This window comes from Nicotiana sylvestris, chromosome 6 (assembly GCF_000393655.2).
Source record: "Nicotiana sylvestris chromosome 6, ASM39365v2, whole genome shotgun sequence".
In the NCBI taxonomy this organism is placed as follows: Eukaryota; Viridiplantae; Streptophyta; class Magnoliopsida; order Solanales; family Solanaceae; genus Nicotiana; species Nicotiana sylvestris.
In genome coordinates this window covers 62,087,033-62,231,211 of record NC_091062.1, presented here as the reverse complement: position 1 = coordinate 62,231,211, position 144,179 = coordinate 62,087,033, and the positions used below count along the sequence as shown (strand labels likewise).

At 42.0% G+C, this 144,179-nt stretch overlaps 1 protein-coding gene across 1 annotated transcript; it reads left to right on the top strand.

The window, feature by feature from the left end:
• The first annotated feature begins 97,005 nt into the window (after window positions 1–97,005).
• LOC138870691 (uncharacterized) lies at window positions 97,006–97,557 on the top strand. The gene has a single exon (XM_070148523.1). The coding sequence runs from the start codon at window positions 97,006–97,008 to the stop codon at window positions 97,555–97,557; it is 552 nt and encodes a 183-aa protein (XP_070004624.1).
• The last annotated feature ends 46,622 nt before the right edge of the window (window positions 97,558–144,179 follow it).

Below are 144,179 nucleotides of genomic sequence, written 5' to 3'. Positions count from 1 at the left end.
AGTTACTGCGCTATCCGGGATCAAAACTGAAGCTGAGGCGCTCATATCCTTGCACAAAGAGGATGTCGTTGTAATAAATGCTCAAGCCAGGAGAGTTCCCGAGGGGCCGAACTAAAATTGACTCGAGCCGTGGAGCATGCTCGGTTAGAATCTCGGAGGAAGAATCTCGAGGATATACACGCGGGGGGCATTGATCTGTCTGCCGAGCTCAAGAGGGTGAAGACCCTAGAGAAGAAAGTTGCTGCCCTGTTTGCTTTTGCAGGTGTGTCGAGCAGTGGCTAGGAGATGATGAGAATGAAGGCGGAATCCTCATAGGGAAAGAGGCCATTGAAGGTCTTGGGGCCGTGGCCGGAACCATTGGGACACAACCTCCGATGGAGCCGTCGAAGTTGTACAACCGATGATAGATTAGGGTTCTGTTTGATTTCTTCCATGTAAGGGCTTTTAAAGGCCTTGTAAACGTACCTTTGTGAGCAATATATATAGATGGCTTTTCGTTTTTTATCACTTCTTTTTTCCTTTGCCTTTCAGGAATAATGTGTGATGTTTTTTATATTCGGTCCGAGATCTTAGACCTTGGGTTTTAGCTATTGCTGATTGATCATAACGGTCGAAGGTCGAACGTTCAGGGCCCAGTCCACATGTCGGGAACTCGGCGTGGATTTACCGACCCTTAGGTTTAGAAACCGATCCTGGCTCTTATGCGTTGGGTCGATGCGGCCTTTGATTAGGCTGGCGATGGTGGCTCTTACATGTTAGGTCGGTGCGACCTTTGATTTTAGGCTGACTACAGTGGCTCTTACGCATTTGCCCTTAGGATTTTTTAGGTAACTATTTTGGGCTCGATCTCCGAGTCGGGTTTCGACTCAAGCTCATTGGCCCTTAAATTTTTGAATTTAAAGCTGGCCTTTAGGCTCTTACGCGTTAGGTTGGTATGACCTCTCATATGGGCTAGCGGTAGTGGCTCTTACGCATTAGGTCGATACGACCTTTTATAGGTTTTATTTTTCCGTCATTAAGGACTTTTTGAAATTGTGTTTGCCCGACTCTTCGGCGGCTCTATAAGAACCTCGACTGTTAGTCGTTGTGTAGCGATGAATGAGCAACTTGGGAGGTTGCGCTCGATGGCTGAATTGTTTTAAAGCCTTTTGTTCGGAGCTGATATGATCGAAGATCCTTTGCTTATGCCGAGGGTAGCCTAACTAACCGGTTCTTTTCAAAGTACTTTCGAAGTATTTGAAGGCCTGTGATTTTATAGCGACGGTCGGGCGTCCCCGAGTCGCGTTAGTTTGGCCGGTACAGCCTTGTGACCATAGTCATTGTGTTTGGCCGGAGCCTTTCTGTCCTTGAGTGAAGTAGTTTCACCGTCAATATCGAGGGTATGCCTTTTTAGGGGTCTTATAAGTTCAGATATATAGTCTTAACTTTAAGATCGGGATTATGCCTTTTGTAAGGTCTGTAAGCACGTGATTTTTGCTTTACGAGCAATCGCTCCAAAAGAAAATAAAAATAGTGACAAATGATTTCGCGGTACAATTTTTCGAGTTTTCCGTGACATGTGTTGTTAGTCATTTATGGGTCTGTCCGTTTTGCATCTAGGCATTATCAAACAAAAATACAAAAATGCCTGTCGTTAAAAGAAAATTCAAAAAATGTGTATGTGTGCATCGTTCGTTCTCAGCTGTGAGCTAACCATTTTTTTTATTTTATTTTTTCATTTATGTGTGTTTATCGTTGTGGGTATCACTCAATATGTGTGTAGGTTTATTTTAATTTTTTACATTGTTTTAGGAATTTTGTTTAATTTGAAGAAAAAAAAAAGAGAAGGGAAAAGGAAAATCTGATTTGGGCCCCGAAACAAGGCCCAAAACCAAAGTACTGATCCAGTCCAAGACGAGCCTGCCCAAACACGGACTCAAACGACGCCGTATCGGCGTCCCTACCAAAGCCGTTGATCTGATTCAAACGAACGGTCCAGATCAGGCTGTTCAACTCGCCTCAACGACGTCGTTTCAGGCAAGATGATCTAAGCCGTCCAACCCCATTGATCCAACGGATCCAGGCCCTCCTCTAAACCCGTCAACATGACCCGATCCATGCCCTTTACCCGGTCTCACCCACCATCACGCCCAAACGACACCGTCTTTCCTAAGTGGATGGATCCTGGCCATAGATCTCACTTGATCCAACGGCCAGGATCTAAACCCTCAATACATATATAAGCTCTCCATTACACCCCACGCCCCCCAAACCAAACCCCACCTTCCCCACTGTACACCCTCATCCCAAACACAACCCCTTCTCATCCTCGAACCCTAGCAGCCGCCCCAGTATCCCTCGCCATTAAAGCCGGCGGCATGAACGCCGATGACCGCCTCCTGAACACCCTAGGACCACCTCACTGTCCTGAACACGAATCCACTAACCACGAGCCTCGAATCACTTTCGTTCGTCTCGAATCTTCATTTGAAGATTTGAGTCGAACCCGGATCTATGCCAAACCACCCCATCTTCATACCAGACACTCCCCTGACCTTCCTCGTGACCAAACCAAGCTTGGTTTGGTCCGAATCTACCCACAACTCCCTAAAAATCAGATCTGGAAATCCAGACTTTAGAACACATGCACCTGGGGAATCCGGCCGGTTTGGACATGGGTTTGAGGTCTAATAGACCTTAATCAAGGTGTTCTCATGTGAGAACACCCTGATTAAAGTTTGTTCGGCCTCAAAAGTTCGAAGATGAATCAGATTTGGGTCTGTTTGATTTAAACATTTTCGGTACGTTTTCCTTTCTTTTGTGTTAGTTTTAATTAAGTGGTCAGCATGTTTCGTTGGGTTTGTTTGTTATTTTTGTTATTTTTCATTCGGATTTCTTTCATCTCTTTAAAGACCTTTTTCTTTGGTCGGTTGATTTTCTATGTGTGTATTCTGAATGTACTCTGTGATAAACATGATCGTCGATTAGTTTAATCGTCAGATAAGTTAACTCATATAGGCCCCAGTAATTGAACAAAAATTGTCTGATGCCCTTTAGGTCCCTAAACATATTGTTTATGTGAGCGATTGATTATTACCTGTTATAATTAGTATAGTCGACTCGATAAATATCGTCGATTAGCTTTCTATAACTAATAAATCGAATGAGCTAATAATGTCGCATGACTAATTGAGCTTTGTCACTGACTGTATGCCCCAGCATTGTTTGAAATGGTTTGTTTGCACTGTAAAACTGACTGAAAAGGTTCAGCCCAGGCAGTCTTGAGTTCGAACTTTCATCAGTTCAAAAAATGCCCTGATGCTGCAATAGGCAGGGGCAGTAATAATCAAGGTTGACAGGGGTATTCTGGGGTGTTAAAAGGAACAGAAATAATTAGTTTAAATAAGCTGACAAATGGGGTACTAAATTAGGATTAAACTAATGCCAATGGGGGACAAGACACAAGAGTATGGGTTTAAAAGGAATACTAAAATAAGCCCATAACCCTTTATTAAAGAATAAACCAGGCGTGGGGAACAAATGGCTGGCATCAAGAGATGCTCAAGCATGGGTTTAACAGGGTATGGGCAGGCTGCAAGTTGCAGCATGGGGGCAGCTTAGCTGCACTTGGTCACTTTGGCTTATAAATAGGCCATTTGAGAACTGAAAAAGGGCTGGACTTTTAGTCTTCAGAAAAAAAGAGAGAAAAGGCTGGAATTTTAGTCTTAAAGCGGAAACTTTTAGTCTAAAGAAAGGTTTACTGAGTTTAAAGAAAGCTGAAAAACATAAGTTAGTTTCCAAATAGATTGTAACCAAACACTGCCTGAAAGTTGTATAAGAGTGCATATTGGTCAAAGCTGTCTTGGCCAAGTTCTGTTGCTTGCATTGGCTGAGTTGTTTATGGTTGTTGAACTGGTAGTTTTACTGCATTCGAACCCTCAGTTACTGCTGTTATTTCCCTACTCTTTCCTGGGATTGTTGGCTTGGTATTCGACTATCTGCTAGTCCTTGTATTCTGGGAGACATTGTTGGTTATTTGTGGCTGTGGAAAACACTCGGTTTAGCTGATTTGTTGCTGTGTTGTTGCTGTGTATCTGCTGTTGCTGTGTTTACTGCATACTGCCCAGCTGATCATTCCTTTCTTCTTTGTCTTCTGTACCAGGTACACAACCAATGCACTGTCAAATGTAATTGGGAAATTTGAGCATGAATATAAATGAAAGTCCTGAAGAATGTCTTTATACATAGATGGTTACATTAAATATTCATGTAATATGTAATAGTTTGCATCCTTGTTTAGATACTGAAGGTAGCCTGTGTGCCCAATAGATGTCAATATGTGGTGATTGAATGCTAGTTTGTATATGTAGGTTGATAGATAAAAGGGTCTCAAATGCAGTAGGTTGTATCTTAGGTTTTTTATGGTTAGCATGTCCTTAAAACATAGAACTATCCATGTTAGTTAATTTCATGTCCTTTTGATAAATTGTCTCCTTACAATTGACAAACCATTGCTTTAAAATAAACGGCGCAAGGCTGCACTTCTCAACCTCACGAAGGTCGAGCCCGAATCAAACGAACCCAGCAGCCTTTCATCAGAAAGGCATTGGCCCAGGTCCAGCCAATACCGTGTGGGCTGGGTTTGGGCCCACGGTGCTCGATTAGCTGCCCATGGGCACGGTCATGTTTTCTTATTCTGCAAAGGCACTCGGAATTCCGTTATAATAACCTGCAAGCATGTAATTGAATAGGGTCATTTTTAACCTCAACTAGTAGAGACAAATGCGACAAGAAACGTAGTTGCTATAGGATATCCTGTTAAAATAAAGACGAGATGAGCTTCGACAAACAGAAACGCACAAGATGCGGGGCCCTCGTTAAACGTATATTATCAAAGCATTTAGTTTCCAGGACGGGTTGTTTAGCAAATTTCACAACCCTCCTAAAATAACAATACGCTAGACTCTTTAGGACGCGCCTTAATAAATCTTACCTTCTTAAACCCGGGTGCACATTTATGTGACCCAAATCCAATTCTCAACGGAGTCGAAATGTGTTTCTAATCACGGGTACATTGATTGTGGCGTGGTTCGAGGTGCGTGTCCATGACGTTGCAAATTCATTTTGAAATAAGAATGAGATGAGCCTCACCAAATAAAATACAAATCGCGGGGCCCTCAGTAAATATTTGCTTTAAAAATTGTTTTAGATTTCAGGATGGACCGTTTAGTAAAATTCCACGGTCCTACCCAAAATAAATACGCTAGTCGCTTTAGGCGTGCCCTTAATAATTTAACTTCCTTAAACTCGGGTGCACGTTTATGTGACCCAAATACAAATCTCAACGGAATCAAAGTGTGTCGACGACCACGGGTACATTGACTGTAACGCGGTTCGAGATACATTTTCACAACGTTGCAATTCTTGATAAACACAGTCAATGATAAAAGCGGTTAAAAGTTAAATTTTTGCACATAAGTTCACACTTGTACAAAATCAGATAATCAAGCCGAATATAACAGTTGAGCGACCGTGCTAGAACCACGGAACTCGGGAATACCTAACACCTTCTCCCGGGTTAACAGAATTCCTTATCTGGATTTCTGGTACGCAGACTTTAACATAGAGTCATTCTTTTCCTCGATTCGGGATTAAAATTGGTGACTTGGGACACCCTAAATTTCCCAAGTGGCGACTCTGAAATAAACAAATAAATCCCCTTTCGATTGTCCTTGTCCCCTCGCGGGTACGGAAAAAGGAGGTGTGACAGCTCTGGCGACTCTGCTGGGGACTGGAACCCAGAACCACTGGTTCAGGGTTAAGAATTCGAGCTTAGAATAATTGTTACTATTTGGTTTTATTTATTATCTGATTTTATTACATGTTTTGAGCCTAATGTGCTAAGTGTTGCTTTTACCGCCTTGATATTATTTGGACTGTATATATAAACTGTGCCGAAACCCTTCTCTTCTCTCTTGAGGAGCGCACGCTGGTCGTGGCTTCTTTCTGTTAGTGTCATATGCCAAAATAGAACGAGGATTCGGAGGAGTTGCAAAATCGGATGGCCTTTTGGTTACCGGTACACAGCTCCCATCCTCGGCTCGAGTTGTCCGCTCGGGTAAGCCAGGTCTAGAACAAACACCTAGGTTTTACAGCTTAGCATAACATAACTTCATGCCGGATCCCTAGTAGGAACGCTTATTTGCATCATGTGCATTTGACTTAGGGGACTCAGCACAGGGGCTGGGTCCGTCTAGGACAGGCAACCTGAGAATAAAGACCATCCTGCTACATCCTGTTTGCTTTATGCATTTACTTGTTTCAAGGCTTGCATGCTGACCGGTTTCTGAATATCGGGAATGTTTGGAAAAGGAAGAGGAATAACGGTTAAGGGGTTACTTATTTATTCTTGAAAAGTCACAAAAATGGTCAAAGCTCTGCCAGAATTTTGAAAAAAAATGTGTGTCTTATTAATTTGTTTTAAAAAAGAAAAAAGGAGCCTTTGATTCATTTTTAAGAGAAAAATAGTGTGTCCCCAAAATTCGATTTATGCCCGAACTACGTCAGTTTGATTCTCGCATGGTGCGGGATACGTAGGCAACCCCCATCGGGCTCAACTTGTTCTTTCAAAATAGAGGTACAAACCAAATAACGAAAGTTTTAAGGTAACATCGTACTTTTCAGAAACAACTAAAATTTCGTTTTTTCTAGAAAAATAGTGTGTCGATTTGTGTATTTGAGTCTAATGAGTCTGGATCTTCGCTTAATCACCCCAATAAACATGCAGAATGAGCATGAGTCCAAGTTTGCCGATAACAGTTAGAAGCAAAATCCCCCTGGAAGTGCGATTATGGTGGGAGGATTTGGAAAAGCCAGAGCAAGACAAGGTCAAACTGCACCTGGGGGGTTTGGTTGATTTGTTGAAAGTCAGGCCTCGGTGCGACATCATAAAGGCTTTGGTTACATTCTGGGATCCGGCCCACAACGTGTTCCGTTTCTCAGATTTTGAACTCACCCCAACCTTAGAGGAAATGGCGGGTTACATGGACGTCACTGAAGGTTTGAGACACAAATACCTGATCGCTCCAAGGGCTGTGAATTCACACAAATTCATGGATCTGTTGAAGATAAGCAAAGGAGTCCCATACGCTGAACTGGATAGAGGTTTTTCTACCCTACAATTCATATACCAGAGGTACGGGAGCATAGGAGGATTCAATGATCCAGAAAGTGGTGTTTGCAGCAGGGGAAATCTGGTAAAATGGAATGAGCATAGGCGGTTCGCTTTTATGGTGGCATTTTTGGGCCTTGTGGTGTTTCCCCGAAAAGATAGAAATATCGACCTAAAGGTGGCTGGAATCGTCAAAATCCTGATTACCAACGATAAAAGCATCCTTGCTCCCATGATAATGTCAGAAATATACCGAGCCCTCACGGCTTGTAAGGCTGGAGCAGACTTCTTCGAAGGGTGCAACTTGTTGTTACAGATGTGGATGATCGAACACTTGTGTCACCACCCTCAGTATATGCGCTACATGTCTACAAATGGGGGCTGCATCGAGGGTTATAGCCTAAGGGTTTCAGGTTTCCGATCACCGGGAGGGTTTGAAGAATGGATATCCTATCTCCGGATCATCACCGCAGACCAAATAAACTGGACTTTGGGTTGGCTTTCTGTGGAAGAAATCATATACATGCCCGCCACTGGTCCTCACTTCCTCTTGATGGGACTCAGGGGTATTCAACCTTATGCCCCTTACAGGGTAATGAGGCAGTTGGGAAGATGTCAAGTACTACACCCGGACGAAGATCTCAGCACTTATGCAGTCGAGGTCAGCAGTGACGGCCAATTTCCTGAAAAGACAGTTCGTTGCATATGGAGTGAATGCCAGTACTTAACGGCGAATACCCGAGTAAATGATTTGTCTAGGGGTGAAGTCTCGCCGGCCTATATCACTTGGCAGAACAAGAAGAACATCGTAAAACGGCCAACCAAACGGCCTCACCTCCGAAATTTTGTTGAGTCATCGCAAGAACAATGGGACTGGCTCGCAAAAGAGGAAGGTTACCTGGTTGAAATTAGGAAGCTGAAGCGACAAATTGAAAGGATGGTATTCGAAAACAACGTACAAGTCGCCCAAGAGCAGGCTGAAAAAGACAAGTTAGCCCAAGAAAACCAAACCCTGAGGGCCCGGCTTCGCCAAGCCAGTAAGAATAACATCGACCGACAGAGGCGTTGCTCCGACGAAAGATTGATAGCCAGTTTGAGAAATCAGGTCATCCAGAGCCAGGTAGAATTAGACCTATCAGAGGCTTGCATAGCAAGGATGAGGGTCAAATGGGCAGAAGGTACAATGGCCCGGAGAAAGCGCCTACAGCAAGTCATGAGGAATTGTGAACTGAGCGTCAAAGCAGCAAAGGAAACAAATTCCGCTTTGCAAGAGCGGATCTTCAAGCAAACACAAGATGCCCAGGCCGACCGGAGACGCTATTACAATGCAATGACAAGGATGGAAAGGCAAATGGATATATTCCAGGATCAGCTCGCCGCCAATGCACAAACGCTAGGATTAAAGAGCCGACAGATAAGGCAATTGTTCGCAGAAAGGGACAACATTCGGGCAAGAATTGACGAAGTCGGGCATTACATCTACCTAAAATGTTTGGCATGCGAGCAGACACCTCGGGAAAACCTCATTGCTTCCATCATGGGCTGCGTCCATCGGATTATGAACGAGTTGAAGGGCTTGCAAAGAGACCTTACACCTAGGGCCGCGAAAGGGCCGAAAGATGCCTCGTGGGTCCCTAAGTTGGAAAATTAGTTGTTGATCGAGTCCTGGTTGTTTTGTTTGTTGTTTCCCCAATGTTGTTTTCTTTTCCTCAAACCAAGTTTAAAACCCTGGAGTCTGTACTGTTGCTATTTTGTTTGAAGTAATGTGTAATAGCAAATTTTGATAATGAAATTAAGTGACTCCGGAAGAATTTCTATGTGTCTTTACTTTAAGGCAGAACTACGCCTGGTCTGATTCACGCGGGGACGTGATACGTAGGCAATCCCCATAAGATTCGACCGCTTTTAATAAATAAAGAAAAGAAAATGTAAATAAAATAAAAACGCGGGGTTTCGCATAATACTCTAAAAAAGAGACGAATGAACAAACCGGGATGACGCATGTGGTTTGAAGCAAAGCATGTAGAAACGGTTAACTGCCTAGGTGCATTGCATCCTCTATGTGTTATGATCAAATCTGTTAAGCTCTAACACTAACAAAGTTTGTTGTTGTCTGATACCAGACAGTTAGTTGTTAAAGAATTCTGGCAACACATTCATACCAAACCAGATCCAAAGGACCGGTAGCAACAAGCATGACTACTTCAGAGAATAGTAATGAGGAAGAAAGGCCGATGAGCCAGTTGCTAAAAGAGGCAATGGAAAAGATTGAAAGGATGGGACTAGAGATGCATGCAATGCAGCTAGCCCTGGCCAAAACACAAAAGAGCCCTGAGACACTGGGACACATGCCGGAGTACCCTCACTCTGGCCCTTCCACAAGCCGCCCAAATCCCCTCTATCATCAAGAAAGAAGCCCTCATGATTCCCAAGCTCCACCACCCCATCAACCTCTCCCAACACCCAATATTCCCATTTTTGTGGGACCTGCATCAGCCCCTTTGCAGCGAACGACCAGTGAGCCATTGTTTCAGGCTCATGATACACAATACTATCCCCCTGAGCCTACATTCCATGCACCCGAACCACAGGCTTACAATCCCCATGTGGAAGTGCCGGCAGAGATTGAAAAGCCGGCTAAGGCCCCTGAACAGGATGAAGTGCTGAGAAAGTTCAAAAGCCTGGAGCAATCCTTCAGGAACTTGCACGGTTTGGGCAATCAAGTCAGCGTGGCATACAAAGATCTGTGCCCTTTCCCAGATGTCCAACTCCCGGCTGGGTTCAAGATGCCCAAGTTTGATTTATATGAAGGGCACGGTGATCCCATGGCACATTTGCGGGGATTCTGTAGCAAAATGAGAGGGGCAGGAGGCAAGGATGAGCTTTTGATAGCTTATTTCGGCCAAAGTCTGAGCGGATCTGCACTGGAATGGTATACCAGGCAGGATTTCAGCAGGTGGTACACGTGGGATGACCTGGCGCAGGCTTTTGCAGGTCATTTCCAATACAATCTGGAGATAGTCCCTGACCGTCTCACGTTATTGAGAACTGGGAAGAAACCCGGGGAAAGTTTTCGCGAGTTCGGGTTCCGCTGGAGAGAACAAGCAGCTAGGGTCGATCCTCCCATGAGAGAGGGAGAGATGGTAGACTATTTTTTGCAGACATTGGATCCAACCTACTTTGGTCACTTGGTGACAACGGTTGGAAAATCTTTCAACGAGGTGGTCAAAATAGGGGTCATGATAGAAGAAGGTTTGAGGTCGGACAAGATCTTAAACTATTCGGCACTTAAGGCCACAACCCAGGCTATTCAAAGCGGCACGGGAGGTGCGCTAAGAAGAAAGAAAGAAGAGGTTGCCACGATCGAGGCAGGCAGTTGGTCCAGGGCTGGCAGGCCGCACTACAACCAACCCAGGCCTCACAGGTCAAACTACCCATACAACCCACCACAAAATTTCTATCCACCTCGAGAACCACATTGTTCCGTACACCAAGCCCAGGTATACACTCAGCCTCCGGTTCGCCCACAATGGCGCGCACCGGCTCCCCAGAACATATATGCACCACCACAAAACACCTACCCTCCACCAAGGGCATATAGAAATCCTTCAGGGGCAGGTTTCCGGGGAAATCCAGATGCCAGGAATGACAGGTTGCGGAAGCAAAGAACCTTCACCGAACTGGGAGAAACCTACACCGCTGTGTTCCACAAGCTGCGGCAATTGGGTTTGGTTAGTCCTGTCCATACTCGGGAACCAAATCCCCCGCCTCAGAATTTGGATCGTTCAATCAGTTGTGAATACTGTTCAGGGATGCTCGGGCACGATACCGAGAAGTGTTGGAAGTTAAGGCATGCCATACAGGATCTTATTGACACCAATAAGATCGAGGTCCAGACACCGGAGGCCCCTAACATCAACCAAAACCCACTGCCAGCGCACCACGAAGCTCACATGATTGAGTTGGTGTGTGAGGGAGGAAAATTAAGAAAACCCTCACAAACAGTGATGATGATCCAAGCCGCCCCGAAAGAAGTCTTAACCAGTGGAGCAACGAGTATACAGCCGCAGGGTGAAGGCGTCAAGCCGGTAGTGATATTGGGGAAGAGCCCGTCCGTCATAGCAAGCAAACCCGAGCCAAGCAAGTTGGTAATACCAGGGATCCTGCCCACACCGGCAGTCATGTTGAAAGGGGTATGTAGAGAACGGGTGACCATAAAGCCGGTGGTCCAACTGCCGATGATTGACAGCAGGGCTGTGCCCTGGAAATATGAAAAGGCAGTGGTGACGTACCAAGGAAAACAGGTGGAAGAAGTCAGTTGTGAAGCGCAAGGGCTGACTCGATCAGGTCGATGTTTTGCTCCGGTGGAGTTAAGAAAAACCAACCCAGTGGCAACCAAGAAGCCAGTGTCAGAAGAAGAGGCTGAAGAATTCCTGAGGAAGATGAAAGTACAAGACTATTCTGTGGTTGAGCAGCTGAGAAAAACACCTGCCCAGATCTCACTATTGTCATTACTCCTCCATTCCGAGGAACATCGTCGGGCCCTGTTAAAGATATTGAACGAGGCCCATGTACCCAGTGAGATTTCTGTAAACCACCTGGAAACCATTGCCAGCAAGATTTTCGAGGTGAACAGAGTGACATTCTCAGATGATGACCTGCCGGTGGAAGGAACGGAGCACAATAAAGCTCTATACCTAGCTGTCAAATGTGAAGACTCGGTGGTAACCCGAGTATTGGTGGATAACGGCTCAAGCGCCAATATTTGTCCATTATCCACCCTGGACCAGTTAAAGATTGACCGTGGAAGAATCCGGGAGAATAGCATCTGTGTCCGGGGGTTTGACGGAAACGGAACAGCCACTGTGGGGGATGTTGTACTTGAACTGACCATTGGGCCAGTCCTATTTACCATGGAATTCCAGGTGTTAGATGCCACAGTTTCTTATAACCTGCTGTTAGGACGACCCTGGATACATGCAGCTAAAGCGGTGCCTTCCACCCTACATCAGACAGTGAAGTTCGAGTGGGAAAGACAAGAGGTCGTGTTGCACGGCGAGGATACAACATGCACCATGGGCGGAACCATTGTGCCTTTCATAGAGACCACTGATGACAAGGGTCCCTGGGTCTACCAGATTCTCGATACAGGGTCGGCCAACAAAATTTCTGAAGGAGAAATCATCCCGCACCCTAGGGTAGCTGCCGCAACAGTCATGATGGTATCAGAAATGCTGGGTAATGGATTTGTGCCGGGAAAAGGCCTGGGAGTTAAACTTCAAGGGATAGTCCAACCTGTTTCCCTTCCTAAGAATCTGGAAACCTTCGGGTTGGGGTTCAAACCAACCGCAGCAGACAGGAAGCAAGCGCGAAAAATGAAGAAGAGGGTCTGGTTTCTGCCTAAACCAGTGCCACGCCTCTCAAGGTCTTTTGTCAAAGCAAGTGCCAAGGGGTCAGCGATCCCAAAGATTCGAGGACCTTTGATCGGTATAAATGAAGACCTGAATCAGAGTTTTGAGAGGCTATTCGCGGATGTCAGTATGGTGGAAGCTGGAGAAGGTTCCAGCCGAGCAGAGATACAATTTGTGGGGCCTGAGGCCAAGACCAACAATTGGACGGTTACTCCTCTTCCTGTCCGAGGGGAGTCTTGGTAGTAGGCTTTGATTAATGTTTTGTTTGTTTGTTTGTTTGATCGGATTATTCAAGGGTGTAATCCCAATTTTACTTTCGTTTTGTAAAAGTGTGAACCCTTTTTATCCTGCAAATTTAATAAAGTTCTTTTCTTTTGTCCCATTTTAATTTCTTGTTTTGTTCTTTTTCTTTCTGAACAGTTCTCTTTTTACTGGTCCTAATGACATGGCATGCACAGCGGATCTTCGACCTAGTCTAATAAATCAATCTGAATCTGACTCAATGATGCAAGAGGTCGTTTGTGATAATGAATCCGAATGTGACGAAGGGGAAGCCTTCGAAGAAATAAACCGAGAACTGTGCCAATTTGAAGAGAAACCCAAGCCTAACCTAAATGACACTGAGGCTGTGAACCTAGGAGACGCTGATAACATCCAAGAGACCAAAATTAGCATCCACATTGAGCCGAATGTCAAAGCAGAATTGATCGAAACTCTCAGGGAATTCAAAGATGTTTTTGCATGGTCATATGATGATATGCCTGGATTGAGCACCAATTTAGTGGTTCACAAACTACCCACTGACCCGGCATACCCTCCGGTCAAGCAAAAACTAAGGAAATTTAAAACAGAAATGAGTGTAAAAATCAAAGAAGAAGTGATCAAGCAGTTGCAATCGAAGGTCATTCGGGTCACTCGATATCCCGAGTGGCTGGCCAATGTGGTACCAGTCCCAAAGAAGGATGGAAAAATCAGGGTGTGCGTCGACTACCGCAACCTCAACAAAGCAAGTCCCAAGGACAATTTCCCGTTACCCAACATTCATATCCTGATCGATAATTGCGCTGGGCGCGAGATCGGATCCTTTGTGGATTGCTATGCGGGTTATCATCAGATCCTAATGGACGAAGAGGATGCTGAGAAGACAGCGTTTATTACGCCATGGGGAACCTACTGCTATCGGGTAATGCCGTTCGGGTTAAAGAACGCCGGGGCAACGTACATGCGAGCAATGACTGCTGTGTTTCATGACATGATACACAAAGAAATAGAGGTGTACGTCGATGATGTGATCATCAAATCTTGGCGTCAGGAGGACCATGTGGCAGACCTAAGGAGATTTTTCCAAAGACTCCGGAGGTATGATATCAAGCTTAACCCGGCCAAATGCGCATTCGGGGTTCCATCAGGAAAGTTGCTAGGATTCATCGTCAGTCGACGGGGGATTGAGTTAGACCCATCCAAAATTGAATCCATCCGAGATTTGCCACCGCCAAGGAACAAAACAGAGGTAATGAGTTTGCTGGGTAGACTCAATTACATCAGCAGGTTCATCGCTCAACTCACAGCAACTTGTGAACCCATATTTCGGCTGCTGAAAAAGGATGCTGCGGTAGGTTGGACGACAGAGTGTCAGGAGGCTTTCGACCAAATCAAAGGGTATCTGTCTAATCCACCCGTATTGGTCCCGCCTAAGCCCGGGAAACCTCTAATCCTTTACCTGACGGTTTTAGAAAATTCATTTGGTTGTGTACTGGGGCAACATGATGACACAGGAAGGAAGGAGCAGGCCATCTACTATCTTAGCAAGAAATTCACAGTGCATGAGGTCAAGTACACTCAACTCGAGAAAACATGCTGCGCCCTAACTTGGGTAGCTCAGAAGTTGAAGCACTACCTGTCTTCATATACTACTTATCTCATATCCCGCTTGGACCCATTGAAGTATATCTTTCAGAAACCTATGCCCACGGGAAGGTTGGCAAAGTGGCAAATTCTGCTCACAGAGTTTGATATCATCTACGTAACGAGGACGGCCATGAAAGCCCAGGCACTGGCAGACCATTTGGCAGAGAATCCCGTTGATGAAAAATACGAGCCCTTAAGAACGTATTTTCCTGACGAAGAGGTGATGCATACGAATGATTTGGAATTACCTGAGGAACCAGGTTGGAAGCTTTTCTTCGATGGAGCTGCAAACGCAAAAGGGGTTGGAATAGGAGCAGTACTCATTTCTGAAACAGGACGGCATTATCCTGTTACGGCTCAACTACGCTTCTATTGCACCAACAATATGGCCGAATATGAGGCTTGCATTCTGGGTCTGCGCCTGGCTGCCGACATGGATGTCCAAGACGTCTTGGTCTTGGGAGACTCGGACCTCTTGATACATCAAATTCAGGGAGAATGGGAAACACGAGATCTAAAACTCGTACCATACCGACAATGCTTGCATGATCTGAGCAAGCAATTTCGATCGGTGAAGTTCAAACACATCCCTAGAGTTCACAACGAGGTTGCGGATGCTTTGGCCACCTTAGCATCAATGCTGTACCATCCTGACAAAATGTATGTCGATCCTCTACACATCCAGGTCCGTGATCAGCACGCTTACTGCAATGCCATAGAAGAAGAAGCAGATGGCAAACCCTGGTTTCATGATATCAAGGAATACCTCAGAATGGGGATATATCCAGAACATGCCTCTGGAGACCAAAAAGAGCCCTTCGGCGTTTGTCGAATAGTTTCTTCCTCAGTGGAGGAGTATTGTACAAAAGAACCCCGGATTTGGGATTGTTGAGATGCATAGATGCCAGTCAAGCAATGACGGTTATGGAAGAGGTACATGCGGGAGTTTGCGGACCGCACATGAGCGGATATGTATTGGCAAGAAAGATCCTTCGAACAGGGTGTTATTGGCTCACCATGGAACGCGACTGTATCACTTTTGTGAGGAAATGCCATCAGTGCCAGATACATGGAGATTTGATTCATTCTCCGCCAACAGAGTTACATACGATGTCAGCACCTTGGCCGTTTGTGGCATGGGGCATGGATGTCATTGGGCCCATCGAGCCAGCAGCGTCCAACGGTCATAGGTTCATCCTAGTGACCATTGATTACTTCACCAAATGGGTTGAGGCTAAAACCTTCAAATCGGTAACCAAGAAGGCAGTGGTGGACTTTGTTCACTCCCATATCATCTGCAGATTTGGGATCCCAAAAGTGATCATTACGGATAACGGTGCGAATCTTAATAGCAAGCCTGATGAAAGAGGTATGCCAACAATTCAAGATTACACACCGCAATTCCACCCCATATCGTCCCAAGGCGAATGGAGCAGTCGAAGCAGCCAATAAGAATATCAAGAAGATAATGCGAAAAATGGTGGAAAGATCCAGACAATGGCACGAGAAATTACCCTTTGCTTTGTTGGGTTACCGCACTACCGTCCGGACTTCCATAGGCACAACTCCTTATTTGTTGGTGTATGGAACTGAGGCCGTGATACCAGCGGAGGTCGAAATTCCGTCCCTCCGAATTGTCGCTGAAGCCGGAATTGATGATGATGAATGGATCAAAGCTCGCTTGGAACAGTTGAGCCTGATAGATGAGAAAAGATTGGCAGCAGTGTGCCATGGTCAGCTGTACCAGAAGAGAATGGCAAGAGCGTATAATAAGAAGGTGCGCCCTAGGAAATTTGAAGTAGGGCAGCAGGTATTAAAGAAGATCCTCCCACATCAGGTCGAGGCAAAAGGCAAATTCGCCCCAAATTGGCAAGGGCCTTATATCGTGACCAGAATATTGTCCAACGGTGCTTTGTGTTTGACAGATGTCGAAGGTAGATGCGTCGACATGGCTATCAATTCAGATGCAGTCAAGAGATATTATGCGTAACTTCTTCAATTATGGCAATTTTTGGTTTATTTGTTTGTATTTGGCATTTGTTGAATAATGAGATGACGGAGGCAATTCTTTCTTCTATCCAAACACTTTTAACCCTCGCTTCCCCCTTTGAGCCTTAAGCAAATTCTTTCAATACCCCTCTTTTGGAATCACCAATGGGAAAGATATGAAAAAGAAAATAAAAGAAAAAGAAAAGAAAAGAAAAAGACATGAAAAAATGAAAAGAAGGAAAAGAAAAAGGAAGAAGATAAAATCACAAATAACAAAATCGTGGGAACTACGTTTGACCTGATTCCTCAAAAAGGATACGTAGGCGCCTCACGGCTCGGTCATAGTATGCATCATAGTGGATATACGATGCATAATGTACATAGTGTGCGTAATAGGCACAGCGTGCGTAACGCACATAGCGCAACATAAGTATAAATAATAAATTCCCCAAGCAAGAAAACTGGGGCAGAGGTTATGTTTTTAAGTTCCAACAAAGGTTTGATTCCAAAAGTTGTAGCACATCACCCATCAAATTATCTTCAATTTTATAGCCTTTCTTTAACCCCACACCAAAACCAACATCAACGTCCAAAAGACCTCCCGATCAATGTTCAAGAGATGTCGAGTCAGGCGAATAAGACCGAGAATAATACACCAATCCCCAGCAAAGAAGAGGATCGTAAGACTGGAAATGAATTGATAGTCGAAGGAATCTCCAGAAGAGAGGGTCGTATCTACAACGCCCCGATTCCTCGAAAGAAATAAAATGAGAGAGTCTCATCGGTGAAAACCTTCGCAGGCACCGAGAGGCGATGTAAGATGAGGGATATGAAATGAGAGAGTCTTATTGGTGAAAACCCTCACAGGCACCATAAGGCGCCGGGAGATGAGAGAAAAGAGAGAGTCTCATTAGTGAAAACCCCTCGAAGGGCACTATGAGGCGACGAGACAGATCAGCGAAACTACCACATTCGAAACGGAAGGAACACTCCTTTATCATCCCCAGCAAGTCAAACCATCGGGCAAATCAATTGATCAAATAGACTGGGTCAGGAATCTATGGTGCACGCCATGATCACAAGGACCAGTTGTGTCCTCCAGATAAGTTCTTTTAATTGTCTCCTCCCACAAAAAATATTGGTTCAGAAAGATTTTCTCATTTCCATATCTTTTATTTCTTTTCCTAAAATGTGTCTTGAAAGGATTTTTAAAAAGCTTACTACCAGGAACCAAAGGGGAATTCATCCAGTGCAGGATAATACAAACAGTCTTAAAGGCCGGTCCCGGGCAATGCAGTGATTGTGCCCGGAAATTTTGGAAGAAGTAAGCTCCAAAAGGGAGTGGTTTCGGGAGTTAGAAGCAGACTCCCACATCATGTGTTTTAAAAGAAAGCAGAAAAGGGGATAAATTGAAAACCAATCCCCAGCAGGCTAGAGACCCCCAACAGGCAACTTTGCCCGCCAACCAATTATGGGGACAAAGAGCAAGAAAAGAGGAAGAGAGAAAAATTGCTCGCCAGAAAGGCACCCTCTACCACCACGATTAAAACTGACCAAATCCTTTTGTCTGTTGCAGGGGAACAGAGGATTGATGAGGGCAGCAAGATGCAACGCCATGGAAGTCACCAAAAACCGGGGCAGAAAATTTTCTGCCGATTGTCGAAAATTTTCTCGGAAGAACGGGGAAACAAATGCGGGAATACATTTAAGTTCTAGGTCGCCCACCAGTATAATGCGGGAATACATTTAAGTTCTAGGTCGCCCACCAGTATAATGCGGGAATACATTTAAGTTTTAGGTCGCCCACCAGTATAATGCGGGAATACATTTAAGTTCTAGGTCGCCCACCAGTATAATGCGGGAATACATTTAAGTTCTAGGTCGCCCACCAGTATAATGCGGGAATACATTTAAGTTCTAGGTCGCCCACCAGTATAATGCGGGAATACATTTTAAGTTCTAGGTCGCCCACCAGTATAATGCGGGAATACATTTAAGTTCTAGGTCGCCCACCAGTATAATGCGGGAATACATTTAAGTTCTAGGTCGCCCACCAGTATAATGCGGGAATACATTTAAGTTCTAGGTCGCCCACCAGTATAATGCGGGAATACATTTAAGTTCTAGGTCGCCCACCAGTATAATGCGGGAATACATTTTAAGTTCTAGGTCGCCCACCAGTATAATGCGGGAATACATTTAAGTTCTAGGTCGCCCACCAGTATAATGCGGGAATACATTTAAGTTCTAGGTCGCCCACCAGTATAATGCCGGAATACATTTTAAGTTCTAGGTCGCCCACCAGTATAATGCGGGAATACATTTAAGTTCTAGGTCGCCCACCAGTATAATGCGGGAATACATTTAAGTTCTAGGTCGCCCACCAGTATAATGCGGGAATACTTTTAAGTTCTAGGTCGCCCACCAGTATAATGCGGGAATACATTTTAAGTTCTAGGTCGCCCACCAGTATAATGCGGGAATACATTTAAGTTCTAGGTCGCCCACCAGTATAATGCGGGAATACATTTAAGTTCTAGGTCGCCCACCAGTATAATGCGGGAATACATTTAAGTTCTAGGTCGCCCACCAGTATAATGCGGGAATACATTTTAAGTTCTAGGTCGCCCACCAGTATAATGCGGGAATACATTTAAGTTCTAGGTCGCCCACCAGTATAATGCGGGAATACATTTAAGTTCTAGGTCGCCCACCAGTATAATGCGGGAATACTTTTAAGTTCTAGGTCGCCCACCAGTATAATGCGGGAATACATTTAAGTTCTAGGTCGCCCACCAGTATAATGCGGGAATACATTTAAGTTCTAGGTCGCCCACCAGTATAATGCAGGAATACATTTAAGTTCTAGGTCGCCCACCAGTATAATGCGGGAATACATTTAAGTTCTAGGTCGCCCACCAGTATAATGCGGGAATACATTTAAGTTCTAGGTCGCCCACCAGTATAATGCGGGAATACTTTTAAGTTCTAGGTCGCCCACCAGTATAATGCGGGAATACATTTAAGTTCTAGGTCGCCCACCAGTATAATGCGGGAATACATTTAAGTTCTAGGTCGCCCACCAGTATAATGCGGGAATACATTTTAAGTTCTAGGTCGCCCACCAGTATAATGCGGGAATACATTTAAGTTCTAGGTCGCCCACCAGTATAATGCGGGAATACATTTTAAGTTCTAGGTCGCCCACCAGTATAATGCGGGAATACTTTTAAGTTCTAGGTCGCCCACCAGTATAATGCGGGAATACATTTTAAGTTCTAGGTCGCCCACCAGTATAATGCGGGAATACATTTAAGTTCTAGGTCGCCCACCAGTATAATGCGGGAATACATTTTAAGTTCTAGGTCGCCCACCAGTATAATGCGGGAATACATTTAAGTTCTAGGTCGCCCACCAGTATAATGCGGGAATACATTTAAGTTCTAGGTCGCCCACCAGTATAATGCGGGAATACTTTTAAGTTCTAGGTCGCCCACCAGTATAATGCGGGAATACATTTAAGTTCTAGGTCGCCCACCAGTATAATGCGGGAATACATTTAAGTTCTAGGTCGCCCACCAGTATAATGCGGGAATACATTTAAGTTCTAGGTCGCCCACCAGTATAATGCGGGAATACATTTAAGTTCTAGGTCGCCCACCAGTATAATGCGGGAATACATTTAAGTTCTAGGTCGCCCACCAGTATAATGCGGGAATGCATTCAAGTTCTAGGTCGCCCACCAGTATAATGCGGGAATACATTCAGCTCTAGATTGTGGAATCAGTCACCCCACCTGAAGACGGAAGGGTACAACAGAGATCCCCAAACGGGAAACAATGAAATCCCAGCACCAAGAAGCAGACAACTGCAGAGGCAAGCGCACAATTCAAAAGGAAAAAGGAACGCGTCTCAAAAGAAGCAGTTTGGGAACGTTGTAGCATGCCCAGTATAACGATGCTGATGAAGAAACATACCACTGAAGAAACCATTGGAAGATTTAAAGAAGAAAGCCGTATCCCCAGCGGATCAAGCAAAGTGATGAAAACTGGCATTCAAACGTCAGCAAAGGACCAACATCATCTCCCAAAGTCACAAGATAAAGGCATCGGAGGAAAGCGTTAGCCGACAAGAAAGCAAGGCAACAAGAACAAGTTGAAGATGGATGAGATTTCAGGATCCTCAGTTTAGCTTAGCTTCTTGTTTTCCTTTTAGAGCAATGTAATAGGGAGATCGGTTGAGCCGTAGCATCCTACAGCAGCATACAACAACGCACAACAACAGCAAACACTACAGTCACACGGTAGTCCCAGCTACCAAAGATTTCCCGAACTACATTGACCTGATTCCTGTTCAGCCCAGGATATGTAGGAAACCTCTGAAGCAAAGGTTCGGTCAAATCTTTTTCAAAAAATGCTTCACACGGAGTATTCGGACGGGCAAAAATCGCTCGCTTTATCTTTGCGCGAAAACCCTTCGTGTCTTCGGGCAAAGAGGGGCAGCTGTAAGCACGTGATTTTTGCTTTACGAGCAATCGCTCCAAAAGAAAATAAAAATAGTGACAAATGATTTCGCGGTACAATTTTTCGAGTTTTCCGTGACATGTGTTGTTAGTCATTTATGGGTCTGTCCGTTTTGCATCTAGGCATTATCAAACAAAAATACAAAAATGCCTGTCGTTAAAAGAAAATTCAAAAAATGTGTATGTGTGCATCGTTCGTTCTCAGCTGTGAGCTAACCATTTTTTTTATTTTATTTTTTCATTTATGTGTGTTTATCGTTGTGGGTATCACTCAATATGTGTGTAGGTTTATTTTAATTTTTTACATTGTTTTAGGAATTTTTGTTTAATTTGAAGAAAAAAAAAAGAGAAGGGAAAAGGAAAATCTGATTTGGGCCCCGAAACAAGGCCCAAAACCAAAGTACTGATCCAGTCCAAGACGAGCCTGCCCAAACACGGACTCAAACGATGCCGTATCGGCGTCCCTACCAAAGCCGTTGATCTGATTCAAACGAACGGTCCAGATCAGGCTGTTCAACTCGCCTCAACGACGTCGTTTCAGGCAAGATGATCTAAGCCGTCCAACCCCATTGATCCAACGGATCCAGGCCCTCCTCTAAACCCGTCAACATGACCCGATCCATGCCCTTTACCCGGTCTCACCCACCATCACGCCCAAACGACACCGTCTTTCCTAAGTGGATGGATCCTGGCCATAGATCTCACTTGATCCAACGGCCAGGATCTAAACCCTCAATACATATATAAGCTCTCCATTACACCCCACGCCCCCAAACCAAACCCCACCTTCCCCACTGTACACCCTCGTCCCAAACACAACCCCTTCTCATCCTCGAACCCTAGCAGCCGCCCCAGTATCCCTCGCCATTAAAGCCGGCGGCATGAACGCCGATGACCGCCTCCTGAACACCCTAGGACCACCTCACTGTCCTGAACACGAATCCACTAACCACGAGCCTCGAATCACTTTCGTTCGTCTCGAATCTTCATTTGAAGATTTGAGTCGAACCCGGATCTATGCCAAACCACCCCATCTTCATACCAGACACTCCCCTGACCTTCCTCGTGACCAAACCAAGCTTGGTTTGGTCCGAATCTACCCACAACTCCCTAAAAATCAGATCTGGAAATCCAGACTTTAGAACACATGCACCTGGGGAATCCGGCCGGTTTGGACATGGGTTTGAGGTCTAATAGACCTTAATCAAGGTGTTCTCATGTGAGAACACCCTGATTAAAGTTTGTTCGGCCTCAAAAGTTCGAAGATGAATCAGATTTGGGTCTGTTTGATTTAAACATTTTCGGTACGTTTTCCTTTCTTTTGTGTTAGTTTTAATTAAGTGGTCAGCATGTTTCGTTGGGTTTGTTTGTTATTTTTGTTATTTTTCATTCGGATTTCTTTCATCTCTTTAAAGACCTTTTTCTTTGGTCGGTTGATTTTCTATGTGTGTATTCTGAATGTACTCTGTGATAAACATGATCGTCGATTAGTTTAATCGTCAGATAAGTTAACTCATATAGGCCCCAGTAATTGAACAAAAATTGTCTGATGCCCTTTAGGTCCCTAAACATATTGTTTATGTGAGCGATTGATTATTACCTGTTATAATTAGTATAGTCGACTCGATAAATATCGTCGATTAGCTTTCTATAACTAATAAATCGAATGAGCTAATAATGTCGCATGACTAATTGAGCTTTGTCACTGACTGTATGCCCCAGCATTGTTTGAAATGGTTTGTTTGCACTGTAAAACTGACTGAAAAGGTTCAGCCCAGGCAGTCTTGAGTTCGAACTTTCATCAGTTCAAAAAATGCCCTGATGCTGCAATAGGCAGGGGCAGTAATAATCAAGGTTGACAGGGGTATTCTGGGGTGTTAAAAGGAACAGAAATAATTAGTTTAAATAAGCTGACAAATGGGGTACTAAATTAGGATTAAACTAATGCCAATGGGGGACAAGACACAAGAGTATGGGTTTAAAAGGAATACTAAAATAAGCCCATAACCCTTGATTAAAGAATAAACCAGGCATGGGGAACAAATGGCTGGCATCAAGAGATGCTCAAGCATGGGTTTAACAGGGTATGGGCAGGCTGCAAGTTGCAGCATGGGGGCAGCTTAGCTGCACTTGGTCACTTTGGCTTATAAATAGGCCATTTGAGAACTGAAAAAGGGCTGGACTTTTAGTCTTCAGAAAAAAAGAGAGAAAATGCTGGAATTTTAGTCTTAAAGCGGCAACTTTTAGTCTAAAGAAAGGTTTACTGAGTTTAAAGAAAGCTGAAAAACATAAGTTAGTTTCCAAATAGATTGTAACCAAACACTGCCTGAAAGTTGTATAAGAGTGCATATTGGTCAAAGCTGTCTTGGCCAAGTTCTGTTGCTTGCATTGGCTGAGTTGTTTATGGTTGTTGAACTGGTAGTTTTACTGCATTCGAACCCTCAGTTACTGCTGTTATTTCCCTACTCTTTCCTGGGATTGTTGGCTTGGTATTCGACTATCTGCTAGTCCTTGTATTCTGGGAGACATTGTTGGTTATTTGTGGCTGTGGAAAACACTCGGTTTAGGTTGATTTTGTTGCTGTGTTGTTGCTGTGTATCTGCTGTTGCTGTGTTTACTGCATACTGCCCAGCTGATCATTCCTTTCTTCTTTGTCTTCTATACCAGGTACACAACCAATGCACTGTCAAATGTAATTGGGAAATTTGAGCATGAATATAAATGAAAGTCCTGAAGAATGTCTTTATACATAGAGTGTTACATTAAATATTCATGTAATATGTAATAGTTTGCATTCTTGTTTAGATACTGAAGGTAGCCTGTGTGCCCAGTAGATGTCAATATGTGGTGATTGAATGCTAGTTTGTATATGTAGGTTGATAGATAAAAGGGTCTCAAATGCAGTAGGTTGTATCTTAGGTTTTTTATGGTTAGCATGTCCTTAAAACATAGAACTATCCATGTTAGTTAATTTCATGTCCTTTTGATAAATTGTCTCCTTACAATTGACAAACCATTGCTTTAAAATAAACGGCGCAAGGCTGCACTTCTCAACCTCACGAAGGTCGAGCCCGAATCAAACGAACCCAGCAGCCTTTCATCAGAAAGGCATTGGCCCAGGTCCAGCCAATACCGTGTGGGCTGGGTTTGGGCCTACGGTGCTCGATTAGCTGCCCATGGGCACGATCATGTTTTCTTATTCTGCAAAGGCACTCGGAATTCCGTTATAATAACCTGCAAGCATGTAATTGAATAGGGTCATTTTTAACCTCAACTAGTAGAGACAAATGTGACAAGAAACGTAGTTGCTATAGGATATCCTGTTAAAATAAAGACGAGATGAGCTTCGACAAACAGAAACGCACAAGATGCGGGGCCCTCGTTAAACGTATATTATCAAAGCATTTAGTTTCCAGGACGGGTTGTTTAGTAAATTTCACAACCCTCCTAAAATAACAATACGTTAGACTCTTTAGGACGCGCCTTAATAAATCTTACCTTCTTAAACCCGGGTGCACATTTATGTGACCCAAATCCAATTCTCAACGGAGTCGAAATGTGTTTCTAATCACGGGTACATTGATTGTGGCGTGGTTCGAGGTGCGTGTCCATGACGTTGCAAATTCATTTTGAAATAAGAATGAGATGAGCCTCACCAAATAAAATACAAATCGCGGGGCCCTCAGTAAATATTTGCTTTAAAAATTGTTTTAGATTTCAGGATGGACCGTTTAGTAAAATTCCACGGTCCTACCCAAAATAAATACGCTAGTCGCTTTAGGCGTGCCCTTAATAATTTAACTTCCTTAAACTCGGGTGCACGTTTATGTGACCCAAATACAAATCTCAACGGAATCAAAGTGTGTCGACGACCACGGGTACATTGACTGTAACGCTGTTCGAGATACATTTTCACAACGTTGCAATTCTTGATAAACACAGTCAATGATAAAAGCGGTTAAAAGTTAAATTTTTGCACATAAGTTCACACTTGTACAAAATCAGATAATCAAGCCGAATATAATAGTTGAGCGACCGTGCTAGAACCACGGAACTCGGGAATGCCTAACACCTTCTCCCGGGTTAACAGAATTCCTTATCTGGATTTCTGGTATGCAGACTTTAACATAGAGTCATTCTTTTCCTCGATTCGGGATTAAAATTGGTGACTTGGGACACCCTAAATTTCCCAAGTGGCGACTCTGAAATAAACAAATAAATCCCCTTTCGATTGTCCTTTAATTGGAAAAAACTCCCTTGTCCCCTCGCGGGTACGGAAAAAGGAGGTGTGACAAGGTCTTTCAAATTTTAACATGCCTTTCTTGAGGTCTTACAGGTAAGTCACTTAGCACAAGTGTGGTTCATGCCTTGCTTGAGGTCTTACAAATAAGTTACTTATTGCTCGAGGGGAGGACAGTTGATGACAGTTCCCGAGGCATTGATAGTTTTTTGGCTCTGGAACCGTTCTTTTTGTAATCTTGGTGCTACCTCATTAGGGGCTTACGAGTTTGAAGCTTCCGACCTGGAGGTCATGTGGCTTCGAGTTTTTGCATCAGTCCCCGTGTGTTCGGGAAGCTTCTGGCTTTGGATCCGTTTCTCGTAAAAGTAGCATACTTCTATGAAGCGTAAAGTGTTTTGATGGAGGGGAAATATTCTTCGGTTACTTGGTACAAGTATATATGTTTTTGCCGTCAAGGGCTCAATTATTCTATGCGGACACAATTCATTCGACTGTTTGGCCCGATACATCATTTTTCTATCGTGATCCCTTTGGGCTCATCTTGACTTATTTGAGAAGGTGACCTCCCGGGGGAATTCCTCCCATTGTTCGAGGTTGATTGAAGAGAAGCCTTGAATACTAGTCAAGTTTTACTTAGGTAGCATATAGGTGTTGCCTCATTAAAAACCTTGTTGGTAAAACCTTTCTAGGGACAAAATCCGATCGAAGGAAAAGAGTACAACACATGCTTTTAAGAACCCAAGGTCCTCGAGCCCGAGGGTGTTTCGGAGTATTCCATCGGACACCTTAACAGTAGTATCGTTTGAGCATTGATATATTCCAATTGCTTGAAAGTTGTTTGCCTTCCATGGTACCGAGCTTTTAGGACCCTTTGCCGATCACTCCGAGGACGCGGTACGGTCCTTCCCAGTTTTGGCCTAGCTTTCCATCATTAGGGTTTCCGGGGTTGAGGGTGACTTTCCTTAGGACCAAGTCCCCGACCCCGAGATGTCGGAGATTTGTTCTCCTATTATAATACCTTTCGATCCTTTGCTTTTGGGTAGCCATTCAGACCAGTGAAGCTTCTCGCTTTTCATCCAATAGTTTGAGGGCCACAGTCATGGCCTCGTTGTTCGAGCTCTCGATGGTGTGTCGGAATGTAGCACTTTGTTCTCCAACCTCTACTGGTATCAAAGACTCAGCACCATATACTAGAAAGAAATGTGTTTCTCCTGTGCTTGATTTTGGAGTTGTTTGATATGCCCACAACACTTTGGGCAATATTTCTCTCCACTTTCCCTTAGCGCTTTCCAACTTCTTTTTTATGTTTTGAATGATGGTTTTGTTTGTAGACTCGGACTGATCGTTTGCACACGGGTGGTAGGGTGTCGACATGATTCTCTTAATTTTGTGATCATCGAGGAACTGTGTTACTTTGCTTTCGATGAACTGCTTCCCGTTATCGCATGTTATCCCAGAAGGAATCCCAAATCAGCACATAATGTGGTCCCAAATGAAGTTAATGACTTCTTTTTCTCTTATCTTTTCAAAGTCTTGCGCTTCTACCCATTTTGAGAAATAGTCAGTCAGAAATAAAATAAATCTAGATTTACCTGGTGCTGTTGGTAGAGGTTTGACGAGGTCCTTCCCCCATTTCATGAACGGACACGATGATAAGACCGAATGTAGTTGTTCACCGGGTTGGAGAATTATAGGGAAAAATCTCTAGCATTTGTCGCACTTTTGGACGAATTCCTTGATGTCTTTTTCCATGTTGTTCCAATAGTAGCCAACCCTGATCACCTTTAGTACATAATCTGTGTCCCTCGGCCCCAGACATACTGCTAGGGGGCCATCGAAGGTTCTTTAGTATAGAGTCCCGTTTTCGTCGAGCGAGAATCGGGCTGCTTTGGTTCTCTGGGCCCTCGATTCTTTTGGATCCGTGGGTAGTTTCCCATCTTTCAAATAGTCAATATATTTATTTCTCCAATCCCATGTCAGGCTAGTGGAGTTGATCTCGGCATGACCTTCCTTGACCACTGATTTGGATAGCTGAACAATAGCCCCGGGGAGTAGGTCATCTTCTTTGACTGACGATCCCGGATTTGTGAGGGCATCGGCCTCGCTATTCTGCTCTCGAGGTATGTGGACCAGAGCTATTCTTTGAAACAGTGCAATGTGACTTGAATTTTGTCCAAGTATCTTTGCATCATGTCTTTTCGGACCTCGAAGCTCCCATTTACCTAATTTACTACCAGGAGGGAATCGCATCTTGCTTCGACGATTTCAGCTCCTAGGCTTTTGGACAATTCTAGACCTACAATCATAGCCTCATATTTGGCTTTGTTGTTAGTCAATCTTGCAGTTTTTATAGATTGCCTGATTCCGCCCATAGGCGGCTTCAGAACTATACCGAGCCTGGATCCTCTCACGTTCGAGGCACCATCAGTGAACAGGGTCCACACCCCGGACGATGTGCATGTTTTTAGTAAAAGTTCTTTTTCTACCTCAGGCACGAGGGAGGGCGAGAAGTCGTCCAAGAAGTCCGCTAGAATTTGGGACTTGATAGCCATTCGGGGGTGACACTCGATATCATACCCCCCCGAATTTGATGACCCATTTGCCCAATCAGCTCGATAGTTTGGACTTATGCAATATGCTTCGAAGAGGATATGTTGTTAAAACACAAATACGATGGCATTGAAATAAGGTTTCAATTTTCCTAATGCGCTTATTAATGCAAGAGCTAATTTTTCTAGATGCGGATACCTGGTTTCGACATCTCCCAGGGTCCGACTTACATAATAAATAGGGAATTGTGTACCTTGATCTTCTCAAACTAGCACACCGCTTACCGCTATCTCGGATACGGCCAAGTATAAATACATCATTTCATCCTCCTTTGGCGTGTGGAGTAAAGGCGGGCTAGTCAGATATCGCTTCAACTCCTCCAAGGCACGTTGGCATTCTGGAGTCCATTCGAAGTTGTTTTTCATTTTGAGTATAGAGAATAAATGATGTCTTCTGTCTGATGACCTTGATATGAATCGGCCCAAAGCTGCTATCCGCCCTATCAGCCGTTGCATGACATTTACATTATTTATCACCGTGATTTGTTCGATGGCCTTGATTTTGTCGGGGTTGATCTCGATTCCCCTGTTTGACACCATGAAACCTAAGAATTTACCCGAACCCACTCCGAAGGTACATTTCTCGGGATTGAGCTTCATGTTGTAGCTTCTGAGGATGTCGAATGTCTCCTACAAATGAATCAAATGGTCTGATGTGCCGGAGAATTTCGGCACATTTCAATACTAATTGCTTAGATTTTAGCTTGTTTTAATGCAATTATCTCCGTGACTTATGTAGTTTTGTTGTTTCTATAGTACATAAGCAGAGATCTGGGTTAAATCTCAAGTCAAGAATGCAATCCATTATGCGACCGCAGAACCAACATGCTAGCTGCAGAGTGAACCGCAAACCAACCATGTAGGTCATTGAAGGACGAAGATGTGATGCAAAATGCGATCATATTTCTGCAATGCGATCCGCATAACTGGAATGCGAAGAAGACCTGTAAACTAGGGTTCCAGTCTGCGATGATGATGTTCAAGATGCGGACCACATACGTGCTCTACGACAAGAATGCGATCGCATATCAGACCTGAAAGGGCATTTTTGTCTGTTTTCTGTCCCGATTTTGAGTCCACTATAAATAGTTTTATGATGTGTTTGTGGGCTTATCTTGTCTAGTCTTTGAAATACATTCCAAGACATTAATATTCCTCACTTTTTGAAGCTTTTGGGTGAATATTCTCTACTTTGTATGCTTTTATGACATTAAATACTCTTTGGTTTTTGTATTGTAGTATGAGTAGCTAACTTTAAATACTAAGGTTGTGGACCCTAAATGGGTGTTATGTTAATGGGTGTTTAACATTGAATATATATATAATGGTTTGTTGATATTTATTTACTTCTCATTCTTCATTTATTGTTGTTGGTTGCAAACATTAACAAGTGCCATTAAATTCTTGCTTTGCTTGGGAAAGTGGGTTAGAATTTGGTAGAAGTAAATATCAATGACTCAAGGCTTTAAACCTTATTTAATAGAATCGCTTAGGAATAAGTGGGTTTTACTTGGCATATATTGATGGTTCTAAATTGCAACTCTTTTATATTTGGGAAAATTATAAAGAGAAAATACTACTCAACTATTGGGAAATATTGGGTAGTCACTTAGACATCATTTGCATATCAAAAGAACCTTCCATTAGAAATGTATCATATTAACACCGATAAGCATTATACTCCATTAAAGGGGACACAACCTTGGTTTCTTTAATCCAATTAATTACTCTATAAATATTCCAATTAGTTGTTACTTCCAAACAAACTCAATTCATACTCTTGTTACTATAAAACCATTCTTTTGTTACTGTTAACCGAATAGAGATACGACTTTAGTCGAGCAACACACTATAAGAGTAACCTTTTCATACATATTCCCTGTGGGATTCGACCCCAACCTTGTTGGGTTATTATATTTGACACCGACTGCCTTACACTATTTATTAAAGTGTAATTTGAGCATATCATGGTCCTCTGTGCGCAGGGACTTAACTAGCATGTCATCAATATAAACTTCCATGGATTTGCCTATTTGATGCTCGAACATTTTATTAACTAGGCATTGGTACGTAGCTCCTGTATTTTTCAGCCCGAAGGGCATTACATTGTAACAATATGTACCGTACTTCATGATGAACGTAGTCTTTTCCCTATTTTCGAGGTTTATCTGAATTTTATTATACCCTGAGTAGGCGTCGAGAAAAGTGAGGGTCTCATGGCCGGCGGTGGCATTGATCAAACGATCGATATTAGGCAATGTAATGAATCCTTGGGCATGCCTTATTTAAATCTTTATAATCTATGCATATTCCTAACTTATTTCCCTTTTTGGGAACTACCACCATATTGGCCAGCCATTCGGGATATTTTACCTCTCTAATATACCCTATTTTAAGGAGTTTTGTTACCTCGTCCTTGATGAATACGTATTTTACTTCGGACTGGGATCTTCTTTTTTGCTTCATCGGTTTGAATCTGGGGTCGACACTTAGTTGATGGGTGGTTATTTCTGGCAGGATCCCTATCATGTCTAAGTGGGACCAAGCAAAACAATCGATGTTATCAATAAGAAATTGAATGAGTTTTTTCCTGAGTTCGGGGGTTAATCCCGTTCCCAGGTATACCTTTCGATCTGGGAGATGTCCGATCAAAACAGCCTGTTCCAGCTCTTCAATTGTCGATTTTGTTGCATCCGACTCTTCGGGGGCGACGAAGGTTCGAGGAGCGAGGATATCTTCTTCATCCCCCTCGGAGGTCTGTGCGCTTCCTGACTCTTTCAAGGTAGAGTGTATAGTATTTGACGCCTCCCAGTGGACCGCAAACATTTCTTTTGTTGTGTCCTATTTTTCGTATATTGTTTTTATACCATCCTTTGTTGGAAACTTCATCATCTGATGTAGAGTTGACAGTACTACCCTCATGTTGTGTATCCATGGCTTGCCAAGCAATGCGTTGTACCTCATGTCACCACCTATGATGTGGAATGTGGTGTTCTGAATTGTTCCGGACATGTCGACCGGGAGGGTGATCTCCCCTTTCGTTACTTCACCGGCCATGTTAAAGCCGTTGAGGACACGAGAGGTGAGTACGATCTGGTTGAGTAACCCGAGCTTTTCTACTACCTTTAACATGATTACGTTGGCCGAGCTACCTAGATCCACGAGGACGCATTTAATTCGAATGTTACTTAAATAAAATGAAATTACCAGCGCGTAGTTATGTGCTTGCGTCAAGTTCTCAAAATCTTCCTCGATGAACACAAGGGTGTCTTCGGTCATGCGGCCCCGGTCGGCCTTTAGTTGTAGTTGACATTTTTATCCATTTGATCACGGGTCCTTGGGAATGTCGGCCCCCCGATGATCATATGAACGACATGCTGAGGAATTTTTTTTTTCCTGGGTGGGATTTTTTCGAGTTTCTCACTGAATTTTGTGGCATGTGTTCCCGTTAATGTGGGGACTGGCGTTAATGAATTGGGCATTGCATGAGGTCGTGCCATCGAGAATTGGTTCTGGTGCACTCTCAGGGTTTTGCGGTAGCACACACATACCCAGAATAGCCATACCGACTTCTCCATAGTCCTTAAGGCCATTATTTTTAGGTGCATTTACTGGGTTAGACAATCACTATTATTTTTAGCCCCACGGTGGGCGCCAAACTGTTTACCGTGAAAATGGTAATAACAATTAGATTTGATTTTGTGGTTCTAAAAATACGTGATCTATTTTTATGATAGTTGTTTAAACAATAGATGCTAAGTGAAAGATCAAAAGATAAGATAAGAGCTCACAGACAGTGCAATAATCAAACTAAATAGCTAAAAATGGGGGCCTCGGGTTTGAGTAGTATAGGCCTCGAGGTTGAGTCAGATGATCGACTAAGGACATTCGACGGAGGATTAACAATTATGATAACTTTGATGGCGGCTCTTTATGGACAATAATGAGCAATAACTGAAGAACAATAAGTAGAACACGATGAATGCCGACAATAAATGTAAATAATGGGGTCAAGAGAGAATGTGTTAGAGAGCAAAGAGAATGTTCCTGCATATTCAATGTTGTAAGAATGATATCTTGTGTGTGCCCAAAAAGTAGTAAAGGTCCCCTTTATATAGGAGGGAATCCCATCATAGTACCTATGTATTTATTACAAAGTAAAGTAACTGGCACAACTACCTAGAAGTCTGGTGCAGACTGGTACTATTCTTGTAGGTGATATCAGTTCGGACCACATGCCTAGGGAATTTTCCGCTTATCCATGATAGTCATCGACTCGTGCTGCATCGAGGTCTGGTGTGAAGAACCCTCGAGGTTGAAACTTTGAACTGCGCCCCGGGGTCTTCGAGGCCTTTTTGAAGCTATGGGAAAGACATAGTGATCGTGAAATCGGGCCTCCCGATTTCACCTGTATACACCTTATTTCATCGTCTGATGAATTTAGAGATTTTGACCATGTGGTATCTTCTTCTGACATATTTCTTGGGTGGGAAACATAGAGGTCTGGAGCTTTTTGATCAAAAATCATCAGATTTTCAGGGTTGAATCCTTTTGAACTGCCTCCATGATCTCGTCTCTTCTTGGGTTGTTTCTAGGCTGCAAGAGCATCTTTCCTTTCCCAAACTATTTTTGCAATATCAAATTCAGGTTCTTGTTTCAAGGGTTGGGTGAAAGAGATAGGATTCTGTGAGGTAGTAGGAAAAGAAGAAAAGGTGTAGTCCATTTTTGGTGGAGGATATGCTTATGGTGACATGGGGTAGAAGGAAGATTTTGAAGGGAAAAGTGGGGTTTTTTGTGACTCAAAGCTGTCATTTCTCAAAAGTTTAATTTGTTGATGGAAATCGTCTCTTTTTGTTGTTGTTGAAAGAACTGGAAAAGTGAAGTTCTTGGCGGACAAATCTCATATTGTAAATTGGCCAGTCTTAGCTCCAAGGCTTTGTTTAGTCCTGCATGGTGAGACGATGTCTGCTCCACCTTTTTCTCAATTATTTCCACTTTGCTCATCATCATGTTTTGTGTATGGGCCACATTTTTTTATGGTGTTGCCGATATTGTTGAGCACTTTGTTTTGGTAGATGGAATTTTCTAATTGGTAGTTCATTGTTGCTTCAATATTACTTGTTGGGGGTTTTTCTCCAATAGGTAGTACTAAGTTTTTCTTAGGGATTTTTGGAGCATGACTGATACCCTCTTTTTTACAAGCTTGAAGTGAAGGAAAATCTTGCGTATGACTGGAACTTGAAGGGCTTAAAATGAATATTTGTGGTCGTGTAGACTTTTGGGTTGATGGCATTTTAGGTTCAGGTGGCTTTTTGGACTTTGGGGTATGAACTGATGGTGGTTTGGATTTGGGTGTTATTTCACTGTCTCTCCAACTTTGAGTGAACTTTTATGGTAATTTGGCAATTCCTAGGGTTTATAACTGACAAAAAATTCATATTTACCTGGATGGCTTAATGAGCCAATTGAAGGATCTTTATTTTCATATTTGGCTCGAAATTGCTTTTCAGTGGTTTTCCCTTTTTTCTTGATTTCAGATTTGATTTCGTTGAGGCCAAACGTAAGTGGTGTTCATTATATTCTCCAATTGGGTCTTCCAAACAGTCTTGGCAGTCGCAACCAAGATCCCATGGGTAGTTTCCTGTGCAGGGGCATTTGAACCACCAAACTTGGTTAACCTATTTGTCAAAGTGTTGGCACCAGTCATGTTCTTCCATGATGCTTTGTATGTTCCAGAAGAATTCACTGTCAGAATCAGGGTATGTATCTGTTGTATCTTTGTGTTGAATTATTTGGAAAGAAAAGATGGTTTTTTTGGGTTTTTGAGATGGGAATGGTCAAAGCTTATAGAAACGGTTTTGTCATCTATTTTGGTAAAAGTTGGCTCACCAGATTGCAGAGATTCTTCCAGTTCCCTTAACTTTTCATAATTTGTGATCCAGGAATCAGAAAAGATTTTGACAAGTTCATCTCTGAAAATTTGTCTGGGTATTTGGGTGCACATGGCGTTTCCTTTGGTAGCATCAATATTCAAGAGTAATTTATCTTCCGAGAAGGCAGAGATCCATGGCATAATTTTTGACTCGCTATGCCATTTGGTGATGAAGAGTGTCTTGGATAGAATCTTTGGCTTGTGGGGCTCCTTGGATTTGGACTTGGATTTTTAGTGCTTCGGTTAAGTATGGGTCATAAAGGGACATGTTGAAATTTGGAAAGATAGTTATGAAGATAGTCCCAGCATTTAGGATAACTTCGGCAGTACCCAAATTTGCGTGTTGGTACTCCAAGTATCTTGTATCTAGAAGAGAGCAGCATGCAACGACAAGTTGACCTTTTCTTCTGTGATATGTCAAAGCGATTTGGATAGCACCAAAATGGATATGGGTAAAACCATGATTTCTTAATTGTCTAGGAAAAGATTTGAAGGGTAATAAATTGTTCCTCTCGAGTGGCAAGAATAGTATGTTGGTCAAGTTTTGAGGCAACAACATATTCTTTGACTCCTTTTGGTCTGTGATGGACTAAGGAACGTATTTGGGTCCATTGTGTAAATGATTTTTTGGCAAAAGCTGAGTAAGGATTTATGAGGGGTAGTTTAGTGGAGGTTACTTTTTGTTCGTCGGCTAAAGTATCTACTTCGTATAGGTAATCATATTTTTTGGACAAGGTTTTATATAGAGTAGGGTTTATTTTTGCAAGGGAAGAGGATGGTGGAAATAACTCAAACATATTTAACAAACTATTCCTCCCTTCGAAAGGATGGACTGGCTCTAATACCACTGTATAAGAACAGAGCAAGACACTCCAAGAAAGTGCACGAAATCATAGATACAAAAGTTTCTCTACAAAGGGGCTAAGAGTTAGGAGGAGTTTGGAGACGAAGTTGAGTAAAAAATGAGCAAAAAATAGGCGTCCAAATTGTTTTTAAAGTGATGTAAGTCGACCGCCTCCTAAATGGGTCCCATTAGGAGCTGCTTGCACGGTCTTTTAAACGATTAACATAATTTATGTACTTTCAAAGATGATCTCATTTCTGAGCTTACATCAATTGACTTACGATGTACTCTCACGTACAAAAACATGGGGTGTACACTGATCTCTAGCTCTCCCACATAAAGGAATGATACGTCACTCACACACAACCGCCTCATGGGAAGTATTCCCTTAAATCTTCCACACCATGTAGCAAAACATTAACATCAACAGTCACCAACCATGTAATTTCTATAATACTAGTCAAGCATCTACAAATTAATACACAATGTGTTTTCCACAACACACGCCCTTCTCAGGAGATACAAGATAGTGCTAGCATCCTCTTAAACATCTGAAATCTCCCATGATTCCTAGAACTCATGACCTTCCTTCCGAAACAAAATTGCAACCTTGTCCATTCGATCCCAATACCTCACAGACTCACTACATTGATTATGCCACGAAATGAAAATACGAGAATCATGTTATTAACCCTGAATCACGGGTAGGATATATACTCCATCAACCGAAAACCTTTCTCTTAATTCAATTTAAGAGAGAATCACAACACGCAACAAACTTCCCTTACCCATAGGAGACATCAACCTCGAGTCATGGTCAAAACCATCTTGAACTCTTCGAAACCCATCTACACATAACCAAGCCATCAGAATTGAATCCCTCTACATCAACAAAGCCTCGCAAGCCGCCAAACCCAAACGTAACTCAAACCGAAATGCTCGCCTGAATACTTTTAATGAATCTAAAGTTATTTCTTCCATCTTTCCAACACCGCATTGCAAAATCAATAATGATACCAAAATATTCAAAGTCTCTTTCACAGTCCAAAGTAAAACTCAAATCCTTAGCCACACAACAAAATCGAAAAATCCTTAGGTACCACATCTTGGATATTGAATCCACTAGAACCATTCTCGAGAGTCACTCACTCTGATCTAATCCTGAATGCATAGATAAATATGCCGATTAACTAGTGCTTCGCTAGCACATGAATACTCCAATAGAAGTAATCCAAAATTCTTTCTTATTGCACTCTACATCCACATAGGAATATTAAACCTGAGCCACCCCACAACATCCACATATCAATAAGTTATAATACATTATGCATATAGAAAATTCCTTGTCCAATTCATCCTCGATGATAATCTTCTCAAACCATATCCAATCTACAAGTGTATCAGAGTCCATGAGCTATAACAACACATGCCCAAATGACCCGATAGTCGATGGCAGACTCACTCATTTTGCTTGAAGCCACAAACACATCTGTTGATAACCCACAATACCCTTCCTTCTTTAATTCCATGATCTTGTGCAGTTATCCAGCTGAATCTCCTCATAAACTCACATAGCATCAGTCAAAACACACTCCAATTATCTACTTAGTGCATATTCATTCTTGCGACAGTCGAGCTAACTTTCTTAAGCCTCCCAAATGGTAGTATATGCATCCCATTGGATAGAAGGAAAACTCTTCATAGAAGCCTCATAAGAACCACACAAACTCAAACCTTCTCGTAGGAGATAACCCACCTGTTAGCCCATAAACGATATTTTCCTATGACTCTACCACCGTACAACCACTAAGTACTCAATTAATCTTCCCGACTCTACTCTCACCAACAAGATTATACTTTATTCCAAAATTATACAACTGAAAGATGCACTAACACGTTCACATCTTAAGACTATACAACATATTGAGACGATGACCAAGCATCCATAGCCCCTTTGCATCCCTTCCACAACATCACATGTCGTCGGTCGGTGCGGAACTAATGCCGAGTACTCAAAATCGCACATGAATAGAACAGAAAGAAATGAAAGGTTTAGGTTTCAAGATGAAACAAAAATCACACAATACAGAAAGAAATAAAGAAGTTTCCTAAATGCCATGTAGCCTCTCGAAGATAAGTATGATGTCATCATGCCGATTCGCAAGACTCTACTAGACACTTTCTCATGACTCATGGAACCTATGAACCTAGAGATCTAACACCAACTTGTCACAATCCAAAATCCCACCAAGTCATGATGACACCTAAACCCTAACCACTATGTAAGCCAACCAACATATGATGCAACTATAACAAGAAATCATCAATAAAAAAACTACAAAAATTAAGACAACTACCCTAAGGGCTGGTAGTACAAGTCATGAGCGACTAAAATTAAGAACTCAAATCTGATGTGAAGAAAAATACATCATCTGTTCGAAATTTACACAAACAAAAATATAGGTTCTAAACTACCAAGATCAAGTGAACGCTTGTGTTTGGAACTATGATTTGTCTTCAATGCTAGCCTTCGTCTTCTATAACAACTCAGCTCCAGAATCTACACGCAAGGTGCAGAAGTGTAGTATGAGTAACCGACTCCATGTAATCAGTAAGTATCTTGACTAACCACAGTGAAGTAGTGACAAAGTTTTAAAGTCAAAAGATACTCACTTAATATAACATGTTCCATTCATAAGCCAGAGAAAATAACAAGGAGGAAGACAAGTAACAATGAAATAGTCAAATAAAGAAAGGAATAAGCATGTTTCAGAAACATAGTGACCGATTCTCAGTAAATCAAGTCCACGAGGAAAGATCAGTATCCATAAAAACAATATAATCCAAGTATTCAAATTCGTGAAACTAAAGGTGTATGTTTCAGGTATCAAATCAAATGGCACGACATCACCCTTCGTGCATCTATCTCATCGTGAACAAGCTATGTGTGTATGTACGTATATATGTATGTATGTAAAATTGAATGGCACGGAAACACCCATTGAGCATTTAAATCATTCTCACCAAACATATGTATAATAGTACCAACCAGGTGGATGTTACATCCCGTACTTTTGTACGTTGGATTTGTTGTAAGATAATTAATATAAATTCACAGACAAGATTAGTTTTGAGTTTATAAGTATTTATTCTATTTATAACATATGATAAGTAAGTGTCGTAAAGGTCATAGGGTAAACAAATCAAATAAAATGAGTTTCGTTAAAGTTGGATATTTTGGGATAATATACGATCCAAGCTATAATACCTCGTATTTATGAACTACTGTTATACCTCATGACTGTGATAGTAAGGTATATGAAGTATGTTAAGTGATTAGTATTTAAGTGAAATGAGATTCATAAATTAATTATGTGTAATTAATTAAGTGGAAAAGTGTAGTGTATGTGCGTAAATTGTTTGATGACTATTATTTCACATGGATCATATCTATGAATGAGCAGAAAGTGACACTCATATACATGAGATGTAAATATTGGTGGTGAGTCATTAGGTGTCACCTAGAGTATTACACGTGTAGAATGAAAAAAGAGTCTCTAATGCTAGTACTGTAACATCCCGTACTTTACTGTCAGGATGACTCATAGTAATCATTATGAATTGGCAAGGATTAAGGTCGTCCATGAAGTTATAGAGGTAAGACCCCTTAAAATTGATAAATTTCGAAAACATTATATATTTCCTTGATATGGTACTTTCTTTTTATAAATATTGAATAAATATGATTTCCAAAGTTATTAGTATACTATTTTTTGATAAGTTTAGTTAAACACTTGATATGACGAAATTCATAAATGAAATTTCTTTATTATAAGAACAGAAATTATCATTTCATAAGAAAGTTATCTTTTTACCACTTTGAGGATTAATAGAACAAAAATATGCACCCTCTATATTAAGTTGGAAAAATTAAAATTTGATAAAATATAACTTTTGAAGTATTATTAAATGTCCTAATTTTATAAAATACCCATGATTTACTAATAGTAGTAGTTAAAAGATCATATGTTTGTCCAAGTTTTGTAAAACACTTGGTCATAATAATTGTGTATATAATTAGATTTTGGGGACTCTATACGGCTAAAATCAGGGATGCCAATTTTATGATCATTGTGACATCCCATAGCCCGTCTTCAGAAGGCTCGAGGCACATTTCGAGGCTCCACCCAGAGGGTTCCATATGATCGACCTCGGGGCAGTGCAGATCGATGGCTATCTTGGATAAGAGGGAAGTTCCCAAGGCGTGTGCTCAAAGCTGACAATGCATGCAAACATAGTATAGGTTTGTACCGTGATATTAAATAGATGTACCAATTGCATATCTTTGTAATAAATGCATATATACTATATTGGGATTCCCCCTCCTATATTGTTATACCCCAAGTTTTCATACGTGAGAGTACGTCGTAAGCCATTGATGTAAGCTCGGAAATGAGATTATATTTGGAAGCAAATACAGTAAGTTAATCATGTTACTTTGGAGGTCACAAATATTTAAGATAATGAATAACGAGTACCAAGAGGGTTGAAAAGCTTAGAAGCTAAACCAATTGAAGAAAATAAGTTTCGTCGAAAGTCGACAAGTTTGGAATTATAACATATACTTTGGGATTAGACTAAGGTTCTTAACATGATAAAGAGGTTATGCTATGAGTTATTTTAATCGTATGATAGTCATTTTCTATATTTTGAAGTCAAGCAAGTTGTGGAATAAGAGTTGGCAAAGGTCATCACAAGTAACATTCATAAATTTGCTAAAATTAGTTCAAATGTATCTAAGCTTTTCTCCAAATATACTTGGAATTATTGTGTGATGTACCTATCAAATTGAAGATCTACGAGTCTAGTTTCTAACTCATTAAACCGTTTGTCGATACAACATCAGAGTAGAGAGATATTCTCATTTTTGCAAGACCGTGCAAACAGCTTCCAATGGGACCCACTTAGGCGTTGGTCGCCCTACTTCACTTTATAAACGATTTGGACGCTTATTTTTAACTCATTTTCAACACAAATTCATCTCCAAACTTCTCCCAACCCTCCTAAACAGATACCACAAGGGTTTGAAGTGATTCCAAAGTGATTACAACATATATCAACATCAAAACTTAGTTCTAGTGAAGAACAACTCCTCTTTGAGGTTGTGTTGTCATTGAGGATTGTTGTGGGACGTTTTTGGCTGAAGTTCTAAGTTGTTGCTACTGGATAATGTGAGTATAACAGCCTACTAATTGTTCTTAAGCTTTCTTGTATGTTAGTTAAGTTGTTAGGATGATAAACTACAAGATAATATTTGGATTAGCTTAAGTCACTTCTATGGTGTTGTTTTGCCATTGAGGGTTGTTGTAAGCTGAATATAACTTGGATTTCGACTTGAAGTTACTATAGGAGGTATGTTTACTATTTTCGTGCATGTGATTAAGGTTATATTGATGTTGATTAAGTTAAATGGATGGAGTAGACATGAACTAGTGAATAAAGTTACTAATTGAAGATAGTTGGAGTTGAAGATTGTTTCCTTTGTATAAATATATGGTATAAGATGGAAACATTTATAAATAACTTCATTATCATGTTAATTATAATGTTATGTTAATGTAAGAAGTCTATAAGGGGTGATATGGGTTATACGGATTACAATCGGAGCTTGCCGCTCATAGTGAAGTAGTTGTGACTTGTTGTTATTATATGGTGTCTTGTTATTGATATTTATATGTTGATGGATTTCTCTGGTTGTTGTTGTTGGTATATGGTATTGGAGGAGGCCCTTGTTACAGGGGAGATGCTGCCCGAATTTATGTAAATGAGCTACTAGCATAAGTTACAGACTTAGCCCTTGCTCAACACTGGTTTTGAATCTCCTTATACTATTATAGATTGAGTTGACTTGTTTGAAGAGTTGCTTGGAAGGTATTAAGGACTCAACGGGTTTAAGTTATGTTAAGGTACTTACTTCTTTCCTTTGGCATGATCTAAAGTGACATGAACATAAATGATACGCTAATTCATAACGGATCTACTCCTAGGAACTTAGATTGTTCATGTTGTTCTTTCCTTATAAAGTTATTCTAAGAAAGTGTGTATGATCCTTGAATCCTACTAAGGTTCACATTGAGGGTATGGATGTCCATAATGTTAATCCAAGGTACAACAACCTTAAGTCACTCCGAAAAGTTTAGAATGTCATTCCATGAGTCTACAATGCATTATATATAGTATCTATTTTACCCTACTGAGCGGCGCTATAGTCGGCCGGGTACAACACTTATTGTGCAACCACTGAGTAGTTGGGTTTACCGAGCTCCATGTGACCGGGTACGATTCTACCGAGCCTTATGATGGCCGAGTACGTTTTTACTGAGTCCTCTTTGAGGCCGGGTACGATATGATGATGATGATGCCCACAGAGGCATATGTTTTTAAAAGCTTATATATATATATAGATATATTACGCATTTCATGTCAGTAGCCCCCAGAGGAACTCAGATGTTACAGGTTGTATCTCATCTATCTCTCTTTACATTACTCTTCTTTTTTCTATTTTCCTGCCTTACATACTCGGTACTTTATTCGTACTGACGTCCCTTTTGCTTAGGGACACTGCATTTTATGTCCGCAGGTCCCGATTGATAGGTTAACAGTCCTCCAAGTAGGCTATCAGCTCAGCGGAAGGTGTTGGTGCACTCCACTTGCTCCAAAGTTGCCTATTTGTTCAGTATGAATATATTGATTGGTATGGCAGGGCCCTGTCCTGACCTTTATGATGTGTGAATACTCTTAGAGGCTTATAGACAGATGTCATGTATATGAAAGATTTTATGGCCTTGTTGGCCTATGTTCAGCGTACAAGTGTTCATTTTGGTCTTATAGGACCTCATGTCACATGTATAAGTTTGTATTACATGTTGGGTCATCCTATGTCAAGTATTCCCTTGTGATATTCTGGTTATATCATGATGGCCCTTCCGGCCCATTTACCTATGATGGTAAGATAAGAAAGATACGCTATGTTTGTACTCGGTTGGGTAAGGCATCGAGTTCCCATTGCGGCCCTCCAATTTGGTTCGTGACATATATAAAGAGACCATTGTCATTTTTTGCACACATGATATTCAATACAAGAACAAGAACATTCTTTGCTCTCAAACTTAAATGCTCTCTATTGTCTTTCCTTTGATTTATTACTTACATTTATTGCGTTTCATTGATTGTTCTTCATTTATTACTCATCATTGATCGTAAAGAGCTATCATCAAGGCTCTTAAGACTGTTAGTTCTTCATCAATCGGCCCCAGTCCAGCACTTTAGCACGACCTCGAGGCCCGGCATAGGCTAGCTCGAGGCCCCAATTCCAGCCATTCGGTTTGCATATCATATTATCTTCAATTATCTTATCTATTTTTCTTAGCTCACACTTAACATCTATTGCCTAACAACTAGCATAAAAATAAATCACATATTTTTAGAACCACAAAATCAAATCTAATTGTAATTACCATTTTCAAAGTAAACAGTATGGTGCCCACCGTGGGGCTAAAAATAACAGTGGTTGTTTTCGTGCTGGTTTACTGAAAACACAAGTTATTGTTTACACTTTTTCGTGCCCAAGAATCTTTGATTTCAGGTCAAAATGTCTAGCTCTGTGAATGCACATGAAAACAACGGTCTTGAACACCATGGAGAGAATGGTGTAGCAGTTCCAGGCGTCGATGTACCACTGCGAGACCCTGAGGATGCACCAGAGCCAATACTCATGGATGTGGTCTCACGCAATGCCCAACATGTCGATATAAGCTCCCACACTAATAGGAGTATACGCCAAGAAATCCACCAAGAAGCTCAGAAAAGCCCAGCTCGGGAGGAACAAGAGGTTAGCCTTCACGTCATTTTTGAGATGTTGTAGGCACAACAATTGGCGATTGCTCAACTACAAATCCACCAAAAAACTCCATGCACAACAGCACCAGAAACGGCCCCTCAAGATGGACAGGTGCCAGAAAGATTGAGCGATACTGGGTCAGCAACTGACCCCGTTATTATAAAGATGCTTGAGGACCTCACAAAGAGGATTGAATCAGGCGAAAGAAGATAGAAGCTAATGATAAAAAGGTGGAGACCTACAATTCAAGGGTCAATTAGATCCTGGGCGCACCCCCGATCCTTAAGGGTGTTGATTCAAAGAAATTAGTACAAAAGCCATTCCTGTCAAGTATGGCTTAGAAGCACATCCTGAAGAAATTCAGAATGCCCGATCTCCCAAAATACAACGAAACCTCGGATCCCAACGAGCACGTCACTGCTTACACCTGTGCTGTAAAGGGAAATGACCTGAAGGACAACGAAATTGAATCCATTCTATTGAAGAAATTCGAGGAAACACTTTCAAAAGAGGCCATGATGTGGTATCACAACCTAACCCCGATTCGATAGACTCATTCGCCATACTGGCAGATTTTTTTATTAAGGCACATGCCAGTGCCATCAGGGTTGCTATAAGAAAATCTAACGTCTTGAAAATCAAACAAAGAGAAAATGAGATGTTGCGGGAGTTTGTATCTCGCTTCCAAATGGAGAGAATGGAATTACCACTAGTCTCCGATGACTGTGTAGTGCAGGCCTTCACCCAAGGTTTTAACGAACGAAGCTCGGTAGCTTCAAAGCAACTAAAGCAGAACTTGGTTGAATATCCCGCCGTGACTTGGTCGGATGTCATCAACCGATATCACTCAAAGATTAGGGTCGAGGATAACCAACTAGGAGCCCCCTCGGGCTCAGTATATCCTAGCAGGCTCCTGGCGAAGGAAAAAAAGCTGCACAAGGAAAGGTACCAACCATATACTGAAGATCGAAGAAATGCCCCAAGGCGTAACATACCCCAAAATGATCAAAGGGCAGATCGAGGTCATAATCCTCGGGGACTTGTGAGCAGAGCCGGATTAAAAATATACACAGGGCCGATGGAGGCACCCCGGTAATCTGAGTACAACTTCAATGTCGATGTTTCAGACATCGTATCTGCCATTGGTAAAATCAGAGACACCAGGTGTTACACCCCGCAATATTATGTCAATATTACGTCCCGTAGTATTATATTATGACACTGTTATGCTCTGCAGTGATATATTACAATGATGTTGCATCCAGCAGTATTACGTTACGACAATATTCTACCTAACAGTATTACATTATGGTGATGTTATGCTTCGCAATAATAAGTTACGACAGTATTACACCCTGCAGTATTATACATTGAATTTGTTGTAAGTAATTGACATCAGTCCAAGGAAAAGATTATTTGGGGATTATAAGGATCATAAGTGATGAGTAAATTCGTGAAGGTAAGAGGGTAAGTAAAATCGAAGAAAATGAATTTTGTCAAAGTTTGGCATTTTGGGAAAAAATACGGCCCGAGCTAAAATACCTGGTATTTATGGACTAGTGCCATACAAGGTACTACATGGCCATTATAGTAAGGTGTATAAGGTATGTGGAAAGTGAGTAATATTTTAAGTAATTTGTGGTAATTTTTAAATTATGCGGGTAATGGATTAATTACCGGGTAACAGGACATTACCCAATTAACTAATAATTGGGTAAAGATTACTAATCTTCACCCACTCTCCACGTGGCACAAGGCCACCAATTTAAAAAAATGACTCATAACAAATTATGTTAGGTGTATACACCTAAGAAATATATAAAGCTTAACTTTATAAAGGATAAGACTTAGAAGTCTTATCTCATTACAAGAATATGAAAATGTGATATATCATTGTAGGGATCTCAAATATGATATATCAATTATGTATCAAATTCATTCAAAAGCTAGAAACGGAACAACTTCAACCAAACGTTGGAATTTTAGATTAAATCCATTCGAACTTTGGTTCACCAAGCGATAGAACAGAAGCAACGTTCGAAGCAATTTCGTTCGAGATTCTAAGGAATCAAAAGCTAATTTCGCATGGTCCGTAGCTAAATTCTGTTGAAGCAAATTTCAAGCTTCTAAAAGAGTACGATGCAATCTTCGCCAAATATATTATACGAAGTTCTTACCACTTCAGGTATGTTAAGATCTTCCCTTCTTTCTTTTGGCATGGTCCATATGATACTGAAGAAACGAGCAAACACACAGTTTCCATAAATTATTCTATTCATAGAAATAGTAGGGGTGTCTATATTCTTGATTCCCCATGGAAAATATTATTATCTTCTGCTCGCGGGTCTCAGAATAATACGCAATTGAAAAAATTTTATCCGGAAGGAATATTGAGATTATTACGTATTTTTCATGCATTTCATATATATGCATTGACCCATGACCAGATGGCATTATATACGCGTATATATGTAAATATATGTATATGGGATATGGGAAAATGTCACGGTGTTATATACGCACCACCACCTGATCAGCTGGTATATGATAATGATGTTACCCACAAAGGCTGAAATATGATTCAAACGGTATTATATATGCGTATAGATATATATATATATATGTGTATATATATATATATATATGGGATTTGGGAAAGGTTATAGCGTTATATACACATCACCACCTGATCAGCTGGTATACGATGATGATTTTTCCCACAATGGCCGATATGTTATGATGGGATGCCCTCAGAGGCTAATGATGTTATGAAACATGTACCTATGCACGACATGACATTCATACGCATATGCATGACGCTAAAAGTAATTTATGATTTACAAAGTTATTCAGACTTACAGGTTGAGTCATGTAATCTATATTTGTTTCATCTCTCTTATGTACTTATTTATGTGCCATACATACTCGGTACATTATTCGTACTGACGTCCCTTTTTCCTGGGGACGTTGCGTTTCATGCCCGTAGGTCCCAATAAACAGGTCGAGATCCCTCCAAGTAGGCTATCAGCTCAGCTGATGATGTTTGTGCGCTCCATTTGCTTTGGAGTTGTTTGTTTTGTTAGTATGATTTAGACGTGTATTGTTTGGTATGGTGGGACTCTATCCCGACCTTTATGAAATTTATGTACACTTAGAGGCTTGTAGACATATGTTGTATATGTGAAAGATTGTAGGCCTTGTCGGCCTATGTTTTGAGTTTATAAATGATTATGTTGGCGTATTAGACCCGTATGTTACGTGTATATAATGATGTAATCTGAAAGCTATGTTACGTTGGCACTTGGTCGAGTAAGGTACCAGGTGCCTGTTGCGGCCCATCGGTTTGGGTCGGGACAAAAGTGGTATCAGAGCAGTTCTATCCTAGGGAGTCTACAAGCAGTGTCTAGTAGAGTCTTATTTATGGGTGTGTCGTGCACCACATTTATAAGCAGGATGCTACAGGACATTTACGATTGTCACTCTTTCTTCTTACTCTAGATCGTGTGGTAGAGATCACTTATAAGGATTCAAATTTCGAAATTCTATTTTATTCGTGATAAGACGATGCCTACATTTAGAAAGACGGTCGATAAGGGATATAGCTGTAGAAGTGTTGAGTTAGAGGAACTCGATTTTGCATCTTGCTTATGATGAGTAAATGTGAGGTCTTCAGCAGATCATGCGTGTAATAAAACGTATAAGGTTCTTGATAAGGAGTTTTAAGGAAAGAATACTTATCCACTCTTATGGTAAAAAGGAATAATGGAATCGGAAGTTAGACACAAGTTTCAGCAAGTAAAAGAAGCAAGGTGAAGAAGGGTACGAGGTGCCCAGTTAATAAAGATTATCATTATTTACCATTCAGGAAGGGAGATATCAACATTTTGAGTTAACTTCAACAGTAACAGATTTATGTACAATCAGCCACACCTATCTCAGTCATGCCCTATGGGAGCTAATGGATATGGTTTAAGAGAAGGATGGGATAACAGGATCCGGTTGAGGTTAGAGTAACCCAAAATGATGGATGGATGGTTTGCGCTAATTTACATTTCGGAAGGATATTAAAAAGGTGATAATAGATCTCCTTATGAGACACCTAGATGACGCACTCTAAAATAGTATAGTTAGACATGAGTACTATAAAGACAGGCACTGGAAGCCTGAAAAGGATAAATATTATCTTTGTATGGCTCTCGTCCCTAGTAGAGAGATAATTCTAGGCAACCCAAAGAGCCAGTGGATGGTGCAAAAGGGAGCTAAAAGCAAAAGAATATCTTGTTGAAATTTTCAGAATAAAGTGATCGGCGGAAATGTTCACAGGAAATAAGAAGAGAGCTAATGAAGCATTAAGAGTAAGATGTGATACATAGATGACAATGGTAGGCCAAAAAGATGATAGTATTCCAAAGTCGATAGCCAAGTGAAGGAAAAGACGAGAAGTGACAGGCCTTGAGATAACAAAAGAGTATAGGCCATAAAGTCATATCCTCACTTCAAGAAACAAGTTCGCGATGCTAACGTGATTCAGAAGAAAAAGTTAGACCCCAGGGTAATAGAAGTCAGCATGGGCTGGTGGAAAAAGATAAACTAAACATGAATTAGGGACTGAGTGATTTGATGGTGGTCGGCATAATGAGAACTTCATATTGCGTTCCGGCAATAATAGAATGGACTACAGAGGAAGATTCATGAGAAACTCAGAGAATGGTTATTTAGGAAGACGCTTCCCTAAAGCAAGCAATGTGAGCAAAGTTAAGCTTAAGGGATTGTATGTACCAATTACACTAAGTATCACCCTCGTGAGTGAGGAATTTTATTATCCTTGGTACAGAAGGATTGCCTCAAGGCGAGTAAGGGTCATCGATGATGTTAAAAGATGCCAAAGATGAAGAGGTAACACATCTATAGGTAGATCCTTGTGGCTTCAACTCTTAGTACTCCCGTAAAAGAGGGAATATAGAGTGATGTGGTGTTAAGTCAGAATTAAGTGGTTCTAGTATCTAGGAAGAATGCAATAAAAATAAGAAAGGGATGAGATTGCAATATTCAAAGCCTACAGATAGGCTACGATCCCAGAACATTATGTAAACATGATGTCAAGGAGAACAAGTGAGGCGTTCCTGCCCGGAATGTTATGGATAAATAAGGAGCCAGTGCGATACGTAAGTTAAGACAAAGGAAATAACCTAAGAAAGATTATGTGGAATATTTATATGAGAATCGGCCAATGAGTAGTTAGTAATTGATTAAGGAAGAGCCTAGTTACGGCTAGACAGAAGGTTACAGACAAATCAACAGATCATGCAAGATAAACATAGTAAAACCCAATATTGTGAATTCAGTTTCGCAGTAATGTTATTGTAATACTTGAAATATATTTAGATAGGAGTCATGGTAGTTAAAGGTACCGTATAAATGGTACGGGAATAAAAGAGAGTGCCACTGGGGAGACAGTCAAAATATCAGTTCAGAAGCAACCCTACAAGCACAAGGGCATGGAGGTAAGCAACTACGGATAATTATAGGCAAGGAAGGTCATCAAAAGGTCCATAATAAGCTCACAACTTTACAGGAATCAAGGGTTCTCCCTAAGTACTGTAACGAAAGACTAGCTGAGAAAATAAGGAAGAAGGCTTCAACCTAAGCACAACAACGTAAAGAGGAAAGGGTCGTGTAACAACAGTCTCACAATAAGCACTCCAAAGGAAAGTTTCCCCTACCGTGGATAATGAACGAGAAGAAAAATTAAAAGTAATATTCGAAGGTCATATGAGTTGCACGAAAACTCTAGCATGCGTGGGAACTAGGATAGGCTAAGTATACATGCAACAAGGGGGCAGAAAGACCAGGAAAGATAATAGCTTACATTGAAGAAAGCTAAGAAGGAACGAAAGAAATTATTCAATCAATGATCCCAAGTTGGTGACGTTATGAACGCACTTAAGAGTTTGGAGTTTTATACCTGTATTATATACAGTCGAAAAAGATTCTGGTATACGTTAAAAGAAAGAATTGAGCCCAGGTTATAGATGAAGGATTGAATTGTTAAAGGATTTTATCATAAATATCCCTCAGCGCCTATGAAAGGCTAAAGTAACAACTAATATCAGGAGCTGCAGGTCGAAAGATATCTTAAGCCTACATAGAGGCTGATCAGAAAAAAGAGGAGACTAAAGAGTTACATCGACTAAGCAAAATAGGAGGGACCAAGAGAATTATAGACCTCAGGATCACTCTTAAGTAGCAGAGGTATAAGAAAGATAGTACAGTAGCCATATTTTATAATAGCTCTATGATGAAGCCAACTGAAGAGTACTAGCCTCATAAGAAGTCAATATGAAGCTGCCATTGGATTGTGTATGCACCAGAGGTGTAAGAATTATAATAGAGCATCAAGTTATGGACATGAATTATACCTATATAGAAGAAAGGTCATGAAAGAGATAGAAGATACGATGCGAGATTTTAAGGTAAGTAAGGTAAAGGTAAACAACGTACGAGATATTCAAAGGCAGAATATGTGAATAGTCCTTACTTCGGATAGAAGGCTAGAAGTGTTGGGATTCAATATCCAGGAATGATAGCGGCATAGTCAGTGGCATATCTCATAGCCTATGGTTTCTAGGTATCGAGGAGGCTAATTAAGACAGTAAAGAAGCATTAGAGACGATGTGATGTCTCGCTTGATGTCCCAGAATGACATAAGGAAATCTATGATGCAAGCAAGTTGAAAGGTTGCAAGTAATATAAATAGAGTTTTGTAGGTCGCAAGCCATTGTATGGTAAAGCGACAAGGTTCTTGAAGACAAGAGTAAGGATAAGAAAGGGAGAGTGAGAAGGTAAAGAAAATGGATAAGTCATCAGGATTAAGCCCATGAAAACAAGAAGAGCAGATGGTTTCTCTAAATTATACAAAGCTCACTATAGCCTGAATGAACTCAAATGAGTCTAAGACTAATAGCATTTAGAATGACACCGTGGTAATAGAATGAGGGTGTAATTGTGATAGATAAAAGATGATGTTTGGGCCTTCGATTGAGTAATGATTCAACAAAAAAAAGAAACGGATCTTATGAATTGGACAAGATTAAAGTACCCAAGTGGATCAATCTAATCAGGGTACAGATATGAAAGTAGGGTATCGCCCCAGGTGGATCAATCTAATCATTTCAAATGTTCCCCGTTAAAACGTGAATCCTAGCAGCAATATTACATAAAAGGTTAAGTTATTAGTGGTATATTGTAGATCAATATTGAGGTGAATCAACAATGGATGGACAAAAGTTACAAAGTATGAGATAAGATTAGGTCGTCATTCTAAAGATGAACAGTAATGAGGAAGCATTAAAGGACTTAAATTTATATATATGGAATCAGCAACAATAAATTAAAGTAAGAGTTATGGCAGTAAATTCATATGGATGGTTAAATGGACCTATGAGATGAGATATAACAATATTGGTGAATTCAACCAAGTACCGAGCGAAGAACTTCAGTATAATCATAAATGCCCAAAGGGACATCTTATCAAGCTCTACATGTGAAGCATAGAGATTGGGCGCACTTACAAGATCAAAACTATACAGGCTGCATGATGAAAGGTAGCAACAGTTACGAGATTGGAAGGATTCCAACTACAAGTTGTGGTGTGAGAAGGAGGCCTAAGGGGAGATGCCCTAGACTTTGGACTTATTCATAGAACAGTCGCCAAAATGGCAAGGAAAGTTCTAAAGTATTTAGAAGATATAAGTTAAGAAAATGATAAGAGCATTAGCCAACATTCGAGGACGAATGTACCAAAGGGGGGAATGATGTTACACCCCGCAATATTACGTCAATATTACGTCTTGCAGTATTATATTACGACAATGTTATGCTCTACAGTGATATATTACGTTGATGCTACATCCAGCAAATTAAGTTACGACAGTATTCTACCCAGCAATATTACATTACGGTTATGTTATGCTTCGCAGTAATATGTTATGACAGTGTTGCACCCTGCAGTATTGTACGTTGAATTTATCGTAAGGTAATTGACATCAGTCCAAGGAAAAGATTGTTTGGGGATTATAAGGATCATAAGTAATGAGTAAATTCGTTACACTCATACTTGCTCGTCTGGACCAAGTTATTTTCACGAGCATTCCAGAGTTGTACCTCGAGGGTAGAAGCCTTGGCCAAAGCATGCTTGTTGGCCGCAACTTGGGCATCTATCTGAGCCCTTAGCTTATTACACTCATACTTGGCCTGGCAAACTTCACCCCAAAGGCATTCCAGGTCCCCCGTCTTTCTCTGCAACTGAAATATCGAAAAGTTAATCTTCGAAGATAGGAGAAGAAGCACACATCCCGTCGAAACAAAGGTTACCTGTTTCTCGAGGTGGCCCTCGTAGTTCAGGCTTCAATTCATCACGTATCGAAGGTGTCTCAACTCCTTTCCCCTTTTATCATAAAGAAGCCTGAGGGATTTCTCCTCATCCAAGGCTTTCCGCAGCCTGGCTTCACGGTGGAGCAACTCAGACTTGATCTTGTCAAAGGCCTATGAAAAAGAAGCTTAATAGGAAAATGAAAATGCAAAATAAAAAAATCCACAATGTCAACCAAAGCTCACCCAGAACAAAACCGCTGAGCCTCCTCAAAGGTTGAGCGTGCATCTACTGGCCTGGTCTCACCAACCCCAGTTGAACCGATCTCGGTGGGGACATGGTCGCTTGAGACCCCGCTTGATTTAGGCGGCCCCTGTCTTCAAACATCTCTCAAAGTACCTTTGACAAGAGGTGAGAACGGCAGCAGAAAACCTGTATCCCTCGAAGTACCTTCGACAGGAGATGAAGACGACAGTAGAACACCTTTATCCCTCAAAATACCTTCGACAGGAAAAGAAGACGGCGTCAAAGGATGAGCCATTCTTCCGAGGCTAGAAGCCTCGTGTGCTGCAAGCTCAGCCCATATATCTCCTTTGCGCCTCCGAGAAAGGCTTGCCTCGCTATGAGCATCTTCATCATTCGAAGATTACTTCCATTTGTTATCAATCCTCGACCTCGTAGCCGACGATCCTTCCTCCTCTCCAAGGGGGCAAGGTTTCATCTTGGAAAATTCTCCAATGCCTACGGTGACGGAGTTAATACACATAGAAGAAAGTACCTTTCAAAGAAAATAGGCCACACAGCACGTACCATGGTGTTTGGCCTCCCATCTACCTTTGGATAAATCTTGCCACTTACGCTCATCGTAAGTTGAGCAAGCTACCAGTTTCCAAGACCAATCTGCTAGATCGGGAACCTCGTATGGAAACCATAGGATTGCTATAGAGAAGTAAAGGAAAACATCTTTATGGAGTCTGCCTCCACCATGAACAAGATGATAAAAAAACAAGTGTACCACTTACATGTGAAATTCCATTTCTCAGGAAATGGCAGGAACTCTGCGGGTATAATATCAATAATCCGCACTGGAACAAATTGACTCATCCACCCTCGGTCACCGTCTTCTTCATTACTAGCAACAAAGGGATGGGTGGATTGATGTCGTAGAGTAATCAGGCCTCGATAATGTAAGAGCCGGTACAATATAACGAGATGGCTGAGGGTGAACTCGAGCCCGGCTTTATCTGCAAATGATGGGTGAACCTGTGCCAGGGTAACCCGATATCTTCTATAAAACTCGAGAACGACTTTATCAAGGGGGGCGGTGTGAAAGGGTACGTGTATACGTTCAAAAACCCCTCTACATGAGCCATGATGCTCTCTTCCTTGGAAGGTGCCTGCAGTACCACCTTTTCTCCCCATCTGTAGTATCTCCTCACTGCCTTGAGGTGTCCCTCTCCTATTGATAAAAAAAACCTCGATGCATGCTCCCGATGGCCCTGAACATTGGGAGGTCTCTCTAACGAAAAGTACCTCCTCGTTATAAAATATCTCGAGGTTAGCTCACTGAACACCGGTGGTGTACCACCGACTGAGTGGGAAATAGAGGCAGAATTCTCCTCTTCTTGGTGAGCGGGTTCGGGCATAGCAGCCATAACTATGGTGAAACAAGAGAAGGGAAATGAAAACTTAGGCAAAAACTTCAAATTAATTTGATGAAAGAGCTGACGCAATGAAGGAGAACTATATAAAAAGGATAGCTGCTCAAAGTAGCAGAATCCTCAAATAAGGGGAGAGCAAACTCATATATAGATCAAGCGGAGACTGTCCGTAGGACAATTAATTCTAACTAGGCCATTATCACTTTTGGGGAAGTGTACCGGCGGGACTATCTCGGTCACTTCATAACCGTGTCATATGAATGACGCTGTCGTACGACGTTTGAAAGGTCAAGGATTCCCATGTCAACCTAACTCGAGATGGTGCCCGATCTCGAGGATCTTTGCAACCATAATGATGGGCTCTATGGATCCATCAATACCAATCTAGCCTCGAGATGGTGCCCGATCTCGAGGATATCTATCAATATAGAATTGGGCTCTAAGGAGCTATCGGTATCAATCTAGCCTCGAGACGGTGCCTAATCTCGAGGACCTCTATTGCTATAATTGTGAGCTTTAAGGAGCTATCCACATAAACCTAGCCTCGAGATGGTACCCTATCTCGAGGATCTCTGCAATTACAAGTGTGGGTCATTAGCCCGAGTCATTTCTCACTCAAGGGTTATTAATAAAGCCTCAGGGCTATCTTCGCCTTTAGATCAATTTAAACGCTCTCTCGATTACTTTAGCCCAGGGGCCATCCGAGTTCGAGTGTATCCTCGCTCAAGGGCCATCTATAATACCTTAAGGCTATCTTCATTTTAAGTTCAAATCAAGTTTTTAAGGGCGCCCGAGTTCATGCAAACTCTCACTCGAGGACTAGCGACGAGGCCTAAAAGGGCTAACCTCTATATCAAAGAAAATTGGGACCCTGCTCTCGCTCAACTCGAAGTCAGAAGCCCTGGCGGCCTACGTTTGTACCAGATCAATACAGACATAATCCGAGGGATGACAAAGAATCTCAAGAAGTATCATATTAAGTAATCGAGAACTAGAGGGATTATGATGCTCGGTTCCAATGTTCGGACCAATCAAAAGTAAAATAGAATCAGCGCAAGCCAAAGGCAAATCGATGCAACTTTTATATTGATAAAAGATGATTACAAAAGCCCACGGGGCGTCCTTACACAGAAACAAAGAACAACAGTCTAAAAGCCTAATCTACCTTCGGAGGTACATCCTCGAGAGAAACATCTGTGAGAACTGTTTCCTCGGGGACCCCATCTAGACCTTTCGAACAACGTCTTCGAGAATCTCCTCCGAAGCAGCAATAGATGAGGAAGAGGATGTAGCCTATCAAAGAGCAAAAGCTTTTAGCAGGTAGGGAAAATTGTGGCTTGGTGAAAAAATTGGCGAGTATGGGTCTCGCCAGCAATACTATTGGGAAGCCACTTCTTGAGATATTGCACCGGTGTGGGATGCAAAAGTTAGCAGATGACGCCACCTCACTCCATAGAAAGTAAAAGGAGTGAAGTGCAACACCAGGTTGAAGTTAAGAGAGATGAGCAGTAGTTCACGATCCACATATTCTCTGATACAGGAATAATTTGAAGCCCCTCTCTCGCTATTTCAGGCCAACAACAACAAAAATATAGTATGATCCCACTCAGTGGGGAAAAGCTCTGAAAAAGAGCCATGGCATAACTGGCAAAACCACTGTCGTGTGACCTTACAGTCACGGTCATGAACCATGGAAATCAGAGTTTGGATGAGGATGAAAAGAAGAAAAGGGTTAAAGGCTATTGAAGAATAACTGGGTGGAATTATGGTTCAGTAACCTTCCATTTATAAAAAGGCAGTAACGTAACCGATGGTTCAATCAATGCCTTGGGAAACGTATTGATAGGCGCACTCAATGATTTTTGGGAAATAGATCGGCGGTGATATCATCGCTTTTGGGAAAATAAACCGCCAGTGTATTGAATGCTTCTGGGAAGATGAATTAATGAGATGTTTCAATCATTGCAAAATCTTACGTCATAAGCATGAAGTCATTATGAGAAGCTCGAGGAGATTGATGTCAAAGTCGTTTCATATCATTTTATTCTAAGAAACACAGGGACTATATGTATACGGCTAAAATCGGGGATACCAATTTTATGATCATTGTGACATCCCATAGCCCGTCTTCAGAATGCCCAAGGCACAGTTCGAGGCTTGACCCTGAGGGTTCCCTATGCTCGACCTCGGGGCAGTGCATATCGGTAGCTATCTTGGATAAGCAGGAAGTTTCCAAGGCGCGTGCTCAAAGCTGACAACGCCTACAAACATAGTATAAGTCTGTACCGTGACATTAAATAGTTGTACTAGCTGCGTATCTTTGTAATAAATGCATATGTACTATATTGGGATTCCCCCTCCTGTATAAAGGGGACCCTTGTTGTTTTTGCACACATGATATTCAATACATGAACAAGAACATTCTCTGCTCTCTAACTTAAACGCTCTTTATTGTCTTTCCTTTGATTTATTACTTACATTTATTGTGTTTTATTGATTGTTCTTCATTTATTACTCATCATTGATCATAAAGAGCTATCATCAAGGCCCTTAAGACTGTTAGTTCTTCATCAATCGGCCCCAGTCCAGCTCTTTAGCTCGACCTCGAGGTCCGACATAGGCTAACTTGAGGCCCCAATTCCAGTCATTCGGTTTGCATAACATATTATCTTCAAAGCTCTTATCTCTTATTATTAGCTCACACTTAGCATCTATTGACTAACAAATAGCATAAATAAATCATATATTTTTAGAACCACAAAATCAAATCTAATCTTAATTACCATTTTCAAGGTAAACAGGGACTATGTGTCATGTGTATAGGAATTGGGAACAAATGTTGTAGCATGATAGATATTAATTACCACTATTCATGCCTTACTTCCACATGTTTTGATCATATTCAAGTATGTAAATAAAGAGCACGGTGTATAAGAAAATGAAGTCCCGGAATGATTTTAGATTTAAAAGTGGGACGATGATGGTTGAAAATAATATTCTTGAGTATGAGAGCTTACGAACTAGTGTTATTACAGATGGCGGTGATAAGTGTAGGAGGTGTGTTGAAAATTATTAATATTCAAGTAATGTGGGGACAAGGAATTTGTTATCAATACTCGCGCGGGAGGATTGTGTCTAATTACAAATAGAGATTAGTCTTATGTTCATGTGGGACCTGCTTAAAGAAATAGATGATGATTCATAATATTTCAGTTCCTAACGTGAAAATGATAACATAAACACTAAGTGACTAATATATATTAGAGGGTGAAATATATAGGACAAGTCATGATTTTCAAAGTGGTGGCAAATGAGGGTGGACCCCACTATCTACTAACTACAACTATTACATTCACGTTTTAGTGGATATGTCTTGAAATATATATGTATAGCTATCACAAGCAACGTTTTAACAAGTATGGAGAAAATATATATCATGCTTCTTCTCAACATATATTAGAAACGGTTCCCCTTGAGAAATTTGAGCTACAACATGTGGAGGTAGATATATCTCCTTGTACTAAAGCAAAACATGAAGAAAAACACAGATATTATACCCACATCGGTTTCCTCAGGATGATAGAAATTTGGAGAAATCTTCGTAATGAAGTATGGTGGAAGAAGACTAGTTTTGGCATACAAGATTGAGGAGATTGTTCATAGATACTAGTAGGAAGTTGACACTAGAGGTATGTTAAGGCTAACCCTTTCTTCTTTTGGCATGATCCAAGCAACAAAATGTAAACATAATATTATTCCATAATGGTTCTACTCTTAGTAGTTAAGGATGTCTACATTATTCATTCCTATGAAATATAATACATAATATGTCTAAGTATGTTCCTAAGTCTCTATTGAGGCATACAATAAAGATATAAATGTTCATATTGTAGTGTTATATGCATCTTCATTTACCACCGATATATGGTCGGTTGGGTAGTCATGCATCTTCATTTACCACCGTGCTACGACCAGTTGGGATGTCATGCATCTTCATTTACCACCGTACTACGGCTGGTTGGGCAGTCATGTATTTACCATCATGCTACGGCTGGTCGCGTAGTCATGCAATTACCACCGTGCAACGGCCGGTTGGGCAGTTACTATTGATCAGTTGGGCAGTCATATTATGATATGGATACTAGTCCCAAAGAGGCAATATATGTATATGTATAATTATTATGCATATACGGTGGCAGTTCAGAGGGTCAGGTTGATTCTTATATCTCTTTCATTAATGTTGACTTATTGTTATGTTTCAATTCCGCCTTACATACTCGGTACATTGTTTGTACTGATGTCCTTTTTGTTGTGGACGCAACATTCATGCCTGTAGGTGTAGGTAATCAGTTTGATGACCCCTCATTGTAGACGAGGTTAGTATTCAGCGAAGAATCGGAAAGACTCCACTTCATTCAGAGTGTATCCCAATCTATTAGTCATCGTGTTAGAGTTTTGCTATAGACTTATGGGTAGGCGGGTGGCACTATCCCATTTGATGTCTCACACTCTTAGAGGTTTTAGAGACACAAGTTCATTTTTTATAGTATGTGAGATGTCTTGAAGACCCGTGTGTCTTTATATTTTAACTTACGGTGGATCTATCATGACCCAAGTTCTTCCTTCGTGAACTGTCATGACTGCACCTAGTCTCTACGACTGGGTAAGCCTAACAATTTGTGGAAATACAACGAAAAACATGAAAACTAACAATTTAACAGGTAAGTCTAATAAACAAGTTTAAAATGTCGCTCGACATATACAATAAACACTCTCGAACTGAACATAAGTACTCCTAAAACCTGGAATATCATGGGTCAAAAGCTACAGAAATACATAGTGTTTCTAAACTCCAGAGATCTATCAATGAAGAAAAACAGGAAGTCTATAACTTAAGGAAGAATAGTGAGGGACTTCTAGGCCTGTGGACGCGGCAGATATACCTCGAAGTCTCTTAGATCGCCTCGCCTCACTGATAATATGGATGTGAAGAGGTAACTGGATCTACACACGCAAAAATATGTGCAGGAAAGAGCATGAGTACACCACAGCGGTACCCAATAAGTGCCAAGCCTAACTTCAGTTGAGTGGTGACGAGATCAGGTCAGGGCCCTGCTGGTTTATATATATATTAAGGCAAAATAGTATGAAATATTGCAGTAAAGATAAATACTATTATTTAATGAAAAATCAAATCACAGAAACATCAATTCAGTATACAGAGATAGCAATAGGGGATCTCCCAGGATACCGTCCCATAGTCCCAAACATAAATGTATAGAGGATATCCCGGGATACCGTCCTGTAGTCCAAATCGTAAATATGCAGGGGGATCTCCTGGAATACCGTTCTATAGTTCCAAAGTAAATATCCAGTACAGGGGATCTCCCGGGATACCGTTCTATAGTCCCAAAGTAAATATCCAGTACAGGGGATCTCCCGGGATACCGTCCCATAGTCCCAAAGTAAATACACAACTCATTCAGTGTAAGCAACAGTTCAACAAGGAATACCTAGAGTTCTAATTAAGCGCGTAGCAAGAAGACAGGAAATTCTTACTCTAAACATGCTACACAGAATACAGGTAGGCAGTTAAAGCAGATAAGACAGTTAAGGCACGTAAACATGCTTTCCTAGCTAAACAAGATGGCTACATGTGATAGTATTGCACAATTAAATAAAACATAGGTATTTACTTAATGAAAACAGGTTTTTTCCACAAATATCTCGTACATGCACTCATCACCTCACGTGCAAGCATTCATTTATCAATCAATACCAAACCTAAGGGGAATTCTCCTCACACAAGGTTAGGCAAGCCACTTGCCTCGAACCAAACTCAAATCAATCCGAAATCACGCTCTTGCCACGAGTATCCAACTCTGAGTGGCCCAAATCTAATCAAATCAATTACATGATGTAAATATAGCTATAAGCAGCTAACTTAGCTACTGAATTTAAAGATAAGGCAAGAAAATAGGAAAAAGCCCAAAAATCCTCCCCGAGCCCACGTCTCAGAATCAGGTAAAAGTCACAAATTATGAACATCCATTCACTCACGAGTTCACTCGTACAAAAATCATCCAAATCCAACGTCTAATTCCCACTCAAATCTCATATTTTCTATTGGGGAACTTCTTCCCCCATTTCCAAATTTCCACCCTCAAATTCCTTAATTAGATGAGGAATACAACAATAGATTAATGTATTATGATCAAATTAGAGTTAGGATTAGTTACCCAATAGTTCTCCTTCAAAATCCCTCGAGAAATCGCCTCCCACTAAGCTACAAATCGAATTTTGTGATATGAAATTTCAAACCCTGGAAATCCTCTTTTCTGCCTAGCGGTTTCTACTTCTGCGCTCATGGGGCCTCATCTGCGGTCCCGCACCTGAGGAAAAATCATCGCAGGTGCGAAGGCCATTTATCCAGGCTGGGGCCGCATCTGCGAGCCCGCTTTTACGGTCCCGCAGCTGCACCTGCGGTTCCTATTGCCAAAGTTCATCTTCGCTTCTGCAGCTCCTTAGCCGCTTCTACGGCTCTGCTCCTGCATTCCAATATCCCCAGGTGCGAAAACAACAGGTGCAACAAATCTTCAGCAAAAAGCCTAAGTCCCAAACCAAATCCGTTAAGCATCCGAAACTCACTCGAGGCTCCCGAGACCTCAACCAAACATATCAACCAATCCTAAAACATCATAGGAACTTAGTCGAGCCCCGAAATCACATCAAACAACGCTAAAACCACGAATCACCCTCCAATCCAAACTTAATGAACTTGAAATCTCAAAATTGTATAACTGCTGCCGAAACCAACCAAACCATGTCCGATTGATGCCAAATTTTGCACACAAGTCATATTCACCACTGCGGACCTATTCCAACTTGCGGAATCGTATTCTGACCCCGATATCAAAAATTCCACTATTGGCCCGAAACTCTAAAAATTCAACTTTCGTCATTTCAAGTCTAAATAAGCCACGTACCTCCAAAACACAATTTGAACACACCCCTAAGCCTGAAATCTTCCTACGAAGCTAACAGAATTGACGGATTCCATTCCGAAGCTATCTTCACACTGCTCCAACAACATTCCAAATTCTAAGACTTAAACTCTCATTTAGGGACTAAGTGTCCCAAAACTCAAAATGAACCATCTCAGCAATTCATAATAGCAGAAAAAGACACAGGGAATGCAATTAATAGGGGATTGGGGCATAAATTCTCAAAACGACCAACCGGGTCGTTACACCCTCCCCCTCTTAAAATCTTTTTTCGACCTCGATCGAGCATAGAGGCATACCTGAAGTGGTGAAAATGTGAGGATAACGACTTCATATATCCTGCTCCGTCTCTCAAGTCACCTCCTTAACCGGCTTACCCCACCACTGAACCTTTACCGATACAATGCTCTTTGACCTCAGCTTTCGAACCTACCTGTCCAATATAGCCACTGGCTCCTCCATATAAGATATATCCTTGTCCAACTGGACTGAACTGAAATCCAACACATGAGACGGTTTGCCGTGATACCTCCGAAGCATCGAAACATGAAATACCGGATGAACTCCTACCAAGCTGGGAGGTAAGGCAATCTCATAAGCAACCTCCCCAACACACCGCAACACCTCAAAGAGGCCATTAAACCTTAGGCTCAACTTTCCCGTCTTTCCAAATCACATAACTCCCTTCATAGGCGAAACCCGAAGCAAGACCCGCTCTCCCACCATAAATGAAACATCACGAACCTTTCGGTCCGCATAACTCTTTTGTATGGATTGGGCTATGCGAAGTCTATCCTGAATTACCTTAACCTTCTCCAAAGCATCCTGAACCAAGTCTCTGCCCAATAACCTAGCCTCGCCCGGCTCAAACCAACCCACTAGGGATCTACATCGCCTTTCATACGGTGCCATCTGAATGCTGGACTGATAATTATTGTTGTAGGCAAACTCCATAAGTGGCAATAACTAATCCCAAGAACCTCCAAACTCTATCACACATGCACGGAGCATATCCTCAAGAATCTGAATAGTGCGCTCGGGCTGTCTGTCCGTCTGGGGGTGAAATGTTGTGCTCAACTCCACCCGAGTACCTAACTCATGTTGAACAGCTCTCCAAAACCGTAATGTAAACTGAGTACCTCTATCTAAAATGATGGAAACTGGAATACCATGCAGACGAACAATCTCTCGGTTATAAATCTCCGCCAATCGCTCTAAAGACTAGGTAGTACACATAGGAATGAAGTGTGCGGACTTGGTCACCCGATCCACAATCACCTAAATAGCATCGAACTTTCTCAATGTCCGTGGGAGTCCAACTACGAAATCCATGGTAATCCACTCCCACTTCCACTCCGGAATCTCTATTTGATGAAGCAAGCCACCCGATCTCTGATGCTCATATTTCACCTACTGACAATTGAGGCATCGAGCTACAAACCCAACAATATCTTTCTTCATCCTCCTCCACCAATAGCGTTGCCTTACATCCCTGTACATCTTTGTGGCATCCGGATGGATGGAATACCGCGAACTGTGGGCCTCCTCTAGAATCAACTCTCGAAGCCCATCAATATTGGGCACACATATCCGACCCTACATCCTCAATACCCCATCATCACCAATTGGTCACATCTCTGGCATCATCACGCAGAACCTTGTCCTTGAGGACAAGCAAATAAGGATCATCATACTGGCGCTCTTTGATACGATCAAATAAGGAAGACCGAGAAACCACACAAGCTAGGAACCGACTGGGCTCCGAAATATCCAATCTCACAAACTTGTTGGCTAAGGCCTAAACATCTTTCGCCATGGGCCTCAATGCTGCTGGTAGATAAGCCAAACTCCCCAAACTCTCCGCCCGGCAACTCAAGGCATCGGCCACCATATTGGCCTTCCCCGGGTGGTACAAAATAGTGATATCATAATCCTTAAGTAGCTCTAACCACTCTGTAACGCTAATTAAGGTTCTTTTGCTTAAATAGATGCTGCAAACTCCGGTGATTAGTATAGATCTCACAAGGAACACCGTACAAATAATGATGCCAGATCTTCAAGGTATGGACAATAACTGCTAACTCGAGATCATGGACATGATAATTCTTCTCATGCACCTTCAGTTGTCTGGACGCATAGGCAATCACCCTATGTCCTGCATCAATACTACTCCAAGGCCTCTTCTTGAGGCATCACAATAGACATTATAAGACCCTAAACCTGTGGGCAATATCAATAATAGGGATATAGTAAAAGCTGTCTTAAGCTTCTGAAAGCTCTCCTCACACTCTTCCGTCCACCTGAACGGAGCACCCTTTTGGGTCAGCCTGGTCATAGCTGCTACAATAGGTGAGAATCCCTGAACAAATCAACGGTAGTAACCCGCTAAACCAAGAAAACTACGGATCTCTATAGCTGAGGATGGTCTGGACCAACTCTATATTGCTTCCACTTTCTTTGGATCCACCTTGATCCCTTCACTCGATACTATGTGACCCAAGAATGCCACAAAATCCAACCAGAACTCACATTTTGAGAACTTTGCATACAATTTCTTTTCTCTCAAGGTCTGAAGCACTGTCCTCAGGTGTTGCTCATGATCTTCTCGATTCCGGGAGTACACCAAAATGTCATCAATAAAGACAATGACAAACGAGCCAAGATATGGTCGGAATACACTGTGCATCAAATGCATAAATGATGCTAGGGCATTGGTCAGTCCAAATGACATAACAAGGAACTCGTAATGACCATACCAAGTCTAAAAGTAGTCTTCGGGATATCTGCTCCCGAATCTTCAACTGATAATAACCTGAAGGTAAGTCAATCTTAGAAAACAATCGAGCACCCTATAACTGATCAAATAGGTCAACAATACGAGGCAAAAGATACTGGTTCTTCACTGTAACTTTGTTCAACTGGCGATAATCAATGCACATACGCATAGAACCATCATTTTTCTTCACAAACAAGACAGGAGCACCCCAAGGTGACACACTTGGATGAATCTTATCAAGTAATTACTGTAACTATTCCTTCAACTCATTTAACTCAGGAGGGCCATACCATAAAGAGAAATAGAGATGGGCTGAGTGTCCGGCAATAAATCAATGCAAAAATCAATATCTCTATTGGGTGGCATGCCCAGAAGATCAACTCGAAACACATCAAGGAAATCCCTCATTGCTAGGACTTACTCAACTGTAGGGGTATCAATACTGACATCTCTCACATAAGCTAGATACACGTCGCACCGCTTATTAACAATTCATTGAGCTTTAAGAAATGAAATAACTCTACTAGTAGTTTAATCTAAGGTACCCCTCAACTCTAATTGTGGTACACCTGGCATAGCCAGCGTCACGGTCTTGGCATGACAATCAATAATAGCATAATAGGGCAACAACTAGTCCATGCCCAAGATAATATCAAAGTCTACTATGTTGAGTAATAACAAATCAACTCTGGTCTCAAAACCACTAAGAGTAATCAAATACGACCGACACATGAGGTCCACAACAATAGAATCTCCCATAAGAGTAGACACATAAACAGGGAAACTCAAAGAATCCCAAGAGATGCCCAAATGCGGGGCAAAATAAGAGGACACAGAGGAAAAGTGGAGCCAGGATCGAATAGAACCGATACATCTATGACAGGTTGGAACAATACATATAATGACAAAATTGGAAGCAACAGCCTTTGTATGGGCAGGAAGGGCATAGTATTTGTCCTGGCGTCCCCCTCTAGGGCGACCTCTACCTCTAGCTGGCTAAGTAGGCGGGTTAGCAACTGGTGATGTGATCATAGCCTGTAAACCCTGTGGAGCACGCTGTGGCTGAGAAGTCTATGGAGGTGCACACCTCCTAAGTCTAGGGAAATCCCTCACCATATGGCATGTGTTGTCACACCCAAAACAAGCTCTGGGAGGGCGTGTCAGCTGTGATTGGCTCGGGCCAGGTCTGCTAGACGGACTACTAAAAGCACCCCCAACAGGAGGTGCACTAGATACTAGAGGTGCATAATAAGGCTCCTGAGGTCTAGGAGGAGCTGGAATACCACAAGCTACTAGAAGAGCTGAATGAACAGTGCGACTCACATAACCCCTACCATGATGAACTGCAGCTGAGGCACGGGAACCAGAATAATGGCCCGACTCTCGATACCTCTTGGCCTCTCTCTCCTCTCTATCCCGAGCAAGCATGCCCTCTACTCTCCTAGCAATACTCACCACCTACTAATAGACGATATCCATCTCTAACTTTCGGGCCATGCTAGACCTGATGCTGGGAATGAGCCCCTCAATGAACCGGTGAACTCTCGCATGAACTGTAGAAACCAAGGCCAATGCATGTCTATCCAAGTCACTGAAACAGATAGCATACTCCGAAACAATCCTAGTGCCCTGGCACAAGTGCTCAAACTCCGCACATCATGCGTCCCTAAGGCTCTGAGGGACATACTCCCTTAAAAACCTATCCAAAAACTGGGTCCAAGTAAGGGAAGCTACCTCAGCCAGACTGTCCAACTCAAAAGTATGCCACCACTGATAGGCTGCCCCTCAAAGCTAGAAGGCAGTGAAAGAAACCCCACTTGACTCTACTACACCTATAGTGCGGAGGATACAGTGGCACTCCTCTAGAAATCCTTGAGCATCCTCTGATGCTAGACCACTGAATGTAGGAGGGTCATACTTCTTGTACCTCTCAAGCCTCCGCTGCTCCTCCTCTGAAACTGCTGCCCTACCCTCAGGCTGAGCTAGGGCTATAGGCGGTACCGGTATAACCTCTGGGATATGATCAACCTGAACCCGCTGCTCTAGAGTGTGGGCAGCGGGAGTCTGTGCTCCTCCCCCGGCCTAAGAAGTAGCTGCAGCAAGGGAAATCAACCCTACTTGAGCTAAAGTGGTGTACATGCTCATGAACTATGCAAGGGTCTGCTGAAGAGCTGGAGTAGTAGTAGAAGTAGGCATATCAGGTGCCTGGGACCCGGCTAGAGCTGCTGGTGGCTCCTCTGTAGCAGCTCGTGCAGGTGCTCTGGCTGCACCATGTGTGCGTCCTCGACCTCTACTCCTGCCCCAGCCTCTAGCGACTCTAGCAGGGGGCACGGGTGCCTGGTCATCTCCGGTAGCACGTGTCCTCACCATCTGTGAGAGAATAAAATATAGAAATTTAGAATTTCGAAGTCAATAATCTCGCACGACAAGGAATCAAATGAAGTGGAATTTTCTTAATCGTTCCTTAGCCTCTCGAAGATAAGTACAGACGTCTCCGTACTGATCCGCGAGACTCAAATAAACTGGCTTGTGACTCACGATTCCTATGAACCTAGAGCTCTGATACGAACTTGTCACGACCCAAGTTCTCTCTCCGTGAATTATCGTGATGGCACCTAGTATCTACGACTAGGTAAGCCTAACAATTTGCGAAAATAAAACGAAAAACATGAAATCTAACAATTTAACAAGTCTAATAAAGAAGTTTAAAATGTCTCTCGGCATATATAATAAACACTCTCAAACTGAACATAAGTACTCCCAAAGATCTATACTCCAGAGATCTATTAACGAAGATAAATAGGAAGTATATAACTTAAGGAAGAATAAGGAGGGACTTCTAGGTCTGCATACGCAGAAGATATACTTCGAAGTCTCTAAGATCGCCACGCCTCATTGATAATATGGCTGTGAAGAGGTACCTATATCTGCACACACAAAAACATGTGCGGAAAAGGGCATGAGTATACCACAGCGGTACCCAGTAAGTGCCAAGCCTAACCTCAGTCGAGTAGTGACGAGATCAGGTCGGGGCCCTGCTTGTTTATATATATAATAAGTTAAAATAGTATGACATATCGCAGTAAAGATAAATACTATCAGTTAATGAAAAATGAAATCATAGTGTTTACATTGAAAATTGTAATTACAATTATATTTGATTTTGTGGTTCTAAAAATATGTGATTTATCTTAACGCTAATTTTTAGGCAATAGATGCTAAGTGTAAGTAAAGAAAATAAAAAACACAAACCAATAGGGTTACAATGTTGGGCCTTGAGCTGGCTGGAGCAGGACCTCGGGGTCTAAACGGGCTAATAGCGATGAGGGATCGATGGAGGATCAATGATAATGAGGGCCTTAGGGATGGCCTCTTACGGTTAATAATGAGCAATAAATGAAGAACAATAAATGAACAATGAATGAACAAAGAAAGAATAAGCAATAAATGTAAAGAACAGATATGTTAGCCAAGAGCAGAGAATGTTGTATTGTATTCAATATGTTGTGTAATAAATCTGAATCCCCTTATAAGATGAAAAGGGTCCCCTTGATATATGAGGGGGAATCCCAACATAGTACATGTATAATAATGACGAGAAAATGCTACTGGTACAACTGTATAATGACTTATTACAGACTTGTACTATTCTTGCTAACCTGGTCAGCTCTAGCCACGTGTCTTTGGGAGCTTTCCCGCCTTTCCATGACGGTCATCAATTTGTGCTACTCCAAAATTGACCTTCGATGTGCTCCCTCAAGGGGAGTACCTCGAGGGCATACTCCAAATTCTGCTTCGAGCTCCTCGAGGACGGGCATAAAATGCTACGATAACCCCGAAGTCGAACTCTTTTGATTTTGGCCGTATATAGATAGTCCTCGCGTTTCTTAAAATGAAATGATCGGAAATGATCTTGAGTCCTTTCTTCTTCGATACCCCCCATCATCAGGTCAAACACGGTTTTCGAAAAGCCCACAAAACACTATTGGTCACCCTTTCAATTCCTCCTAGTGACTTATAAATACTTCAATCCTCTATCTTTCAAATATTTGCAGCATCTTCAAATTTTCAAGTCCTCATTAACAGTTTCCTGCCTTTACCCTTCTTTCATGTTCAGTTCTTTGTCAGCTTGCTTTGAAACATTTGTTACAGCTATGGCAAAAACTTCTAAAACAGTACCTCAAAAATGGGAAGCCTCTTCTTTGTCATGCTCGTCTAAGAGCAAAAAGGTAGTTCCCCCCAGCATCGAGGAGTGTGTTCCTGGGACCTTCGATATAGCCTCTGATTTCAAGATTGATAAACCCTCTTCGGTACTGGGCCGATGCGAACCCATGTCTCGGTATCTTAGTCTAATAACTGACATAAAGAAGGTAAAAATAGATTGCCGCTGGGGTAAGGTGGTACAAGTAGAGATCCTTCTCCTGAAGAGGATATAACTACGCATAAACCTAGTTTCCTCAGCGTGTATACATATCCCTTTACTTTGGGTCTTGTAAGCTCTTCTTCTCCATCGGTAGACCCGGTGATCCTTGATTATTATCGAGAATAACGAGTGATGCTTGGTCAGATTTATCGTTCCTTTTGGAGAATCGTCTATTTCCTTAGACATTTCTCGAACATGGTCGAGAGGATGTCTTTCACCCTCGATCACCTGGTTAGGTTGTATAGACCTCGCCTATATCAAGGGGGCCTAGTCAAACTGTGGCATCGGTCTACCAAAGCATTTTTTTGCCAATACCGATGAAGATAAAGACTGGGGGTGGATGAGCCGCTTCGTTAGGGTCAGAGCTTCAGACCTCATCCCTGCCGAGAAGATGACATTCCCCGAGGAATGGAATATGAGGCGTAAATGTCGTTACACCGAGCATGTTTTAAAATCTGAATGTCCTCTTTTTCTCTTTTGAACTAACTCCTTTGTTGTATGAATTGATTTCTCTCTGATTGCTTAGCCACCGTATGGTTCCCCGGTGTCGTCGACACCCACCCGAGATGGGTTAGACTTTTAGACTCTGCCTCTCCATATGATAAGAGCGTTTGGAGTGATCTAACCAAAATTCGGTGGGAGGCCAAAACTCATGATACGCCTTTGCCATTATCACTTCCAAATCCCTTATGAATGGATTTTTTGCCACCGTATTTGACACTTTGCGCCTGTGAAAGCCTCAAGGAAGTTGTTTCAATGAGGTCACCCCCTCTTGGTGATGAGGAGACTTATAGGCCCGCCAAAGATAGAAAGAGAAAGGAGGAGATGCTGGCGGAGACCCCGAAACCAAAAAGAGCCAAGGCTGGAAAGCCCAGAACCAATGCAATGGTCCTAATTTCGGCACCAGTTGAGAGTCTTCATGCTGAAAATGATGACGACTTCCCATTGATACATAGGTAGAGATGAAGCACTAACGCTTCGATGTTTGCCGGGCAGAAGACTACCGAGTTAGACGTGGCCAATGCGGTCCCACCTCGTATTAAGGAACCCCTCGATAAGGGTTTGGGTGCAGTTCCCAAGCCGATTACTAAATAGGGTACAACTTGTGTTGATGAACACTTGTTTGGTGGATTTGGAGGATCTAGCTCTGAGGCCCTTTGAGGGAAAGAAGAAGCCTCGATAGAGGTTGATGTCATGGACGGTTTTCAATCAGGCCTATCGTTTTCCCCAGGGCAAATACGGGATGCCCAGAATAGATAGAACACTGATGCGAGGAAATCCCAGGGGGAGGATGAGATGTTTGGAGATTTCTTTGCCGGTGTCGAAGAGGATGATGATCTCGATGTCCCAGTCGCTTTCGAGGAGGCTGCAAAACTCCAAAAACAGGTGATGTTGACATAATCTTTGTGCCTTGAGTTTTGGTCTTTGTTTTCCTAACTTCTTTCCTTCGTGCTATAGGTCATGATGTTGTATGACCGAGCCTTCTCTAAGTTAAAAGCTGAACTGACTCATAGCGAGAAGGAGTTTGAGAAGCTCGCCACAAAGTCGAAAGAGCTAAAACTCAATACGCCCGAAGGGAGGAGGAACTAAACAGCCTTCAAACAAGCTTAGAGAAAATGCTCCAAGAGCAGGCCAACTTCACTGAGTAGGTAGTTTAGTATTTATGAGCTTGCTTGTTGTTTTTGTAACTTGGTGCTTACTATCTTGGCTGGACATTTGTAGATTGAGCAAAAGGATGCCCTAGCGGAACAGCTTTGGGAAGACATTGCCTCCAAAGATGCCGAGATAATTGATATGAAGCGGTGCAAGAATAGCACGACCTTGGAAAGGGATACTCTACGAGGGGAGCTGGCCTCGACCCAGGGTCTTCTTTAACATGTTAAGAAGGAGACCCCCAAATTCCATGTGCTTCATGCTGATTCTGTTGCGTTATCCGTGGCTAAGATTGACGCTGATGCACTCATATCCTCATATCAGAAAGACGTTGTTGCAGCTAATACTCGAGCCAGGGAGATATCTGAAGAGGCCGAGCTCAAAATGGCTCGCGCTCTTGTACATGCTCGGTTAGAGGCTCGGAGAAAGGCCTTCGAGGAAATGCATGCCAAAGGTTTTGATCTCTCCGCTGAGGTTGAATAAGCGAAGGCCTTGGAAGAGGAGTCAGCAGCTCTGACCACTTCGGACGAGGGCTCAGCGAGTGGCTCGGGGAGTGGCGAAGACGAAAACTAAACCACCTTTACCCCTCTTATTTTTTTTGCTTCTTCCTTTCTTGTAGATGAACTCTGCATGGAGTTTTGTATATGCACCTTTGTAAATATATTTTTGGAATACAAAGGATTTTGGTGTCTTCAACATTTATCCCTTTAGAGTTTACGCTGAATTCAAGCTTCGAACTTAATTTTAACTTCTTCGAGCTCGGTCTCGGAGAAGCAAAGACCCTCTAGATCGGGTGGTTCTAGTTCTGATTGCATACCTTCCCTAGGTCGGGTCGGTAAGGACTTGACTTGACCTATCGGTATCTCGAACAAGAGGTGGCGGCGTCATTCCTATGACATGATAGTGAAGTGACCGAAATAGCCCTGTCTGTTCACTTCCCAAAAAGTCATAATTACATCGTCAGTGTTGATTGGATGTTAACGTTAATGAACAGTCGCTGCTCTTCTTATATATACACTTGTTTTCCTTGTTTCGAAGGATTTTCCGCTTTGTGTAACTACCTGTCTCTATAGAGTTCCTTTTTTGTGCTAGTTTTTGTGTCGCATCAGATCAAAGCTTTCGCCTGAGTTTTCATCTTTTCTTTCTTGTGTTGAAGAAGCTATGGCTACCATGCCCAATTCTGTTCACCAGGAAGAGGAAAGTCGTACCTTTGCTTCCCGTCCGGCCGGTGGTACACCGCCGACGTTAGGTGAGCTAACCTCGAATTGTTTCATCTCGAAGAGAGATTTTATGTTGGAGAAGCCTCTCGATGTTCTGGGTCATCGAGAGCATGCATCGAGGTTCATTTGATCAATAGAAGAGAGACACCTCAAGGCTGTGAGGAGAGACTGCTGATGGGGAGAAAAGGTGAGGATGCAGGTTCCCTCTCGAGAAGAGGATATCATGGCCCACATGGAGGGGTTTCTGAATGTGTACATGTACCTATTTACATTGGGTCCTCTTGACCGACTCGTACTCGAGTTCTATCGAAAGCATCGAGTTACTTTGGCTCAGATCCATCCGTCCTTATGGCAGATTGTGCTGATGATGAGATTTTTTACTGAAAAGGCCGAGCTCGAGTTCACTCTTAGCCACCTCCTCGGATTGTATCGGCCTTTACACCATCGTGGTCTAATTGCACTACGACATTGATTTACCAGGCCCTTTATCTCTAATGATGAGGAGGACAGGGATCGAGGATGGAAGAGTTGATTTGTTCGAGTGAGGACCGTCGATATTATTCCTGCGGAGTTCGTGCAATTTTCCGAGAAAAGGAACTTCTAGCGTAAGTGATGCATTGGATTCTATTATTTTTATTCTCGGTAGAGCTTGACTTTGTAAGGGAATTTTCTTTCCTTTTCTGCAGCGATCCCGTGGATACCAAATGAGGTCTCCGACCTTGCGGGCTGAACTGACGTCCTCTTTGATTAATGATGAGCGCAATTGGAGAGATTTTTTGAAGGGCAGATGGGAGGCTAAGCACCATGGTATGTGCCATGTATTCCCTTTTTTGAGGAGTACTTTCCCTTTCTTCAGCACTAATTTCTTAGTTGCAGGCATTGGTGACTTTTCTAAGGTGAGACCGTCCCCTTTCGAGGAGGAAGAAGGACATTCGATTTCCGATACAAAGCAAGATAATAAAATAAAAAGGTCCGAGGAGGAGGAGGATCCCTACAACAAAGCAGGATTCGCCCGGAGGCGCGAGAAGGACGTTGCTGCCGAAAAGGCTTCATTTTCACTGGTCACTCTTGGATATCAATACACTCGGAGAGGATGACTCTATACTGAAGGCTCGAATTAGGAGGTCTCCCAAAACTGTTGAGCCTGTTGGGCCCGAGGTCCCTAGTCTCGAAGGGGAGATTCCACAATCGAGGAAAGGTGGGGATCCTTCATTACCTGATTTGGCAGCTGGTTCTCGGATGCTGGAAAGTACCCCGAGAGGAATGGGCTTCGGGATATCTTTGCCTAGTCAAAGCGCCTCAGTTTGCACTACCGGGGCCGATGAGAGCGTGCCGGTAGATGCGAGGTCGACCTTCGAGGAATCTCAGTGGCTCTACTCTGTGGTGAGTTTTGAAGTTATTATAACTTTTTCAATCTTCATATTTCCTCCTCATTAACTGAACTTTTCTTTCTCATAGGCCTTCGATAAGATCAAGTCTAGGCTTCTTCGTTGTGATGCCAAGTTGTGTAGAGCTTCGAATGGGGAGAGATCTCTCAGGCTTCTTTGTGACAAGAAGACAAGAAAGTTGATACATCTTAGATCGGAGTTGGACTATAGCCCAGAGTATGAGGGCAACCTCGAGAAACAGTTAACTTCTATTTTGAGGGAATATAGGCTTCTTCTCTCATTTTCGGAAACTTATGTTTCAGTATCTCAGTTGTAGGAAAAGACAGGGATGCTGGAGCGCCTTCGAGGTGAGGTCAATCAGGTCACTTCTGAGTGCAATGATTTGAAGGCTCAGATAGATATTCATGTTGCGGCCAAAAGGAACGCTTTGGCTAAGGCCTCTGCCCTCGAGAGGGTGACTCAGTCCAGATGAGCAGAATTGCCAAGATTGAAATAGATCATTTGAAGCTGAAGGCTGAAGTTGTAGACGCTCGAGCCGAAGTTGAAGAGGTTTGATAAAAGGCCGATAAGAAAGTGGCCATCTATCTGAAAGATGTTGCTGAAGCTCGTACGAATTTTAGAAGGGCTTCCGATCGAGAGAGGAGAAGTAGTGAATATGCCCGATGCAAATCCCGGAGGGAAACTCTCGAGGAGATTCATGGTAAGGGCTTCAATCTCTCAGAGGAGATAGAGTAGGCCAAGGCGGATAAGTTCGACGCCAAATTCCTTGTTTCCAATGATGAAGACGACGATGATGGGGCCGATGAGGGAGCTTGTATACGGTAAAATTGGAGGGTCCAATTTTCCATCGTTATAACATCTCGAAGGCTCGAAATCACGGCTGAGTCTCACCTCTTGAGGTCCATCGATGCTTGACCTCGGGGAAGTATGGGATCGACGGTTATGGGAAGAAAATGGGGAGTTCTCAAGGTGAGAAGCTAGAGCTGACAAAATCTGTCAGGCTAGTCTGAGCCTCTATCGCGACATTAGTTAGATGTCCCATCTCCATATCTTTGTAATAAATGCACTTTTACTATGTTAGGATTTCCTCTCTTATATAAAGGGGATCATTGTCATTTTGTAAACATTTGTTGCTCCATAATAAATATACAAGAACATTCTTTCTGCTCTCTAACATATTCTCTTGATCTTATTACTTCATTTATTGCTCGTATTTATTGTGATTATATTCATTGTACATCATTTATTGCTTATTATTGCCCATAAAGATCCGCCCTTGATTTATTTGTAACTGTTATTCGCCATTGACCGCCTTTGATAGCTCCCAGCCGAGCCTCAGACTCGACCCCGAGGCCCTTGAATAGGCAAGCTCGAGGCCCCGATTGGCAGCGATTCGATTTGATTAGCACCTCGTTCTTAAGCTCTTATTTCGTTTCTAAGTCTTTCACATAGTGTCTACTACCTAACAACTAGCATAAAAATAGATCACGTATTTTTAGAACCACTAAATCAAATTGTTATTACCATTTTCACGGTAAACAGTTTGGTGCCTACCGTGGGGCCAAAAATAATAGTGATTATTTTTTTCCTGGTTTAACTACATAACGCAAGTTATCTTTCACGCTTTCTCTTGTCCAGGATCTTCTATTTCAGGTCAAAATGTCCGACTCAATAAACAACAATCTTGAGAACCACAAAGAAAATGGCATAGATGTTCTAGGTGTTGGTGTACCACCACGAAACCCTAAGAACATGCCAGAACCGATCTCTATCAATGCGGTCTCATGCAATGCTCAGCACGTCGATGTAAGCTCCTACACTAACATGAGCATGCGCCAAGGAGACCAACAAGAAGCCCAGGAAACCCCATCTAGGGATCAACGGGAGGTTAGACTTCACGTTATTTTTGAAATATTGCAGGCACAACAACTAGAAATTGCTTAGCTGCAAAATTACCAGAAAACTCCCAGCAAGAGAGCACTGCGGCTCCTCGGGCCGAGCAGGTACCAGAGAGGTCAAGCGACAACGAGTCGGTAGTCGACCCCGCCATCGTAAAGATGCTTGAGGACCTCACAAAAAGGATTGAATCGGGCGAATAGAAGATAGAAGCCAACGACAAAAAGGTCGAGACCTACAACTCCAGGGTCGACCAAATTTCGGGCGCACCCCCGATCCTGAAAGGTGTGGATTCGAAAAGGTTCATAAAAATGTCGTTCCCAGAGGAAGCGGCTCCAAAACCCATTCCAAAGAAGTTCAGGATGCCAAACCTTCCAAAATACAATGGAACCGCATACCACAATGAGCACGTTACAGCTTACACTTGCGCAGTAAAGGGCAACAACATAAAGGACGATGAGATCGAGTCCGTCTTACTAAGGAAGTTCGGGGAAACACTCTCGAAGCGGACCATGATGTGGTATCACAACCTGGCTCCTAACTCCATAGACTCATTTGCCATGCTAGCAGATTCCTTCATAAAGGCACATGTTGGTGCCACCAAAGTATCGACAAGGAAATCTGACATCTTTAAAATCAAGCAGAGGGAGAACGAAATGATGCGAGAGTTCGTATCTTGCTTTCAAATGGAATGAATGGAACTACCACCAGTCTCCGACGACTGGGCAGTGCAGGCCTTCACTCAAGGTCTGAATGAGCGAAGCTCGGTGGCTTTGAAGCAAGTGAAACAGAACTTGGTCGAATGTTCACAATCGATATCAATCAAAAATCAGGACCGAGGATGACCAACTTGGAGCCCCCTCGGGCTCGGTATACCAAAGACGGCTTTTGGCAAATGAGCCAAAACCAAACAATGAAAAGTACCAGCCATACACCAACGACAGAAGAAATGCCCCGAGGCGTAACATACCTTGCAATGGCCGAAGGATGGACCAAGGTCAACACCCTCAGGGATTCGTCAACAGAGCTGGATTTGACAGGAACACAGGGCCAACGGTGGTACCTCACTTGTCGGAGTACAACTTCAACATAGATGTATCAGACATCGGGTTCACCATCAGTAACATCAGAGACACCATGTGGCCCAAGCCTATGCAATCAGATCCTTCGCAAAGAAATCATAACTTAGTTTGTGAGTTTCACAACATGCATGGCCACAGGACCAAGGACTGCCACCAGCTTTGAGAGGAATTGGCTAGACTACGCAATAAATGTCACCTCCAAGAATTCCTCAACGATCGGGCCAAAAACCAATTTCGGGAAAGAGAAGAAGCCAAGAAGAACGAAGCAAATGAGCCACTACACGTCATCCATATGATCTTGGGAGGCATCGATGCCCCGCAAGAGCCCATGATGAGAAGAACAAAAATATCCATCACTAGAGAAAAACGAACTCAAGATAACATACCCGAGGATGCCCTCACATTCAGCGACAAGGACATTGAGACCTTGTCTCAGCCCCACAACGACGCACTGGTAATCTCTTTTCTTGTAAATACATTTCAAATTAAATGTGTACTTGTGGATCCAGGCAGCTCGACCAATATTATCAGGTTGAGGGTGGCAGAGCAGCTCGGACTTCTTGACCAAATCGTACCCGCCTCTCGAGTCCTCAACAAATTCAACATGGCGAGCGAAACAACAAAAGGGGAAATCATCCTTCCAGTCAACCTGGCTGGCATAATCCAAAATGCCAAATTCCATGATATCAAGAGAGACATGAGATACAATGCCTTGCTCGGAAGGCCATAAATACACTGTATGAGAGCAGTACCTTTCACCCTCCATCAGATGATGAAATTCCCCACAAAGGATTGGATTAAAACTGTCTACAGAGAACAGCATGTGGCGAAACAAATGTTTGCGGTACACGATGTGGCCCCGACACCGGCACCTACACTTTCGAGAGAGTCGAAGGATAAGCAAACAGTAAAATAACAATAACAAACTACACTCCCGACTATCCCAACTAAACAACGCAGGGGATCGTACCGCGTCCTCGTCACAAGCAAATAAAATATATCAAGACTCGAAACATCGTCGACGTATCGTACACTAAGTTATGACCGTTTCCTTTCTTTTTAAATTATATTCTACACTGACTCGAGTGCAGGTACCTGATTGAAATGGCCAAAGCGCTCTCCAACTCGAAGACCTTAGGTTTCAAAAGCATGCGATACACACTTTTCCTTCGATCGGGTTTTTATCCCGAAAAGGGTTTTACTGGCAAGGTTATTAACGAGGCAACATTCATATGCTACCTATAGAATACTCAACAAGTATTCAAGGCTTCCTTTACAATCAACCTCAAATACTGGGAGGCATCCCCCCGGGAGGTCACTTACTCGGAGAAAGCCAAGATGCATCAAGTGGGGTATCGATAGGAATATAATGTACCGGGCCAAACGGTCGAACGAACCGTGTCTATATAGAACAACTGAGCCCTTAAATAGCATAGATATGTATACTTACACCAAGTAATCAAATAATACTTCACAAAAGCATTTTGCATATCAAGAAAGATCGACATTTTTTTGCAAAAAACGGCTCCAAAGCTAAAAGATGACTAGAACACTCAAGGCCTAGACTCAACAACTCACAACAATGTGACCCCCGACTCGGAGCTTCGAGCTCGTAATCCCTCAATGAGGAAACAACAAGATCACAAAACGGCTCCAAAGCCAAAAGACGACCCGAACACTCAAGGACTAGCATCAAAAACTCAAATGACCTCCGGGTTGGAAATTCCAAAATTGTAAGCCCTCAATAAGGCAATACCAAGTTTATAAGTAATGGCTCACGAGTCAAGAAACCCTCGACGACTCGAGGACTGCCGTCAAGAGCCATCTCCATCAACTTATCAAAATCCGAGGTTGTAAGGCCACATGCGGGCAACCTCGGTCTCGTAAGACCTATATAAGGCAACAACAATATCTGTAAGACCTCAATCAAGGCATGAACCATACTTGTACCAAGTATCCAAAATTGTAAGACCTCAAAGGCATGAAAAATTTGTAAGACCTTACTAAAGGCATCAACCCTATCTCAAAGTTTTGGCTATATATCTAACTTGTAAGACCCCTAAAAAGGCATACCCTCGATATAGATGCCAAAACTACTTCATTCGGGACTTAAAGGCTCCGGACAAACATAAATGATTCTGGTCACAAGGCTATACCAGCCAAACTAACGCGACGTGGGGACGCCCGACCATCACTATAAATCACAGGCCTTCAATTACTTCGAATATAGTTCGGAAAGAACCAGTTAAACAGGATACCCTCGATACAAGCAAAAGGGTTTCGACCATATAATGACTCACAATCAAGGTTTTTTAAATCGTTGAAAAGTCAGGAAAATACTATTTTAAAAAATCCTTATCGATGGAAAAATAAAGCCCACATAAAAGCTATCATCGACCCAACACATAAGAGCCATTGTAGCCAGCCCGCATACACTAAAAGGTCGCATCGACTAAAAGCATAAGAGCCACTGTCGCTAGTTTAAAAATCAAAAACATGAAGGTCGAATGAGCTCGAGTCGTAACCCGTTTCGAAGATTGAACCCAAAACGGTTAACTAAATATGCCTAAGGGCAAAAGTGTAAGAGACACTATCGCCAGCTTAAAATTCAAAAACTTGAGGGTCGAATGAGATCTAGTCGTAACTCGATTCAAAGACTGAACCCAAAATAGTTAATTAAATATGCCTAAGGGCAAAAGCGTAAGATCCACTATCGCCAGCTTAAAATTCAAAAACTTGAAGGTCGAATGAGCTCGAGTCGCAACCCGATTCAGAGACTAAACCCAAAACAGTTAACAAAATATGCCTAAGGGCAAGGGGTAAGAGCCATTGTCGCCAACCCACATACAATAAAAGGTCGTATCGACCAAAAGCGTAAGAGCCATTGTCACCAGCCCACATACACTAAAAGGTCACATCAACCAAAAGTGTAAGAGCCATTGTCGCCAGCCCACATACAATAAAGGTCGCATCGACCAAAAGCATAAGAGCCACTATGGCCAGCCTAAAATTCGATAGCTTGAGGGTCAAATAAGCTAGAGTCGATTCCCGACTCGGGGACTAAGTCCAAAATAGTTGGCCTAAATATGCCAAAGAGAAAAAGCGTGTAAGAGCCTACGGGCCAGTCCAATGAGCCTCAAGGCCATACCGTGAATCTAAGGATTCCCCTCAGCTCAAATACCAGTTCATCCGGCTAAAATCAAGGCAAACGAAATAAAGGCGTAACAAAACCGCAAAGTATCTTTCTTATACATACATGCGGAAATATTCAAGCTCTATTTACGAACGCGCTTCGAGAATGCTATATGCAAAGTTGGAAAGAAAAATCTACACTTCCCCTGGTGGCTATGGCACGTAAGTCTCACCTTCGCTATCCTCTACATCGGATATAAGAAACTGAGCAGCACGCTCGTTCGCCCTCTCCTGTGTCAACTCTTCCGAGAGATCAAATCCCCTAGCGTAGATCTCCTTGAGGGTTTTCCTCCGAGAATTACTCCAAGCGTATTCTTTGCTCCTATCTCCTCTCTCAAGGATCTTTCTCAGCTTAGCTTGAGCATCAGCATCGTCCTTCAAATAGATCGCCACTTTCTGGTCAGCCTTAGTTCGGCTCATTACAACTTCAGCTCGGGCATCCACAACCTTGTCCTTTATCTTTTAGAGCTCAGTCTCGAGCTTCATAATCATCTCTGTTTGAGCCAAGCTACTATCACGAGCTAAGCGATGTTGAACCTCAAGGGTAGAAGCTTTAGCCAAAGCACCATCCTCTGTCAAAGCCTGAGCGTCCGCTTGAGCCTTTAGCTCATCATACTTGTGCTTGGCTCGGCCAACCTCATCGCGAAGGTGCTCCAAGCCCTTCGCCTTTTTCTGCAACTGAAATAAATGAAACAGTAGCTTCAGGAGTTAGAAGGAGAAATGCACACTCGCTTGGAACAAAAATTACTTGCTCTTTCAAATAGCTCTCATAATTCAAACTTCGGCTCGCCTCATACAGTAAGTGCGCCAATTCGACTTTCCTTTCTTCACAAAGGGGCCTCAGGGATTTCTCCTCGGCAAGAGTTTTCCGCAGCCTGGCCTAACGGTGAAGCAACTTTGACTTAAGCTTATCGAGGGCCTGCAAAAGAAAACACAATAAGGAAGGGCAGGCGCAAAACTCGAAAGGCCTATGCCAAAAACTCACCACAGAGTGAAGTCGTTGCGCTTCCTCGAAGGTCGAGTGCACATCTACTAACCTAGCTCCCTCAGCTCCGAAAGAGTCAACCCCGGCCGAGGCACGGTCGCTCGGTGCCTATGATCCCCGATTTCGAGTATCCCTCAAAGTACCTCCGACGGAAAAAGGAGACGACAGCGGAGGATAAGCCACCTCTCCAAAACCAGAAATCAAAAGCGCGACAAGCTCAATCAATACTTCCACTCCGGGCCTCAGGTCCAGGTTCACCTTACTTCGAGCGCTATCGCCCTGCGTAGGTATCTCTTGCATATTGTTATCATTCTTTAGCCCAGAATCTAGAGATCCCTCTTCCCTCCAAGGGGACACATCCTTGCCTCAGAAATCTCCCTGATGCCTATAATAAAAGGGTTAGCACGCAGAAAGGGAAAGTGCTTTTTCAACTAAAAGAAGGGAACAAATCGCACAGCACATATCGTGGTATTTTGCCTCCCACCTATCCTTAGATAAAGCTCGTCACTTACGCTTGTTGTGAGATGAGTGGGTCGCCAACTTCTGAACCCAATCCGGGAGATCGGGAACCTTGCCCGGCATCCACGAGGTGGTACCCGACCATGAGGACCTCTATCAAAAAGAAGTTAGGCTCTAGGAAGCTTTTGGCATCATCACCAGTCCCGAGGTCGTACCTGACCTCGAGGACCTCCATCAAAAAGAAGTTAGGCTCCAGGAAACCTTTGGAATCATCGCCAGCCCTGAGATGGTACACGATCTCTAGGACCTCCATCAAAAAGATGTTAGGCTCCAAAAAGCCTTTTAGCATCGTCGCCAGACCCAAGATGGTACCCGATCTTGCGGATCTCTCGAAAGGGTCGTCGATGTCATTATAAGACTCGAGATGGTACCCAGTTTCGAAGGCTGCTCTCAACGAGAAAAATAAGCATTTAAAACTCTGTTCGTATGGGCTTCGCCTCAGGTTACCATCTAAACCCGGGCAGTCCCTCATCCAGGATCTATCTACAATGCCTTAAGGCTATGTACACTAAGTTCAAGACAAGTTTCTATACAGCCCCAATTAACCCTCACTCGGGGAATGCTCTCGAAAGCCTGAAAGCAATCTCCATTCTCGAGATTCCGAGTGAATCCCCCCTCGAATGTTATCGCAGGGTCTAAAGGCTAAATCTCGATTTAGGGGTTCGAAGCCTCACTCTCATTCAACTCAATACCAGGGTTTCGATGACCCGAGTTTATCAGTCCAACCCGGGCTTGATATTTACATCGACCGATGGGGTCATGCACTTAGATTCTACACAAGCATAGATAAAGAGAAAATAGTGTGCATCAGGGACAAATTAAAGGAACATATTTCATTCATAAACATTCAATTACAAAAGCCCACGAGGGGTCCTTACATATGATTACAAAAGCCTATGTCATGAGTATGACGCAATTAGTATAACGTTATTGCGAGAAATTTGGAAAGATGGTTATCAAGGTCGTTTCTTATCATTCTACTCTAATAAACGCGGGGACTATCTGTATACGGTAAAATCGGAGGGTCCAATTTTCCATCGTTATAACGTCTCGAAGCCTCGAAATCACGGTCGAGTCTCACCCCTTGAGGGCCATCGATGCTTGACCTCGGGGAAGTATGCGATCGACGGTTATGGCAAAAAAATGGGGAGTTCCCAAGGTGTGAAGCTAAAGCCAACAAAATCTGTCAGGCTAGTCTGAGCCTGTATCGTGGCATTAGTTTGTTGTCGCATCTCCATATCTTTGTAATAAATGCACTTGTACTATATTAGGATTCCCTCTCTTATATAAAGGGGATCCTTGTCATTTTGTAAACATTTGTTGCTCCATACTAAATATACAAGAACATTCTCCCTGCTCTCTAACATATTCTCTTGATCTTATTACTTCAATTATTGCTCGTATTTATTGTGATTATATTCATTGTACATCATTTATTGCTTATTATTGTCCATAAAGATCCGCCCTTGATTTATTTGTAACTGCTATTCGCCATTGACCGCCTTTGATAGATCCCAGCCGAGCCTCAGACTCGACCCCGAGGCCCTTGAATAGGCAAGCTCGAGGCCCCAATTGGCAGCGATTCGATTCGATTAGCACCTCGTTCTTAAGCTCTTATTTTGTTTCTAAGTCTTTCACATAGTGTATACTGCCTAACAACTAGCATAAAAATAGATCACATATTTTTAGAACCACTAAATTAAATTTAATTGTTATCACCATTTTCACAGTAAACAGAGTTGATCCCGATAGGGCTGATGGTGACATAGTCCCCGAGGGGGAAAATCTAAGTTCTGGAGGGTAGACTAGGTGTTTCTTTCTTGTTCTTTGAATAGAGCTCCCTGCGGGAGTGGTGTAAATGTACCTTTGTACCATCATTCATAATAACGATGGAAACCTTTGGTTTTCCCTTCGTATGAATTTCCACTTTTTGTGTCTTTGTTTATGTTTTGAGTGTTGATGCCTATCGATAATTAGTCCGATATGTTGGACTTTTATGATAGGAACCCTTAGGTTATGCTTGATGAGTAATTGATGATAGTTAACCGTTCACGGCTCGGTCCTCGAATCAAGTTTTGACTCAGGCTCATTGACCCTTAGGTTTTCGACATACTGGCCCTCAGGCTCTTATGTATTGGCCCTTAGGCTCTATAGGCTGGCCCTTAGGCTCTTACGCATTGGCCCTTAGGCGCTTTAGGCTAGCCCTTAGGCTCTTACTCATTGGACCTTAGGCTCTTTAGGCTGGACCTTAGGCTCTTACACATTGGCCATTAGGCACTTTTTAGATTGGGTCGATGCGACCTCTGATATGGCCATAGTTTTCACCATTTCGGCTGAAGTTGTGATCATGCCTTGGCATGTTTTGTGATTGTCCAACTCTTCAATGGCTCAAATAAGAACCTCAATCGATATGCGACGATAATCGAGTACCTCGGATGGTTCTCTTGAATGCTAATTTTTCGAAGCCTTTTACTGAAGGCTGATTGTCTCAAAGCCTTGTCATTGTTTGGAGCTAATATGATCGAAGCTCTTTTGCGTGGGAGTAGCCTGATTAACCGGTTCTTTTCGAAGTATTTGGAGGCCTTTAGGTATATGGCAGCAGTCGGACATCTCGGAGCTACATTAATTTGGTCGGAGCCTTTTGATATGACCATAGTCGATAGTCCCCGGGTGAGATAACCTTGGAATCTATATTGAGGGTATGCCTTTTTAGGGGTTGTACAAGTTCGATATATAGCCTTGGCCTTAGTATCGGGATTGTGCCTTTTTAAGGTCTTACGAGTTTTGGCATGCCTTGTTGAGGTCTTACAGATTTGGTGTTGCCTCACTGAGGGCTTACGAGCTCAAAATTTCCTGATCGAGGTCTTACGAATTTGAGTTTTTGATGGTTCAATGAGCTGACTGTGGATGACAGTCCCCGAGTGTTCGCCTTTGGCCCTTGAGCCGTCTTATGAAAAAGCAGTGGGTTTCTTCAAAGCACAAAGTGTTTTCGTAAGCGAAGGGAGCTTCCTCAATTGCTTGATATACGTGTACATATTTTTTGCTTTTAGGGACTCGAGTATTCTATATGGACACGGTTCATTTGACCGTTTGGCCCAATACAACATTCTCCTATGGAGGTCCTCCTAGGCATAGTTTGGTTTTTTGAAAAGGCGGCCTCCCGGGGTGGTGCCTCCCAGTTTTTGAGTTTGATCAAAGGGAAGCCTTGAATACTTAATGAGTTCTCCTTAGGTACCATATGGGGGTTGCCTTGTTTAAAAACCTCGCCGATAAAACCTGTTCGGGATAAAATCCGATCTAAGGGAAAAAGAACGCAACACATGCTTTAAAACCCAACGTCTTCGACCTGGAGGGTGCTTCGGTTCCTCTTAATCGGGCACCTGCAAAATAAGTTAGTACAAAACATAAATGAAAAGGGAGAAGGTTGTACCTTAACATTGATAGTGTTAGAGCTTCGATCCGTTTTTTATAGCTTGCTCTAAGGACACAACACGGTCCTTTATTCACTCACTCGGGTGGAACCGAGGATGTAGGTTGTTGTTGCTATTTGTCTGTTTACTTGCCTTTTGGCTTCTTTGATGTTGAGGGCATAGATGTCGGCGTTGCGTTGTGCACCATGAACATCTCTCTTGCTGCGTGCTGCTCCCCGTACACCGTTTTTGCTCCATTCTTGGTTGGAAACTTCATCATCTGATGAAGGGTTGAGGTTACTGCCCTCATACTTTGTATCCACGGCCTTCCAAGCAAGGCATTGTATCTCATGTCACCTTCGATGACATGAAATTTTGTATCTTGGATTGTTCCGACTACGTTGACCAGGAGGATGATTTCCCCTTTTGTTATCTCGCTTGCCATGTTGAATCCATTGAGAACTCGAGAGGCGGGTACTATCTGGTCGAGCAGTACGAGCTGCTCCACCATCCTCGACCTAATTATGCTGGCCGAGCTACCTAGATCCACGAGCATACCTTTAATTTGAAACTTATTAAAAAGAAAAACAATTACCAGTGCGTCATTATGAGGCTGAGACAAGGTCTCAACGTTCTCCTAGCTGAATGCGAGAGCGTCCTCTGGTATGTAACTCCGAGTTTGTTTTTCCTTGGCGATGGATATTTTCGTTCGCTCGGCAACGGGTCCTTGTAGGGCATCGACCCCTCCGACGATCATGTGGATGATGTGCTGTGGTTCTTCTGGTTCATTTTTCCTATTTTCCTCACTCTTCCGAATTGGTTTTAGGCTCGGTTGCTGAGGAATTTCTGAAGGTGCCCATCGCTGATTAGTCGGGCTACCTCTTCTCGGAGCTGTCTACAATATTCGGTCCTATAACCGTGGGTGCCGTGATATTTGTATGTCAAGTTAGGGTTCCTCCGTGAAGGGTCTGATAGTATGGGTTTCGGCCACATAGTATTTGATTTTATCTATGGTCGATACGATATCTGAGACATCGACGTTGAAGTTATACTCAGATAGTCGGGGCACCTCTACCGGCCCAATGTGTCTATCGGCTTTACTCATGAGTCCCCGGGAACTAAGACCTCGATCTGTTCTCCGATCACATCAAGGTATATATCGCCTTGGTGCATTTCTTCGATCTTCTACATACGACCGGTATCTTTCCTTGTTCGATCTTGACTCCCTTTCTATAAACCTTTGTTCTTTTGCTAAGATCCTGCTAGGATATACTAAGCCCGAGGGGGCTCCCAATTGGTCGTTTTCGACCCAGATCGATTAGTACCTATTGTGCACATCCGCCCAGTTCGCGGTAGGATATTCGATCAAATTTTGTTTTAACTACTTCGAAGCTACCGAGCTTTGCTCATTCAAGCCTTGAGTGAAGGCTTGTACTACCCAGTCATTGGAGACTGGTGGTAATTCCATTCGCTCCATCTGAAGCGAGATATGAATTCCCTTAGCATCTCGTTCTCTCTTTGTTTGATTTTAAAGACATCGGAATTCATGGTGGCGACTTTGATGGCACCAGCGTGTGCCCTCACAAAAGAGTCTACCAACATGGCGAATGAATCAATTGAATTTGGGGGTAGGTCATGATACCACATCATATCCCCCTTTGACAATATTTCTCCAAATTTCTTTAAACAGACGGACTTAATTGCATTATCTTTCAAGTCATTCCCTTTTATAGCACAAGTATAAGCGGTAACATGATCATTGGGGTCCGTGGTCCCGTTATACTTCAGGACATCGGGCATTTAGAATTTTTTTGGGATAGGCTTCAGAGACGCACTTGATGGGAATGGCCTCTGCATGAACTTCATTGAATCTATGCCCTTTATAATCGAAGGAGCCCCGGGGATCTGATCGATCCTCGAGTTATAAGTCTCCACCCTTTTGTCGTTATTTTCTATCTTCTTTTCTCCTGATTCAATTCTTTTGGTGAGGTCTTCGAGCATCTTCATAATAGTGGGGTCTGTCGCTGACCCATTGTTGCTTGACCTCTTCGGTACCTGCTCGACTCGAGGAGTCATCTCCGGTGCTACTGTGATTGGGGTTTTTTGTTGACTTTGCAGCTGAGCAATAGCCACTTGTTGTGCTTGCAACATTTCAAAAATTACTTGGAGGCTGACTCCTCTTTCTACCACTCCTCGGGCTTCTTGGCCTCCAGCCTGGACTTCCCTGCATCCGTTCCTTATGGGGTTTGTGCCTGCTTCCGTGTTTAGGACGTTGTGGGAGTTGATATCAATTGGCTCCACGTTTGGTACTCCCTCGGGGTTTACAGGTGGTACACCCAGTCCTATGCCGCTATTTCTCCAAGTTCTTCACTATTGTAAGGAGGTGCATTTTGTGTGCTAGACATGATTAAGCCTAAAATCAAAGAATCTTTGACAAGAAAAAGTGTGAAGAGAAACGTGCGTTATCAGAAAACTAGCTCCAAAACAATCACTATTATTTTTAGCCCCACGGTGGGTGCCAAACTGTTTACCTTGAAAATGGTAACTATAATTATATTTGATTTTGTGGTTCTAAAAATACATGATTTATCCTAACGCTAGTTGTTAGGCAATAGATGCTAAGTGTGAGTAAAGAAAATAAGAAACGCAAACCAATAGGTTTACATTGTTGGGCCTCAAGCTGGCTGGAGCAGGATCTCGACGTCTAGATGGGCTAATAGCGACGAGCGATCGATGGAGGATCAATGATAATGAGGGCCTTAGGGGTGGCCTCTTACGGTTAATAATGAACAATAAATGAACAATGAATTAATAATGGAAGAATAAGCAATAAATGTAAAGAACAGATATGTTAGCCAAGAGCCGACCCTTACAAGATGACAAGGATCCCCTTTATATATGAGGGGGGATCCCAACATAGTACATGTTTAATAATGATGAGGAAATGCTACTGGTACAACTGTATAGTGACTTAGTACGGACTTGTACGATTCTTGCAGACATGGTAAGCTCTAACCACGTATCTTTGGGAGCTTTCTTGTCTTTCCATGACGGTCATCGATTTGTGCTACTCCGAAATCGACCTCTGATGTGCTCCCTCAAGGGGAGAACCTTGAGGTCATACTCCAAATTCTCCTTCGAGATGATAACCCCGAAGTCAAACTCTTCCGATTTTGGCCGTGTAAACATAGAAATATTAATTCAGTACACAGAGATAGCAACAGGGGATATCCCGGGATACCTCCCCGTAGTTCCAAACGTAAATGTACAGAGGATCTCTTGGGATACTGTCCCGTAGCCCAAATCATAAATGTGTAGGGGGATCTCCCGGAATATCGTTATGTAATCCCAAAGGAAATATCCAGTACAGGGGGATCTCCTGAGATACCGTACCATAGTCCCAAACATAAATATGCAAGGGGATCTCCCGGAATACTGTTCTGTAGTCTCAAAGTAAATACACAACTCATTCAATATAAGCAGCAGTTCAACAAGGAAAACCTACAATTCTAATTAAGCGTGTATCAAGAAGATAGGAAATTCTTACTCTAAACATGCTACACAGAATCCAGGTAGGCATGTAAAGCAGATAAGACAGTTAAGGCACATTTACATGCTTTACTAGCTAAACAAGATGGCTACATGTGACAGTATTGCCCAATTAAAGAAAACATAGGTATTTACTTAATGAAATAGCATTTTTTCAAAAACAGCTCGTGCACGCACTTGTCACCTCACGTGCACGACATTCATATATCAATCAATACTAAATCCTAAGGGGAATTCCCTCACACAATGTTAGGCAAGCTACTTACCTCGAACCAAGCTCAAATCAATCTAAAATCACGCTCTTACCACGAGTATCCAACTCTGAGTGGCCCAAATCTAATCAAATCAATTACATAACGTAAATATAGCCACAAGCAACTAATTTAGCTACTGAATTTAAAGCTAAGGCAAGAAAATAGGAAAATGCCCAAATATCCTCCCCTGGTCCACGTCTCAAAATTTGGTAAAAGTCACAAATTATGAATACCAATTCACTCAGGAGTTCACTCGTATATAAATCATCCAAATCCGACGTCTAATTCCATTCAAACCTCAAATTTGCAATTGGGGAACTTTTTCCCCAATTTCCAAACTTCCACCCTCAAATTTTTTAATTAGATGTGGAATACAACAATAGATTAATGTATTATGATCAAATTAGAATTAGGATTAGTTACCCAATAGTTCTCCTTCAAAATCCCTCGAGAAATCGCCTCCCACTAAGCTCCAAATCAAATTTTGTGCTATGAATTTTCAAACCCTCGAAATCCTCTTTTCTTCCCAGCGATATTCGCTTCTGCGCTAATGAGGCCGCATCTGTGGTCCCGCACCTACGGAAAAATCATCGCATGTGCGAAGGCCACTTATCCAGGCTGGGGCCGCATCTGTGAGCTCGCTTTTGCGGTCCCCCAGCTGCACTTGCGGTTCCTGTTGCCAAAGTCCATCTTTGCATTTGCGGCTCCCTAGCCGCTTCTGTGGCTCTACACCTGCAGTCCAATATCCGCAGGTGCAAAAACAACAGTTGCAACAAATCTTCAGCAAAAAGCCTAAGTCCCAAACCAAATCCGTTAAGCATCCAAAACTCACCCGAGCCTCCCGGGACCTCAACCAAACATACCAACCAATCCTAAAACATCATACGAACTTAGTTGAGCCCTCAAATCATATCAAACAATGCTAAAATCATGAATCACCCTCCAATCCAAACTTAATGAACTTGAAATCTGAAAATTCTACAACCGATACCGAAACCAACCAAACCATGTCCGATTGACCCAAAATTTTGCACACAAGTAATATTCACCATTATGGATCTATTCCAACTTCCAGATTCAAATTCTAACCCCGATATCAAGAATTCCACTATCGGCCCGAAACTACAAAAATTCAACTTTCGCCATTTCAAGCATAAATAAGCTATGGACCTCTAAAACACAATCCGGACATGCTCCTAAGCCCGAAATCACCGAACGGAGCTAACGGATTTGACGTAATTCCATTCTAGTGCTATCTTCACATTGCTCCGACTAAGGTCCAAATTCTAGGACTTAAACTCTCATTTTGGAAAAAAGTGTCCCAAAACACTCCAAAACTCCAAATGAACCATCCCGACAATTCACAATAGCAAAAAAAAAAGACACGGAAAAATTAGTTAATAGGGGATCGGGGCATAAATTCTCAAAACGATTGGCCGGGTCGTTACAGGATCGATGTTATAGCATTTGCCCACTTAAAGTTACTCATGAGGTATGGCCATAATGGTCACAGAAAGAATGAGTTTATCCAACTTGACCTATGTATGTTCTATTTTTGGTTGAACAATCATGAGTTACAGAGTGGTTCACTCGAGGTACTGCATCGGGTGCCAGCCATGTCTCCCCAGCTTTGGGGTGTGACAAAGTGGTATTAGATCAGGTCGTGTCCTAGAGAGTATAAAAATTCGTGCCTAGTGGAGTCTCACTTATGGGTGAGTTGCGCGCCACACTTATAATTGAGAGGCTATAACGCAGTTAAGAAATGTTATCCTTCTTTTATTTCCTTATCGTTCTATAGAGCTGAGTCGTAAGAAGTTAGTATGAAGCTCTCAATAGGCTTTAAGGCATGGATATAATTTTTACCTTTGTGGAAGGGAGATTATGAAAGGGACAGAAGATACAATGCGAGATTGAAAGGTAAGTAAGGTAAATGTGAAGAAGATACGAGATACTTAAGTGCAAAAGGTTGTGAATAGTCCAGACTTCAGATGAAGGTTGGGTTTTAGTTTAGTTTATAGAGGAAACTCTAGAAAAAAAATTATAAATCTCTAAAGTTAACATTCGAGGATGAATGTTTCTAAAGGCGGGAAGGATGCTACATCCCGTACTTTTGTACGTTGGATTTGTCGTAAGATAATTAACATAAGTTCAAAGACAAGATTATTTTTGAATTTATAAGTATTTATGCTATTTATAACAAGTGATAAAAAAGTGTCGTGAAGGTCAGAGGGTAAACAAATCAAAGAAAATGAATTTCGCCTAAGTTTGATATTTTGGGATAAAATACATTCCTAGCTATAATAACCCGCATTTATGAACTAGTGTTATATCTCATGTGACCGTAATAGTAAGGTATATGAAGTATGTTAAAAGTGATTAGTATTTAAGTGAAATGAGATTCATAAATTAATTATGTGTGTAATTAATTAAGTGGCAAAGTGTAGTGGATGTGCATAAATTGTTTGGAATTGTTGGATGACTATTATTTCACATGGACCATATCTATGAATGAGTAGAAAGTGACACTTATATACATGCGGTGTAAATTATGTTGGTGATTCATTAGGTGTGCACCTAGAGGATTACACATGTAGAATGAAAAAAGGATCTCTAATGTTAGTAGTGTAACATCTAGTACTTTAGTATTAGGATGAATCGTTGTAATCCATATGAGTTGACGAGTATTAAGGTCGTACATGAAGTTATAGATGTAAGACCCTGTAAATTTGATAAATTTCGAAAAAGTTATATATTGCCTTGATATTGTACTTTCTTTTTATAAATATTGGATAAATATGATCTTTCAAAGTTGTTAGTATACTATTTTTTCTATAAGTTTAGCTAAACACTTGATATGAGGAAATTTATAAATGAGATTTCTTTATTATAAGAATAGAAATTATCATTTCATAAGAAAGTTATCTTTTTATCAATTTGAGGATTAATAGTACAAAAATATGTACCCCATATATTAAGTTGGAAAAATTATAATTTGATAAAATATTACTTTTGAAGTATTAGTATATGTCCTAATTTTATAAAATACCCTTGATTATTAATAGTAGTGGGTAAAAGGCCATATGTTTATCCAATTTTTGTACAACACTTGGTTACAATAATAGTGTAATATAATTAGAGGTGGGTACTACGTCATGTATTTAGGAATTGGGAATAAATATTGTAATATGATATATAGTAATTACCACTATTTATGCCTTACTTCCACGTGTTTTGGTCATATTCAAGTATGTAAATAAAGCACATGGTGTATAAGAAAATGAAGTCCCAAAATGATTTTAGATTTAAAAGTAGAACGACGATGGTTGAAAATAATATTCTTGGGTGTGAGAGCTTACAGACTAGTGTTATACCAGATGACGGTGATAATTTGTGTAGGAGGTGTAGTAAAAATTATTAATATACAAGTAATACGGGGACAAGGAATTAGTTATCAATACTCACGCGGGAGTGAGTGTGTCTAATTATAAATAGAGATTAGTCTTATGTTCATGTGGGACCTACTTAAAAAATAGATGATGATTCATAATGTGTCAGCTCCTAACGTTAAAATGGTAACATAAACACTAAGTAACTAATATATATTAGAAGGTGAAATCTATAGGACAAGTCATGATTTTTAAAGTGGTGGCAAATGAGGGTGGACCCCACTATCCACTAGCTACAACTATTACATTCACTTTTTGATCGATACACTTATATTTTGAAATATATATGTATAGCTATCACAAGAAACGTTTTAGCAAGTATGGAGAAAATATATATTCTGATTCTTCTCAACATAGATTAGAAACGGATCCCCTTGAGAAATTTAAGCTACAACGTGTGAAGGTAGATATATCTCCTTGCACTGAAGCAAAACAGAAAGAACAACATAGATGTTATACCCACATCAGTTTCCTCTAGATGATAGAAATTTGGAGAAGTCTTCGTAATGAAGTGAGGTGGAAGAAGACTAGTTTTGGCATACAAGATTGAGGAGATTGTTCACAGATACAAGTAGGAAGTTGACATTTGTAATAACCCGAGCAGTCATTCTGAGAAATTGTACTTCGCTCGGTAGTTTTTGGGCATAAGTATCAATGTATGATGTATTATGACTTATGCGAATCGTCGGTTTTGTTTTCAAGTTATTCAGAATTGATTTAGAAAAATGATTCTTAGCTAGAAGCTTTAAATTTGAAAGGTTTGACCAAGTTTGACTTTCTAGCATTTGAACTCGGATTGGATTATAGATGGTTCCATTGGCTCTGTTGGGTGATTTTGAACGTAGGAGCGTGTCCGGATTGTGATTTGGAGGTCCGTAGTAGAATTTGGCTTGAAATGGCGAAAGTTGAAATTTTAGAAAGCTTGACCGAGAGTGTACATTCTGTTATCGTGGACAGACTCCGATTTTGGAAGTTGCAGAATGTCCATAATGTCAAATGTGACTTGTGTGTAAAATTTGAGTTCAATCGTACGTGATTTGATAGGTTTCGACATCGACTGTGGAAGTTTGAAGTTTCAAGTTTATTGATTTTGAATAGAGGTATGATTCATCATTTCGATTTTCTTATGTGTGTTTTGGGACCTCGATTAGGTCCGTATTATGATATGGGACTTGCTGGCATGTTAGAATAAGGTCCTGAGGAACTCGGGTGAGTTTCAGATAGGTTTGGATTGTGTTGCGCTCGTTTTTTATGTTTCAACGTCGTTTCTTCAAGCATAAATGGTACTATATTAAGCAAAGGAGCTCCGATTTCTATTGTTATTGAAGCATTAGATCCGCATCATAATTACGGAGCGATATCAAAAAGAATCATCGAATTTGGACATCGTATGAGGATTTTATGGTCATTTTACTATGAATTGGGTTGCCTGATTTTTCAAATTTATTATGAAATTGCCACTAAGTTCGTATTTAAAAATATGCACTATTTTCAAATATTGAAACCAACATATCTCCTTCACTATAAGGTCAAATAGATTGATTCAAGAGCTTAACTTGACTAAAATTTCACAAGGAATCCATTAAAATCATCAAAAGTGAGTTTTGCGATCATTTGGCATGAGAAGCGAGAAAGAATAGCTGGCAGAAAAATATATAAAATAAGTGTTTGTTTTTTTGGTCATATTTTGAGTTTCGGAGCTCGGATTTGGGCGATTTTGGAGGTGATTTTCACCATATGGATTGGGATAAGTATTCTCTACTCGGTTTTGGTTATATTTTATGAATCCATCTTCATTTTTGATATTTGATTGATGATTTCAAAGTGAAATTTGGGGGGTTTTGCCTAAAGTTTCATAAAGTGAATTTTTAAGTTTTGAACATCCATTCGGAGTCGGAATTGGATGAAATTAGTATGGTTGGACTCATAATTAAATGGGTTGTCGGATTTTGTGAGTTTTGTTGGGTTCCAAAATGTGAGCCGGGGTAGGGCTTTTTGGCCAATTTTGGGCTTTTGATTAAAGATTCGACCTTTTTCGATTGGGATTAGTTCCTTTAGCATTGTTTGATGTATTTGAGTTGTTTTTGGTTAGTTTTGAGTCGTTTGGAGGTCAGAACGCGTGAGATGGCATTTTTGGAGCATCGCTTGGCTTGCTCGGTGTTGGAATCGGCTTGTTCAATATAAGTAACTCTTCTAAACTTAGTGCTGAGGGTATGAAAACCCAAATTATGTGTTGTGTGTTTGGTATTGAGGTGACACACATGCTAGGCGACGGGCGTGTGGGCGTGTACCCTGTGAATTGTGACTCTATTGTTTTCCCTGACACCGTTTAGTGGCCCTAGTTCATTGATATCTGTGTTTTCACCATGTGATTATTTAATTGAGTTGTCAATCATGCTAGATATCATGTGGGCTTTATGTTGATATTGTTAGGACCCATAGTGGTCGTTTCTTGTTGTCACCTCACCGATTTCATTGATATTTCGTACTCAGTCATATTTATGCATTCATATCATATATTAGTCTCAGTTGTTATTTATTGATACATCATATCATTATTGTTGGGCTAGTTTCATGACATTGAGAGCCCTAGAGACCGGAGAGATTGATGACTGAGTGAGGACGAGGGTCTGATTGTGAGGATATTGATACTATAGCACGTGGGTTGTCCGTGCAGGATGTGAGTTGTCCGTGCGGATTCTGATATTGATACTATGGCTTGTGAGTTGTTCGTGTGGATTCTGATTTGATACTATAGCACGTAAGTTGCTCGTGCGGCACGTGAGTTGTCCGTGATTATAGCGCTTGGGCTGAAAGATCCCCTCTGGAGTCTATACACACCCTAGTGAGCGGAGGTACCTACTGAGTACGAGTGACAAGTGACGAGTGACGAGTGATTGGGAGGACTGAGTGACTGTGAGGGCTGAGTGACTTTGAGGCCTAAGTTACTGTGAGGATTGAGTGAATTGATACTCTGAGATTATGTATATTATTTTATTAGTGAGACGCAACACATTTGACATACACATGACATACAGGCATAGAGATGCATTTTCCTCATATTGTAGGTATCACGTCATTCATGACTTTTTACACCCATTGATATGTGGGCATAGAGAGGTAATTCACATATGCTATCTGGAAAGAAAATGAAACATCATATTTACTGTTGAAAGGATTTTTGGGTAAAGTTACAGTTTTCAAACTTACTCATATTCTTGGCGATTTCGGTAAAGGAGTTGGGGCTTTCATTGGTATACTTGAAAAGCGAAACTATTTTCGGAAAGCTATGAAAAACTGAGCACTTTATCTCTGAGCTATTTCTTTGTTTATTTGCTTTACATTGTTGTGAACTTCTATTTGGTTATTGTTGTTGGACCCAACCTATGTTCCAGCTCATTACTACTTTCAACCTAAGATTAGGTTTGTTACTTTTTGAGTACATGAGGTCGGTTGTACTCATGCTACACTTCCTGCACATTGCGTGCAGATCTCGAATGATGATGTTGATGTGTTCGATGAGAGTTGGATTGGAATATGTGCCTGCATCCCTATTTTAGCTGCCTCTTGTTCATGGTATCCTTAGATTTTCAAACTCTGTTTATGTACTTTTCAAACAGAAGATGTATTTAATTCATATCGGCTTTTAAATTCTATTCTTAGAAGCTCATGATTTGTACTACTAGTACTCGGAAAATGTATAAGATTTAGATGATTCTCTTATTTAAACTGTCTTATGGAATATTATTGGATTTGGATATGATAGTTGGATCACCTAGCAGGTTGGGTTAGGTGCCATCACGACTAGTGGATTTTTGGATCGTGACAGATTGGTATCAGAGGTCTAGGTTCATAGGTTCTACAAGTCATGAGCAAATGTCTAGTAGAGTCTTGCGGATCGGTAGGATGATGTCCATACCGATCTTCGAGAGGCTACAGGGGATTTATAATATACTTCACATCTTTCTTTCCTTATCGTGCAGCATTGATTCGGCTTGAAGCGTAATCCTTTGAATTCCTTCCACACATTCGTGAGCACACTTGAACACTCGGTATCAACTGTGTATCGACGACTTTTGATTCCCTGGATGAGGTTGATAACTATGGATTCTAGCATATCTTATGCTCTCTTTTGCATAAGTTTTGGATCAAACATGTGTAAAAGTATTCTCGAAAACTCACTTATTATGCTTGTCTGAAGGGTTTGGTCAAAATAAGACAAGAAAGACATAATCAACTCATGAACGAGTTAAATTTGTACAAGTTCAAATCTGAGACAAAAGCGTTGACCGCAAAGGAAAACAGCGGCCTCAGAAGGTCCACCACTGAAGTGGCCACAATAATGCGGTCTACGGAAGTGACATTGAGAGAAGATGTTTTGGGGCACAACAGTAACCGTTGACCATGATGAAAAAGCACGGTCGCGGAATACCTAATGCGGTTGCGGTGGTATTTTCGCTGAGAGCATTGATTGAGGTTCAGAGACTTTGCAAGTTGAGCTTGACTGAGGAGCACAGTCCGCGTCCAAATTATGCAGTTGCGGATGATGCTAATGTGGAGGCGGTGACTTTTACGTTGTCCATGAAACCTAGTCCAAAATTGAAGAAATGAGGTCCGCGCTTGTTTTGGCACGACCATAAAAGTTCATGTGCTTAGGCAACCAGTATTTTGCTAACAGCAGAACCTCCATATAGGTATTTTTGTCCAGTAATTTCAGTTGTGTATAAATATATATTTTATACATTTTAGGTTATCTTTTGTAGGAAGGAGCTCGTGAGCAGTCGTACTTTACCATTTAAAGTAATTTTAGAGCAGTTTTAGCTTAACTTCTTAGATTTTATTCTAGTAATCAACTTTTATGGCATATATCCTATCTTCCTCTTTGATTTCTACCTTGATTATGAGTAGCTAAACCTATTAGCTAGGGTTGTTACCCAACCCTAGTGTAGGTATTTAATAGGTCGTCAATTTTAGGGCTTAATTGTTTATGGGTTAGTGATATTTAGCTTGATTCATGTTTCATTGTAGAATTGGTGGTTGCAAACACTAATTCGTGCCTTTATGATGTAGACTCTTCTTGATAAAGAGGGAATAAGTCTAGGAAAATTAGGCTACCAAGGAATTGGGATGCATTCAAGAGATTGATATCCCCAATTAAAGAGTTAAACCTAGAGATAGTAATATCCGACTTGAGCCAATTTTACTTGCATTGTTTGAACACCTAATTAGGCTTGAGAAAGCCAATTAGGGCAAAGTCACTCAAACTACCGAGAGGTATAGAGTGAGCAATTATGTGTAAAGGTTATATCACGACCCCAAATATAACAAGCTTGTCCTAAATTTTAGATCCCATGAGATACTCGCCTAGGTGTAAGTCACTTCCCTAGTGCTTTTCATCAACTGAGAAAACTCTTACAAAAACATTGTACATAGATTATTTTCAGCAATCAATAGCATTAAAAGTAGAATAGAAACAAATCCAAGCATGGTTAGAAATGCAATTAAAAGCAACACGCATAGCTAGATTAAATAGAAACCCAACTCCCAACCAATATTAACTACCTATGGAAATCGATCCCGACCTTTCAGGTAAAAGCTGCTTCGACCACTCCTCGCCATTATATAGTGGTGCAAGGTTGGAGTCGATCACTTTTTGGTGATATTGCCGAGGAGTTAAACGGTTTTGGCTATCTATCTAACTAGTTGTGTGTCTTGTTTTTCTTTCCTTTTGTTTTACTAACTTGTGTGTGTTAATCGATTCAGGTACAAAATGGCAAATAATATTCCTATCGGAAATGTTCTCCCGGGGGAGGAGGTAGATGATAATGGTGAAGATGAGGTGCCTCTAGTACCTCAAGCTCAAAGAAGAGGCCGCCAGGCCAGTAAAACAATTCCAGAACCTCCCCCAGCTCCTCCGCAAGCAGCTCCTCGTGTGCTTCCAAATGAAGGATACGCATGTGCAATTGTCTCGCCCCGGATCCGGGCGGGCAATTTCCAATTTACAAATGTCATGTTGACCTTATTGGAGCAAATAGGGTACTTCACAGGTGCTCCCCATCAGAATGCATACAACATCTAAAGGGCTTTGTGGATACCTGTTGGGGAAGAAAACAGACCAACGTATGGGAGGATGCATTGAGACTGAGATTGTTTCCTTTTTCACTTAGAGGGAAAGCTTTGGAATGGATCGAAAGACTACCCAACCATTCCATCACCACGTGGGATATGTTGACCGACAAGTTTATAGCCAAGTTTTTCTCACCGGGACATGGCTGCATTAAGGGATGAGATCTTAGCTTTTAAACAGGAGCCAAATGAACCCCTTCATGAAATCTAGGATAAATATAGAACTATGGTCAAGGAATGACCTAACAATGATATGACTGAAGTAATGATCCAGCTGACATTTTATCAGGGTATAAGCACGACCAATCAATGTGTGGTGAACCAGCTAGCAGGGGGTAATTTTATGAAGCTGCTTTATGCCGAGGCCTGTGACATTCTTGATGAGATGGTTGACACTTCCTCATCCTGGAAGAATCGGGAAAATATTCCTCAAGGGGACCCTCATGTCATAAATCTTCACAAGAACTTCAAACAAGCCATAGCTGAGTTGACAACAACCATGAACCAGTTAGCCAAAGCACAGCTTCAGCAGATTTAGGGACCAAATCAATTAAACGCAATAGAAGGGGTCAATCGATTGGTAAACAAGAGGAGACGGCATGGTCAACAAATGCAAGGCAATCAAGATCAATATGAACAAGGTAGCAGTGGTTAGAACCAAGATAATGGGTATGATGAGCAAAGTGAAGAAGTTTTGTATGCCAACAACTATCAAGGACAATGGGGTAATGCACCAAATCAACAATGGAGATCGCAAGGGAATAATCAGAATTGGGGAAACCAAGGCCAAGGAAATTGGAACAATAACAACGACAACTCCAACAATTTGGGGAACAACAACCAGAATTGGGGTGATAATAGAAACTGTGGTGGCAAAAACAACCAAGGGGGTTGGAATAACGGTAATCAAGGTAATCGGGGGTCGGGTTTTCAAAGGCCTCCAATGTTTCAACAACCAAACAATCTGCCTCCATTTTCCTCCCAAGGTCCTAGCTCGTCCAACAATGAGATGGGATGGATTGAGTCAATGTTAGAGCAAATGATGAAGAAAAACGCCGACCCTGATGCCCAATTGGCGTCCTATAATACTTCTATCCGCAATCTGGAGGTCCAACTTGGCCAGTTATTGCAATCTTTGAACACTCGCCCTAAGAGGGCACTACCTAGTGATACGGTAGAAAAATCGAAGGGTGGGAACAATACCGTCCATGCAATGGCGGTGACTACAAGGAGCAGTAAAGGTGGTGAAGCAAGTACCTCCAAGCAAAAGGAAGTTGTGAGTGATGATATTGAAGTGCAAAATGACAATGATCCAATAGTTGATGAGTAAGTGAGTGAAGAGAAGCTGGATGGTGAGGTGAGAATTGATATTCATGACAATGAGGAGGAGACTCAAAATGGCATGAACCCGTCTAGGGAACACGTGATAAACATACCGAAAATGGTAATGCCTAAAGCCAAGGTTCCCTTGACAAGGCCTCCTCCACCTTACCCCAAAGACTTGCAAAGCAGAAGAATGAAAACTAATTCAAGAAGTTTATTGAGATGATGAAATGTTTGTCGATCAATGTGCCCTTGGTAGAAGCTCTTGAGCAAATGCTGGGATATGCCAAGTTTATGAAAGACTTGGTAACTAAAAAGAGATCTATGGATTGTGAGACCATTAAAATGACTCATCAAGTAAGTGTCATTATGCACTCGATGGCTCCAAAGCTTGAGGATTCCTTCACATTTACCAATCTATGTACCATTAGGAGTGCGGATTTTGCAAAGGCCTTGTGTGATTTGGGAGCAATTATAAATTTGATGCCTTACTCTGTATTCAAAACTTTGGGTAATGGTCAACCAAGAGCTACTTCAATGAGATTGCAAATGGCAGATCGAACAATAAAGAGGCCGCTTGGCATTATTGATGATGTTCTTGTCCGGGCTGACAAGTTTATTTTGCCTGTGGATTTTGTGATTTTTGGCTGCAAAGTAAACTATGAGGTGATGATAATATTAGGAAGGCCTTTCCTAGCAACAGGGAATGCATTGGTTGATGTGGAAGCAGGGGAGTTCACCTTTGTTTACCTTGAAAATGGTAATTACAATTAGATTTGATTTTGTGGTTCTAAAAATACGTGATTTATTGAAATGCTAGTTGTTAAGCAATAGATGCTAAGTGTGAGTCATGAAAATGAGATAAGAGCTTGAGGACAGTATATTATGCAAACCGGATGGCTACGAATTGGGATGAATCGGGGTCTCGAGCTGGCCTACGCTGGGCCTCGAGGTCGAGCTAAAATACCTGACTGGGGATGACCGATGAAGAACTAACACTCCTAAGGGCCTTGATAATGGATCTTTATGATCAATGATGAATAATAGATGAGGAACAATCAATGAAACACAATAAATGTAAGTAATATATATCAAAGGAAAGATAATGGAGAACGTTTAAGTTAGAGAGCAGAGAATGTTCTTCTTCTTGTATTCAATATCATGTGTGTTACAAAATGATAAGGGTCCCCTTTATATATGAGGGAGAATCCCAACATAGTACAAGTACATTTATTACAAACATATACGGTTGGTACATCCATTTAATGTCACGGTACGAACTTATACTATTCTTGTAGACCTGGTCAGCTCTAACCACGTGCCTTGGGAATTTCCCGCTTGTCCATCATAGCTATCGATTTGCACTGCCCCGAGGTCAAAAATAGGGAACCCTCGGGGTCGAACCTAGAGCAGTGCCTTGAGCCTTCTGGAGATGGGCTATGGAGTGTCACAATGATCATAAAATCGGGCTCTCCAATTTTAGCCGTATACAGATAGTCCCCGTGTTTCTTAGAGTAAAAATGATAAGAAACGGTCTTGAATTCTTGCCTCTTCGATACTTCCATCATGACATCAGCCCATCAGAGCATTAAATGACATGACTCAAAGGCTGCAGAGAGGTTGTTGTCAACATGATTCTCAAGAAGCCCACGAACCGTTATTGGTTCGACTCTTCCACTTTTCAAATGTTGCCCAAACGGCTTCTATAAATAACTCAATTGTTTGTCATTCATACTTTTACAATATCTTCAAGTTTTCAGAGCTGAGTTACCATCTTCTACATTTATCTCCTCTCTATACTAGCCTCTTCATTTTCATTCTTAGAAACTTTGCTACAGTTATGGCTAAAACCTCCAAAATGATACCTTGGAAAGAGGGCACCACTTCTTTATCACGCCCATCCAAGGGCAAACAAAAAATACCTCCAAGTATTGAGAAATGTACTCCTGGCCACTTTGATATAGTCTCCGATTTTACCATTGAAAAACCCCCTTCTACACCGGGCTGATACAAGCCCATATCTCGGTATATCAGTGTGGTGACCGACATGAAGAGAGTAAAGATAGACTGCCGATGGGGGGAGGCAGTGCAAGTAGAGATCCCCAAAGCTGAGGAAAGCATAGCAACACACAAAGTTGGCTTCCTCAGCGTATACACATACCCCTTAACCCTAAGCCATGTAGATTCTTCTTCCCTACCGATAGATCCGGTGATTCTTGACTTTTGTCATTAGTACCGAGTGACACTCGGTCAGATCTATCCTTCTTTCTAGAGAATTGTTTACATGCTAAGATATTTCTCCAATCGGGTCGAGGGAGTGACCTTCACCCTCAACCATTTGATCAAATTGTCCAGCCCCTATCTCTTCCAAGGGGGTTTAATCAAGTTTCACCATCGATCCACCAAGACATTCTTTGCGAACACCGATAAGGATAAAGATCAGGGATGGATGAGCCGCTTTATCAGAGTAAGAACCTCGGACATTATCCCTACAGATAGGATGCCATTCCCAGAGGAATGGAACATGAAGCATATGTGTCCCTAAGCCTCAAGTTGGATAGGGTACAGTCCGTGCCGGCGAATCCACGGCTGGCGAGTTCGGAGGGCCTGAATTTGAAATTTTTTGGGGTCGAGAACCTTATAGAAATTGATACCGTGGGCGGCTTTGAATCGGGCAGAGAGTCCGAGAAAGCCAAGTAGAAGATGCCTTGGGCCATTTCTCATTCTCGTTTGCAAGCTATGAGGCAGGCCTTCGAGGAAGCAAGCGCCAAAGGTGTCGATCTCTCTGTTGAGATCGAGAAAGCCAAAACCTTGGAGGAAGAATCAGCACTTTCAACTACTTCGGATGAGGGTTACGGAAGTGATTCATACAGTAGTGAGGGTGAATAATAGAATCGTGTTGTCATCTCTGCTTCCTCTTTTCCTTTTTTTTGTATATGGGTTCCTTGGGGAGCTTTGTAAAGACACATTCGGTAAATATATTTTCGAGAATGCAAAAAGACCATTTTGTTTCAAGTCTTCAAATTTTATTCTTCATTGCTTATGCAAAACTAATCTTTTGAATTTTTATGTCAGCTCTTTAGAGCCTATACCTGGGATAATAGATACACTCGAGATCGGGCACCATACCGAGGATAGATTGATAGCCTTTTTAGAGCCCATTTTGTAGCAACAGAGATCCTCGAGATCGGGTACCATCTCGATGCTAGACTGATGTTGATAGCTCCTTAGAGCCCAATTTATATTGACCGAGATCCTCGAGATTGAGCACCATCTCGAGGCTAGATTGATATTGATGCTTCCTTGGAGCCCATAATTATAGTAACAGAGATCCTCAAGATTGGGCACCATCTCGAGGCTAGGTTGATATGGGAATCTCGACCCCTCGAACGTTGTATGACAACGTCATTCGTATGACATGGCCATGAAGTGACCGAGGTGGTCCCTCTGGCACACTTCCCCAAAAGTGACAATGGCCTAGTCAGAATTAATTGGCCTTCAAAGTAGGCAAAAAGTCGTCGCTTGCTCTATATATGAGCTTGCTTTCCTCTCATTTGAGGACTTTGTTATTTTGATCAACTATCCTTCTTCTAGAGTTTTTCTTCCTTGCATCAGTGCTTCCATCGTTTTAATTCAAAGCTTTCGTTTAATTTTTTATCTCCTTCTTTTTGTTTCACCATAGTAATGGCTGCTACGCCCAAATTCGTTCACCAAGAAGAGGAGAGTTTCGCCTCTGCTTCCCGCTCGGTCGGTGGTACACCCCTGGCGTTTGGTGAGCTAACCTCAAGATGCTTTGTCTCGAGGAGGGACTTTACAATAGAGAGACCACCCAATGTTCAGGGCCATTGGGAGCATGCATCGAGGTTCATCTCATCAATAGTAGAGGAACACCTCGAGGCGGTTAGGAGAGATTGCGGATGGGGAGAAAAGGTGGTACTGTAGGTACCTTCAATGGAAGAGATCATCATGGCTTATGTAGAGGGGTTTTTAAATGTATACACGTACCCCTTACATTAGGCCCCTTCAATAGAGTCGCATTGGAGTTTTGTAGAAGATATCGGGTTACCCTGGCACAGGTTCACCCATCATTTTGGAGGATAGTGTTGATGATAAGGTTCTTTGCAAATAAAGTCGGGCTCGAGTTCACCCTCAGCCATCTTATTAGATTATACCGGCCCTTGCATTACCGAGGCCTGATTACTCTACAACGTCGATCCACCTGGTCCTTTGTTACCAGTAATGAAGGACATAGGGACCGAGGGTGGATGAGTCGATTTGTCCGAGTGCAGACTGTTGACATTATCCCCGCAGAGTTCCTGCCATTTTCTGAGAAATGAAATTTCACCCGTAAGTGGTATACTTGTGTTTTTATCACTTTTGTTCATGGTGGAGGCAAACTTTGTAAAGACATTTTCCTTCTCTTTTCTAAAACAATCTTGTGGTTGCGATACGAGGTCCCCGACCTGGCAGATTGGACTCAGAAACTGGCAACTTGCTCGACTTACAATGAGCGTAAGTGGCGAGATCTATCCAAGGGTAAATGGGAGGCAGAACACCATGGTACGTGTTGTGTGGTTTATTTTCTTTGAAAGGTACTTTCTTTTATGTGTATTAACTCTGTCACCGTAGGTATTAGAGAATTATTTGAGACGAGACTGTGCCCCCTCGGAGAGGAGGAAGGATCATCAACTTCGGGGCCGAGGAGTGATAACAAACGAAAGGAATCCTCGAAGGAAGAGGGTGTTCAAAGCGAGGCAAGCCCTGCTCGGAGGCTCAAAGAAGATTCAGCTGAGCTTGTAGCACCCGAGGCTTCTAGCCTCGGAAAAATGGTTCCTCCTTTGTCGCCGTCTACTTTTCCCATCGAATGTACTTCGAGGGACACAAATTTTCTGCCGTCGTCTTCTTTTCCCATCGAAGGTACTTCGAGGGATGTTCAAGGCTAGGGGCCACCTAAATTAAGCGGGGTCTCAAGCGATCATATTCCCACTGTGAGCGGTTCAACTAGGCCGATGAGACCAGGCCAGTAGATGTATGCTTAACTTTTAAGGAGGCTCAGTGGCTTTGTTCTGTGGTGAGTTTTGGTTGACGTTGTTGGTTTTTTAGTTTTGCATTCTTATTTTATCACAAAATTCTTTTTCATAGGCTTTTGACAAGCTCAAGTTCGAGCTGCTCTGTCATGAAGCCAGGTTGCGGAAATCCTTGGATGGGGAGAAATCCCTCAGGCTTCTTTGTGATAAGAGGGAAAATGAGTTTATACACCTTCGGTACGAGATGAATCGAAGCTTGAACTATGAAGACCGCCTTAAGAGACGGGTAACCTCTGTTTTGAGGGAATGCATTTTTCTTCCTCTATCCTCGGAGATTAATATTTTGATACTTCAGTTGCAAAGAAAGACGGAGGACCTGGAATGCCTTTTGGGCAAAAATGGTCAGGCCAAGTATGAGTGTAATGAGCTAAGGGCTCAGATATATTCCCAAGTTGCGGCCAAGAAGAATGCTTTTTCCAAGGCTTCTGCCCTCGAGGTACAGCTCCGGAATGCTCATGAAAATAGCTCGGTCCAGACGAGAAGGATTGTAAGGCTCAAGTCTGACCTTTTGAAGATGAAGGCCGAGGTTATGGACGCTCGTTCTAATGCTGAAGAGATTCGAGCTAAGGTTGATAAGAAAGTGACCGTCTGCTTAAAAGACGATGCCGACGCTCGAGCTGAACTGAGAGAGGCTTCCGATCGAGAGAGTAGAAATAATGAATATTCCTGATGCAAATTACGGAGGGAGACCCTCAAGGAGATTCACTCTAGGGGCTTCAATTTCTAGGAAGAGATAGAGCAAGCCAAGGCGGATGAATACGATGCCAAGTTCCTCGCATTCGATGCCGAAGATAATGAGGAAGAGGCCGATGGGGTCGCAGTCCCTGAGGGGAACATAGACTAGGCATTTCTTTTTTGATTCTGCGTATAATGCTCTTAGAGAACATTGTAAATGAAGCCTTGTATTATTTCACATATACATATAAAAAGAATTATTTCGGTTTTTCCCTTTCATGAATTTCTCTTTTCTTGTGTATATCTTTCTTTGTCTTGGATTTTGACGTTTGTCAATGATTAGCCAGATGAATTGGCCTTTGAGGTAAAACCCTTAGGTTTACAAATCGGCCCTGAGGATTGTTAGGCTGGCCCGTAGGCTCTTACGCATTTGCCCTTAGGCATTTTTTAGTTAACCGTTTTGGGCTCAATTTTCAAGTCGGGTTTCGACTCGAGCTCATCGACCCTTATGTTTTTGAATTTTAAGCTGGCTCTTAGGCTCTTACACATAGGGTCTGCACGACCTCTAATATGGGCTAGTGCTTAGGCTCTTACGCGTTGGGTCGGTACGACCGTTAATATATGTTGGCGCTTAGGCTCTTACGCGTTGGGTCAGTACGACCTCTAATATAGACTAGCGTTAGGCTCTTACGTGTTGGGTTGGCACGACCTGTAATATAGGTTGGTGGTTAGGCTATTACGTGTTGGGTTAGTATGACCTCTAATATAGGCTGGCGCTTAGGATCTTATGCGTTGGGTCGGTATGACCTCTAATATAGGCTTTATTTTTCCCTCGTTAATGACTTTTTTTAATTTTTTGTGTTTGTCCTACTCTTCGACGGTTCGATAAGAACCTCGATTATGAGCTATTATGTAATGATAATGAGCACATCGGGAGGTTTTGCTCGATGGCTAAATTGTTTCGAAGCCTTTTCATTGTTAGGAGTTGACATGACCAAAGCTCTTTTGCTTATGCCAAGGGTAGCCTGATTAACCGGCTCTTTTTGAAGTATTTTGGAAGTAATTGAAGGCCTGTGATTTTATGGCGATGGTCGGGCCGGAGCCTTATGACCATAGACATCATGTTTGTCCATAGCCTTTTAGTCCCTAAGTGAGGTAGCCTCGGTGTCTATATTGAGGGTATGCCTTTTTGGGGTCTTACAAGTTCGAATATATAGCCTTGACTTTAAGATCGGGATTATGCCCTTTGTAAGGTCTTATAAATTTGAACATGCCTTACTTGAGGTCTTATAGATTCTTTAGTTACTTGGAACAAGTATAATTCATGCCTTTCTTGAGGTCATACAAATTTGGTATTGCCTTATGGAGGGCTTTCAGGCTCGAGGTTGCCCGCTTGGGGTCTTATGGCCTCGAGTTTTTGATAGCCCGATGGGGTGAGAGTCAGTGGTAGTCCCCGAGACATCGAAAGTTTTTGGCTCTGGAGTCACGCTTTCTGAACTTGATATTGCCTCATTGAGGGCATACGAGCTCAATGTTTCCGGTCCGAGGGTTTTACGGCTTCGAGTTTTTGATGTCAATTCCCGAGTGTTTTGGAAATTTCTGGCCCTTGGGCCGTTTCTTATAAAAATAGCAAACTACTTTGAAGTGCGAAGCGTTTTGATGGTAAAAGATACTTCTTTGATTACTTGGTACAAGTATACATGTTTTCATTATTGAGGGTTTGATTATTCTATGCGGACATGGTTCATTTGACCGTTTGGCCCGATACACCATTTATCTATCGAGACCTTCTTTGGCGCATCTTGATTTCTCCGGGGAGGTGATCTCCTTGGGGATGCCCCCAAGTATTCGAAGTTGATTGACGAGAAGCCTTGAATACTTGTCAAGTTCTCCTTAGGTAGCATATAGATGTTACCTCATTAAAAACCTTGCCGGTAAAACCCTTCTTGGGATAAAATCCGATCGAAGGAAAAGAGTGAAATGCATGCCTTAAAACTTAAGGTCTTCAAGCTGGAAGGTGCTTCAATTTTTCTAACCAGACGCCTGCACACAGGTTAGTGTAAGATGTAAAAAAAAAGACGGTTATACCTTAGTAGTGATGGCGTTTTGAGCCTCGTTATGCTTCAACTGCTTGCTCCGAGGACGGGGTATGGTCCTTTGCTCATTCACTCAGGTGCAGCCGAGAATATAGTTTGAGATTGCTACTTCGCTGTTTGTTTATCTTTTGGCTCCTTCAATGTTAAAGGGGTCGATGTCGGTGCTACGTCGTACACCGTGAACATCTATCTTGATGCTTGGATTATGTCTGATCTGGAGATGTGCTCCGGAGGAGGAGCAAATGTGTATTCTTGATACTTTCCATTTCTCGCCCTACTGAGGTTATCATAGTGGGGCGAGAACTGCTTCAAAGGTTCTTAGATGTGGCTTTTATTTTCCTACACTGTATAAAGATGCATGTGAGCTTGTTAAGAGATGTGACGAGTGTGAGAGAGCTGGTGGAATTTCCAATAAGGATGAAATGCATCTCACCACTATTCTTGAGGTTGACATTTTTGACGTATAGGGCATAGACTTCATGGGGCCTTTTCTAAGTTCATGTGGCAACACTTATACTCTGGTGGCCATTGATTATGTTACCAAGTGGGTTGAGGTCATGGCTTTGCCCAGTAATGAAGCCCACAGTGTGGTGGCGTTTCTCAAGAAAAATATCTTCACACGGTTTGGCACTCCTTGGGCAATCATCAATGATGGGGGTTCTCATTTCTGCAATAGGGCATTTGACACTTTGCTTGCAAAGTATGATGTCAATCACAAGGTATCAACCCCTTATCATCCTCAGGTTAGTGGACAAGTTGAGGTCTCCAACAGGGAGATAAAGAGCATATTGTCAAAAATTGTCAATGCAAATAGGACTGATTGGTCAAGAAAACTGGATGATGCTTTGTGGGCTTATAGGACTGCATATAAGACTCCCATTCGTATGTCTTCGTACCAATTGGTATTTGGGAAAGCATGCCATCTTCCGGTTGAGTTAGAGCATAAGGCCATGTGGGCTTTGAAGCGTTTAAATCTTGAGTGGGATGTTGCAGCAAATCTCCGGGTAGAGCAACTCAATGAACTTGATGAGTTTAGGTTTCATGCCTATTCCAGCTCGTCCTTGTATTAGGACAAGATGAAGTACTTAATGACTCATTTTCTTTTGGAATTGGGTATTTGAAGAGTCGCCACCTAAAGGATTATGGTGCGTTAGGGCACCTAGAGTGATTAACTCGTGGGTTGGTTTGCATTACTAGAGATTAGGGTAAGGGCTCGAGGTAACCTTGAGGGGAAGGTGTTAGGCACCCCTCTTGGTCCACAACTGTGGGTCCCGACTGAACTTATATTTACAAATTAGTCCATACAAATAGTTAAATCAAATAAGTTGTTTGTAAAGCACATTGAACAATTCAAGTAGTGAAATAAAGGTTTGAATGAATTATAAAAACAAAGTTTAAAACAAGGAGAGGATTTGGGGTAAGGAGGGGTCTAGGTTGTTTATCCTATAGGTTCACCCCACGCAATGTCTGGTAAACACTCCTCAATGAGGGGCTACACGTGACACTAACGTGTAGTCATCATATTCTATGTCTACCCTTCCCATCCCCTTATTGGTCATGCAAAGCGAGTGTTTGGTCACTGAGTCCTATCGCGTGTTGCTACCCGTCCCTTCTTAATAGTCCCAGAGGGAGTTAGGACCTTTACCTATAGGTAGTTCTAGATGTACCTCTAAGGTTTTAAAGGCAAAAATCTAAGGCAATAGTCAAAAAGCATTTAGGACTTTCACGTAATGGGAGCAACTAAAAGGCTCACAATTTCCTCCTCAAACAAACATACAAGCAGCACGACTCAAACACAGTTAAGGTCCTTATTAATCAAAGTCCTAAAGCAGGATTTCTAAGTGATTATGCAAAAATAGACCACTTTTAGATCCAGAAGTTATAGCCTAGTAGTTTGTACGCGGCAAAATCAGAGGACTTGATTTCTCACTATCAAGTCATTTCGGAGGAACGCCTCGAGACCCCAAGGACGGGAATCCATGACCGAGTTACTGACCTCGGGTCTCGTCGAGGCTCGACTCAGAGAAGACGTAGATCGAAGCCAGGATAGAGGGGGAAACTCCCAAGGCACACGGCTAAGTCTGACAGGGACGGCCTATCCAGAGCCTATGCTGAGGCATCGCGTAAACCATCCCATCTCCATACTTTGTGATTGATGCCCATGTACTTGTAGCCGAATTCCCCTCCTATATAAAGGGGACTCACACTACATTGTAAGGGACTGATGTTTCTCCATTTCTCCACAAGATCAATAATATCTCTCTCTCTCTTTTTTGCTCATTCTCATTGGCAGGAGGCCGCTTTAATATTCATTGTTCTCTTACTTGTTCTTCATCATATCGCTTGGTATTTGCCATAAAGAGCTTTATTTAATCATATCTTAACTGTTATCCCATTTCCGATCATCCCCAATAGCTCGAGCTCAATCCGAACATCTACCTCGAGGTCTCCCATCTACTAGTCCTGCATCTGAGTAACAGGCCCCTCGGTTTGTTTACTACCTCGTTTTGGCTTGCATTTCATCATTAAATGTCACATTCTTAGCATCAACTGCTCTAACGACTAGCTAGAGAATAGATCACGTATTTTTAGAATCCCATTAACAAATTTAATTATTGTTACCATTTTCACGGTAAACAGTTTGGCGCCCACCGTGGGGCTAAAAATAATAGTGATTATTTTCTTGCTGGTTTCATTGCACAAACGCACATTATCTTTCATTTTTTCTTGTCCAAGATCCTTTGATTTCAGGTCAAAATGTCTAGCTGGGTAAACAGAGATGAGAACGACAACCTCGAAAACCACAGGGAAAATGGCATGGTTGTCTCGGCCGCTGGAGCACCACCACAGAATCCCGATACCGCGCCCGAACCGATTCCAGCGGATGCGGGTTTGCAAGGTGCACAACAGGTTGATGAAGTCTCGCACACCGATAGGAGCATACAACATATCAACTGACAGGAAGCCCAAAAAACCCCGGCTCGAGAAGCACAAGAAGTAAGTCTTCACGATATTTTTAAAATGTTGCATGAACAGCAGTTGACTATCGCTCAGCTGCAGAGCCACCCAGAGACTCCTAGCATCAGTAGCGCCGGAAAGAGCTCCCCACGCCGAACGATCACCCGGAATATCAAGCAACAACGGATCGATAATAGACCCTTCCATAGCGAAGATGCTTGGGGATATTTCCAAGAGGATCGATTCAGGTTCATAGAAGTTCATACAACAGTCGTCCCCCGAGGAAGCGGTCCCTGAACCCGTTTCACAGAAATTCGGAACGCCTGAACTCCCTAAGTAAGATACGACCTCGGATCCTGAGGAACTCACCATCGCTTACACGTGCGCGATAAAAGGCAGCGACCTTCAAGATGATGAGATCGACCCCGTCTCGTTGAAAAAGTTCAGGGAAACACTCTCAAAAGGAGCCATGATGTGGCGCCGCAGCCTAGAGCCTGACCTCACGGACTCGCTTACCGTACCAGAAGAATCCCTCATAGAGGCACACATCGACACCATCAAAGTAGCAACGGGATGGCCCGACACATCTAAGGCTGAATAAAGAGAGAATGAAATACCATGGGAAGTCGCGCCTCATTCCCTGATGGAACGAACGAGATCGACCCTGGTTTTGGATGACTGGGCAACACAGGCCTTCGCCTGAAGCTTAAACGAACCATGCCTGACGACTCCAGGACATTTCAAATGAAGCATAATCAGATACCTAAACGAGATCTGGTCGGCTGCCCATACCCTGCACCAGCCACGAATCAGGGTAGTGGACGACCATCTGGAAGCCTCATCGGGCTCAGTGTACCCAAGCAGACTCCTGACAAAAAGATTAATGCCAAACAGGTGGAGGTACAACCCATGCACCGCAGATAGGAGGAACGCCACAAGACGCAACCTACCTCGCAATGATCGGGAAATAGCTCGAGGGCAACATCTTCGAGGAATCTTCAGTAGAACTAGATTCGACGAGGCATGGCTGCCAGGGGCACCCCGCCCAGCAGAATATGATTTCTGCATTACTATACCAAACATCGTGATCACCATAAGCAAAACCAGGGATGCCAAATGACTCAGACCTATTCGGCCATGTCTCTTTCAAAAGAACCACAACCCAGCGCGGGAACCGCAGGGCGCACACGGCCACGGGGTAAAGAATGGCCATCAACTCAGGAGAACAACGGTTGTGCTACTCAATAAAAATCACCACCGAGTACTACCGAGCGATCATACTCGAATCCAGCCCCAAGAGAGGAAGGCTACCAGGAAGAATGAAACAAACAAGTCACGACGTATTACCAAAACAGTGGAGGGGCGGCAACACCCTCCGAGGACTCATAAAATGGAAAGTAAAAATGTTCATCGCCAGGGAAGAACACGTCCAGGGATATATTCCAGAAGACACCCTTACATCCAGAGAAAAGGACACCGAGACTTCGCCTCGGCCTCACACTGATGCATTGGTAACCCTCTCCCTCATTTGATCTATTCCAAATAAAACATGTGTTCATGAAACAGGTGGTTCGATCGAGCATACCGACGATGTCGGACCAAAGTCAATGGGGAGATTCGGACTAATGAACCAAATCACTCCCGCACCTTGAATCTTTGACGGATTCCAAACGACGATCACCACAACAAGTAGGAAGACCGTTCTTTTGACATAGCTCGTTTAAGCTCGAGCTGGGGCACCGAGCTCTGTATTATCAAAGAAGGTGCAAGGTACAAACGTCTTATTCAGATGGCCACAGGCACACCGCCCGCATATAGCGTCAGCCCCATTTCGATAAAAGAATGAAATCCCACGCAAAGGGCGAAATTAAAATAAGTCGACAGGGAGAAATATGCGACGAGGGGAAATTCCCAACCATATGGCGCATCATCGGCATCAATGCCTCCACCCTCGGAAGGATGTAAACCAATCACATCTTTGGCCAAGCCTGATTAAACACAACGGAGGGAAACATTAGGGCTCACACCTCGAAAGGGCAGGAACGTACCAAATCTTGAAACATTGCCTACACATCCCACGATGAGGAAGAACTGCTTCACTCCTTTGTTATTTTTTCACTAACCTGTATGCAGACAACCGGCCGGCACATTCGGAAGTTCAAACTCCGCTAGGAAATCCCAAGGCCTTAGTAGGGCCCGTCGCGCTCTCTTCCCTCAATCGGATTTCTGCCCCGAAGAGGGTCCCACCAGCAAGATTATTAGGGGAGCAATGTACCCCCAGAGGAGGATCCGACGAGATCACAGGCTTTCTCTTGCAGTCAAATGACGAGCGCAGATCTTCTATTTAAGGGCACCATACCCTCGGAAGGACCGAGAAACATCAGACTAAGTTTCAATGAAACAATGTGTGTTTACGCTAAGCAATAAAACAATGTGTGTTTACGCCAAACGTCAGACTAAGTTTTAATGAAACAATGAAACAATGTGTGGTCCGAGAAGCCGCGCCCGTGCGAGCCGAGCTCACGACAACGAAACAATGTGTGTTTATGCCAAGCAATAAAAGGATATCTTTTCAACATCTTATTCTCCAAACAAGGAAATCGCAGTGTACTCTAGATAGGAACCCTTCAATCGAATGCATCCCGAAATGTTCAGGGACTTAGCGTCAACAATTTGACACCTGCACGACCCCAGGGTCGGAACTCCGGGATCATGAAGCCCCAACAAGGTAGCTCCGAGCTCGAACAGCGGCCTTCAAGCCCAAGCAAACTCAATAACTCGGAGACTATCTCCAATCGCCATGCACTGGAAAACCCAAAACTGTAAGACGCCTAGCGGGCAGACTCGATATAACTAGATCTATTCTACATTAAAACAAAAACTGTAAGACCTCAACATGCATAACAAACTGTAAGACCTCAACAGGCATGACAAACTATAAGACCTCAACAAGCATGAAAATCTTGAAGTTTAGGCTATACGTCGTATTTGTAAGAATTCCGAAAGGGCATACCCTCGGTGTAGACGTCTAAACTATTACTCGGGATCAAAAATGGTTCCGTCCAAACACATATGACTACGGTCAAAATGGCTGATACAGCCAAATTAACGCAACTCGGCGATGCTCGACCGTCGCTAAACAAAAATCGCAGGCCACTACTTCGAATATACTTCGAAATGAACCGGTTAAAACAGGCTTCCCTCAACAGGCAAAAATGAGCTTCAACCATGTCAGCTCCAAATCACAAGGCTTCGACCTACTCAGCCTACGAGATATGAACCTTTCGAGGTGCTCAAACATCGCTGATAGCGACTTGAAATCGAGGTTCCTCCAGAACCGACGACTGGTCAGACAAAACTACTTTAAAAGACCTTAACGAGCGGAAAACAAAGCCTACAAAAAACACACGGGCAAAATAGCGTAAGAGCCATTGTCGCCAGCCAAATGAGCCTCTGGGTCGCATACTAAAAGGTCTTTTCGACCAAACAGGGTAAGAGCCATTGTCGCCAGCTTGAAAATTGACAACTTGAGGATTAAAATGAGTTCGAATCGTAACCCGATTCGGAGACCGGATCCAAAATAGTTAACTATGAAAGCCTTCAGGCCACATATTAAAAGGTCTCAACAACCAAAATAGCGTAAAAAGCACTATCGCCAGTCTGAAAATCAAAAGTACTTAAGGGTCAATTAAAGCCCGAGTCGTAACGCGACTCAGAGACTGGACCCGAAATAGCTAAAATGCAATATGCCTAAGGGCACGGCATAAATGCCACTATCGCCAGCAGAGTGAGCCTCCGGGCCAAGCACCTATAAGGTCACTTCGACCTGAAGCACAAAAGGCCATCACCGTCCGCCTATGCAGGCAGGACAATTGAAGCTCGAATCGCAATGCGACTCGGAGAGTGGACCCAAAATAGTTGAAACGGCAAATGCCCAAGGGCAAGAAATAAGAAAAATCACTACCTTCCCGCACAGGCATAGAAGATTCAAGGTCAGGCAAGCTCGAGTCAAGGCCTGACTCGGAGACTAAAAGCTTAAACAGATGGTCAAAACACGGAGGCCCCGACGCCTACTCACGTCAAGGATTGTACTTAAAAGCCTCCGGGCCTACCTGATTACTTCTGGACCTATGAGGATCCCGCCAAACTCTAAAACAAGCCCGCCTGGTCAAATGCAATACAAAAAAAGATGCAGAAGAATTAAAGCTTCAAGTTTCCTCTTATCTTACATACGCTAAAAAGGCGCGCTCTTTATCTACAAACATGCTCTACAAGAATCAAATACAAAGCAGAAAAACGGTGAAATCTACACTCCACTCCAAAGGGCTACAGCTTGCCAGATTCGCTGTCTGCGATGTCAACAAGAAGTGACCAAGCGTCACGCTCGTCCGCCCTTGATCTAGCCAATTCCTTCGAGAGAACAAAGCCCCTTGCACCGATCTCCTCGTGTACCTATCTTCGGGATCTGCAACAAACATATTCCTTGATCCTCTTCTCCCGGTCGAGAGTTCGCTTTAGCTCGGCTTGGGCATCAACAACGTCCTTCATTGACCATATCCTGATCAGCCTTGGTTTAGCTTAATGCCGCTTCAGCCCGGGCATCGATTATCTCAGCCCTGATCTTCGAGAGATCAAATTCAAGTTTTTCAATCATATTCGCTTGAACTTTGGCATTGTCACGAGTCAAGCGGAGTTGGGCTTCGAAGGCAGGGACCTTGGCCAAGGAACTTGTCTCCTCTAAAGCTTGAGCTTGCACTTGAGCCCTTAGCTCACCACAAGGATTTCTGACACGGTCGATGTCGCCATTGACGTGCTCCAAGGCCTCCATATTTTTATGTAGCTAATATAACAAAAAGGGCTTAACCTTAATATCCAAAAGAAGCGAGGCGCGTGCTACAAAAGGTTACCTGCTCCATCAAATAGCTCTCATAATTCGAGCCCCGGTACGCCTTATATCGCCAATACAGCAACTCAACCTCCTTCTCCTTGCTAAGGAGACTAAGGGACTCGCCCTCATCCAGAACCTTCTGAAGCCTGGCTCCTTGACGAAGCAACTCAGACCTGAGCCCATCACATGCCTGCAAATGGAAAACACGATGAAGATAGGAGGACGCGCAACACAGAAAAACTGCGCCTAAACTCACCACGAAGTGAAGCTGGCGGACTTCCTCGAAGTCAGAACACACTTCTGTCAATCTTGTTTCTTCGGCCGCAGGAGAACCAACCTCGGGCGAAGTGTATTCACTTAGAGGAACCTCCATCCGGGAATCAGATACTCCGGGAATAGCAGGCTCAGACGATGCCCTCTCCTCGAAGACGCAGGCCCGTTCAGCGCCACTAAAAGCTCCATCACACTATGGGTGCCAATCCCATTTATCACTATCGCCCCTCAGCTCGGAGGCCGACGCCTCCTTCCCCTCTTCGGAAGAGCACTGCCTCATCCCAAGTAACCGCCTGATATCTGCAAACGGCAAATCCAGTACAAAAGAAAGGGGAAAATGTCACCTCAAACATACGAAGGGCAAGGCAAAGGCAACGTGTGCGCATACCTTGGTATTTCTCTCCCCATCTAATGCGAAATACAGCTTGCCACCTACGCTCATCGCAGGTCGAATAGGTCACCAGCATCCGGACCCAGTCAGGCAGGTCAGGAACTTCGCCCGGCGTCCATGAAGTTGCTGCAAAAAAGGAAAAAAAACACGATTACTCAATTGATTTTCGCTATAAGCAAAATCTGGAAAAAAAACACCAAACGCTCCGCTCACGTGCATAATTCCATCCCTCGGGAAATGGAAAAAGCTCCACATGGATAATGTCAGTCGTTCGGACCTGGATGAACCAACTGGCCCACTCTCAATCCCCATCTTCTTCGTTATCGACAATGAATGGTGTGGATGAACAGCACCTCAAGGTTAGCAGGCCTTGGTGATGAAAAGGCCGGTACAGCCTAACGAGGTGGCTAAGCGTGAATTCAAGCCTAGACCTCTCCGCAAAGAACCTCATCATCAGCGCAACTCGCCAAAATGATGGATGTATCTGCGCCAAAGTAACCCGACACTTCAAGCAAAAATCAAGCATGACCCTACCAAGGGGGCCAAATGCGAAAGGATATAGGTGTATGCTCAAGAGTCTATCAGCGGAGTTCGTAATACTCTCATTCGGGGAAAGCGCCTGCAGCGTAATCTCCTCGCTCCATCCATAGTATCTGTCACACCCCAACCTCGGGAGGCGCGACCGGCGCTCAATCGAGTAAACCCAACTGAGCATGCCTTATCAAACACTTCCTACACAACTCGATACAAATAAGGAAATTGTGCTTTCATTTATTTGCTTAGACGAGGAAAGATAGCGCAGTCTACAAAGCTAGTTCATTTTAAATCACAACATTAATCCGTAATTAAGTTCCCAAGATTACATACAATTACACTTTAGCGAAACAAGAATTTGAATTACATCATAGTTCGTAGACCCATCCAACGCCCGTACATAACCCACACATATGTCTACGGAGCCTCTAAGGATACCTAAGACAGCAATAACAATGCCGACGACAAGGCGCCGGCTATACCGCAAAAGAGACATCTATAACAAAAGGCATGTCACAAAACCCCTTGAAGGAGGAAGGGGCTCACCAAGAGTTTGAGAAGAGGATGCTCCGCTACACATGATCGACACTATCCGCTATGGAGCCACCTACATTCATTTAAAAAAATGTAGCACCCTCGGCAAAAGGGACGTTAGTGCCATCAAATAGCAGTAGTATGTATGACTAAACACCATCAAATTAGAAAGAACTTTCATACAAGAATAAGAAATCACAAGTATAACTCTAAACATTAAACAATCACCACATTATCAAATAAAAGAATCATACAACTTTCACATCATTTTCCTGTAGCTTTTAGTTTGGGGCATTTCACACTATTCATTATTTGTTCACAATACCACCGCTATCTTGAGTGGAGTCCGATCTCGACCTGATCGGCTAGGTTGCCTCATTTGAGACATATGCTTCAATCACAATCTCATTTTCCTTCTTTCCTGGAATTCATTCACAATACCTTTCCAATACCACCACTATCTTGAGCGGAGTTCGATCTCGACTCGATCGGCTAGGTCGCCTCATCAAGGCTTTGTTCCCTTCTCATAAATCAATTCATTTCTCATATATCATTTCATAGGCACTTGGGGCCATGACTTATCAAATCATTCTTGGCACTAGGCCGCATTTTACATCGTTCCCAATTTTCAATATTAGGTGTGCCAGTTAGGACAGTAGGTGCACACAAGAGCAATTTAAATCGTAAACCTAGATAATATTTCACGTAGATAGCACAATATATTCAGCTGCAATCTCAATTTAAGGTCTAAACATTTCCAATACATAATTCATACCTTTGCCCCTTTCAAGCTGTCAAGATAGCATGTTGATGATGTTGGGACACATTTTTCACACACATAGGGTTACAACACCAACTCATGTAAAACAATAAGCAATGCAACAATTCAATTTTAATCTTGTCATGCCCACACAAAATCCGATGAAGTTCAATTTCTAAAAGACGGGGTTTTAGCCATACATACCTCAATAAAGATTTCCTTATTCCTTACAAAATTTCGGAACTTTTAGCACTTCGATCTATTGTGTAAGAATTACAAATTAAATCGAGAATTAGAGATGATATTGAGATTCTAGCTTGTTTTGAGCATACTATCAAACACTAAAGGTGCATTGTGATCTTAGGACCTTTTGAGAGAAGTTTCTATCATTTTATACCCAGTTGCTTTCCTTTTTAGTTCACTACCTCCCAATATTCTATGGTGAATATGCATGCAAGAAATTTATTCTTATACCCATGAATTACTTCACTTCTGATCCCTTATTGCTAAGCATAGGAATAAGAGGTGAGGTAATGAAATCTTACCTCTTGGGATGAAGATTTAGGTGCCCTCACTTGATTATCTACAAAGATTTGGCAAGGTTTCATGGAGTAATTTGATGGGAAACACTTCCCTCTCTAAGACCCTCTCTCTAAAAGCATAAAGGAATATGCTCAAAATGAGCTATAATACCGAATATATCGATAAGGGGTCGGGTTTAAAATTTAGAAAATTGGAGCCCCGAGTCAGGTCTATGATCGCAAATACGAAAATGCGGCCCGCAGAATGGACCGCAAAAGTGCTCCCAAAATCTGAACACACTGCCTGGGTATGCAGCAGAAATGCAGTCTGCATACCCATTCTGCGGTCGCATAATGCACCGCAGAACTGTTCCTCACAAAATCCTAATGGAAATGTGCGATGACTATGTGGTCCGCATATCGGTTATGCGATCGCATAGTTGACCTCAAATTTGACCAACACACTGACTCACTTTGCGGCGATTATGCGGTCCGCATACCTGATATGCGACCGCATTCTCGACTGCAGAATCACATTTTCTGGAAAATATTATTTCTTGACTTTTTATATCATAGATCAATCCAAAAAGGTCCGAACCGTGGCGAGCTTGAAGAATTTTACGCATCTCTAACGCATGATCCTAACTTGGTAACATGGGATTCGGTGTTCTGAGTAGGAAATTCACGGGGCCTTACAGTATGTCCTCACCATCTCCAGATGTTCCTATCTTATCAAAGACACGATCTTCAGAGCGAACTCCCGCGGTTCCTAAGCGCTGGGTGCCGCACTCCCCACTCCCTGCCGGGCCAGCCCCGAGGTGGTTGCCATAACTATGGTAAAACTAATAGATCATGGCAAGGACGTGCGCCAACTCTTTTTGCGCCTGAAGAAATGAAGAACCCTATGCCAAAGCGGAAAGGCAGCTATCTAAAATAGTGAGGTCTTTCGAAGAAGACGAGGCTGCCCCACATATATGCCAGAAGCAGTGACAACTCGCCTACCCGGAGTGAGCCCCGGGAAGCCAACAGCCTCGATACAGATCGATAGGGTGATACCTGATCCCGGAAGCATCCTTCGACGAGAAGTCAGTATTCAAGGAGTCGGCCATATTATCTCCAATTTTGAGGCAGCATTCTACCTCGAGGATCCCCGCCAAAAAAAAATTCGGACTTCGGGAAGCTTTGAATGCCATCACTCGACACAAGACGGTATTCGGTCTCATAGTTTCTTTTTCTAAAAATAGAAATAAGCACGCGAAGCTCCGATCACAAAAGCTCCACAAAGGCTCGAGGCAGCGCCTGAGTGCAGACAAATCCTCAATAGAAGTCTGTCCTATATGCTTTAAAAAGCTATCTGCATCAAATCAAAGGGGACCCCCAGGTACCCAAAGCTGACCTCCGTTCAGAATAACATTCTCGAAAAGCTCCGAAACTCAACATGTTGTCTCCTTGTAATTCGGAGAGCCCGACAACCCGAACCTATCAGGCCTATTTAGGCTCGGTCCGAGGTACGACGAGGGGCTCGGAAAAAAGCCCCGTCGATCGGTAGAGGATCGAAAAGAACGCTCGAGCCTGAGTTAGATATCGGCGGTCAACAATAAAGGAAGGCATTCAAAAGGCCTTGGAGGGAACGAGAGCATGAAATTACAAAGCAAGAATCAAAAGCAGAAGTCAATGGGGTATATTCATATTTATAAAGATCCATGTACAATAGCCCTCGAGGGGTCCTTACATACAATTACAAAAGCCTACAGAGGTCTACACCTAAAGCGAAAGAACGAAAGGATGTACATGTGATGAAACCCAAGGGCCCGGTCCACCCTAAAAAATCCATCTCCGGTATTAGCGTCCTCGAGCGCCGCCCCCTCGAGCACGCATCCTCGAAGGCGATTCCTTCGACCGCCACCTCCTCTAGGTTCCCAGCTCAATCCCCCAAGGGATTCCCACCAGAGAAGATGAAGAAGAAGAAAAGGAGGGGACGCAGAGGAAGTAGAGAAAAGAGACATGGCCCGCCGAAGCCAAAGGTTGAAGATTTGACGGGCCCCGGCCTTAACTGCTGGCAGTGCCACACTAGGCCTGGGTGGGAGAGTGATCAGCGATGCATAGTCCGAACGACTGTCTACATAAGGGGGAAACCAACTCCCTGTCCGCCATCATCTCGGGCCAACAGCAGTAGTAAAGACAAGCATATCAACGACCACAATAGCAATGAGACAGCATGATTATGCTCGACAAAGGGAAGCCCCGGTAGAAGGCCACAACACGGTCTAAGGAAGCTCCGCCAAATGGCCTCGAGGCCATAAGCCCCAAGCATGATGTTCAAGGATAGAAGAAGATCATAAGAAGGAATTGGCAAATAAGCCAATGAAGGCACTGGGATAGGAAAAACAACACCAAAACACCCCTATTTATAGGGGGTTACGACACGGTCATCGAGGCTTTGGAAGATTGACTGACGGACGCAGTTAATGCATCCTTGAAAAACCAAATCGATAGCGGTACCAAAACATTGGAGAGCGGTAATAGGGAGTGCATTAAATGAAGTCAAAATACACAAGCCCGTGAATGCCCCGGTTACCACAAAGCTCACACCAGGAGTCGCATCATCGGTCGTCGCCATAAGAAGCTCGATGAGTCAAGTGTCAGAATCATTTCCCATCACTTCGTTCCGGGAAACGTAGAGACTATCTGTATGCGGCAAAATCAGAGGACTTGATTTCTCACTATCAAGTCATTTCGGAGGAACGCCTCGAGACCCCGAGGAAGGGAAGCCACGACCGAGTTCCCGACCTTGGGGCTCATCGAGGCCCGACTTAGAGAAGACGGAGATCGAAGCTATGACAGAGGGGAAGCTCCCAAGGCACACGGCTAAGTCTGACAGGGCCAGCCTATCCAGAGCCTATGTTGAGGCGTCGCGTCAAGTCGTCCCATATCCATACTTTATGATTGATGCCCATGTACTTGTAGTCGAGTTCCCCTCCTATATAAAGGGGACTCACACTACCTTATAAGGGACTGATGTTGCTCCATTTCTCCATAAGATCAATCACTCTCTCTCTCTCTTTTCTTTCTAATTTGCCCGTTCTCACTGGCTCAAGGCCACTTTAATATTCATCGTTCTCTTACTTGTTCTTCATATTATCACTCAGTATTGGCCACAAAGAGCTTTATTTAATCATACCTTAACTGTTATCCAATTCCTGATCGTCCTCGATAGCTCGGGCTCGACCCAAACATCGACCTCGAGGTCCCCCATCGACCAGTCCTACATCCAGGTAATAGTCCCCTCGGTTTGTTTACTGCCTCATTTTGGCTTGCATTTTATCGTTAAACTTCACATTCTTAGCATCAACTGCTCTAACAACTATCTCGAGAATGGATCATGTATTTTTAGAATCTCATTTACAAATTTAATTGTTGTTACCATTTTCACGGTAAACGTAGTTGCCTAAGGTTTCCTTTTTAAGCTTATTAGAATCAGAAACGTTAGACGACAGAAACAATTTCAGGGAAATGCAAGTTTTGAAAATGCCCTAAGGCTTGCCTATATGCAGTATATTGTGTCTATATTAATGCAGAAACAAACAGGTTTTTGAAATAGACCCCCTTTAATACCTATATGCAGGATATCTAACGAGATTAAAGCAATTTTGAAAGAACTAGATTCAGGAAATGTCATCGCTTAATAAGGCCAGCTTTAAGAAGTAAACTAGGCGGAATGAAATTTATTTCTTAGGCTAATTAGATAACTGCAAATAGAAATCCCTATAGGCATGGTATCTAGGCGTATTACTGGTTTTAGTCAACTTGCAGTAACATAAGAAAAGACTTATTAGAACTGAATCGGAATTAAGCCCTATAGACATGGCATCTATATTTGAATTGATTTAAGACATGATGGATTGGAACATAGAAACATGGTTTCTAACATGACAAATGCAGAATTTTATGAACATGGTTTCTATCTGATGCGAATGACATTAGAAGTGAAATCCTATAGGCATGATCTCTATTATGATGCAAACGAAATTAGAAGTGGAATCCTACATGCATGATTCTATTATGCAAAAAAAAAAAAGCAATCCGATTCAACAAGAATAAAACCCTATGAACATGTTTTCTAGGAAGATCTGAAAAGTAAAATCCTAAGAGCAGGATTTCAATTCATATTACCCCACAAAGTATACATCTACCCACCCTTTTACTAAATACCCCAAATATCTGTTTGCAAATTATTACAGGCCAATAAATGAATTACATAAGTAAAAGAGAAAACTAAGAAGCTATTCTATAGAGAGCCTGCAATTAGGACCAAGTTTCCCAAAGCCTCCAATGGTCTTTCAAGCCTCATTTCCATAGACAAATCAGAGTCTAGGTGCATCAGAGTTTCCTAAGGGTATCAAGGACCCCGGGCAATGCTTACACCTAGACTTAGTAGCCAAGAATTGAACCAGTGCAGTGTGGAAAGGCCAGCCTCAGTATGCTAGAGTTTAGAGGGTTCCAAATACTTAGAAGAGGATCCCAAGGCAGTACACATACTAGAGGGGGCAAAACTTATTAACTAAGAGTAAAGTGGAGGTGCAAGACACAGGTTGAAAGAAGTCTATTAAAGACTGGATTTAAAAGTCTGTTTTGAAAGCAATTAGTAAGGTAATAGAGGTTGTTTGAAAGAGGTTGGAGTGATAAACTAAATCAAGCACTTCAGGATAGGATCACACACAGAATCCAAATGAATTCAGTAGTCACACAGGGGTTAAAGGGTTTGGGATACATTGGTATTTGACCGAAAACACATAACCCCAACAAGGGTATTAGGACTGGTTTGGACATGCTCAGAAATAGTTGAAACTGGCATAATCACAAACCAATCAGGGATAACATAAACACATAGAGGGGGATAGGGATTTGGGATTCATAAGATGGTAAATATACAGTAAATAAAAGACACTTGACAAGACATGTTTTGAAACACACATGAGGGAATATATTAATCTAAAGGGAAGGGGAGACATAATAGCATGCTAGTAATGTAACTCAACTACAAATTTCACAACAAAACCATAAGTAGAAACAGACTAGAAATAAGAGAAACTAAAACAAGAAGAGAAACATGTTGTTGTTGAGGCTTTAAATTAAACAAGGACATACCAGTAAAGAGAAGTAAGTAGAATGAAAGAACCAAAGAGCACAGATGATTAGCCTTGCCTTGTAGCTGGCTAATAGTATCAAATAACACAAGGAAGAGGGGAGAACAGAGATTTTTAATAGGAGAGGAGTTTTTGAAAGCCAAGTGCATGTGTCTTGTTTGTGAAAGACTTAGAGTATTTATAGTTGAAAGTAGGTGGTGGAATAAGGTAAAAATCATAGTAGTAGACTAATTTAAGAACTCAGAATCAATCAATTAGAGAATCAAGGAAGTACTCCCTTAAGTTAAGGGAATCAAGATCAAATGGAAAGATTCAGTACCATATAAGGCAAGAAGAAAAATCAGTGCATGATTAAATAAGGAAGGAGTCAAGGTTCAGTAGGCATAGAGTAGTTAATTAGGACCAAATTCAGAAAAACCCAATTAAGGAAAGACTTAATAAAACAAAGTACCATGGTAGATAAGGTAATGAAATCAGTTAATTTAAACAAACGAGGTAAAGCTTTTAGGGCTTTAAAAGAAGATTTTTCAATCACCATCAATTAAGAAAAATCATAATCAATCATGGGGGAGTCATAATTCTGTATTTTCAACATATAAATAGAGACGAATGAACAGGAGTAGCAAAAAACAAAAAGAAACAACAGATGAGCAAACACACTCGTACAGAGGTGATATAAGTAGGCTAAAGATTTATCATAACACATTCGAAGCATGGTGACCACGAGAGATTAACAAGAATCAGGTAAACAGGCTAACATACAGAACCAAGGCAAAGAAAATCATGCTAACACACAGAACCAAAGTAAAGAAAATCATGCTAACACATATAACCAAAGCAAAGAAAATCTTTAAAAATTAGGGTTTTTAACAAAGTCAAGTTAAAAAGCAGTAGGAGCATAAAATAGGTCAAAATAAACAAGGAAAAGGTTTAAAGGAAACCCTAGTTTTTTTTAAAGGAAGTAAAATGGTTTAAAAATGAGGATCTTTCAGAAGAAGTTCAAGAATAGGCAAATCACAGAAGGAAACATGCTTAAAGCATGAAAATAACACAGATCTGAGAGATTCAGAAGAGAGTTAGGGTTTCAAAAGGAAATCCAAATGGAAATCGAAAGAACCTATTGTAAACTTCACCGATCGTGACATATAAGGTGTGATTTTGCCCAAAATCACACTGAGGAAACCATAAGTAACAGAAACAGAAACCCTAGGTCCAAATCGACATGGCCCAGGTTCATTAAAGTCCTTAGAGATGATGAGCAAGGCGATGAGATCCCCATTGGATGCCTGGGGTTTTGAGAGATAGTCGCCGGAGATGACCGGAGAAGGAGGCGGCATTTGAAAAGTGATTAGGGTTAGGTCGAGAGAGAAGAGAGGAGACGAGAGAGTTTGAGGGCGGCAGAAATAGAGAAATGACTAGGGTTACGGTCTCCGTTAGAATTAAAAAGGAAAGGAAAAACGAGGGTCGTTGATCTAAAGGATCAACGGCTAGGATATAAGATGGTCTGGGTTTGGTAGTGGGTAATTGGGTCTGGGTCTGGGTCAGGGTTTATCGGGTTATTAAATAAAATTGGACTGAGATTGGGGTCCGATTTGGCTAGGATTGAAAGCCAAATTTGGCTATTATTTAAATAGCCAGTTTTTCCGATTTTAATTTATAAAAATAATAGGTAATTTATGGAAAATCATTTAAGGTTTCATAATGATTTAAAATACATAATTATCATTTTAAAAATACAGGGGCCAATTTTATGCATATAAAATATAATTATATCTTAAAATGGCCTAACTTTGCAATTATCTTAAAAAATACTAAATGTAATTGTAAAAATACATAAAAATTACATTAGTCATATTTTGGCACTAGTATAGAAATCAAATAAATGAATTATCAAAACAATAATCTTGGAAATAATTATTAGGAATTTTATGGATAATAGGGGAGAAAATAAATCAATTTAGAACCTTAAAATAATGGAAAAAATAATAAAAGCCTCGTGCATAATAATATATGCAATTTGAAGGTATTTATGCATATATAAAATATATAGGGAAATATTGGGTATCAACAGCTGCCCCTCTTTACTCGGGAAGGATGAAAGAGTTTTCGGGTAAAGAAATGATGGCCAATTTTGACCGTCTGGGATGTTTTGAGAGACATAGGCCGAGCTCCGATTTTTGAGTTGCCTACATATCCCTGGTTTTACAGGAATCAGGCCGTGTGTAGTTCTGGATTCACCTGCGGAGTATGCCGATGAAATTATTGTAAGAACGGACACGAGAGGTGGAGGCAGCTACGATGAACGGTTAAGGCTCAGGACGGTTAGAGGGAACGGGAGCGAGATCGCTCCTTCTAGGATAGCGGTTGCTTACTGGTTACCTACAGATAAAAGATGTTACAAATGTATTTGCAAAAATTAAAACATGATGCAAATTCCCTTTAGACCATGAAAGTTGTCTTCAGACGATGAGGATGATGTCCTTAGACCATGACGTCCCAGGCCATGAAGCGTATGTTGATACACAATATTTCCCTATATATATTTTCAATATTAAAAATATTTTCAAAATAGCATATACATGCATATATAAGCATGTCCAAATGTTTTATTATTTTTTCATAATTTTTAAAGGTTTTTAAATCAATTTATTTTCCCCTTTATCCATAAAAAACCTCAATAATTATTTCCAAATCATTATTTTGGTAATTCATTTGTTGGACTTTTATATTTATGCTAAAATATAGATAAGTTAATTTTTGAATATTTTTACAAATTTATTTAGTATTTTTAACCTAAATTGCATATAAATGCAATATTAGCCTCTTTTAAGATTTAATTGTGTTTATATTCATAAATATGAAGTCATATATTTTTAAATTGATAATTATATGTATAAATCATTTTAGTGCTTTCAATTTTTTTTCAGAAATTAATTTACTATTTTTTTTAATTTTAAAAGCGGAAAATTGGCTATTTAAATAATAGCCCAATTACATTTCAATTATAGCCTAAATCTAACCCCAATTTAAACCCAATTGCCCAGCCCAATTCCATTTTAAACCCGACCCCCAACCCAATTAAACCGACTCAAACCCGGATTCCCCGCCTAACCTTTTAAATCTAGGTCGTTGATCATTTTCATCAACGGCCACCGTTCCCCCTTACCTTTTTTTAACCTTAAACAACCCCTTACACTACCTCATTCTTCACCACACGCTGCCCTTGAATTCCTTTTCCCTCTCAATTCTCTCTGAAACCCTCATGAACCCTAGCCGCTTCCATCTAATCCAACCCTAATCCACCCTAAACCCTGCCTAATCCATGGCCTCCCATGGCCATTGGAGATGTGTAGTGGCCTCATATGGCTCCTGGGTGTTTGTTTCTGTGGTTTCATGGCTATACCTCGAGGGAATCTGGTCCAGTCCTTGCTCGACTTCTGTTCATGGCCTTTCTCCGGTCATCCAAGGCCTTTCTCCGGCCAACAATGACCGGTCGAGTCAGATCCTTGACTCTCCTAGTTATATCGGTAACTATCAAGGTCTTTCTCACCTTTTCTAGGTCTTACGAAACCCTAATCTCTCATATCTTTTGGTTTTCTTTCAGATATGCCATAGATCTGTGCTTACTATGAATTTCTTAAGTATTTTCTCGAAGGTTCTTCAACCTTTCTTTCAAAATGACTCTTCATTTTATCCGATTAGGGTTTCTCTTAGCCTCTCTTTTAAAAATCTCTTCTCTGATTCTTGATGTTGTTTTATGAAATTGCATGTTCAAATGGGTACTTGTTCGATTAAGTTCTTCATTTTTGCTTGACTTATTTGATTCTGAGTTTTATTATCTTTTAAACTCGATTATTGTGGAAACCCTAGGTCTTTTGGTCTGAGACTGCTTGTTTGAATGTATACTTGACTCGATTAAAGGTTCCTTGTTTCAGACTCTCTTTTCTTTTATGTGACTTATCTGATTTTGAGTTTCACTATCTTTTTAACTCGACTATTGTTGAAACCCTAACTTCTCGAAAGGTTTCCTCACTTGTTACTGTGAGACCTTTACTTGTTTTGACTCTCTTCTTTACTTTGGCTATGCGTGTGAGCCCTGACTATCTAACTTTGTTCACTATTGAATCTTATGCTTATTTCTGCACATATTGTATGTTGTTTCTTTTGCCAATGTGCTTGGCCTCGCATGTCGGATGCTTCTATTCACTCTATTTATATATTGAAGTGTAGAATCGTGTTTCTTCCTTGATTGATTGCAAAAGCTTTTCTTTTGTGACCCCTAATTTCACTCGCCTGTTTAAAATTAATTGATTCATTTCCCTTTACTGTGATGTTTTACCTTGCTAAATCTTTTCCAAAATAAGCATATCTTTGTACTTAGACTTTATTGTTTACTTCATGCTTTTACTGCCCCTTTTATGGCAATAATCAATTTGTCTCCAAACTGATTTTCTTTCCTTAATTAGACCTGCTGCTACCCGTTAAACAGTGATTTCTTAATTAAAAGGAATCACTTGTGGTAATTGATTCTGACTTGTGATTGTTTTCATGTTTGTGTTAAGACTTTACTTATTACCTTATTCTTCACCTGTTTTCAAAACTATAAATACCCACCCTCTTTTCATTCAAAGACACGAACCATCTGAGTTCAGAACACACACTTCACTCAAAACTCTCTCTTTTCTATTACTACTTGCGCTACTGCTTTGTCTAGCCGGCTGAAAGCCAAAGCTAGACTATGGAATCTTACTTATTTCTTTCTTTATGCACTTTGCTTCTCTACTGGTATGTCCTAGTTAATCATCAAGCATCAATAACAACATGTTTCTTTAGTTGTTTCAGTTTCTTTCACTCTTGCATGCTTCTACTTATGTTTATGCAATCCAGTTACATTACTAAGCATACTGTAATCTGCTCCCTCCCCTTCTAAATTAATGTTTTCCCTTATGTATGTACTCTATCAGTCGCTTGTTATGTGATTTGCTGACTTATGAATCCCAAACCCCCATATCCCCCTATGTGTTCATCTTCTCTAGCTGGTTTGTGGGCATGCCAGCATCATCTATTGTTGTGCATGTCCAAACCCGACCCTTCCTAGGGTCATATGCTTCATGCTATGTATTCCTAAAACCCCTGACCCCTCTGTGCAATTACTAATTCTATGTAGTTTAAGTTTTACTACTATTGTTTTCAAATCACCCTTACCCCTTACTATTCTCAACCCAGTTATAAATAAGTCTATGTTTCTGCACTTCCACTATACTCTTAAGACTTAGGTTCTGCCCCTCTTGTGTGAGCCTTGTCTTGGGACCCTTGAGCTCCCTCTGAACTTGGACACATAAGGGCTAGCCCTTTCACACTGCACTCATCTCTATTTGGTTATGCAAACCTGGTTGTAAGCACTGCCCGGGGTCCCTTGAGACCCTTAGGGAACTTTTACACACCCAGGTCTGAGAAAGGCTTTGAAACAAGTGACATTTGAGGTGGTTTATTCCATAACTCAGCGAGGAAGTAAGAATCAGGCTTCCTATGGTTGTAACTTCTTATTTTTACATTTTTCTGATGTAATTTTGTATTTGGTCTGTAGTTTTGTCACAAATATTGGGGTTGGCTAGTGAAAAGGGATGGGGTACTTATGCATGTTTTAGATGTTAGAAGGGTAGAGAACATGCCTATAGGATGTGTTTTTAAATTTTGCATGTTTTGATTCTATACTTAGATAACATGCCTATAGGATCTGTTTAATAAATTCTGCATGTTTCACTTCCACACTAAGATACCATGCCTATAGGATCTAAATGGCTATAATCAGACATCATGTATATAAATTAAAATCAGTATTTTTAATAGAAATCATGACTATAGGAATTTCGCTTTAATCAAATAAATCCTGCCTACTTCACTGCATGCTCAATTAGATACCACGCCTATAAGACCAAAATCAGCTTTTAGTACGTAGATAGCATGTCTGTAGGAATTAGAAACTGCTACAACTAGCAGGCAAGCCTGATTCGGACTTCTTATCTGAGTTATGTAATAAATTGGTCTACTTCAACAATTAAAACACCCCTGCCTTAGTGCTTTAAATTTTGACCCTAAATGTGTTTAAGTCATGCTATTTATATGCTTTACTTGAGGAGGTATATATGAGCCTATTAGTTGTTTATAGGAGGATTGGTCGGTCTAGTGTGGGAAACTCTGGGTCTGCTGATGCTTGAGAACTGCAAAGATAGGGGTTTCCTCAAAATGATGGTTTTAAAGAAAAATCCAGAATTGACATGTCTGAGGGAATCCTACATACCTTTTGACTATTTGTATGAAAGGTACGGTCACAATAAATACTACCATACCTACCCTGACGAGTTTGCCATCACATACTTAGGGCACATTCACCGTAGGGTTTCCGTCTTCATGTTTTATTTCCTGGGGCTGATCGTGTTTCCGATGAAGAAAGCAAGAATCCACACCAAGCTGGCTATGGTAACTAAGACCCTAATAGAAGTAATTGGTGGGCAGCCATTCAGCATCGTGCCCATGATCATTGCAGACATATATCGAGCCTTGGAGAAGTGTCAACGAGGAGCAAAACACTTTGAAGGCTGCAATTTATTACTTCAACTCTGGCTCATGGAACACCTCTAAAGGGGCGAATACCGACAAGAGATTCAGCGAAGGGACTTGGATAATCACATCGCTTTCTATCATCCAAAGCTAATGAATTACATCCCCAATATGTTCGCTCAGCTGGAGGATGCCAAAGTATGGGTTGAGCTATTTGATAATCTGACTGAGGAACGGGTCCAATGGATGTTCGAGTGGTTTCCGACCGTGGATTTCATCGCCCGATCCAGAGATGCACCTTTCCTGATACTAATCGGTCTGAGAGGAACATACCCTTACGTCCCTCTCTGAGTTATGAGGCAAGCTGGTAGGAAGCAGGTTATATCCAGGGTCGACAAGATGAGTCATTTCCAGGCTGACTTCCAGAATGATGATAATCCTTACAAGTGCCAAGCTCAGTAAATGTGGTACTGCAAGATCATAATGGAGAGAGAAACTATCGAGCCAGACAGGTATCATGCTGGTTGTGCTCCTTTTTACTCCGGTTGGTTGGAAGACAATCATGATGGTCTGGGCCAGCCAGGGTTTGCTCGATGTCACAGGACTATAGATTAAAGGGCCGAGGCACAGGTCAAATACAACCAACTATGCAAAAGGACCCGAGAATGCGAAAGCGAACACCGCGAGATACAAGAGTCCAACCAGAAGCTGATTGAGGAATAGAAGGACATGGCTGTCAGTGCCAATAAGCAATTAGGATACTTGGAGCGAGGTATAGTGGAATTGGAGAGAAAGTTTCTCAAAAGGGTCGAAGATTGTAAAAATGCTGAAGGAAGCGAAGGAGGACATCTAGCAAGAGCCTACTTGTTGCTAGGACTTCGCGAGTTGGAAAAGCTGTTCGATGGAGCCAAGGATGCCGAATCTGGGGAAGGTCCTTCTGGGACCAAATAGATAGGAGTTTTATCTTTTCGCTTTATAAATTGTAATAAGGCCAAGGGCCATAGTGACTTTTTATTTCCTAATTATTTAGTTTCAATTTGGGATTCATCTACTTTTTATCAATAAAATGAGGCATTTAACATCTTGAGTTCTCCAAATCAATTTGTCGATAGGCCCACCTTAGGCATAAAGAGGTCTCCCAATTAGGACGCGCTTTATATTCCCGCACTATGTGTTTAAATACTGCAATACTTTTTATATTCCTCACTAACTTGGTTACCTTTTTGTTTTATTCTTTGTTTTTGTCTTTATTATTCCCTTCCTCGAATGTTAGCTCGTGCACTTTGGCAACATCATCCTATTCCACGAGATCCAGGGGCCCTCCATCCACTCCTCCCCTTAGTCCTGTCAAAAATAAGAACAAAGGCAAAATGGAAGATTTGAACAACGTCAGAAAGGAGAATTCAACTGAACAGGTAGAGGCCACCAATGGCCATGGTACTCAGGTTCCTAAGGAAAATGTATCCCAACTTGAATAGAAATTGCTGAAATTCCAAGAAGAGCTCGATAAGGTTCGGAATCTGGAAAGCCTGTCATTTTCCCTCAGCACCCCAGTTATGACCTTTCCCAATATTCAAAACCCTACACCTCCTCAAAACATCCCAAAACAACAGAATCATCCTGTCCCTCACACTATTCCACCAAAGACCCAATGCAACACCTACCATACCCCAAACAACACTCCACTACTCATTCCAGAACTCCAAAAGTTCACAAAGGACCACTCTCACACCCACCATAACTCCCCTATCTACGTGGAGACCATGCCACACTCCACCCAACCCATCTCAAGCACACCTGAGTCTAATGAAAAGGATCTTCTTATCGGAAACCTGGCTGAGGAACTTAAGAAATTGACTAGCCAGATTCAGGGCGTTGAGGGATGCAAAGGAGTCGAGGGGCAGAACTATGAAGATCTTTGCATACGGTCCGATATCGAACTTCCCGAGGGGTACAAACCTCCGAAGTTTGAAATGTTTGATGGTACAGGGGGTCCAAGGGTCCATTTGAGAATGTAATGTGACAAGCTGGTTGGAGTAGGGAAAGATGAGAGAATCCGCATGAAGCTGTTCATAAGGAGTTTGAAAGGAGATGTGTTGTCTTGGTACATCAGCCAAGATCCAAAGAAGTGGTCAAGCTGGGTAAGCATGGCATCCGACTTTATGGACAGGTTCAGGTTTAAAGAATGCGCCGGATGTGTTCTATATTCAGAATCTAAAGAAGAAGCCTACAAAAATGCTTTGCGAGTATGCTACTCGCTGGAGGTCTGAAGTTGCTAAGGTCATACCTGCATTAGAGGAGGAACAGATGAACAAATTCTTTGTCCGGTCTCAGGACTAAAGAGGGTATCAAAAATGGTATGGTTACGAACTTTGAAGCCTTGCAAGCTACAAATAAGACTTTACAGTCCGGTGGTGTGTCCAAGAAAAGGGACGTAGGGGCCGTGATGGTTTCACAAAGGACCAAATCTCCCATCAAATACCAAAATTACCCAACACTTCCACTCATATAACAGCTGCCCCATCAGCTAACCCCAAAATACCAAGCACCTTCACCCTCATACCAAGCTCCACCACCCACTTATCAATCACCTCCACCTCCCACATATCAACCTACTTCGCCTAGATATTCTCAACCCGCTCATGTATACCAAATCTATAATGCTCAACCATCCCAATATCAGTCACCTCCCGCATGTCAAAACTTGGTCCGTTCCCGGGTTGGGTTAGGGGAACATCCGAGAGATTGCCTTCGCGGATCCCTAAACCCCGACCTAGTTTTGTTTGCAGACCTCCAAAACAATATACAGCCATCACCGAACCTATTGACCAATTGTACGAGAGACTCAAAGCTACTGGTTATGTCACCCCTATCCTTGCTGCAACCCCTAAGAACCCTTCTCAGTAGGTTAACCCAAACAAATCCCGTGCATACCACTCCGGTATGAAAGGGCACACCATCAATGAATGTCGTTCCTTGAAAGACAAGATCCAGACTTTAATTGATAACAACATCATTGTGGCAAAGGAACCCGCGTCGAATGTCCGCAATAACCCTCTGTCAGACCATAAGGGTGGAGGTATCCACATGATTGAAATAGAAGATGACTGGGATCCCGAGGGATCAATCAGGTTGATCACAGATGGCAATGACCCAAGAAGCCAATAGTTACTCTCAATCCAATAATAGTCCAGATTCAACCATCTGAGGACACTGAGATAAATATGTTTGTGCCACTTGAGTTTAAAGCAACGTCATCTGCAAAGACACCAACACCAATTGAGGTCGAATTCATGTCTCCGGAAAATGCACCCGCACCATTCGAGGTTACAGTTTTGCCACCCAAGGCACACGCTCCATTCAGAGTGAGGTTAGCCACGCCAATCCTAGTGGCAATGTCGACCATGACACCATTCCATACAAAGGTTGTACCACGGGACAATACAGCCGAGGCAAGGAGGAAGGGCAAGGTTAGGTTCGAAGGGACTGTTGTAGCACAGGGTATGACAAGAACTAGTAGAGTCTATACACCTGAACATCTAGCTGAGTCAAGCAATCAGGACTCCAATCGGCTTCCCCTCATCAAGATGGGTCCAGACGATCTTCGGAGCAAGATACAAGCTAAGGAATACTCGATCATCGACCAGTTGAACAAAACACCAGCGCAAATCTCCATTCTTGCTTTGCTACAAAATTCTGAGGCACAAAAGAATGCTCTGCTAAAGGTGCAGAGTGAAGCATACGTGCCAAGTAACATCACTGGTGGGGAAATGGCTAACATGGTAGGACAAGTTCTGGAAAGCCATAAGATCACCATTCATGAAGACGAGCTGCCACCTGAAGGGCTGGGACATAACAAAGCACTACACATCACCGTGCAATGCGAGGATTATTTCATTACCAGAATCCTGATCGATGGAGGTACCAGTCTCAACATTTGTCCATTGGTAACACTCAAGAAGTTGGGTAAAGGACTGCACGAGATAAAGGATGGAGCGATCAATGTGAAAGCTTTTTGTTGGTTCTCAAAGGTCCACTATTGGTGAAATTAGCCTATGCCTGCAGATGGGACCAACATGGTTCGATGTCGATTTCCAGGTGATAGACGTGCTAGCATCTTACAACTTGCTACTGGGACGGCCATGGATTCATGATGCTGGGGATGTAGCATCAACACTGCATCAGGCAGTAATGTTCGAATGGAATCACCAAGAGGTGATCATTCACGGCGATGGTAGCAACCCTATATACAGTCGCCGCACCATTCTGGCAATCGAAGGAAGAATGAAGCTAGGTAGAGAGACTTAACACCACATTAAACGAGTAAATATTGTCGACAAAGACAAATGGTGGGATAACAAAATCGAGAGTATACTGAATTGGAGCGGGTATAAACCCAGTAAAGGACTCGGCAAGAACCTCCAGGGAATCTCTAAGCCTATAAAACTCAAGAAGCATGGCACTACTTTCGGTCTAGGATATGACTACACCTGGGAAGAATTCAACAACTGGTCTACACCATGGCGCGGTCCTTACTGTCCACTGGAGCAGCCAATACCGCATTTGGAGCAGACTCTCCAATAGGCTGACATTGTTTATAGGACAGACGAAGAAGAAGCACTTGCAGCGGTGAAGAATTTGTTCCTAGAAGACAATGACATGGATTGTTGTGTTGTTCTTGAGGAGGAGGGGGAGGAAGGCCCTTCCATACAGGCTGTGAGCAGAGGGGCACGCCTCAACAATTAGACCATCAGGACTACCAGAGCCCGACGAGCCTCGGGGTAGCAAGGCTAAAACAAGCATTATGCGATATTTTTTTTACTAAATTATTTTCTTCTCGCATTTTAATTCCTGCAATAAGATCTTCAATATTCAAAATAGTTATGCAATTCATCAAAGCATTCTGACTTTTCTTATGAATCAACACTCATTATCATTTTCTCTCATTAGTTTACTTATCCAGCATTACTATACTTAATTTGATGAACCAATGACTGTGACATGCAATGAGACAACGCAACAAATGGACCTTGATTCAGAGGAAGATGACATACCTGACGAGATTGTTAAAGAAGTTGAGAACTTTGATAACAGTCCTAAATCCAACCTGGACGAGACAGAAATTGTTAACCTGGGAGATGTAGAAAACGTCAAGGAAACACGAATCAACGTTCACTTATCGCCATCAGAAAAGGGAGAATACATAGAATTTCTAAAGGAATACGAGGGCATATTTGCTTGGTCGTATGGTGACATGACTGGTCTGAGTACGTCTATTGTGGCTCATAAACTGTCAACTGATCCGACATGTCCGCCGGTAAAGCAAAAACTCAGAAAGTTCAAGCCCGATATGAGTTTGAAAAACAAGGAAGAAGTCACTAAGCAGGTCAAAGCTAAGGTTCTCAGGGTAGTAGAATACCCGACATGGTTAGCCAACATCGTGCTAGTGCCAAAGAAGGACAGGAAGGTCGTCGACTACCGGGATCTCAGCCGGGCCAGTCCGTAAGACGACTTTCCTTTGCTGAATATACACATCCTCATTGACAATTGCGCCAAGCTTGAGCTGCAGTCATTTGTAGATTGCTTCACGGGTTATCATCAGATCTGGATGGATGAAGAAGAAAATGTTGAGAAAATTGATTTCATTACGCCGTGGGGGATGTACTGTTATAAGATGATGTTGTTCGGCCTAAAGAATGCAGGGGCCACCTACATGAGGGCCATAACTACCATTTTTCATAATATGATACATAAGGAGATTGAGGTATAAGTAGATGATTTCATCATCAAGTCCAAGAAGGCCACTAATCACATGGAAGATTTGAGGAAGTTCTTCAATAGATTGCGAAGGTCCAACCTGAAACTAAATCCCGCAAAGTGCGCATTTGGCGTTCTTGCTGGAAAATTGCTTGGGTTTATTGTGAGTCTCCGAGGAATAGAACTGGATCCATCAAAAGTCAAAGCTATTCAAGAATTGCCACCGCCCAAGGAACAAGAAGGATGTGATGAGTTTCTTGGAAAGACTTAACTACATCAGTCGGTTCATAGCACAGTCTACTATTATCTATGAGCCAATCTTTAAGATGTTGAAGAAGGGCGCCGCCACCAAATGGACCGATGACTTCCAAAAGGCCTTCGACAGAATCAACGAGTACCTGTCAACACCACCAGTCTTGGTCCCGCCCGAGCCAAGTAGACCCTTATTACTCTACCTTGCAGTATTGGATGGAGCTTTCGGTTGCGTTCTGGGCTAGCATGATGAAACGGGGAGGAAAGATCAAGCCATCTATTATCTCAGCAAGAAGTTCACCCCGTACGAGGCCCGGTATTCTCTATTAGAGCACACCTGTTGTGCTTTGACTAGGGTAGCTCAGAAGTAGAGGCATTATTTCTGTGCCTATACTACATATCTCATATCAAGGATGGATCCTTTGAAGTACATCTTTCAGAAACCCATCCCACTGGCAAGCTAGCCAAGTGGCAAATCCTGTTGAGTGAGTTCGACATTGTTTATATAACTCAGAAAGCGTTCAAGGGACAAGCACTGGTAGACCACCTTGCTGAGAATCCCGTGGATGGAGAATACGAACCCCTGAAAACATATTTTCCTGATGAAAAGGTATCATTCATAGGAGAAGACATTGCAGAATCCTATGACGGTTGGAGAATGTTTTTCGATGGAGTAGCAAATTTCAAAAGAGTTGGCATAGGAGCAGTCCTAGTATCAGAAACCGGTCAGCATTATCCGGTGTCTGCCAAACTCAGGTTCCCGTGCACCAACAATGTGGACTAGTATGAAGCTTGCATCTTAGGACTCAAAATGGCCATTGACATGAACGTTCAACATTTGTTGGTGATTGGAGATTAAGACCTACTTCTACATTAGGTGCATGAAGAATGGGCAACCAAAAACTCCAAGATACTCCCATATCTGCATCATGCACAGGAGCTGAGGAAAAGGTTCATGAAGACGGAGTTCCAACATATTCCCAGTGTCTAAAATGAGTTCGCCGATGCATTGGCTACCCTGTCATCTATGATACAGCATCCAGACAAGAATTTCATTGATCCCATTCCAGTAAAGATCCATGATCAGCCAGCTTACTGTGCCCATGTTGAAGAAGAAGCAGACGGGAAGCCTTGGCTTCATGATATCAAGGAATATTTGGCAAAAGGAGAATACCCAGAGCTTGCAAATCCTACTCAAAAACGCACAATTTGGAGATTGGCCAACAACTTCTTTCACAGCGGAGGAATCCTGTATAGGAGGACTCCTGATTTGGGGTTACTAAGGTGCGTCAACGTAAAAGAAGCATCCATGCTACTAGAGGAAATTCATGCTGGGACCTGCGGTCCACATATCAACGGTTTTGTCGTAGCAAAGAAGATATTCTGAGCCGGTTACTTTTGGATGACAATGGAGATAGACTACATCCAGTATGTCCGGAAATGCCACCAGTGTCAGATACATGCAGACATGATAAAGGTACCTCCAAATGAGCTCAATGCAACGAGCTCGCCATGGCTATTTTCCGCCTGGGGAATGGATGTTATCGGGCCAAACGAGCCTGCCGCTTTAAACGGACACAGGTTTATCCTAGTAGCAACCGACTGTTTCACCAAATGGGTCAAAAAAGCATCTTATAGAGCAGTAGCTAAGAAAGTCGTGGCAGACTTTGTCAGCAACCGCATTGTTTGTCGATTCAAGATTCCAGAGTCGATCAATACTGATAATGGCTCCAACCTCAATAGTGACTTGATGAAAGCTATGTGTGAAACCTTCAAGATCAAACAAAAGAATTCCACAGCCTACAAGCCTCAAATGAATGGAGTGTAGAAGCCGCCAATAAGAATATCAAGAAGATATTGAGGAAAATGATAGAGAAGCATAAACAGTGGCACGAGAAGTTATCATTCGCTCTATTGGGGTATCGCACCATAGTCCGCACATCAACTGGGGCAGCCCCCTATATGCTAGTTTATGGTACAGAGGCTGTCATTCCCATTGAGGTAGAAATTCCTTCCCTAAGGATCATAAAAGAAGCTGAGCTCGACGATGCAGAGTGGGTAAAAAGTCGTTATGAACAACTAGCCCTTATAGACGAAAAGAGAATGAATGCAGTTTGCCATAGTCAACTCTATCAGAACAGAATGTCTAGAGCCTTCAACAAAAGATTCAAGCCAAGGCAGTTCACACTGGGGCAACTGGTGTTAAAGAAAAAATTTTCGCATCAAGATGAGGCCAAGGGGAAATTCTCTCCCAACTAGCAGGGTCCATACATTGTTCACCGGGTTCTGATAGGAGGAGCCCTCATACTTGTAGAAATGGACGGAGAAGTCTGGCCGAAGCCGATCAATTCAGATGTAGTCAAGCATTACTATGTGTAATCTTTATGTTTTCTTTATATGATGTAATTGAACTACGCCTGACCTGATTCCCGTTTAAGAGGGAATACATAGGCAGCCCTATGGGTTCGGTCACAACTCAATAAAATTTTCATTTCCCCCCGCAATTGGAAACTGGGGCAGAATTTTGTGGAGGACCCTCAAAATGCCGTAGCAAGAGAGATTGCAATGTCTTGAACCACGTCAAAGTCATCGGTTCATCTAAAAAGCTATCTTAATTATATACTTATGTCATATTTTTATGAAATCATGCATGTTTATTACTAAAATTGCTTTGTTTAGCAATGCTACCGCAATGATACATACAGTATCACCAGATCAAAAGCCGAGCAGGACAAGCAAAGCCAGCGGAGGTACGAACTAACCTCCCCCCTACAAAACTCACGATTTTTCTTTGGATGCAGACACTTGGATTGCGAAATCTTCAAACATACTATACACTCGTGAGACAAACATTACAGGAATACGACCCTTCGGACCGTTACACTTACAAACATTTGCTATCAGCATACACCGGTGATGCCTTGTATATCACAATGATCCCAGTAACCGCAACATCTCAATCCGCTATCAGCTAAGAAACTCTACTTCCATTTGCCATTTATTTCTTGTATAAGGCTACCATTCTACCTTCCGAGGTTAAGCTCTACCTCCATCTGAATTCCTGCATAAGGCTACCATTCTACCTTCCGAGGTTAAGCTCTACCTCCATCTGCATTCCTGCATAAGGCTACTATTTTGCTTTCCGAGGTTAAGCTCTATCTCCATCTGCATATTTGCATAAGGCTATCATTCTGCCTTCCGAGGCTAAGCTCTGCCTCCAATTTCCTTTGAAACTAAGCACTATCTCAAGCATCGTTTATTTCATTTCTTTTACGGGCTAAGTTCTGTCCTTCAATTTGCAAGACTAAGCTTTGTCTTGTCCACGTCGTGCTACTACATTTCATGGGCTGAAAGATTTCCCCATACTGCATCTTCATGGCTGAAAGATCACCCCATACTGCATTTGCATGGCTGAAAGATCGCCCCATACTGCATCTTATGGGCTGAAAGATCGCCTCATACTGCATCTTATGGGCTGAAAGATCGCCTCATACTGCATCTCATGGGCTGAAAGATCACCTCATACTACATCCTATGGGCTAAAAGATTGCCTCATACTGCATCTCATGGGCTGAAAGATCGCCAAATTATCCGAAGGCATTATTGTTCAGAGGCACCATCTTCATAGCCCGAGAACACCGTGTCATGGCCTGAGGATCCCTTTTAACATTTTGCATATCATTATTCAAAGGCACCACGGTTCGGAAGCACCATCCTCATAGCCCGAGAGCATCATTTCATGTCCTATGAATCCTTTATCATACGCTTCATGGCCCAGGACGTCATGGTCTAAAGACGTCATCCTAATCGTCTGAAAATAACATTCATGGTCCAATGGGAATTTGCATCATGTTTAAATTTATGCATAATATATGCTTGTATTGTTCCTAATTGCAGGTACACCAGCGAGCAACAGCCATCCTGGCAGGAGCGATCCCGCTCCAGTTCCAGCAACCACATCAAACCTAACCATTCCCGTAACCTTTCACTCACCCGACCCTAGATATTGTGTTCGTTCTTGAAAGTCTTTGTCGGCCTACTACGCCGACGGATCTTGAAATACATATGGCCTGATTCCTGTAAAACTAGGGATATGTAGGCAGCTTAGAAGCCAGGGTGCAGCCTATCTTCTTCAAAACATTTCGCTCGGTCAAAATTGACCATCATATCTTTACCCGACAAGTCTTTCATCCTTCCCGGGTAAAGAGGGGCAGTCGTTGATACCCAATTTTTCCTATATATTTTTTCAATATACAAAATACTTTCAAAATAGCATATACATGCATATATAAGCATGTCCAAATATTTTATTATTTTTTCATAATTTGTAAAGGTTTTTAAATCAATTTATTTCCCCTTTTATCCATAAAAACCCCAATAATTATTTCCAAAATCGTTATTTTGGTAATTCATTTGTTGGACTTTTATATTTATTCTAAAATATAGCTAAGGTAGTTTTTGCATATTTTTACAAATTTATTTAGTATTTTTTAAACTAAATTGCATATAATTGCAATATTAGCCTCTTTTAAGATTTAATTGCATTTATATTCATAGAAAGTATGTCCTGTATTTTTAAATTGATAATTATATGTTATAAATCATTTTAGTGCTTTCAATTTGTTTTCAGAAATTAATTTACTATTTTTTTTAATTTTAAAAGAGGAAAATTGGCTATTTAAATAATAGCCCAGTTACATTTCAATTATAGCCTAAATCTAACCCCAATTTAAACCAAATTGCCCAGCCCAATTCCATTTTAAACCCTACCCCCAACCCAATTAAACTGACCCAAACCCAGATTCCTCACCTACCCTTTTAAATCTAGGTCGTTGATCATTTAGATCAACGGCCATCGTTCCCCCTTACCTTTCTTAACCTTAAATGACCCCTTACCATACCTCATTCTTCACCAAAAGCTGCCCTTGAATTCCCTTTCCCTCTCAATTCTCTTTGAAACCCTCATGAACCCTAGCCGCCGCCATCTAATCCCACCCTAATCCACCCTAAACCCTGCCTAATCCATTGCCTCCCATGTCCATTGGAGATGTGTAGTGGCCTCCTATGGCTCCTGGGTGTTTGTTTCTGTGGTTTCATGGCCAGACCTTGAGGGAATCTGGTCCAGTCCTTGCTTGACTTTTGTTCATGGCCTTTCTCCGGTCATCCATGACCTTTCTCCGGCCAGCCATGGCCGTTCGAGTCAGATCCTTGACTCTCCTGGTTAGATCGGTAACTTTCAAGGCCTTTCTCACCCTTTTTGGGTCTTTCAAAACCCTAATCTTTAAGATCTTTTGGTTTTCTTTCAGATCTGTGCTTACAATGAATTTCTTAAGTGTTTTCTCAAAGGTTCTTCAACTTTTCTTTCAAAATGACTCTTTATTTTCTCCGATTAGGGTTTCTCTTAAACTCTCTTTTAAAAATCTCTTCTCTGATTCTTGACGTTGTTTTATGATTTTACTATGTTCAAACTACTTGTTATGCTTTCTTTCTACTTGAGTCGGCATGTTAAAACCCTAGTTCCTTTTAGTCTCATCCGAGTTCTGAAATTGCATGTTTAAATGGGTACTTGTTCGATTACGTTCTTCGTTCTTGCTTGACTTATTTGATTCTGAGTTTTATCATCTTTTAAACTCAATTATTGTGGAAACCATAGGTCTTTTGGTCTGAGACTGCTTGTTTAAATGTATACTTGACTCGATTAAAGGTTCCTTGTTTCAGACTCTCTTTTCTTTTATGTGACTTATCTGATTCTGAGTTTCACTATCTTTTTAACTCGACTATTGTTAAAACCCTAACTTCTCGAAAGGTTTCCTCACTTGTTACTGTGAGACCTTTACTTGTTTTGACTCTCTTCTTTACTTTGGCTATGCGTGTGAGCCTTGACTATCTAACTTTGTTCGCTACTAAATCCTATGCTTATTTCTGCTACTATTGTATGTTGTTTCTTTTGCCAATGTGCTTGGCCTCGCATGTCTGATGCTACTGTTCACTCTATTTATATACTGAAGTGTAGAATCATGTTTCTTCCTTGATTGATCTTAATCTGGTGACTGATTGCAAAAGTTTTTCTTTTGTGACCCCTAATTTCACTCGCTTGTTTAAAATTAATTGATTCCTTTCCATTTACTGTGATGTTTTACCTTGCTAAATCTTTTCCAAAATAAGCATATCTTTGTACTAAGACTTTATTGTTTACTTCATGCTTTTACTGCCCCTTTTATGGCAATAATCAATCTGTCTCCAAACTGATTTTCTTTCCTTAATTAGACCTGCTGCTACCCGTTAAACAGTGATTCCTTAATTAAAGGGAATCACTTGTGGTAATTGATTCTGATTTGTGATTGTTTCCATGCTTGTGTTAAGACTTTACTTATTACCTTATTCTTTACCTATTTTCAAAACTATAAATACCCACCTTCTTTTCTTTCAAAGACACGAACCATCTGAGTTCAGAACACACACTTCACTCGAAACTCTCTCTTTTCTATTACTACTTGCGCTACTGCTTTGTCTAGCCGGCTGAAAGCCAAAGCTAGACTATGGAATCTTGGTTATTTCTTTCTTTCTGCACTTTTCTTCTCTACTGGTATGTCCTAGTTAATATTTAAGCATCAACAACAACATTTTCTTTAGTTGTTTCAATTTCCTTCACTCCTGCCTACCTCTGCTTTTGTTTATGCAATCCAGTTACATTACTAAGCATGTTGTAATCTGCTCCCTCCCCTTCTAAATTAATGTTTTCCCTTATGTATGTACTCTGTCAGTCACTCGTTATGTGATTTACTGACTTATGAATCCCAAACCCCCATATCCTCCTATGTGTTCGTCTTCTCTGGCTGGTTTGTGGGCATGCCAGCATCATCTATTGTTGTGCATGTCCAAACCTGACCCTTTCTATGGTCATATGTTTCATGCTATGTATTCCTAAAACCCCTGACCCCTTTGTGCAATTACTGATTCTGTGTAGTTTAAGTTTTACTACTATTATTTTCAAATCACCCTTACCCCTTACAATTCTCAACCCAGTTTTAAATAAATCTCTGTTTCTGCACTTCCACTATACTCTTAGGACTTAGGTTCTGCCCCTCTTGTGTGAGACTTACCTTGGGACCCTTGAGCTCCCTCTGAACTTGGAAACATAAGGGTTGGCTCTTCCACACTTCACTCATCTCTATTTGGTTATGCAAACCTGGGTATAAGCACTGCCCGAGGTCCCTTGAGACCCTTAGGGAACTTTGACACACCCAGGTCTGAGAAAGGCTTTGAAACAAGTGGCATTTGAGGTGGTTTATTCCATAACTCAGAGAGGAAGTCAGAATCAGGTTTCCTATGGTTGTAACTTCTTATTTTTACATTTTTCTGATGTAATTCTGTATTTGGTTTGTAGTTTTGTAACAAATATTGGGGTTGGCTAGTGAAAAGGGATGGGGTAATTATGCATGTCTAAGATGTTAGAAGGGTAGAGAACATACCTATAGGATCTGTTTTTAAATTCTATATGTTTTAATTCTACACTTAGATAACATGCCTATAGGATCTGTTTAATAAATTCTGCATGTTTCACTTCCACACCTAGATACCATGCCGATAGGATCCAAATGGCTATAATCAGACACCATGTCTATAAATTAAAATTAGTATTTTTAATAGAAATCACGCCTATAGGAATTTTGCTTTAATCAAATAAATCCTGCCTACTTCACTACATGCTCAATTAGATACCATGCCTATAGGACCAAAATGAGTGTCTGTAGGAATTAAAATCAAGAATAGGGATCATGTCTATAGGATCTGAAACCAGTTTAGTTAAAAAATCAGTTGACTCGTACTGTTCTGAATCAGTTTAAGCAACCTACTCCTTTTATTAATACGGTTTAGATATCATGCCTATAGGATCCAAATAGCCTATTTAAAATTAACCACTACTTTGATGTATTCCTAATCAGTAATAGATATCATGCTTATAGGACATCACCAATGCACACTCAGGAAAGCCTTAGGTAACAATGATAAAACTGAATCCGCCTTTGTTTAATTAGCAACTGCTACAACCAACAGGCAGGACTGATTCAGACTTCTTATCTGATTTATGTAACAAATTGGCCTGCTTCAACAATTAAAACACCCCTGCCTTAGTGCTTTAAATTCTGACCCTAAATGTGTTTAAGTCATGCTATTTATATGTTTTACTTGAGGAGGTATATATGAGCCTTTTAGTTGTTTATATGTTTCCCCTAATATGCAGTCCTATGTGTTTTGAATATTGCCTTAGTCTTTTTACCTTTAAAACTCAAGAGTCATCCTAAAATCCTCCCTCTTATTAGAATAGTAGTCCTAACTTCCTCTAGGACTGATAGGAATGGGACGGGTGATAGCATGCAATAGAGGTCGAAACCAATTTGCGCTTTAATACCTTAACAGGGTGGGAAGGGTAGATATGGATATGATGATCGGTGCGCTAATACCACGTGTATCCCCTTTACTGAGGAGTGTCATATCGGGTATCGCATTGATGTGATCCATATTATAAATAAACCTAGGACCCCCCCTCCTTTTATATTCTCAAGTATTTGTAGAGATATAACTCATTTTCAAAACTCGCCTTTTAATTGTTTTCAAGCTCTTATGTGTTCAAACTCAATCCCCTACTACTTGAGCCTATGTTTGTGTATCTGCTAATTGTACAAAATTCACAAAACTGTATGGCCGGGAACCACATTAGTGGATCCTGAGGGGTGCCTAACACCTTCCCCTTGGGATAATTTTAATCCATTACCCTATCTATGGTTATCAAGCTAACTTAGAAATGAACCCTATAGGTGTCCTAATGCACCTTAAATCATTAGGTGACGACTCTTCAAATGCAAAACCCAGTTCCCAAAAGGAATGAGTTGTCCTATACCCAAAATGTCATAAACCCGATTTTCTGATGCAAAGAGGAAAAAGGGGGCGCGACAGCGTATGATAAGGATTCGCATGCCATGAAATGATGTTCTCGGGCCATGAAAATGGTGTCTCCGAACCATGATTCCTTTGAATAATGATATGCAAATTTGAGAGATCCTCAGGCCATGGCATGGTGTCTTCAAGCTATGAGGATGATGCCTTTAGAATATGGCGCCTTTGGATAGATTGGCGATATTTCAACCCATGAGATGCAATAACATGATGTAACAAGACAAGGCTTAGTCTTGCAAAGTGGAGGGCAGAGCTTAGCCTGATTGAAAAGCAAGTAGATAGTAGTAGAAAATAGAGCAATATTTGTGCAAAGAGGGGATAGTGCTTAGTCCCGTGCAAGTGGGGAGGCAAGGATTAGCCTTATGCAAATATGGAGTCAGGGCTTAGACTCATGCTATATTGGAGACAGGGCTTAGTCTCGTGCAAGCGTGGAGTCAAAGATTAGACTCATGCAAATATGGAGTCAGGGCTTAGACTCATGCAGGTATGGAGGCAAGGATTAGCCTCATGCAAATATGGAGTCAGGGATTAGACTCGTGCAATATTGGAGACAGAGCTTAGTCTTATACAAAGAGAGGGCAGCGATTAGCCTTATGCAAATATGGAGGTAGAGCTTAACCTCATGCAAATATGGATTCAAGGCTTAGACTCATGCAGTTATGGAGGCAAGGATCAGCCTCATGCAAATATGGAGTCAGAGATTAGACTCATGCAAGATTGGAGATAGAGCTTAGTCTCATGCAAAGAGAAAGTGGCGCTTATCTTTATGCAAATATGGAGTCAGGGCTCAGACTCATGCAAGATTCGGGACAGGGCTTAGTCCCATGCAAATGGAAGGCAATGCTTAGCCTTATGCAAATATGGAGGTAGAGCTTAACCTTATGCAAATGTGGAGTCAGAGATTTGACTCATGCAAATATGGAGTCAGGGATTAGACTCGTGCAATATTGGAGACAGAGCTTAGTCTCATACAAAGAGAGGGCAGCGATTAGCCTTATGCAAATATGGAGGTAGAGCTTAACCTCATGCAAAGAGAAGGCAATGCTTAGCCTTATGCAAATATGGAGGTAGAGCTTAACCTCATGCAAGATTCGGGCTAGGGCTTAGTCCCATGCAAATGGGGAGTCAGAGATTAGACTCATGCAAATATGGAGTCAAGGATTAGACTCATGCAAAGAAAAAATAACAGATAAGGGTAGAGCGTATCTTAGCTAGGATAGGTTCAATGTCTAACGCTCAGATGGATGGTGAATTTGCTTTGTGTACGAGTGCTATCGTCAAATGTGCCTGCGTTCAAAGAAAAAATGTAAGTTTCATGAGGGGAGGTTGGTTCTTTCTTCGTCTGTCGGCCTTGCTTTGCTCCGCTCTGGAAGCCCCCTTCGAGTTCCCCTAGGTAGCACCTGACTATTATAAAAATAGAATTTTCAAAAAATATGCATTCATTGATAAAATAGGATTGTTTTGGAAGTGTATTGATATATCAAGTAACATTTTGATGATCTAGCGACTGTGACACATTTCAAAGGCATTGCAACTCTCTTATGTTGGAATTTTGAGGGTCCTCCTCAAAATTCTGCCCCAGCTTGGTAGATGATTTTTAACCATTTGTGGATGGCGGACCTTGATGAATCTTCTTCCTTCTCAAAATTCTACCCCAGTTCTTGACTGACAACTGACTTCCTGGCATGTGATGGCGTTGGCTGGACTTGTTTCGGAATTTTGAGGACCCTCCTCAAAATTCTGCCCCAGTTTCTGATTCTGGGGGAAATTAAAAATTTTATTATGATATGACCGAACCCATAAGGCTGCCTACATATCCCCTCTTAAACGGGAATCAGGTCAAGCGTAGTTCAATTATATCAGAAAGGAAATGTGAAATGATTCTAGGCATAGTATATCTTGACTGCGTCTGAATTGATTGGTTTTGGCTAGATCTCTCCATCCATCTCTGCAAGTATGAGTGCTCCTCCTATTAGTACTCTGTGAACTATATACGGACCTTGC

Bases quoted from the DNA above. Each gene is read 5' to 3' on its own strand.
- LOC138870691 (XM_070148523.1), top strand. From the start codon at position 97,006: ATGATGAAATGTTTGTCGATCAATGTGCCCTTGGTAGAAGCTCTTGAG.